At 39.6% G+C, this 141,206-nt stretch overlaps 1 protein-coding gene across 14 annotated transcripts; it reads left to right on the top strand.

Annotated features, from left to right (window-relative positions):
* The first annotated feature begins 23,642 nt into the window (after positions 1-23,642).
* ATXN7L1 (ataxin 7 like 1) lies at positions 23,643-139,156 on the top strand. 14 transcript variants are annotated; one of them, XM_082068761.1, is made up of 12 exons: positions 23,643-23,858; positions 24,375-24,443; positions 62,865-62,969; positions 103,933-104,155; positions 113,795-114,078; positions 118,923-119,005; positions 119,858-120,114; positions 122,420-122,612; positions 125,083-125,204; positions 128,193-129,138; positions 133,192-133,266; positions 136,509-139,156. In XM_082068761.1, exons 1-12 carry the CDS (start codon positions 23,744-23,746, stop codon positions 136,548-136,550), a joined length of 2,514 nt encoding a protein of 837 aa, XP_081924887.1. In that variant the 5' UTR covers positions 23,643-23,743; the 3' UTR covers positions 136,551-139,156. The 14 variants fall into 14 exon arrangements, with proteins under 14 accessions (XP_081924887.1, XP_081924893.1, XP_081924894.1 ...); XM_082068767.1 differs by having other exon boundaries at positions 136,056-139,156; XM_082068768.1 differs by lacking the exon at positions 62,865-62,969.
* Positions 139,157-141,206: the final 2,050 nt, after the last annotated feature.

The raw sequence follows: 141,206 nt of genomic DNA, 5'->3' as shown, positions 1-141,206 counted from the left end.
ATAAACCAGTCTTTTCTCCACACATCTTGTGATGAAGAGACTATAGAGGGATGTGGAAAACATGCATGGCAAAGGCGTCTGGAATGCACATGCGCTTGGAAGGCCAGCCTTTCCCCAGCTTCACCCGAAGTGCAATATTTCAGGTGCTATGTGAATAGCCGCAGAGTAGCTAATTCCTGTTTTCTCTAAAATATGCCTCTAGGGCTTCCACATAGTCACTGATAAGCCTCATGGTTCAAGCATGTTGTGAGAAGAGACAGTAGAGGTGACCAAGGAGACAGAGGAGAGCCAAGCGTAACAGACAGCAAGGGAGGAGGGTGCAGAGGGCAGCTCACGCAGGTGGAGCAAGTCTGAGCAGAAAGGGCTCTGGCTCCTTCTTGCTTCAGTCACTGCCAGTATCTCCTAGTGCCTCCCTTAGATCCCTCTTTTTTATAGTCCTCTGCTGAACAGATTTCTGTGGTTCTCTGATTCATCCTGCCAGGTTGTGAGGAATAAGGTGTAAAAGCAGCCAGAGTTAAAAGAGAGCGCTGAAGAGGCTGAAAATCAAGTAGAAAGTATATGCATATCATCAAATACAGAGCTGTTTGGGAACAGATGCGTTAGGAAAAGGTGAGCAAGGCAGAAGTTCCCTGGCGAGGCTGGCAACAGCAGCTCTACCACTGCAGGAAGGTCAGGAATGAGATTCCTGGGAACACAAAGCAGCTAGATGAAAAGAGGTCAAGGCAGTGCAAGCAGGATGCAATCAGGGAGTTTGCAGGCAAAATAGAAGGAAGAAAAATTAATTGGAGCAAATGAAAAGGTCAAGGAATAAACTAGTGTTTTTAATCGCTCCTTGTTTTTCAAGATGATTTGAAACCTCTAAAACAGAGCAGTACAGAAAAAATGCACTTCTGATAAATGTCTTCTGAATTATCAGGTAGGGTGGAGAATGTGAGGAAGATGCTACATCTTCCAAGAAATGAAAGAATCTCAGTTGCAGGGGAAAGACCAAGAGATTGGAGTGTGAGAGACTGCACTGGTCTTAGATTGGGATGCACAGAGAAAGAACATGGGAAGTGAGGGATATCGGGTGGGACAGAGCAGAACTTGATGGGCAAGCTTTCAACTGCCTGTCCTCAGGAACATGAGGGATTTTAACAGAGGCCAGCTTCAGAGAAATAGCCTACTTGCATAACAAAATGTGCACGTTCAGGACATTAATCTTTTTTCTTTACATTTAATTCTCAATTGACTTCCAGTCTGTCAAGAGGAAAGAAATGCTCTCTCACTTTTTGAATGCTTCAGAGGTTCAAGACATAATTTTCCTATTAACGGCTATTTCAGCCAGAGTAGTGACTCTCTTGTGCTTAGCCAGCTCACAGGAAAGGAGACATTTTCCTCTTACTGTGGTAATTATTCACCAAAAATTGAGCAACCTAAGGAGAATTTTCACACAACTGATCCAACCCCAGTCCAAGAATATTTATTATTGTTATTTCATGTATTAAATTACCTGGACTGTCAGGTTTTATTTTCATCTCTTTTATCTTTAAACAGTACAGCTGCTCCATCTGCTGCCTTGGTAACCTTTCCTAAAATATTAAAAGAGTACCTTAGCATCCTACACCAAAAACTTATGCACCATTTCATTTGATTTCTCAGCTAAAAGCTTCCTCTGTACCATTTGTGAGTGACAAGATCAAACTAAAAGTCATGAGTACTATCCAGGCTACCTTAACCTCACCTAATGCAGTCCCAGCTTAGCAAGGTTAGTAACACATGCAATTATGCAAAAAAATCCCAACAGATATCTGGGCCATCTATTTTCTAGCATTGACTTGTAGACACATAAACCCATTGGTCACTTCCTTGATAATTAACTTGAGGTGTCTGTTAATAAGAAATGGTTCCATCACACCAAAAGCTTTTTTTGGGATCTGGATTTAACTAAATGACAGCCTAAAATCTGGGTGGGTACACACAGAAGTCTGAAAATGTTTCTGTTGTCAGTGCTGAAAACAAATTCCCCAGTGCTCCAGCAGTTACACACTCAAGAGATTAAAGCATTTGTCAGAGATGAAGGAATCCCAGGAGTCTGTCTTTTGCCACAAAGAATCTGAGCACTTATTTCAGGAGGATACGGGTATGTAAGGCATTAAGATAGTGGAGATTGTTCTGATCCTTCCCATTCCCTCTGCTTCATCTTGACAAATGTGGACTGAGGCAGACAGATGATTACAAGGACATAAGTTCAAGAAAGCTCCAGATGTACTTGAATCCTCCCTACAAAGAGGTCAAGTGACTTCTCGAAGGCCACACAGAAAGTACAGAAAAGCCAAAGTGCTTGATCCCACTCCCAAGCTCGATCATGACAACTGTAAGACACCATAAGTGTAAAAAGCACATTGTTGCCAAATGTTTTTCTCTTTAAGAAGTTCTTCTGTTGCTTAAAAATATTACATTTTCTTCACTGCTAACACGACATGGAAGTCAGTGAAAAACAAGCTTCAATATTCATTCACCTGAGCAGAAGGAGATGTTATCAGCAACTAATTTGTGTTTTGTCATTCAAAATCAAAAAAACATGGTGGTGTAGAACATTCAATACCTGTGAGAAATGATGTCGCTTGTCCACGCCAGTCACATATGACTCATGAGTTTTAATCGCGTGATCTGTCTTCCAAAAAAAAGTCCTGGTGCAAGTAAAGCTTTAGTGAAAATTGTGTCACGGCAAATGAAGTCTTCTTTCTGAGTTTACTGGATCAGGGCCTGAACCCATGTGGCAACACTTTGTACCTCATGATACAATATTTGCTACATATTACAAGTTTGCCTGTTATTGTAATTGCTTGGCCACCTGGGCTGATTGTTAAATATATAAACAAGGTTGTGAAGTATCAAATGATGCAAATGCAACAAGAAAGAATGCTCTGGGCAAATATGGATACAGAAACTCTGAGGTTTCTATGTACACAGCGTGATGCACTTCACTTAAGTATTTTAATACATCACTAAGAATTACTTAAACAGGCCTTTGCATCATGAAACATACTATATATTGCTTATTTTATCAACAAAAGGATTTTATTCTATGTTGCAAAAGCAACCTTACATTTTAGCACAAATGAAGTATTTTCTGTTGGTTTTGGCGGGGGAGAAAAGGGTACAGAATTAACAGAAAAGAGCAGGGCTGGCACAGGGGGAGGGCTCAGGTGATGGAGTTTCACTTGGAGGTGCACAGTTTTTTTACACCTAAGTTCCTCCATCCTTCGAACAGGGGGAGTGAGAATAATTCACTACTTCCTATCAGTGTGAAATATTGTTTGTTTATGGTTTCAAGACCTTTGAGACCTTCAGCTGGGCCATGTAGCTCTCCAGGGGAGCAGAGTGGGGGCATGTGATGAGAGAAGGGCACGTAGCCCTGGATGCACTCCGGTTTAGCTTGGGCTGCCAAGGCTGTGGTGAGGACTGACCTGTGCCAGGTCCTTGAGGTACCACAGTGTATCGTAGCCACCTTTGTTCACCCCTCTCAAGGGCTGCATTTCCCCAGAGGCACTGGTCAGAAGTAGCTCTGTATTTTCCTTCTTTAATTTTAAAATCAGATATAGTACAAAACAATAGCAACTCTCTACCTCAGCTGCTTGCCTTCTACTTGATTCTACTTTTCCCTGGTCCTCATCCTTTTCTGTCTCATAACTCCAGAGTTCCAATGAGTTTTGCTTCAAGCCCCAAAGGGCACTGAATCGACTATTTTCTCCTTGGCAGATTGTAGCCCAAGGATAGCCCTTTGCTAGAAGAGGATGTTCTCCTCCAGGATTTCACATGGGAAAGCCAATGAGGGAAAAAATAAATACTGCTTATGCCTCCTGGCATAGGCTTCCCCTGGGGAAAATGCCTTCTGCCCTCTTCTGTAACTGTACTTGGCATCTAGAAGACGTGTAAGGGAGTAAAGAGGGACTTTTCACTCTCTTCCCCATTTGTTTCATAGTACAAGCTGCAGTCTGGCTGTTGGACTGAAGTGTCTGAAAGAGGACAATACTCTTTTATGCAGGACCTGAAATAACTGTAAGGTGACTGCTCAGGACTCTGTGCTTCTGATGTTCCTGTGACCTTCTCTCCCCATCAAATGACTCCCCATAAGCTGACTGATGGTAACTGCAGCTGCACAGAGTCTTAGTCCTAATAGTACCATGGATCAGACAGCATGCAGCAGCCTAATACCGCCTGTAGGTCTGGTGTATCATTTCTGTTTCTGCTCCATTTTCTTGTTTAGCAATACTCAACACGGTAGTACCACAATTTACTCAGCTATGTGAGGACACAAGGACAGAGACTTGTGAGGCACAGGATTGAAGCTGGAGCTGTAAGAAAGTGAAGGGAAATGGTGGAGAAATCAGATCTCTGCTGGGAAAGTTGAGGAGAGGAAGGAAGGAAGGAAGGAAGGAAGGAAGGAAGGAAGGAAGGAAGGAAGGAAGGAAGGAAGGAAGGAAGGAAGGAAGGAAGGAAGGAAGGAAGGAAGGAAGGAAGGAAGGAAGGAAGGAAGGAAGGAAGGAAGGAAGGAAGGAAGGAAGGAGGGAAGGAAGGAGGGAAGGAAGGAGGGAAGGAGGGAAGGAGGGAAGGAAGGAGGGAAGGAAGGAGGGAAGGAAGGAGGGAAGGAGGGAAGGAGGGAAGGAGGGAAGGAGGGAAGGAGGGAAGGAGGGAAGGAAGGAAGGAAGGAAGGAAGGAAGGAAGGAAGGAAGGAAGGAAGGAAGGAAGGAAGGAAGGAAGGAAGGAAGGAAGGAAGGAAGGAAGGAAGGAAGGAAGGAAGGAAGGAAGGAAGGAAGGAAGGAAGGAAGGAAGGAAGGAAGGAAGGAAGGAAGGAAGGAAGGAAGGAAGGAAGGAAGGAACAGATTGAGTATGTGAGGCTGGGGTCCTGATCTGAGGACATGGAGATGTGCAATAAGAAGATGGGGGAGGCAGTGGATGTGGTTTTGGGATCTTTCCTCTAAGAAGCACATGGCAGAACAGCTGTGGCAACACAGACATAGGTTTATAAGGCAGAAGAAAGGTTGTGTGGTGGAGCGAATGGGAAGTGGCAGGCATCAGTTTGAAGAGGAGGCTTGGGTGGTCCTATCACAGTAAGGGAAAAAAAAAATATAACTTTTCCACAATAAGTTGAGTTTCTACTTCAATATATGGCCTGGGACATATGTTGTCTAAAGCCATTCTTGGAACCTTTCTACATTTGGGTAGCACTACTATTTCATCTAGCCTATCGGAAAATAATTGTAATAATCCTGTTCTCACAAAGATCAATGACGAGCCTGATTTTGAAAGGAGAAATTTCAATAGGCCTGGGCCTGAATAAAGTGGCCCAATGGCAAACAAAATCTTAGTCATGCAAAGGAGACAGATGCAATACTCATCACCGGCTCTGTTCCTTGCTGCCTGTAAGCTCAGTGACTAGAGAAAGCCTTTAGAAATATCACACAGGGAAAGGGCCAAATGCATCTAGATACAGACACAGAATCACCTTTTTACAACTGCTGAGTTCAGGTTATGCTTATCTGAGAGCAAACATTAGTGGAAAAAGTAAGTCACTTACAAGCATTGTATCTGAGTAATGGCTTGACTGAGTCTGCCACAACATTAATATGCAAAAGGCAGGAGGAAAGCAACGCAGTACTCCAGATGTAGATACTTCTTGCCTGTGGATTTGAGCATCAACATAACAGAACAACCTGAGACCACAAGAGCTTTCTTAATAAAATAGAAGCTGCCACACAGTAAGCGTGCTGTCCAATAAATGTTTTGACAGAGAACTGCAAAACTGTAAAGGTAGGTGGGTGAATACATAGAGACAAGAAAAAAAAATACAAAACTAAAACCAACCTCTGCAGTCCCGATTGACCTCAGTCACATAAAATCTGGCTGTTATGAGCTTCATAAGTGATAACAAGGAAACAGGGTCAGAATATGTCCCTTTGCCTTGTATCACTCCCCTGACCATTGCTGGAGCTGAGGGAATATTGCCATCTAGTGCCACACAGAAATCCAGCTGTCTACACAGAAAAGAGCCATTTAATTCATGTAGGCAATGGTTACAAAGCATACTGAAAACCAGGGACACTATGTGCCAGGGACATCATTTTGGTCAGTGTCTGTGCCAAGCTTGTTATTGAAAATGGTACATTTTCTCCTTTAAAAAAAATGACTGTGTGTTGTGGGAACTGAGTCATAATGCTTTGGAGGACAGACCTGTTCACAGTCATTCAGAGGTTGTGAAAGAAAAGCAAACGTACTCTCATAATGCTTTAGCAAGTAGCAGTCAGAATGATGGGATGTTGTTGAGGATATTTATCTTACCTGCCTTGAAATAACTAAAACATAGACCTGCATATGTTGATGTCATATAGTCACCCTAGCCTTCTACTGGACACAACCAGTGTGCCCACCCTTAGCTGTCACTTTTAGGATGGGAAGCACTGTACTTCTGACAGGTCTGTTTCTCCACAGTGGCAATAAAGGGGGTTTGGGATGGCGAGCTCTGGTGTTCAGATCCCTCCAACCCCTAGTGCCTACCTCTGTACCATTTTTTAACTAGGTGGGCAATAATTTTGATGAGCTGTTGGTGGAAAAATAAATAGCACTTTCAGACTCCTAAAACCTATGATCCCAGTTGCGTGGTTCTCATTCAGGCAAGGGGACACGTACTCACACATGAGTTCCCACTGACCACAGCAGAAACAAACGCTGGCCCACTTCGGGTGGCATTCGCTGACAGGCAGGCACACCGGGCCATAACATTTTATCTTCACCTCTGTGTGTGGCAGCATCATGAACTTCCTTCCATTTCCATGCCAGAAAGAGCCCTTCAAGGTGACAGAGCAGTTCAGTTCCCCTCAGCCAAGACCCTGCTGAGCCAGAGATGATGGTTTTTTTAATCAGTGCATATGTCTGAGATACTTTTAATGAGGCCATCAGCTCACTTCTCTATGTTACCAAATATGTGCCAGATTATAACAATTTTCAGTCACTGCCCATCTGGAGCAGATTCAAACCAGTGGCTGATTTTCAAAAGCAATTTGAAAATCAAAATCAATTATGCAATCAAATCTTTGAGCTGCAAATAATGTCCAGATTTTCAAGCCAGCAACGTAATGTTTATATATGTTGACTTTAAATTACTTAAATGTCCCACTGGTACCTCTGAGTTAATTGCCATGTTATTGCTCATGGTTGTGACTTTCCCACTATTTCTATCCACTAACCATGTAAAGAAAAGAATTAAATCACAGAGGGAATCAGAGTCAATAATGTAAAATAATATTATTTTTCAGCCTGAGAAGGGTTAGAATATTTGAGATACCCACTACTCCATTTTCTTTTAAAAATATTAATCCAAATTAAGCAAGAGGCTACTACATTAATTTACTTGTATTTTTTAAATCCATTATTTCACAGCATCAAATATAGATCCTTACAGACACTCACTTTTTTTTTTTCCTTTTCTATGCAGATTTTCAATATGATGCAAAAAATGTGTATCTCAAGTTCCCCCAAATGAGGAATTATTTAGGTACTAAAACCTCTCGCAATAATAATAGTGTATAAAGTTACTGATGTCAAACTCTGAGAGGATGTTTAGGGGTATTTTCTTTGCTTTAGAGCGACGTTCACTTAGGAAAGTCCTCACATGTGATATTAGAAAAGATGTAGAGTATGTGAGCTGTCCCAAGTGTCCACAAATAATGTTGAATTAAAATTCCATCTAAAAAGGAACCTGAAAAGTAAGGATTGTAGATTTATAAACACATTTTAAAGCACCTATACATGTGGCTTCCTAAACCCTTCAGTCTTATCAAATGTGACTTTCTAAAACCCTCACTCTCATCATCTCAGTTCCCCCTAATTGATTAGCTAAAAAATCACAGAATCATAGAATGATTTGTGTTGGAAGTAACCTCCAAAGGTCATCTAGTCCAACCCCCTGCAATGAACAGGGACATCTGCACCCAGATCAGGTTGCTCAGAGCCTCGTCCAACCCGACCTTCCATGTTTCCAGGGATGGGGCATCTACCACGTCTCTGGGCAACCTGGGCCTGTGTTTCAACACCCTCATTGTAAAAAATTTCTCCCTCATGTCCAGCCTGAATCTCCCCTTCTTTAGTTTAAAACCATTAACCCTTGTCCTATTGTAACAGGCCCTGCTAAAAAGTCTGTCCCCATCTTTCTTATAGTCCACAATGAGGTCTCCCCAGAGCCTTCCCTTCACCAGGCTGAACAACCCCAACTCTTTCAGTTAACAGCTTCCAAGAATTTATACCAAGAAGCTGGCAGTAAATTCTGGAACTCCTCTCTACCTCTTGGCCCGTGGGGGCACAGGCTGACCTTTCAGATGCAACATACAGCCAGCTGATTTCCTCGGGCTTTTGCCTGAGATGAAGGGTAGCTCAGGCAGTTTGGATGTTCTAGGCAGGCAGGAAAGGATTACTAATATTAGCTCAATATCTTAATTGTGGTTCTTAAGAGGCTGTGTACTTGCCTAGAGCTGCGTCCAGCACAAAGCTCTCGCGGACTTCACTGGGATAGGGATCAGCCTTTGAGGTTTGAAGGAGCTGGGGAAGTGACAGGAAGGATGGATATCTTCCCTGCTGGTACAAACTAAAGTGGCTCTACTGACATTTGCACCAGACAAGACCACGCCCAGACACGCACGATTTTACAAAGCTATGGCATAAAATAAATTCACAAATTGTTTTCCCATGCTAAGGGGCAGCAGTGAGATGACATGCCAAATCTCTTTAAGAATCAAGAGGAGAACATCCCAAAACCTTCACACACCCAGCAGTCCAGTTGAGTGAACAGTCTTAATGTAAAGAAAGGTAATGCCCATACATGTTTAAAAACAGCACCTCTGTATGTTTTGTTTCAATTGACACTAATGGCAGACAGTGGGTTCTAGCTATTTTGCTTCACTGATATTTGCAAACATCTGAGAATGTTTCCTTGCATAAACCATTTTCCTGGGTACAGACATTTTTTCTTGACAAAACCAGCCTGAGCTGTACAGTCTGCTCTCAGTTGCTTCACATCAGCCCAGGCTGTGCCTGCACAACTGCTGGTGTTGCTGTGCAGAGAATTGGATCCACAAATTGATTCTGGATAATACTTGAGCTGAGTGGATGAGATGGCAAGAAATGAAAGGCCAGGATAGGTGATCTGGGCAAGAAAGTGCCTGGGGAACTACAGGCTGAAACACTCACCTTATTTGTCTCCAGAGGATGGGAAATAGCAGTGGTCCAGGCTGTGTGATACACCATAAATGGGTTTTACAGACCCTGAAAACTCAAATGTTGTTGCTGTTTTGTGAATACAGAAATTCAGCCTTGCTTCTGCTTAAAAAAAAAAAAAAAAGAAAAAAGAAAAAGTGCTAAACATTATACTATTAGCTTTTTTTGTTCAAATGAATTAAATACTCTGTGAAGTATCAAAGGGGCAGTCACCATGTCCTAGCTAAATGGTTTATTTGTGGCAAATTACTTTCTATTCTTAAGCAAAAAGAATTTAATCAAGTGTCAGAAGCAAACTACATCTTGACAGATTAGCAGGGTTGCTGCTGTTAAAATAAATTTATTGCCAGATTTGTTTACAAAACTTCTCTTTCAGGGATGGGTGAACTTCCTGGAATTTGCCAATCTTTTGAATAAATATTGTGGAGAATTTTTAAAATGAGAATTAATTAAACTTTTCCTCTGAGTACAATCCAGGCACGTTGCTCAGTGTAAAAAATTGCCTGCAAGCAAAGTGAAGTATTTTCTGAAGTGGTGGAGAGACAAGGAAATCTGAGCACTCCCTTTCCTTTTCCAAATAAAATTTGGGATATAAGAACTATGTCTAATACAGGAATTGTAATTTGTACATTAGATTTGATACATCCCTCTTACATTTTCTTCACAGTTCTGAACTGAGCTTAATAAGGTTTACTCCATCTTTCAAATCCCTCGGAGGTTTATTTTTCCAGGAGTCTTTTTATTTTGGCTGCTTCTGTACAAGATGTAGCAGACGAGTTCATTTCTGGATGTGGGGCTTTTTGATACCGACTCCTGTATATGACTTGTGTTGCTTTAACAAATGTCTTTAAGTGTTAGTTTGGATGGGTGATATCACCATCTCGGGAAGAGATTAAGCTTAATGTCATCATCCACTCATTCTGCTGGGATACCTAAAAAGAACAGATGATAAAATGCTCATTCTAGCCAGGGAGAAAACAAGGGTAACGTTTGCATCCTACCTTTTCCCTCACTGCAAGTTGAGTTTTTTTGTGGGACTTGGGAGGTTTTGTTATTTTTTTAAGTGATCATGAGGAAAATACTTTTCAGTTATAAAACAGTCACTAAAGATCCCATTTATTAGAATGATTTTGCTCTGGCTCCATTGTAGGGGAAATCCAAAGACGGTAACTCTTTTCTAATAAAGAGACAAACAAACCTCTCATTTAAACTACTTTTTTGTTGTTGTTTCTTGGTTTGTGTTTGTGGGTTGTTTGTTGTGGGTTTTTTTGGTCAAATGCCACTAACCTGAGAAAGTAGTCCTTGACAAAAGCCTTCCACTGCTACCATTTGGAAGCTATTGTTTCTGGCAAAGCCAGTGGCAGATGTCTGTCTGGCAATGGACCGTCTGGCAATGGCAGCAACAACTTGAGGGACACCAACACCACTGTCCAGGTGAATTAAACACATGGGCTGTCAGCAGATCCTGCAGATTAGTTGCGAGTTCACGGACTTCACAGAAGAAACAGGATTTTAAAAGCACGTAGCATTCCAGCAGACAGTCTTCCTTTGATTCTTTAGGTGTCAAATCAGAAGGACTGATTCTTCACAGTTACCCTTCCCTAAAATATTTCCAGCTTTTGAAATTATCATGACAGGTATTAAAGGTTTGACCAGTCAGAGCTACCACACGCTGCCGCTGTCCTAATTAAATTAAACTCCACTGGGTCCATCCTTGCAAAGCCTGGCTGGGTGCATTTGAGCAGTGTTTCCCACGGTCATATGGATGAAGCTGCAAGTTGGCAGGATGGATAAGCATCTCCGTTTTAAAGACAGCCTCAAGCTTTTGCTTAAAGAGGCTAACACTGCCACCAACAACTAGGAAATCCTGGCAGATAGTCCACACGAAGATCTCTCTCTATATTTGCACAATGTCAAGCACACTATCAGCACTGAATAAATAATAATCATAGAAACCTGGAGTCAGCCAGGAAATAGCTATGAATGAGACATTCATATTTTTAAAATCGAAACTGCGAGATTATCTTGTTATGTTCTTTTCCTTTTTCCCAGTTGTTTTCTTTTCCTAAATAAGAAGAAATTCTAATGCTGCTGGTGAAGGTATAAAAAAAAAGTTTACTTGGTTCTGTATTACAAAATTACACATCTGAAGTGTCCAGCCTGCTAAATACACTAAATCCCTTCAAGGGCCATAATGAAGAACAATCCTGATTTTAAATCCAAAGAATCCATTCTAATTGGAAACAAACAAACAAAACAACAACAACAATAACAAAGGAAATGCAATAGTAATGTATTATATGGGAGAAAGAGGGAGACCAGATCAAAAATACTTTCACCCAACAATCCTGCTCTTGACAATGTCTGGACAAAGTGAACTTCTGTCTATATATGGTTGAAACTCCATGTTAAAAAGGGATTTATATGAGTCATAAATCTTTATAACAATGAGAAAAAATCAGGGGGAATTCAATCTCCAGCTCTATAGAAATAATAATAAAGGGCAACTCTGTTTGGTAAAACAAGTTGGATTTGGTAATTCTTACTTAATTTAGACTCTTGACAAAAATTCAGAGTGGCTCTTACTTCACAAAAGAATCAACTAGGTCTCTTTCTCTGTCGAGGTGTAGGGCTCCTATAGTATACTAAGGGTATTTCAAGATTGTATGTTCATGGTTACACATGAGAAGAAACATATTCTTAAAGTATTTTAAAATCTGCTTTTATAATTGCTGTGAGGAATACACATACAAACATATTTTTCCTGTATTGGTCACCTTTAACAGAAATAACAAAAAAGATCCGAGGAATGCCACAGTATAATCGAATTAGAATTAAGTTAGTCCAGAAGCATTTGTCAAAAGATATAATGGCAAGGATTATAAAGGAGAAGAATAAACTGAAAACACAGAATGCCAAAAATCACCATCTGCTGAGATGATGGAGTATCATGCTCAAAGCTGTTAAGGTGTTACTAGAGCTGTTGTGTGTTACAACATTAAACAGTTAATTGCAGTTCATGGGTTTGACTTAAAGGAGTGCGGACTGCTTTTTACCATAGCAACCACAAAAAAGAAATCTCTTAAAGCATGTCTGTAATATGCGCCAACAAAAAAAAAGCAAAGAAAATAAATATATTTGGAATTCAGCATTTAAACTACAATTATTTGGAGAAATTCCTCTTTCTGAATTTACATTCAGTGTCCTGGAGAGAATAATGCACTCATTCCAAAATTACCAAAAGTCTTTCCTGAGGAACAAGAAGATGTATTTGATTCTTTATCTTATCTCACTAAGAGCTGCTAAGACGACTCCTGCTGCTTAGGTAAACAGAGTAGGGGAGTGAACGGATAGAAAAGAAAGGAAAACTTCTGTCTTCTCATTGATGTGTGGCCACTTGTGCTGCAGGCAGGGTGTGGGTATGAATGAACCAGTCAAGATCACACGTACGGGTGTTTACCCTTTGACACTCCAACCATTTCTGTTGCATGTCAGGTCAGCCCGCTTGAGCTCTTTTACCATGAGAAGGAAGTTACAGTGACATTGCTGATTGTTTAATCCCAGGTCAAGCCAAGTTTGAAAGGAAGACAGGAGAAATGTAAAGTAAAATGGTAAAATGACAGTGACATCATCATTCCTTAAATATTAACACATGACACATTGATACTGAAGGAACTTCTTCTTACCCATGTTCCCTTTCGAAATAAAATGCTGATGAGTTCAGCCATCTTTCCAGATGTGGTTCAGTTTCGATGGAATAGTTATTTTGATGTATGATTCTTTTTCTTTGCAAGGCTGGATAGCTGTAGGGGCAGCAGATCAGAGAGGCAGCTTAGCAAACTACCTGGAGCAGTGCTCTAAAAGGTGAGACAGGCAGGTGAAGAGCAAGGAGGAAGAGGGAGGTCCTGCTGGTTGCTGTGCCCAGAGGATACACTGAGCGCAGGAGACAATAGGAAGGATTGCATTTCACCAGCCCTGAACTAACTAAAGGTTTGGATAAGGAAATGTTTTTAAAACATCTATTGTAACTGCTGAAAACAATTATGTCTGTGGTATCTGCCAAGCCTCATAATAATCTGCTGTTGTTTTAAAAGTGTGTATGGGAAATTTTGCAAAATCTAGGACCAATAATCCCATGGCTGACACTGCATGCTCTTAGACTCTTACACCACAAATGTAGTGTGAGAACTGAACGGAACAGTTGGCTACATTAAGATTCAGACTGACAAAGACAGACTGCAGGGGTTTTGTCAGCTGATGTAAAAATTTCCATAGGCAAAAACATTAAACCCTGAATAAGGAATTTACCCATATATGAGCACTTTCAGGACCTAGAGATGCACTTTGAGGTTTTTTTGTACAAATCCAGAACACAGATGTTCATGGCTCCATGCACCTGTAAGTTCTCCAAACAACACCATTTCTAGTCCCTCCAATGTAGACTCATCTCTCCATTTTAAGGAATATATATCGTACTGCCATTAATTGTTGTTTTTATCAAGAGACTGCTGTTTTATCAAGAGACAACTCTGTTTACATATAGTCTCCTTACATATAGTCTCTAACTGTGTTTGTTTATAACAGCATGACATAGGTTTTGCTCCATTGGTTAAAAGCAACTTTAGAAATATTCAAAAGTACCCAGCTCTACTGTGACATCAACACATAATTCAACAAAATGCCACCGCTTAAGCTAATAGATTTGACTGAGTTGTATCAACTGTGCTAATTACAATGATGCATGATGGCACAGAAAAAAAGGCTCCATTGTTCTTGTAAACAGAAGAGTAGACACCTCCTGCCATAGAGAACTAACAGTCAAAATACACTTGGACAGATAATCTTCTGCAAGATTTTTCAGCCCACTATACATAAAGACTTCTGATTTTGGTAGCCTTCCTATATCACAGGCTACAATTGTCATAGTATTTTGAAGTCAATAAAAGTTCCAATGCTGAGAGAAAAAAAAAGTTCTTAACACAAAAGGAAAAACAGGCATTGTACTAGCAAATTATCATAGAGTCCTCTAATGTAAATATGAATGCAAGTAAAAATGAAAAAGTCAGATTTAATATATGCAGAAGAAGACTCCAATTCCACATAAGGAGGAAGTGGCGTTCGTGTTTAGTAACCGTTTTGAACCTGAATATTGTTAATTTATCTATTATTATTATTATTATTATTATTATTATTATTATTATTATTATTATTATTATTATTATTATTCAGCAAAATTAAACACAGAGACAATCCATAGATGCTCACTGTCTCTTAAAGGAGAAGCATTTTTTTGTCTGTTGGTTAAAAGATTTGGCAAACAACAGCCAGTTTGGGCTATAATCTTGCATCAAGCAAGCAGGTACCTGAAGTTGAACTACAAAATACTTAAATTATAATTTTATAATTTTTTTTAGGTTTTGTTGTTGTTGTGTTTTGGTTTTGTGTTTTTTTTTTTTACTGAAACAGTATTGTTCACTTTTCACAGTCTTGTAACTTTTGCATAAACCAGATGCCACATGCTGATTATCTAGAAAACAGGACTTGATTCAGCACACAGAGCTGCATCACTGGAGATTATTAGCTGTTAAAATGTTTGATGGCCATAGAGGTACAAACATTTTCTTAATCCAAACCTGGGAAGTTGCAACCTTAGCTCCTATGCTTTTCAAAAGTGTGCACTCCTCATAGGTAACGCTGGATATTTTTAATAATGTCTCAGCTTTTATTTTGTCTTCTTGACTAGCTATGCTTTTGCATTTAACCCCAGAGTATCGTTAGTACTATGTGCGAATTTGTATGCTTGAAGGAAATAGTGCCTTAGGAACACTTGTTACACCATAGTTTTCCAATAAACAGACCACCCAAAGGATCTATTTATATCATTAAGAGGAGGATTTAATTCAAAAGTTCATCAAATCTGTGAGACCATAACTGAGGTCCATCCATACCTGGTCTCTGCAGCCATATTACCTCTGTAAAATGTCTGGCAAAGAGTTTGATGGCAGAAGTGTAGGGTGGCCTATGAGACATTTTCAAGGATGATGGTATCAAAATGTCTGTGAAACAATTTCTCATTGTATGGAAGCCAATGCTAAAATATAAAACATGTTTTCTACTGCAGTGGCCTTTAAGTTGTCAGGCATGTCATTCACTATGCCCAAATTCCTGCTAAGGCCTTCGGGATCCATTTGGACTGAGTATGGAATTTGCAGTGCTTACAGGAGATCCTATCATTGACTCTTCCAGGTTGGGATGTGAATCTCATCAGGACAAATCTCTTCGCAAAGTTAGCACATTGATGCGAGGAGCTGCAAGAGGTTTCCCTGTACAATAGACGAGACACAACTGATTTCTTGCGCTCCACTTCCAGCCTTAGCCAGAAATACAAGACGAACAGGCTTGCTTTCTTTGGTGATTTCAACACGTCTGCTTCCTGTAAGAGCTGGAAATAGGACACACTGTAACAACTGCCAAAACATTTCAGAACCTCAAGCAAGGTGTGATTGGAGCCAGCTTCTGGAAGCAGGGAGGGCTTGGAGAGCCATGTGAGCAGCCTTGGACCTCTCTGATATTGACGGATTTAGGGCTCAAATGTAACCTCTACCAAATGCATCGCAGTTTGATCCTCGCTCAAACCTCTTGTCTGGGCGGCCCCACACTTTCAGAGACAGGTTGAAGTAGACTCGAGTGTATCCCAAATGCTGAGGGATGAGCCTGCCCAGGCTGACATCTTTATTTTGCTGTTCAAGCAGCCCTTGGGGTGCCTCTCCTCAGCCCACTCATGCCAGGCCCTGCCATGGATGAGTCTGGAACAGGTTGCCCAGAGAGGTGGTGGATGCCCCATCCCTGGAGACATCCCAGGCCAGGCTGGACGGGGCTCTGAGCAACATGATCTGGCTGAAGATGTCCCTGCTCATTGCAGGGGGGTTGGACTAGGTGACATTTGAAGGTCCCTTCCAACCTAAACCATTCTGGCTGCTGGGAGAAGGGGACAGCCTGTGTGCCAGCACCTGTGGAAAATGGCGGGAGGTGAGGCAGGTCCCTGCACTGAGTGAAAGGGGCCTCAAGTCAGGGCAAGGCTGGGAAGGACTGCTGGAGAGCTGTCTGCCAGAAGGACGGGAGAAGAAAGGATGCTTCCCCCAAGCAGGGGAGGAAGCATTTAGAGAGAAGAGGGCAACTCCAACCAGCTTTCTGAGGAGAGAGGCAGCTCACGGGTGGGAGTTGGCGAGGTGACTTAGGGCTGAGAGGGACCTGTCCTCCATTGAGAGAGGCAGGGGAGAGGAGAGGCTCCTAACTGCAAAGCAGGGGATAGAAAGCAAGACAAGACATATTAAGAGACATGGTAGTGTTTGGTGAGGCAGCTGGGCCCAAGTGAGAGGGCAGAGAGTGAGGGACTGGGAGCAAAAAACAGGCTCCAAGGTGGTGCTTCCGCAGTGACCTGATGGGAGATGAAAACCCACCCTGCAGTTTTAGGGTGAAAGTGACAGAAAAGTGGTGCAAAATTCAGAAAAGGGCAGTCTTTGGGAGAAAGAGGGTTGCAAACAGGAGAAATATGGCATCTACATTGAGAAGGAACAGAAGAAAAATGATTCTGATGCAGTGAGAGAGACACAGTAAGTTGGTGTTGCCTGTTGCCAACACACGCAAATGTGGTTGGTGAACGGGAAGTTATAATATACATTATTCAGCAGGGAAAACTTAATTTTTAATGAAAGCGTTTCTATGCTTACCTCATGAGAAATGTGTGAAGATCTTTGGGGACACATGTTTTGTGGGTTTCGTTATTCACTCGGGCACTGGGAGAGAGAAAACCCTAGGAATGTAGAATGCTGTTTGAATGTGGACTTAATACTGAGGAGAAAAAACTTTCTCCATTCCCAAGTGTTTTTATATCTCAAAATCTAAAGAACTTTGCTATGCCTTTCAAAAACGCAGGGAACTCCTACAAGTTTCTTATTTTCTTTCCCAACTGGATGGTTAAGAGCCTTCCTCTAGACTCTGGATATGGCCTTCCAAAATATTATTATTGCTGTTATTCACCAAAAACCTGTTTCAAATAAAACAAAACAGATAAATATTTAATAAGTAAAATACAAGTGATTCGCTGCGCCAGTGCTAGATACGCTTAGTAATTTCAAGAAGCGGTATGAAACACAGACAGTGTTTTAAAACAATACCTCTGTGATCTTTCCTGAGTAGCTGTCAATACAGGGAAGTTGAATTTTAGCCTATGAAGAACTCTTTGATCTGTCAGTCATGTCTCACATCTTCTCAAACAGCCACACCGTTAAGAATCTACCCCTCAGTCTTCTGCAGTGAATGTACTCCCACCTGATGAAGTGTTAGACCAGGGACCCTGGGTAGTGTGCTTTAAAACGCGAGTTTGAGATAAATATTTCATACAGGTTGTACCATAGTGCTGAGACTGGATGTTCACGTGTTTGGTGGAAGCTGGGACATGGAGAACGCTCTTGAGGGAGAGAAAGTATTGGGAAGGAAGATGGGTGTGAACGGAACTCTCAGGGACTGCTGGCTGAAAACTGGAACTGTTTCAGAAAAAGATGAAACTGCTTTGCTTCTTACAAGCAATTGGTAAGTTGAAGTTGCATGTCTGCACTGTACAAAGCAGTCTTATGATAAATGATAGTTACCATTACTAGCTTTGGTATCAGAAACAGTCCAGATATGGTAATACATTAGACAAATAATCCTCTTGAAAAGCAGCATACATTAGCTGCAGTACAGTGCTATGTTAATGGATTTAGAGTCTAACCAATACTTGAGCAAAATTGTTTAGAACAAGCTTTTAGACACTGGAACCAGAGGATGTGTGATTTATTTTTTTCCAGTGCTTGCATAATTCTCTTGGGTATGAAATGTGTAGTAACTGTTAATTTCCACCTCTAGTTCATGGCCTGTTTTTTTAGTAGCATTTTATCTTTAAACCTTCCAGAGTTCACTGTTGTAAGTTTTGTTGTTGTGCATTTTCTATTCATAGATTTGTGCAGCATACGTCTCCTTAGATTTCCTGTTTCATCTGATTACTGCTGCTATAGTGTTTCAGTCATTGTTGGGGGTAAAGTAACTTGCAACACTTGTTTGAGAAATATGTTTTTGTTGGGATACAAGAGTATCTTGCTTAGAATTTCTGCTTCAATTCTCCATTTTTCTGTTTCTTTTTTAAATGCTGGCTTCTTTGGCTAAGATGGAACCAAAAGCTTAATTTAGATTTTTTTTTCTTGTGTTATTTCGGAGGACGTTAAAATAGAATTCTCTGCCATAAGTGTCTATTTAATACACTTTCCTAGCTCAAGTCTTCTGTGATGGCACTCACATGGTGTTTGAGACATCTCCTGAAATTACGAAGAGAACAGAAATAGCACAGGGACTGAACTGGCCAGAGTGGCTTTAGGGAGGCTGGCTCATAGTGGCTTTTAATTTGGCTTGCTAAGTGCTGAGTTGTTTTAATGGCTATCCTGTATCCATCTTTTTGCAGAAACCCACGTATTGGACTTCTAAAGTATCTGTTCTATTCAATTAATTTAGCTACTCTAATTATCACATAGCAGACTAGGATGCTACACTGTATTCAAAAAACCCCAAAGTTTCCGAAACAGTTTCACCAGAGAAAGGCAGGACTATCTATCTGGTGGGTCTTGCGCCTTTTGAATACAAACTTCTCTGGTGTCATTTCCCCTGATCTGCAGCTGTAATATTAAACAGAAACTTCATTTATCCACTGTAGAAAGGAAGACCACAGATAGAAAATTACAGGTTAAAATTAGCAGGTGTAAAAATCATGTGCACATGAGTGAACATATAAATTAGTTTTACACTTCTCAAAATCCTGGAAGAGGACTGAAGTTTCTGTATATCTGAGACTGAGAGCCAGCTAGTTTGCTGGTGCTTTTCTTATGCAAACTGCATCACCGACTATCTTTAAGAAAGTCTTATGATTCATTTACTGTTCCATCCCCACCAAAGTAGATACCTGGATTCATAAAACTGTCTGCTATGTAATAATTTCTGCTATATAACATAAAAACCACTATTGTGGTAAATCCATTGCAAAATAGGATCCTGAGAAGCACTAACGAATCTCTTTACAAACTGCTTAAATCATAATGACTTTGTCACACAAAACATCATATGATTATAATCTCATTATGATACTGAAGCCTTGTACAGCTGGTTTTTGTAATACTTTTGTACCCAGTTTAAAGCCATCTGGTGCAGCTATTGCCAGGTATACATGATTTAAAGCAGAGGGTCACAAATTTTTGTTGTTGTTATGACTACACATGCAGCTTCAGCAAACTCCTGAGATTTTATCAGTGTATAACAGTGGAGTTGAAATGGAATCATGTCATTGTTTATTTGTACATGGTGATTACATATGGTGTTCCTGATAGCCACATGTGATTTAGTTTGTTATCTCTTAACATTTAGATCCCGAAAATTATATAAATGTTGGATTGATCTCTACATAAGCCAAATATTGATACACAGCTGTGGATCTCTTCTAAATGTGGTAACTTTTCCTGTGCTTTTATAAAGCTGAAGTCTTTAACTATAATTCTAGTAAGTAGATAAAGGAACATATGATTTTTATCTTCTGGTTACTTAGTAGAAAGCTTACATTTGGAGATCTTCTTATCAGAAGACCAGTGATACATGGATTAAAAAGATTAGAGTTAAGGTTTCATCCATATTTTGCTGCTTATTAATTAAATACCTTAATTTGCTTATAGTTTTACTTTTTAAAGTCTATGTTATGATTGGATCACTGTAGTATGTAGAAGATGTAACCAAGATCAAGGCTACATTACATTAAATTCTGAAAAAACACACAGTAAAAGGAAGCCCCTACTTAGCATTTGAAATAAAAAAGATCTACAGGGACTGGGGAGGGAAAGAGGTACTTTTCCTGACTGACTCAATTATTTTTCTATGGCAGAGTGACTTGTTCAAGGTCATGGAAGAATTAAATTTCTGTATTGGTGAGCTGGTGGACAAGAAACAGAGGATGTTTAAACTACACGTTCATGTGCAGTTTCTTAAATAATTTCCTATGAAAATAAGTATTCTGTGATCATTTGCGCTTTTCCCTCCCTTTTTTCCTCCCCACCCAAAAGATTTGGATCCATTGATTAATACAAAACAAATTTGAAGGAGGAGTAAAAGTCTAAAATATAATCATCTTTCTACAAATTTTGTGAAAGCAGATGTCAGGAAGAAGGAAGAAGAAACGACCGGAATGTCCCTGCTACGGTAAAGCTGCAGCCTGAGTTCACATTCACAAGAGAGAACTACGTATATTCCCAAGCATGGGCAAAGGTGTTAGATCAGCTCTCTTCCTATTTCGCTATAGGGCTCTAGAGCATAACACACAGTTGTCCATGCTACATACACTAGTCTGATTTGGCTTCAGTCTGGAGTGAAGTAAGTGGTGTTCTTGGGGCTACTTTTCTGCAGCTTCAGGATTGGTACTCTATAAGCCAACAGAGACTTATCAATCTATGGTTTGCTCATGGATGGGGTTCGTTCGTTGGTGCAGATCACAGAGGTAGCACAGACATAATCAAAGCAGAACTTGCATTTTTCAAACAGAAGATGCTGATTGTTGGAAAGCTGTGCATGTCTGTTCTGATGATTGCAGAACCATTTGTTTAATGGTAATCTTCAATACATACAGTAGGAAGGAGGAAGAATTCCTTTGGGAGGGCTTTGGAAAACTTTCTCTCAAACTGTAAGTCACTGGGTTGTTTCTTTTTAGGAAGGAATTAGTACATCTTGCCTCTTTGATTTTATGCTAATTTTCCCTCATATGGTCTGTTGCTGTTGGAGCCTAGACTGTAGTTCTGCAGTGTGTCATGGTAAGCAGCATGTAGATTAGTGCCATGTGTTAAAACTGGAAAGTTTCTTCACTCTTTTTGCCCGGTTTGTGGCAGCTTGTATTAAATAGTTTTCCCCTCTCCTTTTTTCTCAGTTGTGTGGTTAGGAATTGCTTTATTGCTTGTGTATCCTGTGGACATGTTTAATTTTAGTTGGACGTTTGGCCATACATACTTTCCTGAAATCTTACGTTGGTTTTCATTGACGGGGATTTCCTGGGTGCTCACATGACTTTCTTCTCTATCTTCTCTCCAGACCCGTCTTGGGTAATCACAGAAGTTTTATGGTATAAGCTGTGCAGTGTAACTTCTTTAATTATGACACTATTTGGCCACTGTCAAGACTTTCACTCAACTTTCTTGCAGTGAATTTGAGCACGGCTGCCAAGCATGGTTGACTATTAACTTCACATCATTTATCATTCCTCCTAAGGAATTCCATCTTGCTATTTCTGACTAAAGAGTTTTATGTGTAGGGAGCGGGGTTTTCAAGCTCAACATAAGCACTTTATGCTTATTTATTTTTTCTTCCTCACTGATGATTATGCCTCCTTATAATTAAAAACATCAGTCGTATCCATCTCCACCTAAATTTTGCTCAGCTAAGTCAAGCTCTTCTCATATGATAGACTCTTAATTTCTCTGATCATTCTAATAACCCTTTCCACACTTTTTTTGCAGGAAGATTAAATTAAACTGGTGGCTGGAACAGTATTTAATATTCCAGAAGAGGTCTTGGCCAGGGCATTGTATTATACCACGACTATTCTTCCAGCTTCTGGAAATTCCATGTGTAATATACCTAAGGTCACACATCTTATGGCTGCTTCATGTTGGTTGCTAATAAGCTTGTGATTGACTGGTTCTCTTTTGAGGCGTACTGTGGTGAGCTTTCTGCTTCGATTGTTTTAATTGTGTTCCTGAAGCTAATGTTACATGACTGGAGCCACTCTGGCCAGGCCATACGGTATGAAAGCTTTTAGGCTTGCCTCTGGCTTTTAATGATGGGACTTGTATATTCCAGCTACTTTTCGGAAGAAGTGGAATGTGGATGCTGCCTGTATTTAACACTGCATCTGTTGACAGTATATATAAGGCAAAGGATTTGTTCTTTACCCCAAACATTTACCCATTTTGGTGCTGCAAAGAGCCTAGTCTTAATGAAACTGTAAGAAATTTACGTAAATCCATTGTAAACGGTAGTACCATGTACCTTTCTGCAGGCAGCAGTGCTCACATCAGCAACTGTTGTCCTGCCCCTCTGACCACTGCTGCAACCCTTGAGTGGGCGCTAATTGCTGTTCTTTTTTCTTGAGTCTAGATTAATTCCATATTCTGCTTCAATGTTGTCTCACAACAGTTTGAACCAGCAAAAAGTGGTGACAAAATGTCTTAAATGTGTGGCAGGGAGGAGAGGCAGGATGGAGACGGGACCACATAAAGCTCACACCACCACTGTTGAGTGGTATCTGTTGAACCATAAATTTCCATCATCAGTGCTCTTGCTGGGGCTGTACAGCTGCAGGAATGATGCTGCCTGGGGAGCCAGTAAGGCTGCTTACATGAAGCCAAGTCCTTCACCAGTGGCATTTATGTTTGGTTTCATAGGTGAGAGCTGGAGCAATACGTTTATACTGTAACTCCTTACTCAAATTAGGTATGAGTACAAAAATTTTCACAGTAGTGCTATTTTCTATCCTTACCTCACAAGAGAAATAAATGAAAAATGTCACAGTCCTAGAATTAAATGAAAAGGATGTATGGTTATGTACAGTACGATGAACACCTCGGTATTATCTGCAAGGAGCGGGACCTGTGAGTTCAGAGAGCTGCTGCACTGCAGCTTAAAACACCAAAACAAGAAAAATATCTACTTGTAAACAGACGAAGCCTGTACTCAAGCAGAGATTAGGTAGTATTTGGACAACAAAATGGCTGTGGTTGTGGTTATAGGTGATCCACAGCAGCGCAGCTGGAAGAAGTCGGGGGGAGGGGGAGCCCCGACACCGCAGCCCGGGGCCGCCTTCGGGCCGCGCTGGGGTGCGGGGGCCGCGCAACAGTTACCGAAAGCGCGTCCCAGGGACTTACTGCGGGGCGCTGCGAGGCGCGGGGCGCGCAACCCCGAGGCGCGCAACGCCAGCGGCTGCCTTCCCGGCGAGGCTCTTCGGCCGCCGGCCCCGCTCCGCTCCGCGGCGGCTGCGCCGGGCCGGACCGGACGGGGTCGGGCTGGGCCGAGCTGAGCCGAGGCGGGCCGGACCGGGCCGGGCCGAGCCGAGCCGGGCGGCGGCGCTGCGCGGGGCGCGGAGGGGCAGCGCGGGGCCGCCGCGGGCCCGGCGACCCCCTCGGGGCGGGCGGCAGGCCCGGCTGCCGGCGGCGTCGCGGGGCGCGGCGCGCAGGCGCGGGGGGCGCGGGCATGCGCGCTGGGCGGCGGGGAGCCCGATCTGATAGGGAGCAGGGGCTGACACTACCCCCGTGTGGGCGGCGGAACGTCCCGAGGATGACGTGCGGCGTTCTCGAATCCCGTGTCTCGCTCGCTCGCTCGCCGCCGCCGAAGGAAACGGGAAAAGCAACAAGGAGGCAGGAGCAGGCGCGGCGCCATGGCGGCCCTGGAGCGGCCCGTGCCCAGTCCCGAGGCGTTCCTGGGCCAGCCCTGGGCCGCCTGGGTGCGGGAGGCCGCCCCCCCGCACGCGCACGGCGCCGCCCCCCCGCACAGTAAGGGCAGGGACCGGCCGGCGGCTCGGCACGCCGCTCCCCTCCCCCGGAGCGCACGCACGGCGGCGGGGCCAGGGGCCGGGGGCCCGGCCGGGCCGCCCCCCCCGCCCCGCTCCTCCCGGGGCCGCGCCGCGCGGCGGGAGGTGCCGCCCCCCCGGGCGCTCAGCTGACGCGCCGAGCCCCCGGTGCCATGTGTGCGGGAGGCGCTGGCGCACGCCGCGCCGTGCTGCTGCCCCGCGGCGCGGGCTCCGCCGCTGGGCCGGCGAGCGGTGGGGGAAGGGGGCGAGGGGGAGGATGCGCGGCGCGGAGGGGCCGGAGGATGCTGCGGCGGGGGCTGGAGGGGGCTGCCGCGGGGGCCCGGCGGTTCCGCTCCCTGGCAGATGCCCCGACCATTGTGCTTTCGCTGTTGCAAATAGAAACACTGCTCACCTCCTCACCTCTCCTCCTCCCCCCGCCAAACAATAAATGCACACCTCTGGGCCCACGGCGCTTCCTGACTCTGCTTCTCTTCTGCAGGTGTAGATCTAGAAGAGACTGGAAAGGAGGGTGGAAAAAGCAGGGAGGTTATGAGGCTTAATAAAGAAGGTAAGTGGATAGTGCTGGCACACCTCTCTACCTGTCTGTCTCTTGGTGGCTGTGGATGACTGTGGTTTGGCCTTGACAGGTTAGTCTCATAGCATGTGGATCTCTCTGCTCTGTAGAATGTTTCAGGGTTGGATACACGCAGATGACTGTCACTGTGTCAACTTCTTTTGAAGTACGAGTATAACAGGTGTATGCGTGTGACTGACAGACATGGTGAAAGATAAGGCAATTTTAAGTCAAAAGACAACTACACGTCAGTGGCCATATTGGATTTTTTTCAAGGACCCCGTCCCTTGGTGCAACATTTCACTTGCTTCTGCGTGAAGATAAGCACAGAAACCTGCGCATCGGCTTCGCATGTTATATTGTCATTGGTGACTGTGGTGAAAAACATTTTCACTCATGGACAGAAATGGTCTGTTATGATCTTTGCGTTCATTCACTTCAGGTCAAGTCACATTTTATTCTTTCATTCTCACTACTGAGCGTGACTTACAGTCACCTGAGCAGCCAACGTCTAATATTATCGTACGTTAGGCTAAGCCGTGCATGTTATGCAAAACTAAATATAATATGCCATTTTGGCCACAAGGTTTTCTGGTACCATAAGTATGAACAGGCAAGTTCCAGGCTAATGGTTTTTGCTGGTATGCCATGCCCGACACAGTTCTGTCAGTTGTGAGAGGAGAAACTTTAGTGGTGAGCGTAGGCAAACCAAATTGACATATTTTGTTTGTGACATGCGTCGTTAACATCCTGCTGGGATAACACCTAAAGCAGCTAGTGAAATGGTTTGGGACATATTTTCAAGTAGCTTCCTGTTTGTTTCTCTTCTGTCAAGAAACTGATATACATATACAACCTTTCTGTCATGAGAAGTATTTCTTATGAAGTCAGTTCGTACTGAACAATCCCATGATAGTGAAACTTTGGTGTGACTTACTGATGTGACAGAAATTTTGCTATTACCTGTAATGTCATAATATATATTCTGAAATTATGTTAAGTTTCTCATTATATTATAGTTGTCGTTACACGTGCATTTAATTTTGAGCATCTTGGCAGCTTAAAGGAATCTTATGTTTTCTAAACAAGGTCTTGAAAAAGAATGAATTAAGCAGTAACGTAGATTTGTGTGATAAACTATAAAACTGCATGGAGTACACATTAAATAAAATTACTTAAAATAACATAAAACCTCTCTTTTGAAAGACCTTTATAGAGATGCCAAGCTTGATTGTGTTCCTGTCTGGATTCGTACGTGCCTGAACCTCTCTATTTTGCCAGCCCAAAAATAAGTTAGAGGCAGAACTGGGATTTTCATATAGTATATTTATAGGTAAAAGGTTCAAGGCTCAAACAGTTTGTACATCTAACAGTAATATTGAGTGTACATTTGATTCAAAAGTAAACAAACAAAAATCTTGCTACAGGAACTTGGCCTTCATAAGGAGCTTAATTTGTTGAGATTAAATGTTTTGCACCTAGAAGTCCTTGAACACAAATTCTTATTATAAGCTTACTTGAGACGTAAAGATTGAAGCGCATCCCTACTCCTTAGTCATACCTAATGTGCACATTGTTTCCTAGAATGATTCAGTTTAGATTATCAGCTCTAGTCTCTCATTGTTTATTTCTGGGGGTGATTAGAGACTCTTGTCAAAGAAGCTCTATTTAAACTCACTGTCCAGAAAAATTATTTCCAAAGTGTAATGTCATTGCTGACACTATGACAGTGACAGGTGTGAAGCACTTAGTAGCCCTTATACTACTTAGATTGTAACACACTTCAAAAGCAGAAAACCGGCTTGTATTTAGAAAATAAAAAGCTTTAGGAATTTTATTACTTCCAAGTAGTAGCTTGCTTTGGATCACTTAGAAATAACTTTCACGAAGTTTGAATACATTAGTATGTGTTGAAATGTTTCTACTTTACTCACTTAAGCAGTCTGTTAATACAGGTGTTTTCACCACACCCATCCGATAATGGGTGTCTGAACACCCACGGTAAGTCTTCCTTGACTCTTACTATCATTATTAATAAAAGTGGAGAAAAATTTGAAGGGTCAGATGGGTGTGCAGAAAACATTGTTCACGTACTTGCAGAAATGCTTGTGTGTTTATTCTGATGTTGCACACATCTGTTGTGTGACATGTTGGCTTTTTTGTTTGCTTTGTTCATAGGCAGGGGTTGTGGTCGTGTTGGGTCTTAATACCAAACCCAACTCATTTTTCTTTGCAATCTTATCTATTTGAGTAGGCCTTCTTATGGCATTTGTGGTGCCAGGAGATTTTAAGTGGTGTCTTAGAAAACTCAGACTTTATGGGTATAAGGTAACTGGGGGTGATGGATGGACAGGATCTGGTTTCATAAAGATAGTGTAAAATCTGATCTTGCTGCATTTATGTCTTCTAATATTTGTCTGCATTTTGTCAGCTTTAGTCGACACAACTAGATTTATGTCGCCATTCCCTTTTAAGCAGTTAAGGAAGGAGCCTTTTTAGACTAGTGAAACTGTATAGAGAACATGGTGGGAGAAAGGGTGGGAAGGCGGTGGTCTCCTGCAGACCATGCCAAGGTGATTCACTTTGGTTTTGTAGAAAAAAATATCAGATGTCAAAAAATGCTTCTGGCTAGCTTCATCACTGCATCTGTGCCTCCTTTATGGTTGTATACTGTATGTGTTTAGAGTGATGGGCTGCTCTTCTTCCACCTCTTGACCCAGATGGGGACCTGGGAGGCATCCTTCCCTGGTGATAGTGAGGAGGAACACTTCCAAATCTCCACCTGCCTAAGTGGTCAATACTTGTTAGCACATCCCTGGGAAAACAGGTCGCGTTCTGGCTATGCTGTTAATTTCTGTAATGTGAGAGATGCACCAAGGCCACGTGCCCCCTGTGCCCCTTCTTTAGGGCAGAATAAAGACATAGAAATATTGCTCACTGCTTTCCTTTATTCGAGAGTGCATCTCTAGGTGGCACAGAGGGAGAGAAATTTCCTGAACGTTTGTTCAGTTTTGTAGATGGAATTGCTTTTTGCATGCTAATACTTACTTTATGTTTTTCTTTAGCAAATGCAGTATGTCCATGGTGGACTTTAACTGGCATTTAGGTTTGGGGAGAAGGGATTACGATGTTGCAAGTGTTCACAGAAAATGAAAAATTTTATGCATAAATGTTTGTGCCAGAAAACTTATCTGCTTATCTAATCAGGAAGCAGAAACTGTATTGTGTAACTTATCTGACAAATCGCTACCAACCAACCAGCTTGGCTAAAAGAGGGGTTATCAGAATTGGAGCAGCTTTTAGAATTTATATTGAATTGTTATAAGTTGAATGGCATATTTGAAGTGTTGAAGATTGTCTTGTAGATAGCACGCGTGGTAAAAGGAGTCTATATCTATTTGACAATTTGTGTCCTGTAAAAAGTCACAGTAACTGTACGCCTGAGATACATACAGTAATCTTTTATTATCAGTCATAACCTGTGACTGATTTTAGAGTAATTTTGGAGGCATATGTTTTACTTTATACAACGTTTAAGAAAATAGTAGAAGAATGAGGATTTTGTTGTCTTACATGCAGAATTCTTAATAATCAGTTTAGCAAATGTGCAAGCATTAAGTGCTAGGAATATTTCTAGGTAGGCACAGGCTGTAAAGGAGCAAAAGATATCCCGTACATCTTCGTGAACTACAGCAGGGTTAAATATGACCTGTGGGATTTAGATCTAAATCTGGGTACTTGGTGTCATAGTCAACTCCAGTTTCTCAGTTCAGTGGGTTTGTATTATTGAGGTTTTAGTCTCATGGTGTGTGTGTTTTGTCTTAGATAATCTTTTCACAAACTATACTGACTCATTATTGTTTAACGTTAAGGGTGTTGCATAAAAACTTTGTTTTTTCTGATGTTGTGTTAAAATTTGAGATTTTCTATCCTTATTGTGCAGCCCCAAATTTGATCATTTTACTTAATGATTAGGCATGCAAATTGGAGTCTTAAATCTATTGGATAGTTGTTTACAATGTATTTTTCCTGTTTTGACTTTCCACATAAATATGTGATGGAAAGCTTTTTGGTAAATTGGCAACACCAGAACAAAATTAAAGGGATACTGATTAGTTCTACTTTCAGTATTTCTTTATTCCTAAGAAAAATATCTTGATGATTTTGTCATTCTTCGTGGAAAAATAAGACATTGAGGAGGTTGGGAGATGGTAGGAACACTTCTGTAGGAAAAAAGAGCGTGTAATGTACAACATTCTGCTTTATGAAAAGCAGGAGGAAGAGAACTAAAATTATTTATGAGTAGATTGTGAAAGAAGAGAAGATGACAAAAACAGCTGGTTAATGTAAGCATAGGGATTGGAGTTGATCTTTTTTCTTTAACTATTATTTATTTTTTGCTTACTAGTGGTTTGCCGATGCTGCTGTTTGTCTCTTTTAAAAACACACCAAACAAAATCTTCAGAATGAAACATTCTTGTTTTTCTTAGCTGCCTTCATCTTTCACCTTTTTGTGGTGGTTGGGAATGTTGGAATGGGCTGAGAGGGAAAGAAAATTATAACAACATTTTAAACACATACCCCAAAAGAAAGAGGTGAGGTTATTGAATCTAGACCACCTTAGTTGGCGATTTGGGGTTGGCTTTGGTTTTGTGGTGGGCAAAAGAGAAGGGTGAATGTTGTATAATTTTGTTTCTGTTCCCTGTAAACTAATAAGGTCTTCCAGAGATTCTGGTTCTTAAACAGACATAATAGTCAGGTGGTGCTTGATGAGTGAAAGCACAGAATTGGCAGGGTACAAAACTCTGGCTGTTGTCAAGAGAAGACTTCTTACCTTTTTTATCTTTATGCTGGGAATAAGAATAGTGAGCAAAGGTCTCCATCCATGAGGGTTTTCTATAGGATGAGAAATGACAGTGGGATTGAATTCTGGTGTGCATTCTGATGTTCAAATGCCTGGTTTGGTATATATCTGATTCCTGGCGTTTTTTTAATTGTTTTTGGTTTTTTTTCCATGGACAGCTTCTGCAGGAGGGTGGTGTGTCTCCTGGTTGTGGCTGTCACCTCATTTAGTGTGTCTCAAGGAATAGTGACAGAGGAAGAATGAAACATTATGTATGATAGTGCCCAGAAATTTAGTCAGAATTGTAGTTTATCCTCATAGTTACACAGTTATTTTCTGAAATCTGTCCTTTAGTTCCTCAACCCACACACTGGATAAAAAGAGTGGAGTAATGGTAATGCTCTCTGATCAGTCATTCTGTGTTTTGAATCAGGATTTTGATGTTTTTGACTATGTATCTGAAACTCTTGTTCTATAAATGACTTCTTTAAAAATTCTGGTTTTGTTAGCTGGCACATATCTTGATGGTAATCAGGTGATATTTCTCCCAGTGTTTGTGCAACAGGTATTCTGAAGATGTTAGTTTGCCTGTAGTTTAAGGTAGCTCTTTTGAATACTGATGGGGAAACCATGTGTGGTTTACTGTCAACTGACAGTACTGTCACTAAAGATCTGTCTCTGACATTCCTTCTACTTGTTGTAATTTATTACAGGATTTGAGAAAGAGAAAAATGATGTGTTTACTAGAGTGTAGCCCAAGCCCTGTTGTCACCACAGAAAATGAAATGACTTCTTGTATCTAATTTTGACTGAGATATAAAAAACATGCATCTTTTCTTGTTGAGCTGCCTCTGTGTGTGGTTAATAGTTTATAGACGAAATATAGGTTTCCATGTATAAAAATAGACTACACAAGAGTTGAACCATTTCCACTGTGAAATGGAGTAATTTCCTTGAAATGGGCCTTTTGTTCCTAGTTAATTAAAAATTAGGACATTATCAGATTCTGTTTTACCTTTGAGGCAAATAATGTTAGCCATTTATCCAAGGCTGAGGTGTATGAGATGGAAGCAGTGGAAAATCCTATAGAAAACATGACTCAAATCACATTTTGTTAAAGTTGTGGATCACAGGAGTCCTGCAGGCAGAAAGCATAAGTTTCTGGTAGTCCCAGTGAAAGTTTAGAGTTATAACACTGCATATATTATTATGAAATATCGCCTTCAGTAAAAATAGTATAGAGTATTTCTTAAGGAGTTAACTCCAACATAGGGCTATATGAGTGCCTTGACAGCTTGTTATTAAGAGGAATTTTGGACTAACCAGCAAGAAAGATTTTCAGTTTATATGGGCATGGATTAAGTTACTGGATCTCTCTATCTGCTACATTCAACTTGGTGCTGAAGTTTTTCAGCTTGTGCTTGAAAAATCTGATTCAGGACTTAATAGTGCAAGATGCCAGGTGAAGCTGGTGTCTTCAGGTAGTTTATATGCCAAAAACCTGTGGTGAATGCTGTCGTGATGCAGTAAAGGGCGTCTGACAGAGGTCTCTCAGCAAGCCTATAGCAAGAAGCCTTTGATTATTTTCCTGGATGAGAAAGACATGCTGTGTGGGTAAAAATGATCCTTTCTTTTTTGTTGTAGTGCAGTGCAGCTGTCTAAGGTAACTCAGATTGGAGATGGAATCCAGCACTGTTACTTAGGACCGATGTGGGGCAGAGGAAAACCAACAACTGCGTGCATCGTTTCTCTCTTTTTTGTGTGTGTCCCTTTCTGTGGTTGAATGTTGATTAATTTAAAGTATTGGTTTTGTCGTAACTTGTTTTATAGCTTATTAAAAGTTATGCTTGAAAGCCACTGATGTTGCTGATGAAGTGGGCTTTCTGATTGCTCTTGTATTCAATAGAAACAGAGATGCGTTCCTGACTTCTGGAATGTTGTGTTCATTATTCAAAAACTTCCTTTCATGATTCTCTTAAGTTATATTAATATAATACAGCCCTTAAGCGCAACACATCTTCCTATTTGTGTGTGTTCTTGACAGCAATTAATATTTGGTCTTTCCACTTTTTGGTTTCTGTGTGCATGTATTTATAAAATGTGTGGTGTTTGGCAAAAAGTGTTTTCCCAGACCAGGAAGAGCATCAGCCAGAAGTAGCAAAGAATTCAAAGACGAAAGTTCTAAGTTCTGCACAACCACTGGTACCAATGTACGTCTAGTACAGTTTCACTTAATCCCCAGGCGCCTCCTGGATCCTCTGCAAAACGGAAGCAGTTGTATTGTGACAGAGCCACGCACAGTACCCAGGGGGCTGGTGCTTGCTTCCCTTTCCGTTCCCTTGGAGCAGGTGTTCAGCAGAAGGGACTGTAGGGTGACGGATGGACTAACATCAAGATGTAAGAATGACTGGCAAAGGGCAAGAGTTCATGGGGTTTGATTCTGTGTGGTGGTCTTTCCTGTGCTCTTTTCTTTGTTTTGTTTAGTTTATATTATTTTTTTCTGATATACAGAGTTTGATGTTTTCTGTCCAGTCATTCTTTCTCTTCCTACTGCAGGGGGCTAGACGTAGGGAGCAGGCAGAGACTGGGGAGTTGAAGTTATATTTGGATTGAACACTGCTGTATGTCATATAAATATTGGTTGTTGACAAGTTTGTTGGATCAAAAGTCTTTTCTCTACCAAGACAAAACAGGATGGACTGGCTGTCTCTAGTGGCAGAATAAGGTGACTTCAGCTTGTCATTGTTCTGAGCTAAAATGGTCATAATGGAAGCAGAGATTTACAGACTAGTAAATCATTGTGTGTGTTCATCTTTGTATCTCTGATAGGTATTCTATCCTCAGGTGGCCTTTAGGCTGGCCACTGGTGATTGTCCAGATTAGGTAGATTATCAGGTGGTAGTTAGTGTATCCAGTTATTTTTTTAAGCTGCTCTTAGTTCGGTCTCATTGAGACAGGATGCTACTGATGATTTAAATCTGAAAAGTTTGTTGGACTCATGTCACTACAACAATCACTGAGAGAACCAAAACCTTGTTTGTTGGTGCTGATTATGGAGACAGTCAGAGGACAGTGATCTGGATGAATATAAGTAATTCATCTCTTACTGCAATGGTTAGAGAGGCAGTATTATTATTTGCATGAACCTAATGCCTAGCAGCCCCATCAGAGAGTGGATGCTACTGTGCAAGGTACCGGAGCAGGGAGGAAGGGTGTGTACGTGTGCGTGTTGTGAAGTCATTGTGCCGCAGAGAACTGATTTTTTAATACATGACAAGACAGAAGTTTTAATGTTGACAAACAGAAGCGCTTAGTTGCTCAACACAATAGGTGGTGGACTTTAGCCTAAGCTGAAGTGGCTTTCTGAGAACTGTGGTAAGGAAAGCTTTAAGGTGGCGTTGGGAGGGCAGGGAAGTAGTTTTGCAAGAGCTTATTTGGAAGGTATTCGTACTCAACTGTGGAAGTTGGCCTGAATGAAAATACGAACTGGTTGTTGAAAGCTTAGTAAACGCATACTGACACCATGAGCCAATGAGAAATGTGAGCAAATGGTGTGACAGCAAGTAGGATGTGGACAGTATAGTTTAGGTAAGACAGAGGAGCCTATAAGGCAAAGATGAGTCGTTTCCAGTGTTTAAAGTTGGAATGGAGGATTGTGCATAGAAGGATGCAGAGAGAATAAGGATATATCAGTATGACAATATAGAAGAAATAACTTTTGCAACAGTGTGAAAAAGCAGGGTAATGTTTGTCAAGACGAAAAAGAAGAAAATTTTAATAACTAATGTGAGGTGAAGGCCCAGACAAACCATTAGCTCTGATGTTTAGAGAAGACATTGTCCTAAGGATGCAAGACAGGAAGAATCATATAGATATAAAACTAGCCTGAATGAACAGATCAAGAGAGAAGTCCATGTCAAAGATAACATAGTATTTCATATCCGAATGATAGACAAGATGATAATGCTGTCCACAGCAATCAAGGAAGGAGGTGGAGAAAAGAAGGTGGGAGAGGTGAGATCTAAGTTCTGTTCTAGCTGTATTGAGCTGAAGCTGACAGCTGCTCAGTGACAAGAAGTGTCAGAAAGATACACTGAAGTTTTTTGTTTAGACATAAATCTACTCGCTTTGAGACCTGTTTCCTTAAAAGCTGCATTTATGGATGAAATTCCCAGACATAAGGGAAGGGGCAAAAGATGCAGCTCAGTGGAGTCCTACTAGAAGACAAAGGAGGAAATAAGGAGCCTCCCAGTGATCTGTGGGATTGGTGTGGAGAAGAAGGGAAGCAGGAGAAGGTAGAGTCATGGAAGTCAGAAAAGGAGAACTAATGCTTCAAAAGGAGAAATGCATTTAATTTTTTATGAAAAACACAAAAGGGTTGTGGATGATGGAAATTATAAACTTATTTTGATGTTGCAAGTAGTAAAATGTTTTTAGACATGTTATTCAGTGGAGTGCAAAGGACAGCTGAAGGGAGTTCAGGCTGAAGTTAGGGACAAATTAAAAGTGTACTTTGTTATTGAACAGTTCATAATGAGCTTAGAGGTGAAAGAAAGTTAGAAAGAAAAGTAGTGTAGTTAGAGAAGCAAGGGGTCAGAGGTAGATTTCCAAACATAGGAGAGACTGGCTGCCCTGCTGTTCCATCAGAGCAAGAGGAGAAAGGTGATGTGAAGTATGGGATGATGTGAGTGAGGCAAGCGGAAAGAGTGGGACAGATGTATTTCCTATCTGTGGTACAAGGAAGAAAGGAGAGCTGTAAGGAGGAGAAAGGGAGTGGGAAGGAAGAATATGAAATGATCATTATGTTTTCTGGCTTTCTCTTGGAATAAATATTTGCATTCTATTGTGGAGAAAGAAATGGATACAAGAGAAAAGGTTTGAGGAGTGAGTCAAAAGTAGGAGGAAAAAAGGCTGAAATTGCAGGTGTGGGTTCAGCTCAACCAGAGGAATGGCACAGCTTAGTAAGCGGCAGGAGAGAGAAAATATGCAATAACCTCATTTCCAGACTGGTTTTCTTTTCCACTGCAAATTGTAAGATAGGCAAGAATAAAGTGAAAGAAATGGATATTTAAGATGAGCATGAGTTGAGGATTAGGAGAGTTGGACGTAGTCATGGGAAGGAGAAGCAAGAACCACCAAGGGTGGAAACAAAAAGGGCAAAAAATATTGTGTCAGTGTGAAAAAAGGTGAGTCCTGGATATCAGAAATAGTGGGATGGGAATAATAAGCTGTGCTGAGCGAGTAAATTGATGCCATTCAGTGTATGTCAGGTCAGTGTTTGGGTCACGTTCTTGGATGAAAGGTTCTTTTGGAAATGATTGGAGATGAGACTTCTGGCAGTTCATCATCTCTGACAATTCTGTACTTAAATCCATAATGTGCCTCTGAGAAAATTCAAAGCCTTTAAGAAGAGCAGCATTTTGGAGAAATTCAGAGAATATTGCCTTTTCTCCAAGGAGAGAGAAGAGTGTGTAGACCATGGCTGTGGCAGCAGAATGCTTCTGTCCTTTGGTGACTGGTCATATCTATCACATTGCATGATTGACATGAAAGTACGTTTGCTGGCTGGTTTTTAGCTCAGTTGTTATGTTCTTTGCAGTGCATCATAAGTAGATAATATGTCTATGTGATCTATCACCTACTGGTGCTGACTTGTGCTTCCTGAGCAGAGGCAAGGCCATGGGATGACATTGTCATGGACTGGGCCCCATCTAATGTTGGACTGTGCAGGGCGGATCTTCAGAGCTTGGGTGCGGAACTGCAGTAAACATCATTGTACGGCTTTTGCTTTTCTGGCGGGACTAAGAAAGCTAGTCTGTCTACATGCTACAGGCATGCATGCTTTATGATACAGCACCTTTTTTTTTCTGAGAAAGCAGGACTTTATGATTTTTGAGGTGTTATGCTGAATGCTGTCATTCATGGTGCAGGCTCCTCAGTGTTTAAAAAATTAATCTCGGGTTTTCACATCTCTTTAGTAGATCTAAACATCTGTATAAGGAAAGAAATAGGAAGAGGAGAATGCTGCGGGAAAGAGTTGTTCGCTCACGCACACAGGATTGAGCTGATCCTGTGACTTGGAAGGTTTTATCCATTACCTTGCTTGCCTTTCCCAAGCAACTTTCTCCCTGTCCCTGTGTGTTACCGATGTTCAGTTATCCCAGAAGCTTATATACATTGTCTTGCAGAGTTACTGAGAAAAGAAAGAAATGGATAAAAGTAATCAGATTTTCTTTTCAGGGTCTCTCAGGGTTTTTTTGTGCACTGTCGTAAAGTTTTGTTGTTCTAATCTGTACTTGTGCTTTTGTTTTGTTTTTGGCTTTTTAGAAGACTTGGAAAACCTTGGGCAAATATACTAAGAAACTGAATGCATGGCAATGGAAAAATATAAGGAGACATGAGACAAAAAATGTTTCAGCTATTGAAATTATGGTGAGCTGTGTGTGTAGCACTTTTAATAGAGTCTTTGTACATTCTGTGCTTGGTGTAAGTTTTATTCAGCTGCTCTCATAACTCACAACACACTGGGTGTGAACATTACCAAGCCTTGTAGATATTTAGATTTTTAAAGAGGTATTGCAGCTTTACATATTTTTGGGTTTCTTGTTCATCAGAAAAAAATTATTCTTGACTGCATTGCTGAAGGAGATGATGCTGCAAGTTTTATTTTGTGGCATTTATTATTGTTTCCAGCTTTTCAAGATATCTGTCACTATCCTGACTGTTTTCCAAGCTCTTTGGCAAATCAAAGCTATTGTAAACCTTTATCGCTTTCCTGGAAGGTAAGAGTTTATCCTGAATGTGAGGTTTTGTGTGGTTTTTTTGTTTGTTTTTATTCCTTGCTAGTAAGTATCTATTTGGAAAAGTTCTAAAGAGATGTGTAACAAGTTCAGATGATGAAACATGTATAAAAGTGGTAGCTTTAAAAAACAGTAAGAAATGGTCTATATCTCAGAGAGCTTACAATGTACTTCGGACAAAGCTGCAAGCCGTGTATGTTTTGAAGACAAAAGTCGGTCTATGACCATTGAAGAATTTCATGCAGGCAGCTGTTTGAAGGAGGCAGAGAATAATTAGCTGATGTGGAGGAGGCATCAAAGCTGATAGTATAGTGCACAGAAAAGTAGTGTACAGAGGAGATTTCTAGTGAAAGGAGTTTATTTGTAAAAATAAACTCTTCCTGTTTTGTTAATATTGTCTTACTGTCTTGGAGCTAATTGTAATTGCCAAACTGCAAAAATAACATAAATATTGAAAGATAAATCTCAATCTTCCTTAACTCTGTTCCCTAAACATGCCCTCTATTCTCCAAATACTTCGACATTATCTTTTGTATTATGTTCTCTTGAATGGTGCTCTGGTTTTGATACCAGGCAAAAAGTGAAGAGAAACTAACACATTGCGTACGCAACATTTGTGGTTCTTTCATACTCCTCCTTCCTCTTCTTCTGTATTAGTTCTTCTATGCCCTTTTGTTTGTATATTACAGGATCAGAAGATAAATGACATGTAAAATTCTAAGCAGTTTTGACTCTTGTTATGGAGTTTCAACCTCAGAGTGAGTCTGTTGTGTCCAATCTCAACTGAAGTTTGAATTTATTTCAGGAGAGCCCCTGGAATGTGGGCTTTTCATGGCAGGTTTCTGATGTACCATGTGCAAGCATAGAGCGCTATGAAAACGATACAAAGGAAAAGTGCTTTTAGAAGCTTGTTTATTCTAGTACTATGAGGTTGTGAGAGACTTTCCCTGTGTTCAAAATCATGTATTAAAGCCACTCTGAGTAATGATCAGGACAGTGTGTGTATATCCAGAGGAAGCGTAATAAATGCGATTCATGCCTCTAGCCCACCTATCTGTGTGAGGAGAAGCAGAGGGAGCGAGTGAATGAGAAGAAATCATGCGACTAAACATATCGACTACTGATAATGTTTGTAGATCACCTTTCGTTGGAAAAAGGCCAAAAGTGTTCCACCAGCTGTGTACAGAAATTAATCCATTTGTCCCTGCCCCCTTTCAGTGACATCTTTGAACTCAAATACGACTGCTGCTGAAAGCCTAATCCTACCTGCGCTGGAATTAAATGAAAGAACACTGAAAGCCTTCTGTGTACTGATAGGGTATAATCCAGTCCTCACTGGAATATGTTTTTGCATAATGATTTAGAAAGGAAAGGAACAGTACCTTATTTCTAGCTTACAAAGAGAACACAGGTGCATAAAATGTATTTTAAAAAAAAAAGAAGGTAAAATGACCAAAACACGTTACCTTTCCCTGTGAGAGGTCATGGCGGGCTTTACTGGCTAGCACTGTGTTTACTGGTTTTGAAAAGATGATGCTCCTAATGGCACCACATTTTGATCATTAAAATTAAGCAGTGATCGTAGACTGCCATCTTTCAAAATATGTTGTTAGGGTTAATCTTTCTACCAAAGAACAGTTACCCAAACCTAGCCTATGAGAATAAGTTAGTTCATTTGATACCAAAATACTACAGTACTATATTTTAGCAAGTTACTACAAATATTAGTATGGTGCTTGTCTATAATTTTTAAATTACTTAAAAGTAGAATTTGATGGTACTGCTCTAAAAGCTAGTTTGCTTGCTCCTTTCCTGTGCAAACATCATGAGCATCATCTTCTTTTCTGCACCTGCTCTGCCAGTGAGGACCATGTGTACTTTACCAGATATGAAAGGATACAATTTTATAACCTATATTTGATTTTTTGTGCCAGTGTGCTTTTTGTTTGTTTGTGGAAATGGTCATCCTAGATACTTCATGTTTTTACTTGTGTTCTTTTTTCATCCAAGATAGGAAGGGAAACTAGCTGGTGATACAGTAATAATTGAAGATTATAACTGGCAATTAATTTTCACTACGTGGGTAGATTTATAACATTAGCAAATCCTCCATGACTAGCCTGCAGCTCTGCCCTTTGTCTGGTAGAACACTGCTTCTAGCCCGAAGCAATCTTTTGTTGTGCCCACTGGATTTTGCTGAAAATAAAATCTACTGTGGCCACCCAGCCTCTCAAGAGGTGAATATACAAGCAAGCATCACAACGCCATAGTGCAAGATAGGCTGGGAGTGGTGAGTTTATTGAATGAAATAAAGTACCTCTTTAAACCACTAAATTGGATAAGTATTACATGATTGCAATGTAATCTTTTTCTCTGCAGTTTTTCTCTTGTAAAATACAGGCACTGAATTCGTACATTCCATCATTCATAGAGCTTATGCAATTGAGGTATACTTTTATGTATAACACATGGAAGCAAAGTTGGTAATGGTCCATTCTGAATTTGTTATGTTAGGAAGAACCTCTGTCTAGAATATAAGTAGGGAAGGAAGAACTACCTTAGAGGGTTGATTATTATTCCCTGTGCAAAACAGTATTGAAGAAGTCTGAAAGTGCATGACTGGGAGAGCAGGAGCGAGATCAGTACTGCTTTTGATACAGCTTTAGTGAAATACTGAATCCCAGTTCTGATGTGCACATCAAGTGTTGAAAAAACTGGAAGGCGTTCAGAAAAATTTACATTAATTTGAGGTCTGGTTAATCAGCTTTAGAATGGAAGATTTAAGAAGCTCAATCTATTTAGTTTATCAACAGACGGTAGAGGCTACTTGATAAGTCTATAAGTACTTAGACAGGGCAAAGGTATCTGACAGTTAGATGGTTCTTTGTCAGCTAGATTAAGGAGATTCTCATGGCTGAAAGCTGAAGCTAGATCAGTTCAGACTAGAAATAAGGCACCGTTTTATAATGATACAATTAAATAGGAACAGCTTAACAAGGGATGTAGTAGACTCCCTGTTTTACAAAATCCTAGCGTAAGACCCAGGTGCTTTCCCAGGAAGGATCCTTTAGCCAACCAGAAAGTTTGGAATAATGTAATGAAAGCTAGAATAATGTAATGAAATTCTGTGGTCTGTTTTAACATAGAAGTTCAGTACAGATCATAAGGAAGATTCTTGTTCTTAATTCCTCTCCTCCCTAAAATTTCATACATTTTAAATGTGGCTGTTGTTAAAGGAGAAGTTCATGTGAAAGATGAGGTGATCAAAGCAAAAAGGACTTTCTAGTGGGATGGGTGAGAAGGGACCATCCTTTAACAACAGGTAAAAGACGAAGTAATAATTTCTATTCTCCCTTTCATATTTTCCCAGTAATCAAAAACACACATATCCCTCTAGTCATCAACTCTAAGCATAACTTAACAATTTACCAACCGAAGTGTTAGCCTTCTCGGAAGCATTGCAGACAGCTTGTGCCTTGTCGCTGTAAGTTCCTGTAACTGATGGCTGAGCCTGAACACCTTCTTTGGCTTTACTTGGTTTGCGAAGCAAAGCAACCTTTGTTAATATGTTTTTCCTGATGCTGCCGTCTTGTCTGTGGATTTATGAGGACATAGCAGGTCAGTCTTTATGGTAAGGTAAGAGGCTCTGCAATTCCTAGTGAATTGTGTGAGAACTCTTTTTGTCCTGGTTTTGCAACAGAAACAGCAGGAATCTTTTGAAGGACATTAGCACTTGCATCATTTTGTTTGCCTCTTCGTTGTAAAATCATCACCAGGCTGAATGTCAGCTTTATTCTTGGTTATGCTCACAGCAAGGCCAATCAATGCTGATTCAAGGTACTGTTCAACTTAGATGAGAGATGTTGTGTATGTGGGGTTAAAGGAAGCACCGTAACCTACTTTCAGTTAAGATGCACTTCAGAGGTTTCCCCAGTGTCAGTGGTCCTGTAACTTCTATGAGCACTGTATGCAGTGTAAGTGGAAGGCAAATGTGCTGCATCTCAAGTTTATAAATTCTCCTCCTGCATCCCCTTATCAGTATTGCTGCCTCTAAAAACTTGTAAAAGAAAGCAACATGAGTTGAAGTTCTAAAAATGATAATATGCAGTATTAGATTTCTTTTTATGAAATGTTAAGTTTTTGGGCCTGTACACCCAACAAAAACTAAAGAATTTCAGGACTGCAGAGTAGGTGGTTTTAGTTGTTTTTGTTTGTGTCTGTTTGGGGTTGGTTGGCTGGTTTCCTGTCCCCTTACCCGCCTCCCCCCAGTTTTTTGTGTGTTTTGTTTTGTTTTGTTTTGTTTTTTTTTTTTTTTTTGGGGGGGGGGAGGTGTATTTTTGTTTGTTTGTTTGTTTGTTTCTCTGCAGTTGGAAAGGCCAAAACAGACTGTGAATTGGAAGATGAGGTTTGCTCCAAATGAGTGTCACCATGTGTTCTGTTCTAGAGCCGTGTGAATTCTCTGTGCATGAGCTCAGGCTGTTTATGGACAGGAATGTACAGGGTCACATGTGTCCTGTGCTACTTTGTACTATAATGGTGCTATGAAGGGGTTCTAAAGGTCCAAGGTGTCTGAATCTTCCTCAGCTCCTTGGTGTTGCCTATGACAAGGTGGCACAGCTTGACAGGTGTCTGATCCATCAGTTCTTAGCTGAGTAGCTACAAAATATCTCAAAGTTCACACTCTGAGTGGCCTTTAGGATGTTAGCTGTGTAGTTAGCTGGACTGAATGGTTGGACTGAGTGTCCCTGTCATGGTCCCCTAACTATGTAGATCCCTCTGTCCACAATTTCACAAATTTTGGATTAGTCCCGGATCTGCTGTTAGGCCGGTATTCTCTGCAGAATACTAACAACCATGCTAAGTTCAAGCAGATGGTTGGTCTACTTAACCATCCCAGTGTCGTTTAATCTGTACCTGCATTCAGGTAAATTGTATTTGAGACTGTGGCAAATACAACAAAAGATGATATTTTCTTTGACATAAGGCACTAAAAAGGGTAATTTCTAACCTGAATGCAGGAATTCTGGAAGGAGACTGGTGCCCTGCAGTGTGGAGAGATTCATCAAAATTGCAGTCAGGTAAAGTTACTCCACCTACATGGTGTAACCAGCCACGGCAGTGGTTTGATGTGCTGTGTATTAGGCAGATCTATCTCACTATTGCTGTCAGACAAAGATCTTTAAAATGTATGGACACTCTATTGTACTGTAAGAAGCTCAAGGCTTCGCCTTCCTATGGGGTAGTGTTCCTCATGGCTGTTATTAAGCTGGAAGTGAACAGCACCAAAGTTCTTATTTGTCATTTGCCTTCTACAGGAACAAGGTACATGTTGAAAAGAGGCATGCTTTAGGTTGTCATGCCACAGTCTCAAAGTCTAAATGGATCAGGATCGTCATCTTCCGAAAGTTGTGCATGCTTCAGGAGAAACAAGTTGCAGAGCTTCAGAGCCTCATATAGCACATGACAGCACCAAACTATTCTGGATATTTCCTTGGCGTTTTGTGTCACTGTCCTAACTATCAAAAGGCAGGGCATCTTGAACCATGTGTTTCCATCTGATGTCTATTGATTACGAAGGAGCCCTTCCTCTCTTCCCACTTCTCTTGCCAAAATGTCAAGGTGTGCTTCTACGGGAGACAAATGACAGCAGTCGCACAGGGAGAATTCCTTTCTTGAATGGCAGCGACATAAAGAAGCCCATTAGCTCTTGTTAAACCATACGTACTTGATAATGGCACATAGGTCAGATTCCAGCTCCTGGGGAGGAGTACTGCCCTCTCAGTACATCTGATTGAACTGAAACTCTGCTTTCTTACTGCTGAGAGCAAGCCACGCTGACCTATCGGGAGGAAAACAATGTTACTTTTAGTATAGTGACTCTTCAGGGTGCTATAGGCAGGATAGGTTCTGTAGTGTGGACTTGGGAATGTGGGAGACGTAAACGCTTCATGCTGATACGGGAGCTTAAGGAGCTCCTGATAGTTGCATCAGGCTAAATTTTAAATTGTATGCTGGCTAAACTATCAGCAAAGTGTAGTACAAATATACATTTGCAGTCTGAGAAAGGTCTAAAGCACGCAAAAAGGTTAGCAAGAACAAGATGAAGGATGGCACTGCAGGACTGCCATATTTGTATGCTGAAAATCTACAGCAGGATTACAGCACATATCCTAAAATATATATATACGTATATTAATATATTTAGAAAATTTTCTGTAATCATGTTTGCTTTTGGGTTTTGAGATTTTTCTTAAGTATCTGGTGATTCCAAATGACTCTTTCAAGGCATCAGTTAAGTTTCCTCAGCTGATGTGACGACTTTTATACAGCGTGCTAGGGTTCTTTTGCCTAAATGAAAGCTGGTTTTAATTTGTGATATGTTGTAGAATGTTTTATGTGACTACTCATGTTTTAGTAATTTGAAAAATTCGAGAAATGAGTACTGTTATTTATCAGTCTCTCTTTTGAATTTATTTTGTTTCGGGTGTCTCTTTTGTAGCAACTGGCTTTAGCTATAAAAAGTGTGCATTATATACTCTTAAGTGGAACTAGTGTTTGGGAGTTGGTCAGTATGTGTCTGTAGTATACAGCCAGTATTTTTAGATGATCTTTGTCCATTGTCAGTATTTTAGGTGGCTGTTTCTCTTGCCTGGGATGCCTTTGTGAAAATTGTCTCGGTGATATTGTAGCAAAAGCAACATTTACAAAAGAGTGAAAGCCTAAACCTTGGGTTGGTATTATATAAGCACAAAACTTCTCAGTGGATACTACTTTGAGACTAGTGCTCAGATAGTGTTCACTGCCAATATCTAATATATTGTCTTTTGCAGGTGTTGGGAACAGTTTGCCCTTGTCTGTATTAGCATCCAGACTGTTTTCTGCCCTGATGAGGTGACCTGTAGTTGACATCTCCTGTCGGTTAGAGATTGCTGATGGGCCTTGGTGTGTAGAGCTCTTCCCCTGTGGCCTGGGGACAGTGAGTCTGGCTGGGCACGTGCCACAATAATTTGGGTTACTGCTTTGTTTCTGCCTGCTTATCACCTACCTCAGGAGTGTAACAGTAAATGAAGGGAAGGGGGGTTCAGAAGAAAGTCAGACCTCTGATGTCCTACTGTAGTGAAATACCTAAAGTCTGCAGATTTATTTCGAAAAAGGCAAAAAAAAGGTGAAGATGATAACTTCCGCGTTTAAAAATTGTAGCCTTGTGTTAAGAATATTGTTGGGTTTGTTTTGGTTTGACTAACATTTCCAGAACCAGTGAACAGTTTTAAGGCTTTATTAACACACTTGTCTAAAGAACTTGGCAGGCTGCTAATAAATTAAGCCCCTCAAGCTTCCTGTGAAGTGTCACAGATGGAGAAACAGAAACATGGGGAGGCCAAGTGACTTGCTCCAAACTCATAAGACAAATCTCCAGTGTGTTACTGGAGTGCTTTGATTAGATGCACCTTCATTTGGAGATTGTATGAGGCTGAGGTGAGGGGGAAAAAAAAATGCTGCATATAATTGTAGCACACAGCATATTTTTCAACAATAACACTTGTATTTACACAGTGTCACTAGTTGTATCTGTACAGATGCTACATCCCCTTTTGTCTCTCCTTGAGCAACCTTGGATATTTTTATGAGGAGCAGAGTAATGAAGGACCAGGTACATAAAGGGGAACTTGAAGACTGAGACCAGCCACAGACTTACACTGCTGCTGGCAAGTTAAGTTTTAATTCTTTTGTTTGAGGAGAAAAACTGCTTTTCTGTCTCTCTCCAGAGTATGTCAGTCTTATTGGCTGTCTTATGGAAGAGATTTTGAACAGCTGATCAGCTTTTTGTTGTTGTTTCTTTTGTTGTGTTTAAAATTTTGCTGTACTTACAGTCAAACAAAGTCAGATATTTAGCAAAATCCAGGTCTCTGTCCAGACAGCACTGGCAAACCTTGCCTTGGAGGGTATTGTTTATACAGGAATATCTGTGGACTGCACTTTACTAACCTGTGCATTGAAGACTTAGATAGCTCTGTATTGTGGGTTTTTTTTTTTCCCTCAGAATTTGCTCTTAGATCCAAGCAGCTGGCAGAGAATCTATTTGATGCTACTGTATATGTTCCATAGCTTGAAGGAGGCTTTCCTTCACTTTAGCGTGTGTCAGTTCATTATTTTCTTTTTATGAGAGCAGACTGACTCAGAGTGCTCCTATGGACTTGGTTCATTCAGAGAGACATTTATCAGCGAGGAACTTGCTGTTGTATATGATATCTTCTTTTACATGTTTTTGGGTTGCGTCTGGCATTTTCTGCCATAGGTTTGCTTTTAATTACAGGGGTTCGGGCAGGAGAAAGGGCACAGAGGGCTAGAGTTGAGAGGAAAATAGCCTGGAGAAGATGGGCAGGGCAGAGGAGCAGGGGGGGATTTTGCACCATGGCAGAGTTTCGGGAGTCTTATCTGCTGAACTTTTGGGGGATGTGTTTTGGCTGGTAGCATGCCCTTTTCCCTAATTTTTTTTAATGTGTAAGTGCTTCAGATGTGCCTAATGGGAACACTATGGGAGCCTGCAAATTGCCAGAATCTGTTTGAAGGAATTGAGAAGTGTGGTAAATGATTAAGTTTTTGTTTGCTCAGAATGTCCCGAGTTTTGATGGCGTCTGGGCTACTGATGGCTTACAGTTCCCTTGGAATGTGTATTCAGCATTCTGCACGGCAAAATAGAGGGCAAAGTTTTCATTAACAGCGAGATAGCTCCCATTATGAATGGTCTCGCTCACCTTACATGTCCAAAAACCTTTCTTAAAAGTTCAGAATGTTGGATATTGTGAAAATGAAAACATTTATTTTTCATTTATGTTTGGAAGTTGTAAAATCTACAAGTCTTCTGAGCGTAATTGAAAGTGACACAGTCAAATCAGTGCGTGTCACTTATAAAGAGATCCTTACATCTTTCTATGCAGATGTCATGATGATAATACAGTAATCCAGTCATTAAAACATAAGTTTAGGCCTTGTTGCTTTTGTTCTCTAACTTTATTAAAGCGAAATACAATTCCAGCATGTGAAATAGCAGTTGACGATAGAACTGGATAAAGTAGTCCTGTATTATTTACATAAATTTTAAAATATTTTTTTGCAAAGAAGAAATATTCACATGGGAGGAATGCTTTAATTTTTTTTTTTTGTATGGTACATCTTTTTGGTGGAATCTTAGCAGGCATTATTTTATTCTCAATTTCATCAGTGGTTTTGCAACAAGTTTGACATTTTGTAATGTTCTGTTTCCACAGAGGAATAAAAGTCCTTGTAAGGTTATTGAAACATGCAGTTGTAAAGCGCTTGTAAATTATCTTGGAATGTAAACAGTGATTGTGAGCTAGCTATGAGTATGTTATTTTAGTAAGAATTGGGGCATGTTTTGACAATTAACTGAGCATGAATTATTACTAGTCATTTTTATTGTATTATAATTTCATGATTGCTCCCTTTTTCTTTCTCTTTTTCCTTTCCCCCCCTTATTTTTTTCTTTATTTATTCCTTTATTCGACTATGGAAGTTGTCATCTGTTAATTTCTGTCAGCTACCCTGTTGATACTGAACCAAAATAAATTAATTGAGAATGGCCAAATGTCCAGCTTCTGAACTGCTAAGTGGCAGATCCTTGCAATGTTCTCATGGCTGTAAAATGTAACTCTTAGATGATACTAAATCTCACCACTTGATGTATGTGCAGTTATAGACTTAAGATTTTTTAATCCAGGGTTGGATCTGAGTTGTGCCCATGTTTTGAAACTGTTACTGTAAATTGAAATTGTTAGTGCATTGTTGTTGGATTTAATAGTCAATGACTTTGGTAGTGTTAGCTATAAAATTCAGTGGGTTCATGAAGTTGAAACTGCTTCCACTTAAGTGACAAAGAAAAAGAATTGTAATTAGCAAGTTCTGATTTGTGTTTATGAAGAGATTAGGATAATACAGTAAGGAAGAAAAGAAATCTCTTTTTTGTTATTCACGAACGTAAGACTATGTTGAGAAAACGTGGTAATATTACAAGATTTTTAGTAGTCAAAATGATGTTGCAAGTATTCTTCAAGTATTGCAAATATAGGTAATGTGTGATAAAGTTATAAAGTAATGTTTCAGACATTGAAGAAACTCATGAAATCAGTAAAGAAATTTCTAGGTAAGGTATGCAGGCCTTAACTCTGTTGTGTAGTCATGCAGTTAACTATGCATCCTAGTAGCTTACTCAAAGTATGCACTTCCACATAATTAGTGATTATTTTTACAGGTTGTGGTGGCCTTTTACATCGCAGAAGCATGTTGTTCTAATCAAAATAAAAAGAGTTCAATTTCATAAACTCCAAAGATTCTTGACTCTTTAATGCTCACAGTTAAGAGACAAGTTTAAAACTGTGGCCATTTGACTGTTTAGGTATCAAATGATGTGCTGCACTTGAACTTGGAGACTTGAAAGAACAAATGCACTTTGAAGTATGAAATTGGTTTAGAAATCACCTGCCTAAGACAGAAGCTTTGAAGCCGCTTTACATTTTAACATTGTAGAAGAAAATGTATTCTGGGTTTAAGAGTTTTCCTTAGGCTGAGACTTTCTATCATGAATGCTTGGAAAAAATAGCTGGACTGTTAAGCATTTCTGCTCTGATAACTACAGAATATCCTTTTTGTTGAAGAGTTGTTGGAAAGACTATTTGGGATAATCTCAAAAACAGGACGGTAATTAATTGTATAGTAATTGGATAGATCATTTACAGAAGCTTCATTAAGAGGAAGTTTATGTTAGCAAGTGGTGTCGTGTGCCATTCAGATACAGAGTTCAACAAGTCACATGTCTGTCCAACAGGAGATTCAGAAGGAAAGTGCACATCACTAACTTGGAGGTTTTGTGACTGATACTCCAAACATGCACTTTACAGATGTATGTGGTCATTCCTTGCACTGTGCTGAGTGGGGTGTTAGTGCATACTGCATTTTTTCTATACTCAGAGGTTTAGGTTCCTTAACTAGGAACTTCACAGCCTCTTTTGGTTAGAATAGCAATTCCGTCTGATGCTATATTCATTTACCCTTCATTAAATCCACACACCACACAATACGTCACCCAAATGCTGCCAAGATCCCCAAGGCAGGTACCTTCCTTCCCCAGGTGTGGAACCGCAGCAGCGCACACAGTGCAGTCCGCATTGAGATTTGGTGCATCCCTCAAAATACGTATGTACCGCTTTCACACTGAAGCAGCTTCAGCTCACACAAGCAACTCCAGAGTTTGCTTCTGATCCTCAATGTAGTTCCACCTGGAGAACAAGCAGACATTTCTCAGTGGACAGGTGTTCGCTCACATGGCTGCTGTCCCATTATTTAGACTATTTTCTGGTTTGGGGTTTTTTCAGAAGCTGAATTTTGTTGAACTCAGTCTTTTGGAAAAGTAGTAATACCAGTGGGTTTTTTCCAGATGAAATGTTGTGATAGGGATTAGCTGTCACTTATTCTATTGTAATTATCACATTAACTGGCAGATGAGGTGTTAAGATATATTAAGATACACGTAATAATGGATATACTTATTTTCTTATATGATGCTTTTCATCAATAAATTTGAAAGTATTTAATTAGGAGTTACAATGTACATAATTTCTCCTGATATACAGGGAAAAGCACTAAGAATTCAATGAATTTGGCTGAAAGTTTTCCCAGTAGGCAATGAAGGAATGCGGGGTTTGACAACTCCTTTGTCTGCTGTCCTGTCTGTTGGGTTGTGCGGTAATTAGTAACAGCCCTCCAAGGACCCAAACTGTTACAGTAAATGGGGTGAGGTTTGCTCCTTGGAATAGTGTGGAGGATATTTTTGTTTAATGGGGTTGGTGAAAAGGTCTCTTAAGTGCTCTCCGTCCATGAATCCTGATGACTTTTTATTGCTTTATGATACTGGAATGTACCTCAAATGCATGAGATGGGGCAGTGCAGTTTTGCTCCTCTATCTCCTTTTTCTTCTGCCTGTTGAAGGCGCTGTCACTGCTGAAGCCAGGTGTGTGCTGGAGAATTGAGAGCATCTCTGAAAAGCCATGTCTTGGACTCTGGTTAGGAAACCTTGTTCCAATCACCCTATAATTAAGTTCATCAAGGAGTACTAGGAGGCACAGCAGACTTGAAGAAAAGCTGAGAAAATGTGCTTTCTAAACAGATTAGGAATCAGTCTTCACCAGAACTGTTATGTTGACTTTTTAAAATTTTTTTTATTTTCTATTTTTTAACTCTTACAGAGCTAGCACAACATTGAATTAGTGGATGAAATGCATTAATAAATGCTTTGCTACACCTAAATCCTTAGAAATAGATGAACATTTGTTTTGCTACATGCAAATCGTCAGAGTACTACAATGCTGGAAGGGAGATTCTTTCTAAGCAAAGTTGACAGGCATCAAGCTGCGGCATAAGAAGTGTTAAGTGGTCCTCTCATGTCAGTGGGCTGTTAGGTGGATGAGATTAATCTGGGAAGCTGGCTGCTGCTGAAAACATCACAAACAAAACAGCTCCAAAGGCAACTGAAGCTTTTCTAAGTTTCTGAGAATGCGAAAATGAAATTGTTGCAGCTTTTTGTTTGTTAAATGGTGAGAATTACATAGGTGTAGGTTAGAATATGACTTGTGCAGTATTCAGTGTCGCAGAAATTGAAGTAGAACAATAACGTGATTGAACTAATAAACTACTTCTTTCTTTCATTAAAAAGAAAGAGCTCAATTAATAGCTTTTATTATATTAGCGTGTGTGCCTTTGAGTGACAATGTGAAACCGATGGTTTGTATTGTGAGTAGGTACTGTGCAGCATAACAAGTACAGAAGATATTTTCTTTTTTTTTTTGACATATACAAATAACATGTGTCTTCCATTGCTTATTCATTACTTTCTTCTGCTGCTTCAGTACTATTACATGGGCAGGTTTCTTTAAACTTGCTCAGTAATTTTTTGAAAGTCTTCAGAACTGTAATATCCTGATATTTCAGAGGGGAAATACGGTTATCTTTGCTCATTCTTTAGTTGGTAAAAGCTCCTCAAGTTTCTTAAGGGATTTTTTGCCTGATGTAGCAACAACAAAGTCATTTTTCTCTCACCTAATTGCAGCAAATCTCTTGAGCATGTCTCAGTAGCAGAGTTTGCCCCTTTATAGGGTGATCGCTTTAACTGCAGAGCTTTATTGTGAGGATTTAAATTGTGGTTGATCCTGTACCTGTGACCAACTATAACTTTGTCAGTAGCACCCCAGAAGAAGGCGGGATTGGGGAGGAAGGGAACACCTCTGAATGTAGTGTGTACGTATTATTTAGGATGTTCATATTGAATATTTGATAAACACTTAGTGGCATATGGACTTGTACTGACCCGAGCCTGTTGTGACCGTGTTCATCTCTAAGTGTTGTGTCTCTCGGAGGTAAGAACGCTCTCTGAGGTGGGCAGCAGGTTCTTGGCATGGACTCAGTCTAGCAAAACTGTGCTTATGTCTCCTGGAACAGGGAAGAGACTACTGTACCAGTACAAAGTGCTGCATTGCCAGACTAGTTTGTCTATATTTAATGTGTTTAACCAGTAGGAGCATATTCCTATCCTGGAAAATGTTTGTGGTGTGTAAGTATACTATATAAATCTCAGTGTAAGAGCTGCTGATGTATGTGTGCTTTTTCAGACAGTAAAAATATTTGACTGGTTGTACTTGCAAAGATAATTATTCCCTTGAGAGCAGAATTCTTAAAACAAGAGCTGTTTTCTGGAGTTGTGTGTTAGCAAAACTGAAGATTGCTCTTCAACCTGCAGGAAATGTTGTCGCCTGTTTCAACTATTTTGTTTAAGTGGCCTTGGGGTAGAGTTTTTGGATGTTCAGGCTTTGGTTAAAATGTTTCTCATTCATATTTCCATGTCCTGTTATCCATTAATGAACTTCTTTTCATATATGTTTCTTTGGCATAAATTCGTCTAACCGTAAAAAAGAAGAAAAAGAAAACGCAGTTTAGCACTGTAAGCAGCACCTCAATCTGCACACCAACAAGAAAGAGAACAAAATCCATTTCATTTGAAATTGTGTGAAGGAAAAAGATGATCTTATTGAAAGTATCTGAAAGTAACTTAAAGGGGAGACGAGTTGCATGAGAGGCAATATTCCTGAAGAAAGGCACTGTTAAAGGTGTAGGACTCAGTACAGAAGAAGTCCAGAGAATTGGCGTAAGAATTATTTGTGTCCTTTTAGACAATACATTAGACAACACATTTTCATTTAATATCCAGCTGTTGATTAAGACAGAGCAGACATCATCTATCTTGGGTTGAGAAGAGGATTTTTAAATTAAAGTATGTTCTTGCCCTTGACTTTTGTTGAAGGGAGAAGTGAAGTAACAAACCAGAAATATCTTTGGTGATGGGCTTGAGGATTGGAAAAAGCCGGGCAATTACTGGAGAAAAAAAGAATAGAAATTCACATATGTGGCTGCATAGAAAGTGCCCTCTTTAGTTTGTTGAGTCAGCTTTTGAATGCTGCAGGTTGTTTTGCTTGTAAAGCGCATATGTGTTGTAGATGTCATGACTAATTAGTTTCAGAGGGTGCTTCTGATTGCTTTGAGATGCAAAGTATTTAGATATTTAGTTGTTTGACTTTCTTTAGCTATGCTTTTGAAGAGCTGACAGACCCAAAAACTGAAATTGGCTACAGAGCAGGTAACAGCAAATTCCCTCATAGTATCTTATGATGCCATTTGCTAAAGATTAGCCCCATTTTTATTAAAGTGTACCAGTGATATCCTGGATCTAGCTGTGATTATGTCTGTTGGCAAGCTTATTCTTAAAAAAATCAGGTGTACTCTACTAGTGTACTGTACTAATGGACAGTACAAATCATTAGTTATTTGCTTTAAAGTAGCAACCTAGTAGTGAAAGATGATACACACCGAACTTGCACTTTTACTAGACATAGCTTTTTGTTAGGTCTGCTGAAAAAACGAGAGTTTTCCTTATTTGTCATAGAGAAATAGTAATTGATTGTAAAACTGTGCAGAACATGTTGGGAGAGGAGGAATTGGATTTGAGTTTTCTCTGAGTTTTCTGATGGCCGAGTTGTGGAGCATGAAGAAATAACTGACTTTCCTCAGCAATAATGGATACTCTGATAGCAGTAAAGGCAGCAAGAACAACACTTGGTGAAATGAGAGCAGGATATGGGTCCACTCCTCCTGCACATGGACAAGCAATAAGATACTTGGTATTGTGTAAAAAGACATAGGTGAGATTAGGGATTTTATTTTTCTCAACGTCTTTTGCTCATTTACTCATCATTTTCCCTGCTAGAAAAATTAGAAGACTATACCCATTACTCATTGTCTGAGAAATATCTCCCTGATCTTTATTATGAAACTTCATTAAACTTTTATTATAATAACAATAATAATCTTGTTATTAAAGAGTTGGGCTAGAATGCTGGGAAAAATTCATTTTTATAGGATTTTTTTTTAACTCTTAACTTACGCTCTTCCTCCAAAAAGCAGGATTCTGTAAAGAATGCATAACAAGTTTTATTTGATGTCAACAAAGAAGAATATTTGCTGCAGTCGTATGTGACACTTGGATATGAAAATGGTCCTTTAAGTATTATTAACACTACTTTAGTAAGTCTTCACGATAGCATCCCAGTTGTCACATACCGCTTCTGAAACATACTGAAAGTTGTCTGATTCATTGCTTGTTCTATAGTCATAGTGATGTCCCGGCCAAAATGAAGGACCCCATTGTGGCTGCGGTGTATGGACAAATAGCAAGAGAATACTGAAAGGCTGCAATCTAAACAGGCAGGGCAGACAAAGGGCATATTATCCTGATTTTAGAGATGGGATACTGAGGCACAGAAAAATCTAATCAGGGTCATGCAAGAATGTTGTTCGGGAGCCAGGAATTGAGCCAGCTCTCCTTCAGCCCAGTCGTACTGCCTTAAACCAGAATCGCTCTTCTGCAGAAGATAATGCAGCTTCGCAGGCTGGCGTGTGAGTGCCAGTTGTGTCTTGCTGAGTGTTTATGAAGAGCACACCAGTTGGAGGATTAAAGTCTGTTTCCTGGCAGTCTGCACAGAAGAAATAAGAGTGAAAGGTTTTTTCAGTCGTGGGATTTTTCTCCTGAGGACTGTTTGACTGCATATTTTTGTTAGCATGCATTGACAAGAAAATAGAAGAAGAAAACGTGCAATCCTTGCAGTATTTTGTTACTAGTACTCCAAATGATGGATTTATTAAAAGAAAGTATTGCAAATTAATAATTGTATTTAAAAGATTTCTGGTTTTTTGTTCCACATTCAGTAGTCCCTAGTATGGCTGTATTCAACATTTCCATAATGAAAATGTCAATAAAGATCAGAGAAGTTATTTTCCTTTCAAACTTCATATTTCAGATCACTTAATATTTGGTAACTTAATACACGGTAATTGAAGCTTTGATCCTAGCAAATGGGGGAAAAGTAAAGAAAAACCACTTTAGTACTCATCCTGACCCACTGTAAAGATTATCTGTACTACAGATGTAATGTTTTTAGTGTCGTTTGCAGATGGGTTATTAATTTATTTAGATTTTGGTTATTTATTTTGACTTGCACAATGGAAAGCTTCAAGTCTTTGCACTAAGTCAAGGTAGAAACCCTACTGGTTTCAAATCAAGTAATAACTTACTTACATCATTAATAAATACTTATTGATTATAGTGAGCCCTTTATATGTGAGATACAACTGTAAAGGTGTTATAAATAAAATGGTCTTCATTACAGATAAAAGGGAAGAAATCTCCTTCTCCATTAGCATTCTTAGCCAAACTCTTGGTGACAAAACTATCAAAAAGTTAGATCTATGGTAGCAGTATTTGAATGGCCCATCTTTCTTGCAAAAGTTTCCATAATTGCCACCAATACCGTGTTTTCACCTTTGGCTCTAGACAGACTAATATATTTGGATTTTCAGGACTCTAATGACTTGCAGAAGTCCCATATGCTTTTTGAAACCCATTAATGTCTTGGGCTCCAACAAGGCTTCTTCACTGCACTTACAAAGGACAGCAGTACCAAGCTGTTGCCCTGTGGCAATTGTCAGCTGTTGTAATGCCAAAGGTGAAAGCTGAGAAGGGGTCCCAGGTACCTGCTACATGGCCTGAGTACTTCTGTTGCTTAGAAACGTAAGAAGTACTGAGGGAAAAAATTAAAAAGACCCCATATCTTTCAACCAGTATTTGAAATCTCCAGATCTTTACTGCATCTGCAGGACCATGTTGTTTCCTTGCCACTTTAGTGTATTTGGCTAGGCATCAGAAAGCTTAACCATCTTATGGCAGAAAATCAAAAGCTGAAAAACTGTTTGTTTGTGAGTTATTGGAGTTCACTCACAGACCTGACGTCTCTTCCTGTGTCAGGATGTGCTCTCCCAGCAAAGCAGTGGCGGAGTCCACCTGCTCTAGAAGTGTCTGAGAAAGTATGTGTGTGGTGCAACCCTCTAGCTGTTGCTAAAGGTCAAACAGCTAATTCAGGAGAGCCATACATCAATCTGAGCTGAAATTTAGTCTCATCACCCATGAAGGATGCTACTTGGGCTGACAAGTCTCATTTGCAGTGAGACTTCTCTTGATATACGTTCAAGGAAGAAAGGATTGTTCTCTTGCTGTATAGTGGTTCATGGAGACTCTAGTCAAGGAGCATGACGTTCACTTTGAATTACGAGGGAAATGAAGATTATTTCATTCTGTTCTTCCTCTTATGCCGACCTGTGGGAAGCTGAGAAATCAGAAGGCTAATGCAGAGACTCATAATCCTCCTGCACGTTTTTTATCCTTTGTACACACACCTGTGTGCAGCCACGCTCACTCTCTGAGGTTTTTGATAGTGATAAATGTGAGCATCTAAGAGAAATCCACTGTTTCTGCAGGGTAAGAAAGTCTCCTGATCAGGACTTCTTTGCCGTGCTCTCCATACTCGGGAGTCTGGGGATGGTTATGCTTTATGTTCTACAAGTGAGATGTCCTGAGTGCTTCTCCACACAGAATGCCTAGTCTGGATCCTTATAAAATATCTTTTAATGTTTCCTTGCCCTCAGTAATTTAATTTTTGCTGTCATTTAATGATACTGTTGCTGTCCTAAAGATTTCCAGGCCTAAGCAAGATTAAATTTGTAGCTGGAGGTGATATCTTTAATTAGTCTAACTGTAGCTGGTAGGGAAAATAGGAACATTTTGGGGCACAAATGTCCTTAAAGCCCAAAAGCCAGATCTAACTGTTTACCTGTTGGTCTAATTGAAGATAGTGTCTACATTTACGTGACTCTCTAGTTTTCTTTGAACGTGAAAGCCTATTTCTTCCTTGTATTTTGCTCACCTTGATTTTTGGGCAAGTTATTTAACTGATGAGTGGAAAGTTTGGCCTTTATTAAAATTTTTCTGTCTTAGGACCTTAATATGCTTAACTAGTATCTATTTTAGTGCATAACAGGATTTTCTTCCGGGTGTTGACTTTATGCATTTTTGTAATAGTAGACTTTGTAAGCAGCTCTCTAGTTCCTGGAATATGTTGTTATATTTAAAATGGGAGGCAACTTAAAATCCAGGTTCATGGGGAGGATGTATCTAATTATTTAGTAGAAATGTAAGAACAGTTATAATTTTGTAGGCAGTAGTTGAATGTTACAAGAGTTGCTACAATTGCCTTCTGTTCTTGTGTTACGATTACATGTATCTAGTTAAAACTAAATATTGTGTAATCGAATGGTGTCCATTTCAATTACAAGCATGGGTTTTATTGTCACCTGCTGAACTGTCTTTTGCTCTTGCCTCTCAGCCTTGTTCCACTCTTCAAATTATTCCATGCGGACTTGCAAGAGAAGGGCCAGTGCAAAGCATGGCCAAGAAATGAATGGCCTGTCTTTCCTCTAGCTGATCCGTTCCAGGACCATCCCCTGTCACCCCATCCCCGGGCTGCAGTGGTCAAATGCAAATGTTCACTGAACTTTATTAATATATGTTAGTAGCTTTAGTGTTTGTATTTGCTCTGCAGTTTGAACTCTGATGATAAAAAATTAAAAAGAAAGTGTTAACTGAAATTCTTATAACCATCCAAACAGACCTTCATGGTATACAACCCTCTCTTAATGTGCTCTGTTTTTTCAGTAGTATTACCTACACCCTTCGCATCAGAAATTAGGAGGCTCTTTAACTGAAGGACAGGCAGGAAAGCCAGTGTGCTCAGGAATTGAAAAGGTAAACATTGACCTGTTTGGTTACATTGCACAAAATAAGTGAGAAGTAAAGTGGTGAAGTGGGAATGTGGTTTTAAAGATTCATTCCATAATCTGAAGTATTAGAACACAAAGAATGATGTAAAAGGAGATTATACGCTTCTGAATGTTTTTATATGGTACAAATTAATATTTTTTTTTTAATTTCTATCTTTAACTAAGGGACAAGTAGTTTTATTTTTATAAAGCTTTTGGAGCCAAGTATTTTGAACATTGCACAGATACCTCTGTGAGAGATTTCAGCACGAGCTGGAGATGCACAGCTGCTCCACGGTAATTTAAGTGGTCTTGGTCCTGTTGGTCCTCCTGCTCTCCAGTTCTGGGCTCTGCTGCATTTCCTTCCCCTCCCTACACTAGCAGTAGTGTTCACCAGGTTCTGCAGTGAGGCAGCTCAAGGAATTGAACTGTCAGAAAACCTTTCCCTGTTTAGTTTGTCCTTCCTCTTGTTACTTTGCTCCTGATTCAGAGTTGTTCTGAATGTGACTCCTTGTGTAATCAGTTAATTGGTGGTACAAGCACAAGGGAGGGACAGGAATATGAAGCTTGAGGTCAAAAGGGCCATACTAGGGCCTGACTTTGGTTGGTTTAAGTTCTTGTGGAACTGCAGCCTGACTTACTATTGAGACAGAAAATTGCAAAACAACATTTATTTTGAGTGTCCTACAGTGTTACAGAAAGAAGATTGTTACAGAAGAAGTTAAATGCCTTTGCAGGCACAAAAGAGTAACTGAGCACTTCACTTTCGGTGTTGGAGGCTGTACTTTATCTGAGCTGTGTACGGAGAATGAAATAAAGACTCCACAATCAGATGAGCTGCATTCTGCCTGCTCCAGGAGGTAAGAGGCTGTGTGCCTCCATATAAGCAAGTTTGAAGAAGTAGGTTTTTCAAGAAGGAAAAACCTAAGTTAGGTACTGACTTATCCCTTTGATATCTTAAGATGTGAAAAGCTGGGATTTCTTGGTGTCACGGGTATGCAGCCTACTTTCTAGACCTATGAGTTTGGGTGTTTTTCTTGTGATGTGCTAATCTGGTAGCCCAGGCAATTCTGGTCCTGTGTTGCCAAATTATTTTAGACTGGGATGGCAAATAGCCTGCATAAATTTCAGAAAAGTCTTCAGAATCATGGTAGAAAAGCTCTGTCACATTTTCCAATGTTTATTTCTTTTTTCTTCTTTTTTTTGGTTATATAGTGTATTATGCAAAATAGCAATGTCAATGATGTGTATTTTACTTTAGAATCCCTTCCAAATAGATAGTTGTTATGAAAGGTATGCAGATACTGTTAATCCACAGTATTTGTTTAGATCAGTAATTCCCAACTACAAACTGTTCTTTCTTGTTACAGGCCTTTGGGAAGGGCAGGCACCACATCCATCATCAATACAGTTTCAAAATGCCTAGATAAGGCAGTGTAGTACAAAGTGTTTCCAAGTCATTGAGGCTACTATTTTCTGTGTAAACTATAATTAATGAAAAATTCCCAACATTCTTTAGGATTGCCAGCATCCTCATGACTGCTGTAACCTGGAAGGCAGCATACCATTCAAAGTTACTGGTCTGGTTTAAAGGTGTCATCACCATGATTCTTTCCCACACTGACTCTTGTAAAATCTATTTGCTCCTTTTTCCCTGCATCATTTTTTTTAATTGGTCACTGTTGTGTTTTATTTATTGTTGCGGTTGTTGAAAAGTCCAGTATGTCTGTTTTCTTCTCATTAATCACTTGGTTTTTTTAGCATGCAGAATCTTTGGTTCCTTGTATTAACACCTGAAGGACATCAGTCAGGACTTAGGGCAACGGTGTTTGGCCCTGTGTTAGCTTTGTCCTGAATATTTTAATTTTGCTTCTTCCTCAGTTTCATGGTTACTTCAGCCATGAGCTGATTCTTCCATCAGAAAAGAAATTAGCTTGTGCCTTACTTTATGGTACTGACCCTGAACCATGATTTGGGCAGGGACTCGGAGTAAGTGACATCCAGCCATCTCTTTCAGCTTAAATCATTCTGTGATTGTGACTGAGACTCTGGCATTTTTCCAAGTAAAATGCAGTTTATACTGACTAACTCATTACTGAAGCAACTTACTGGTTTTTGCATGAAAAGGAAAACTAATGAAAACCATACTTGAGGAGAATGAAGCTGATGTTAAATGACAAGAGTGTGACATTTGTTTCTAAGATAAGACTATCCTGTCTATGCAAGCATGTTTAACTGCTGTCTGAGTAATACCCCAAAGATGTCTTTATATTGTTTCAGTTTCAAGTTTCACTTCACCATTCAAATGACTTAGTTTTTTAAGTAATCTCAAATGTAAAAGTGTTACGATGCATTGAAAGGTTTTGTGCATTCCTCTGTTTTTTAATGGTGGATGGATTCGTCTCCTTTGTGGAGCAAGAAGGAAATATTGAGCACATTTCTAGACACAGAGTTTAAAAATCTGTGTTTCCAGGAGTGGGAGAAGGCACATGGATTTGTTTTTTTCCGTTGCCATTTTTTCCATTGCATCTTTTTTTTAGCTTTTCTTTGTTTTAAAGTAGTGTGTCTTGAATAGTCTTTTTTCTGCCCTCCTTCTTCCCCTCCTCTCTTTACACATAACCATCACTAATATTTTTCAAATCAGACTTTCTGTGTATATTTAGTGGAGCAACTGATACATAAGAGAATGTTAGTGTGTATGATTTATAGCAAAAGATCGTAATTAAAAATTTAATTTCCCACACTATATTGTGAGGTCTGAGTGTTCAACAACCTTAATTCTGCAGTGGAAGAATGTTTTCGATTATTTCTCGCTTTTGTTTTATTATACACTTGGATGTAAATGATTATGAATTATGTAATAAGAGAGAAGAAACTTCATATAAATCATCTGGCTTTGATTGTTACTAAAAATAATTCATTTGTATGTGTTATTGGAGAAGATAAAACGTTGTATCTGACACCTGCATTTTTGAGTTTGTGCCACAATTTGCAGAAGCAACATTTTCTTTTTTTTCTATGGTATTTGTGGTTTTAATGCACATTTTACCAAGCTGATGTCTTACAAAACTATGTCATATGGCTACAGCTTTTTATTTGCTAATGTTAGTAATATAAAAACTATAAGCAGAAGTTACATTTATTTTCTAAGCACCATAGCAAAATATACATGAAGTAATATTTGGTTTAAGATCTCAATCTAGGAAAGGCATATTTCCTACAGTCAGCATCCACTGTCTCTGATTTCCACCCATCTTAAATATTTTTCATGTGATATGGGACCCTCTCGCATCGTGTTAGTTGAATAGCTCATTTTCAAGCAGGACACTTGTGGGCATGCAGTATCCACAGACATGGCTGGCCAAAAGATTTGCTTTTGAGGGGGTGACAAGTCAGTGCCGCAAGCAGTGGGGAGCATGTAGATCGCACTTCCACAAAGCGTGTGGATACTGGAAAGTAAGTGATCTGTTCTTTCTTGTTCTTAAGAGTCTACTTTGAATCTACCGAAAGCATCTTCCAGTAAAATGAGGTAACCATGATGGGGCCACAGGCTGCGTCTGCTTGCCAGAGGGGCTGGGCAGCTCTTTCTGCCTCAGACTCGCAGCTGTGTGTGTTTGGGGAACATGAGCAACAAGCAGGTCGTGGGCTCTGGTAGAAGTCACTGTGCTGCTCTGGGGTGAATAACACACACCTTGGTCACTTTGTTTCCCTTCTACTGGGAGCCAAGATTTGTTAGAAAATAAAAACTCTTTGCAGTTGCCCTCCTGTCACTCCCTGGTTTTTGTACTTTGATAATTGTTTCAGTACTGTTTGATAGGCACTCACCTTATTCAGCAGTTATCTGCTGTCTTCTTCAGTGGTCCTTTTCCATGAATAAGTCTTTCCTGAGCTAGCTTCGTAGAGAGATGTTTTCTTCTCCAAAATTAAACTTTCCTGAAAAGCTTGTCACCATTGCTTACGACTAAGCAGACAGGGTTGTGTGATCATCACCTTTAGAAGATAAATTTTTATTTGCAGAGGCTGCTGTCTTTTTTGCTGCACATACAAGGTCTAGATTGTCAAATCGCTATAATCTGATCTGAAAATGATACCAGCATCCAGAATAACCCTTCAGTCTCAGTCACTTTGGGTAGGACATGGTAGCATTGAGCTATTCTTACTAAAAACAACAAAACGTGTAAAAAGATAGATACATAGTTTTTTATATTTTCTGCTTTCTTTTCAAACTTCCCTTACTTTCTCTGATCTGGATTGCATTTATAATATTATTACACCTAGTAAAGTGTGTCCCCAATTGGAATTTCTAGTGAGACAATATTAATGTTTTGTACAGCTTTAATTAAAAAGTAATTTAAGTATACTTAATGGGTGCTTACAAATCATGAGTTTAATAATGAAAACTGATTTGTGCCAATCTTGTTAACATTGATGAACTAATAGAGTTAGTCGAACCTGTTTGTACTTGATGATCAATTTTCTTCTCTTACAAACTCCTGCATAGTGATGTCTTTAAGGAATCCAGTCTGAAAGACAGTATTTAATTAAAGCTTTTTAGCTATTCTGATTCAATAATAACAATTTATTTCTGTGGTGTGATTCCTCTTTCTGATTTCCAACCCCTGGTTTTGTTTCCTTGAGATTCTTGGGTTAATTTAAGTGGACTTTTGACAGGTAGGTAGTAACTTCAGTTCATATCAGAATACTCACATGTACAATAGACTCTTGCACCTCCACTGGGCTATTTCTAGGCAACTGCAAAATGAGAAAGCTTTCAAAGCGCTGCTTCGGGTTGTCACTTACTCTGCCTCTGTGCATCGTTTTGATGCTGTGTTTCTCACAGCAGCGTTTTGGTGCATTCTCCTACATGTCTGTGCAGTTTTTTTCACCTCAACTTCTGCCGCCTCAGTATCGTAAGAACTTAACTGGTGCTGTTTGCCAGTGTTGTGCAGTGAGCTCACGGGTACCAGACCTTTTCCTCCACTGCTTTGTCTTCTTGACAGTGCCTGGTGAAAACGTAGATGATTTTGTGATCCTGTGAACTAACCTGATTTCTTATTCCATCTGTGTCCTTGGGATAGATCTCTCCAGTATTAATACCTTATGTGTTTTTGTAAGTTACTCCTTGCAGCCAGACTTCATTAAAAACTCAGATTTGGACCCAGCCAGCCTTCATATGCCTCTGAGCTGGGTGTATTTTAAAGGCTGGTATACAGACCTGTGAAGGTTAAATGGACTTAAGGAATTTAAAATGGAAAAAAGTTGAAACTTTTGTGTTTCTAAAGGGCAAAGGCTGTATGTTTTCTTAACAAGATTGTCACCAGACCATTCAAACAACAGGGAAAAAATGTTATAAGTTGTTGAGATGTTTTAGCCATTTTTGAAATATTTCATAAATGTCACTAAATGCATGTTTTTGAGATAAGACTTTGTGTCAAATTATACCTGCGAGAAATCCTCCTTTCTGTGGAGTTTACAATGCTGTTAGTGGAAATTTGTAGGTTCTGTTCAAAAATATCCTTGGTTAAGAATTGCCAATGTAAAGTTATTTTTTTAAGATCACTGACTTATCACATTGAAGCAAAATAAACAGGCCAGACATGGTGCCTGCTTAGGGTTTTGTTTGTTTGTTTTACTAGTAGGGAGGATTTGATTTAATCTAACTGTGTGGTTTTGGCTTCATCGGTACTAACACTAACTACACCAAGAGATTCCCAAAGGAGTTTATACCTCACCACTGCCCTTCTTTTAAATTTAAGTTGAATGTGTTGATTGCATTAATCTGGCTGTGATGCATTTGAAGGCTTGGTTAGTCCAAGACAAGCACTGCGAAGAGGACGTGGTTTGTTAACCTTTCAACTGGATTTCATAGCCTGGTACGAGCAGTAACGCAGAGAGAGGCTTGTGGTTTTCAGGGAATAAAGGAATGATTCACATCGTATCAGACTATGAAATACCTGCAGGTCGGTGGTGCTGGTTTGTGCCCGGGGATGTTTGGATCCACTTGCGATACTGCCTGAATTACTGTGAGAGGGTTGTCCCATTCCTCTATTGGGTTTTTGGGGATTGAAGACACTTTGCACTTCATCATGCCAAGTGCTGACATCCTAAGCAGTGATGTTACTTCTGTGCTGGTACAGACCTGGGCAGAATTACTTATAAAAATAATTTAAGGGCCAAAATGTTTGACACAAGGGACCTGCTTGAGTCACCTTTTGAAAGAAATCACTGTTTTTAAAGAAAAACATGACTTATTGGAGAAGTAGGATACAGTCGCTGATGTTTTGTCAGTTGTGGCTGCTGTTGTTGTGCATGTTTGTCTTCTCTGAGGGTCTTCTCATTTTTCCTCCTGCTTAAGAGCCACCAGGTTGATATTTCAGTCTGAGTCAGAAGCCGCAGTTGCAAGCTCTGTAATAGACTTTTGGATGCTGCTGAATAACGCTGGAATGCCATTTTACAACGTCTTTATTTAAAGATGTTACTGCCCTGTTCTGAGAGGTAATGTGATCTGTGCGGCCAGTACTCAGCGCAGGGTTACTAATGCAGCAACACCTTCGTTAACAACACCAGGGACAGTGCCATGATCATACCAAAGTGCAGAAAAACAATGAGTTTCTGCCCTCCAAGCTGAGCTGCGGTGGATGAGGATGTGTGTTTGTTCTTCAGTTATAGCAATGCAGGGTGAAACAAGTTACCTCACTTGTAATGTTAGAGCTCTGAGGCCTTCAGTAGTAATTTAAGCTCATTTTACTCTGTGTTTGTAATGGTTTAAGAATGCATGTATTGTATTATGTGTTTCAGCTGAGAGGAACAAGTGCTTGTCATCATCTGACTGTACCTGTCTTTTGATTTCATGAAATTCCTCATGTCGTCGCTGAGAAATACCTCATTAACCATCTTTGTCTCTCCCAAATATTTTGCTGGGGAAACAAACAGCAGGGCATTTGAACTAGGAGGGTCATATGCACAGAATCAGAAATCTCATGTCATAACATCTGGTTCAAAACAGGGATGACATTCCTGACTGTATTTTAAGCTGTAGGATCCTTGACCGTGGTTACTAGAAATAGCTTTTAGGCTGGAGACTTTCTCTAGCAATCTGTAGTCAAGCTTGGAATGTTGTAACATGGAGCATAACATGTGTTTTCTCAAAGGATCTTTAGGCAGAAATTTTAAAAGACATATTCTTTTACTGTTTCAAGAGTTGACCAGCACAGAAATGCTTGTTGCACTTCTTGGCAGTGAGTATTAAGACAAAGGTGTTGCTGCCTGTGTTCTGACTCAGACTGAGGGATGACGCTGCAGTATTAGTACAGGACCTTGAAAGCCAGAAAAGGGGAAAAAAAATCTCTTAATATAGTAAGAAGCTCTTATGGAGCAGTGTATAAATTTGCTTTGTGTAAATTAATGTAACTGTAATGGCCCTGCAGTATTTTCATTTTTTTTCTTAATATATATTTAAAGCATAATTTCTAATTCTTGTATATATTTTTAACTTTCCCACAGATATGCACTTATTTGGCCATTATCCAGCTCATGATGATTTCTATCTTGTAGTGTGCAATATCTGCAATCAGGTAGTCAAGCCACAGGTTTTCCAGTCACACTGCGGTAAGTGAATGTTTTCTTTCCTGAATTACAGTGCCAAACTGGCGTATGATTCTCTTAAGACTCACTGCATACGATCATGACAGAGGCATTGCAGATATGCTTTTCTGGTTATCTTGTGTTCTTTCCACAGAAAATACCAGGGATGCCTTCAAATAGGTGTATTTCCTGTAGAGGAAGTTAAATTAGTTGTTCTAGAAGCTGGGCTTTTCAAGTTACACTTGTTATACTAAATTAACCTGTTACAACAAATAAATCCTATTAGTTAGGTACTAGCTAAGCTAAAACTATTATGGCATAACATTGGATTGTCTTTTATCGAAGCTGCAAAGTGAGGTCTGTGATACTGATCTACATTAACTAGAAGTTGTATGTTATAGATTGTTTTCTGATGGGATTTATGCATAGGTGTGTATAGGGTGTATTTTTATATTTATCATAGGGTTCAATTTTTTACGTCATTGGCATGTTGAGTTGTATTTGTTAAGATTATTTTGAAAAACATTCATTTGAGAAACTGCAGAAATGTGCAGATATTTATTTCTCAGTTAGTATGACAACAGCAAGATGACAATTTTTATGTTGGTTTTTTTGCTATTAATTAACAAACTGCTTTCAAATATTCTCTGAAAAACTTCATCCCAAGGTCTGGTTTATTTATTAATTATCCAGTGGTTTATTTGTTATTTGTCTAGCGGTTTGTTTCTGTGGTGGTTTGTTTTCCTTCTATATTTTTTTTCAAGGATTGCAAAATGTGACTGGAATGGCTGGCTTTGCATGAGGTTTAATCAAATTTAGTTTAATCAAATTAATTTGAAGGTGATAGCGTAATAATGAAAGGTAGCTAGTATTGAGGATGTAATCAAGTAAATACATTAAGAAAGAAAAAAGACCCATCAAGGTTTTTCTTGCCTACATACAACAAATAAATTTCACAAATCCTGTGCCCCTTTCAGTTGTCTTGACAGCAAAGCAACTCACTGAGGAGAAAATGTAAGTGGAATGAACAGAAAATATGAAAGTTAATTTACTTTTATAGACATATTACCAAAATATTACCCTGAGTTTGTGCGAATGGACTGCTAACAACCAACTAGAAGGAACTGCATTGAGAGGCAGTTGTGCAACTCGCCATGACCTTTGGCCCACATTGAAATAACTGTGAAAAAATGTTAGTAGTGGAATGTAGCATCTATACCCAATGGATAAGAAAAGATCTCAAATAATAGTATAGTGGGAGAGGGTCTTGCTAATATAATGGTGCGGGGCAGGTGTTAATTTCAGTGTTTTAACAAGCTGTCCTGCTGGTTTTTTAAAATCTTTTCTCTTGCCCTTAGTTATGTGTGGTTTCTTCCAGCCCAGCTCGTCAGGTATCTCATGGTTCTTTCAGTGACAGAAAAGCTTCTCTGCTTGTGGTCACAGTGGTATTATGATGGGCATTACAAGCATTGAACCGGTGCATTAATAAAGATCTGCTATAGAACAAAAGAACCTATGGACAACCTTGCTGTAGCTTTCCATAGTTGTGTGGTCTCCTGGACATGACCTTCTGGTTTGGGGAGCAGTATGAAACCTGCTTCTGTTTTCATGTGGGAGGCATACAGAATGATGTTTCTTCTAGATCAGAGTAATGTAATCCGTGCTTGAAGGAAGTTTTTGAGCTCTTTGGAAGTAATGAATTACTATCAGTGTTAGGGTATTGCCTGTGAACTGCAGAGATCCTGTGAGTCACTGTTCTTTTTCCCTTTTCTCTATTATTTGTACAATTCCTTTTACTTCATTTTCGTTATAGCAATCCTGTTACACTGAACAATTGAGCATTAAATTCTGAGTTGCTTGATTTAAGAGCCTAAGGTCAAGAAGACTTAAAAAAAAAAAAAATACTGTATTAGAATAAATTGAGAATACTGAAAATAATTGACCAAAGATGCTACCTCTTGAAGATTGTACTTAATCTAGTCAGAGTTGTTTCAGAAAAGTTGTACTGAAATATTACTGAAGGGCCTATGGAAGAGCTTTAAATGTGTGGGTAGAATACTTTATTTTAAAGAAGAAAGAGAAAAGTTGGTGTCCTAAAACAGTATAAAAAGTTTTAGAAGAGAGAAGGCTTCTTGGAGGTCTGGGGAATTATTGGAAAATAACTAATTTATTTTTGAAAAATTAATAAGTTAAAAGTACTATGTGTTGTATAAGTGACATGCATCTACTAATGTATAGTTGTTTTGATAAGAAATTAGATCTAAAGAAGAGCTACACATAGATCTTATTAAATTGATCTGTAGTTGCATTGTCTGGTGAGATAATGATAAAAATCTTGCATTATAAAATGGATCAACCATGAGCTGCTTGTGGTTGATTGGACTAGATAATCTTTCGAGGTCCCTTCCAGTCCCTAAGATTCTGTGATTCTGTGTGATTCTGTGAATTATCTCTCACTGGATATGTTCTGATATCAATAGTCCATTGAGAAAGGTCTGGAGAAGGCTTCACTTGAGACATTAGTTCTGGCTGCACTGGGCTCTTCCGTAAATCAAGAATATTTAATTTTCAGGTTCTTTTAGAGTTTTATCATCTGTTGGACACAATCAATTTAGTGGATCAGATCTTGTTTAATTAGTTAGGCCATGCAACAGTACACCTGTAAATTTGGTGAAGCTGTCAGTAGACTTTGAGATATTTTAGACTGTCATATTTATCATAAAATATGTTATTTTACGTCTCAAATTGCAGCTTTCAGGTTGTAACAAAGACAAAGGAATGAGAAAGCATTAGAAACCACTACTGGTTTTTTGGCTCTTGAAGGCTGCGTCATGGGGAGTTTTTATTGCTACTAACAAGGACTTGTAGAGATCTATTCCAGACTCTTCCACAAAGTGTAGTTTGTTACTACTATCCCTGGTAAGATCCAGTCCCTATTCTCTCAGTCACGACTTAGGTCTGTGCCAGAAATGTACTTTATGTTTGTAGGTTCCCTGCATTAAAACTGGAAGGTCTTGGCTTTGGAACAGCACTGCAATGCTGAGTGTAGTGAACAGTTTTATAAAACTTCTCTCGAGCCCTTGCTGGCATTTGCCTTTCTCCAGAGCATAAGAAGACCCACTGTGTCATTTGTCTCTAATTTCAGACATGTGGCAGCCATCCTTGATGGCACTGGGACGTTGTGAAGATTATAGAGGCAGATGTTGATATTCAACTTTTAAGGGTTTGACTCCTAGAATATCAAGCAGAAGAAGAGAAGAATCTGGTTGTGGTTCAGGCTTTTTTTTAATGGGAGGCGATGCGTCATGCAACCTTAGACCAGTAGAAATCAGGAAGGTAAAAGAAGAGATCTGGCTAATTAGAGGATGAATTTGCTGGACTTGAGGGTCTGTGTAATAAACACAGCATAAAGCTCAGCGTTGCAAAGCAGTAGATCTGTTCTAGCCTCCAAGTCAGAGAAATACTGAATTATGTTTAAGAGCAGTTTCACATCCTTGAATCTGTGGGATAAACATTTATATTCATTTGTAAGGATTAAATCATTCGTGTAGATATGGCGTAAACCCAACTGAAAGACAGACTTGCTATTATAGGCTGCTGGAATAAACTATATAAATCAAATAATTTCTTGAGGTCATTCAGTATTATTGTGCACTTAGAAAACAGTGTAGCAAAATGTCATCAACAATATGGTTGAAATAGTGTTTGCTTCTGAACCCAGTACTTTTGAGTAACTTGTTGCAGTGGTACAATATCTCAGATTTTTTTTTTCTTTAACGTGTGAGCATGTAGTTGTATTTATTTCTCTATAAAGTAGTTTGAAATTAGAAGTCAGTCTAATCATACAGCTTATAGCATTTCTAATGTGCCTGGCATGTGGGGAATTTTACTTTTGAGACTTTTCAATGCCAGCCTCAATGATTAGATAGAGCACTTCTTGGGACACCAAAAATGTAGCGGTTTAGTATTCCTGAAGTACCATAGTGTTCTTGCTGTTTCTGTTTTCTAGAAGGTATTTAGGGTGGCAGCTTATGCTGAGCTCTGTACATGTGACTTCTGTTAACCCCAATTCTGTGACCGTCTGTTACTTGTGAAGATGGGACCCGTACCATTTCCCAGGAGAAGTTTCTATTTTCCTTTGGCCCCCAAGAGGATAAAGCTTCATAGTCTTATAGTGCATTGTCCTTTACTAGACTAAAGAGCATCAGATACAGTTCTAGTTATTTTTTTCAGATATGCCATGCAATAATAAACTCGTTAACTTTGGTCTTTCCTTGTCAAAAGGAAAGTCTCTGGCATAGTGAAGAAGCAGTGTACATACAGAGAGCTTGTGAAAACATCTTAACTTTTTCTGTTAATATAAGGAAATGAATGAATGATGGGAAAGTGTTAAAAGTAACATTGGGGGAAAGGGGTGAATTAGCCAAGCTAAATAATGCAGCTTGGTTAAACAGTAACTGCAAAATAACCATCAATGAAAGTTTCCAAACATACTCTGGAACAGTTTCCAAAACTGTGGAGGGTATCTTAATGAAATGAATAGTTAAAATCCCCATTTGATGAAGTTGTAGCTTACAGAGGAGAAGAGTTTTGCTGCTTCATCAAGGAGAAATGACCATGAAGATCTCTTATTTTGCCAGTTCCTGTATTGGAGGCTTGTTGCTATCTATCATGCCTGTCTCTATGGTTATTCTAACAGGCTTCTAATTAAGAAATAGAAAGTCTTATTCCTTAAAAAAAAAGAAAAAACAAACAAACAAAACCAAACAAACTTACCCTTGGTTTTCATTACTTTTAAGTTATAAATTCTTGGATTCTTGAGTTGACATCCTTGTGTTCTCATGAAAGCCGAAAAAGGTTATTTCCTTTTTATCCTTCTGTTTGGCTGTATAAGCATCATTGAAAAGACAAATAAGCTAGAGAGTAATGAAGCACTGAAGAATATAAATAAATTGTTTTCCCTCCCGTATCGTAATTATTTTCCTAAGAAAAGCTATATATTTTGAATTACTCAGACTAGCTATTTTAGGTTGTGCTTAGTTGTGTATTACAAATTAATGAACCATGATTAAAGACAAGAAGGCTGAGCTTACAGTATGAATAAGAATTATTTGCTTTCTTAACATGAGCTGCAACATTACTAGCTGGCATCTTTTTCACATAATTATTTTGATACGGGTATCACTTTCACATTTGATGGATTATTCTCAGTTTTGGTATTATTTTCAATTATTCAGTGCCTTGTTTTTATTTAATACAGCTGTTTGGGGTTTTGCAATTGTTAATATTTTATCCATTCCATTTGATCTTTTACTGAGGGGAGTGCACTTGTGTCCTTCAAGGACAATGGCATTTTGAGTGATTCTCCTTCTGGTACTGCAATGTTTTTTTCCACGGTCTTGTCAAAACTTGTTATATGATATCACTATTGATTGAATAACTTTCTGGTTTCACTGCATAAACAATTAAAATAATGAAAATGAGTCTTTTTCCTCCTGCTTTTTGTTAAATGTGGAAACATGAGCAACTAGACTGACAAGAATCCCAGTTTTCCTTTTCTTTTGGTGATGGTGGGGGAGAAGGAATTGAATGTTTTGTGTGTACTTTTATTCATACATTCTCACTTGTGCAGTCGCCTAGGATACACTGATTTTGTCTATAACTTTCATTTCCATTATTTTAAATTGGAAATCCGTAGTAGCTGAAAGCATACAAAAAATTCCCTTTAGTCAGAAACCTTGTTCTCGAGACCAAAGTACAAGCAGTGGCACAGGCCTCTGTCTCCTGCCCATGATGGAAATCTGAGCTGTAGTTCCCGCAGTGGTACCTGCAGGTTCCGTGGATCTCTCAAGTCCGTGCTGTTGCAACTCAGTGCATCACTGCATGGACAATCCAGGTACAGTGGATATTACCCTTGAGGATGCAAAACTAAAACAGCATTCCTTTGAATTAACCCGTTTCCCTTCGTTTTCTTGGAGTGCTGTATTTTTAGAATGTCAGAGCAATTCTTGAGGCTCTGAATAGGTACAGAAGTGCAAAATCTGTCTTTGTTTACTCTTTGAAGAGACCAGTTCTATATCCTAACTGCTGATAGACTCCAGCCAGATTCAGAAGAGCACTTAGATGCATAAAAGATAATTTAATGACATTTTAATACTGGATTCAAATGAAGCGATAAATAAAAGTACTTCTTAGCTGCTCATATGCATGTGAGCATTGATACCTCAGTATTGGCTGCTGTGCTCATCCAGAACTGCAAACAGGTTGCTTTTTTTTTTTCTGTATGTGCCCTGGAGAGAGTTCAATGAAAAATACGTTGACAAGGCCATATTCATTCAAGAAAAACAAAAAAAATCCTATCTTCTCTGTAAGTACTTGTCCTGGAAGCAAGAGATTTGCATTTGGTAGCCTTGCCACTTGGAGCTATTGTCTCCTCTTCCACCTCCTAGGAGAGGAACATGTCCTAACCACCAGCCACGCTGTGACCCAGGCTAAAACAAGAGTGGTTTTTGCACTGGAGATGCATCAGACAAACTAAACCTGAATGTAGAGAGCAACACCCAAATCCAAGGGATGGACTGGGATAGGGGCTGAAAAATGTGCAGCTGATACTCAGAGCAGCAGCAGATGTAACGTGTCTTCACCTTGCAGGTTGCTGAGATCTGCTCCAGGGTGGAAGGAGTTTGTTGTGTTTTCTTAGTCTAGTGTGTGAATTAAAAGTGGAGCTGTGTTCAGACCCGCTGACCTGCTTGCTTAAAAACAAGTAGCACAATATTTGATGGGTTGGCTTTTTAAAAATTTTCTACTATCATCCCACTGCTTGAACTGCTTTCTTCTTTGTTGTTACTAATTTGTCATCAGTGACAGAGCCTAAAATAGAGAAGTTCAGATGTAGAAACAGATATGATATATGGAGAGTTGCAAGGTCAATGAGCAGCGTAAGTAGGAAGCCGACAACTTCCCGTAGATAACTTCTGCACTTCAAAAATTCGCCCTAGGTTGATGTGCCCATAATTGAAAATGTCTTCATTCAACAGATTCTTTGAATGAGAAAGCAGGAACATTTTGGCAGTGTTGAATCTCAAAGGAATGTGTGTTGGGGAGCAGTGAGTATTCAACAGAAGATGGTCAGCAGTGAGCAGAATGCTACGCATGTATGAGATTGCTAATAAGGATAGAAACCTTCCCCCTCACCCTCCTCTGCCCCCCTTACCTATTTCTGGACGTGTGTATGCAATTGAAAATCAGGAAGTAAAACATTGATTCATTGTCTTTTCCCTAATTTTTTCTATTATGATAAGTTGTGCCTTTATGGTGCATTGACTGTTGTGCAGTTTTACAGTGCTGATCTTAAATCAATCGACATAGGAAATAGGTTGAAAGAAGAATAATGGCACTGGGCTTTTCAGTGCACTGGAAGTGTATTGTTCTAGTTTACACATAATTCCTGTCATTTTAAATTAGCTTATCTCTTTTGCATAGTGCATTCATTTGTAGTATTTGATTAGTGAAAGCTTTTATGTTTTTTTACTTCGTATAAATTGTGGTAAACGATGCAGTACATAGTTGAACTGGGTGTTGTTGTCATGGCATTGATGGGAGATACATATGACTTGTAATTTCTTTCAGTCAAGATTTTAATAGAGATGTAGTTTTAAATAGTAACCAATAAGGATTTCTTTTAAGGAGAGTCCATTAATAGAACTCAGCTGTTGAAGGTTGACTGTAGCATTAGGCTTAAGTTTAATCTCCTACATACTATAGTTTACAGGGCTGTGTTTAGCGCATCATTCTTCCAGCTGCTTCTCTTGTGGAATGATGGGGGTAGAGGGGAAAAGTGTAGTGAAAATTTTCCATCGTAACCTGTAAAAATCTGACAAAATTAAAAACAAGAGTATTTGGCTTGAAGTTTTCCATAGAGTGTTGCTTGGGCTGAATAAGTTGAATGTCTTCCATCTTAGAGAAGGAATGTTTTAAAAATTAATTTTTGAGAACTATTTTACGGTCCTATCGCTAGATAAAGTCCAGAACAGAAGAGCTTTTTGAATTCACTGTTGGAAGTGTTTTGGTGAATAAAAGATAAGCAAGAACAAAGTCTTTTTTATATCAAATTTTGATGCACTGTAAAGGAAGTAAATTCAAAGTGGAATCTGCATTTGCCAAAGGCCCAAATAAGAAGTAATTGCTACCTGAAGGGAAGTTATGGCCAGGTCTCTCCTCCCAGGCAGTTAACAATAGGACAAGGGGGCATGGGCTTAAACTCTGCCAGGGGAAATTTAGGCTGGATATTAGAAAGAAATTCTTTACAGAGGGAGTGGTCAGGCATTGGAATGGCTGCCCAGGGAGGTGCTGGACTCACCGTCCCTGGAGGTTTTTAAACTGAGATTGGACATGGCACTTAGTGCTATGATCTAGTAAATGGACTGGAGTTGGACCAAGGGTTGGACTTTATGATCTCTGAGGTCTTTTCCAACCCAGTCGATTCGGTGATTCTGTGTGATTCACTGTTTTCAGAAATACAGCAGTGTTAAGATCAAGTCTCTCCTCTCTATTATCTCTTTTTTTTTTTTTTTATCCTGCGTGTGATCAGACAAGGAAGATGTAGTGGGGTTTCTAAGGGTGGGGTTTTTGATCGGACAGTGTTTTACTCTCCATGTGTTACAGAAGCTAATTAACATTTGCATAAGTCACTATCAAATATTACAAGTTTCTACTGAATTGTTTACTATAAGCTGGCTCATAAAGTTGATTTTTTTCTTTTCCGTTGACTATCAAGTTATGTCAAAGGGAACAGCAGCAATTTTGAGGTAGTGTCTCCTCCGACAGCCAAGCACGTCCTGTGCCATGGGCTGCGGTTGCTGCGTGTGCGCGGGGCGGCAGCTGAGGCTGGGGGTGCAGCTCGGCCTGTGTGCTCAGCCTCCTCCAGAGCTGCAGAACAGGCCTGCGGGGCCTGGCTGACCCCAGGAGGTCGCTCTGGCCCTCCCCGCTGCCAGGGTTAGGCTGCCTGCTGGTGTACAAGGGCGAGTGGAAAGGAAACTGGAAGGGCAGTTTGTTACTTTCCACAAGTACTGCTTCTGATCCTCTGAGATACTGCTTTCCATCAGTGTTTCCGTTGCCTTTTCTGACAGCTACAGGCCACTTGGGGTGCCGTGGGGTAGACAAAAGTCCCCTGAAATGCAGGAGGGTGATAGAATAGTCATATGTCCTTTTTCAGAGAGGTGCAGCGGAGAACAATTGAAATAAATACCGAGCTGTAGTTGAAGAGCTCTGTTTTTTTCAAGTTGGAAGCAATTACATTAAATGCCTTTCATGAATAAATAGTTTTTTAATTTTATGTTTAAAAAACCCTCATATTTTAGTAGAGGGGAATCTCAAGTGTGGTAAACTAGCTAGTACAAAGCTTCCAAATCTACTTTAGATACTTTTTCCACAATTTTCAGTAATAATATTAATCCCAGATTTTTTTTATACTTTCTTAATTTTTTAAATATTTCTTCTTGTTTATTTTAATATGATTTTTGTCACAGCTCCACATTTAAAATCTAGCGAGTTCAGATTGTTTCATTGTAATAGTAGTACGCAACCTCTTGGTACCTGACTAGTGCCAAATCTATTCAAAACATTTTATTTGCATGCATAAAATGTTGTATTTAAAATTCTCATCATTTCAAATACAGCTGAAGCTCTGTATGTTTCCCATTTCACAATCCTGTAGTGATTCATATAATTACCTTAATAGCTTATTGCTTTTCTATTTAACTGGTGATATTAATGTAATAATTGTCATATTAAAATAGAAAAATATTGAATTAGACCTTGTTCTAAAATCTGTTTTATTGTTACAGATAGGTTAGTTGCACTGTAGTCTTCTGTTTTCAAAACAAAATTTTTTGCATTCATCTAGGTAGATTAATGCAATTATATTCTACGAGATATAATGAAAGAACTGTTTAAAATATGTTAGGCAAATGATGATGGGCAACTTGTTCACCTTTACTACATGTATATTTTGATTCAATTTCAAATATCTGATTTAGCTTCTTGCACCAAAACCTACCTAATGTTAAGATGCCTGAACAAGATTTAGGAAATTTGCCTCATTAGTTATTTATGTTTGTGAGACTAGTGATGCTGTTAATCAAGAACATTTTAGTTGACTACTTTTCTGGGAAATAACAGATTCTCCCACACTTCTTGATTCTGCAAAATACTCTTTCACCATGCCTAGTATCTGGTCTGCAACTAGTGAAGTATAACTAATACCATACTTACATAAAATATCAAGCACTGCATATAAGAAATGTGTTTAAGGCAGTGTTACTGTATCATTATTTGATATGCCTGCTTTCAGTTTATCCCTGCTGTCGTATAAAGTATTTTTTCCATGAGCATATCATCAATGTTGTGCTTTACTAATTGTGTAACTAGAGCATTTTTAATTATTTTGAATCTAGTTTTAGATCTGAGATTGATGGTTGATGGTTTCATTTTTTAAATTCAGTTTGTTAGGAGGAGGATTGACAGGAAGAAGTTTGCTTTTTCCTCAAAATATTGGAACTGGAATACATTTATCTGAGCTGAAACGTGTACCAGTAATTGGCCAACAATACTCAAAAGAACTGTGTGGATGATAGGTGTTTTGTGGATTGCTTTAGTGTGTGCTTGATGGGGATCGGATTGCACGAACTGTGGAGCTGGTGCACCCTTGTGTGTACTTTACACTCTCTCAGGCTTGCAGTAGAATAGTGGGTGTCCATATGAACCTCAAGACAACCTTTTTCTCATTCTGTGACTCAAGGTACATGAAACCTGTATGATATAAGTAAAACAATGTGTTTGAATTTGGCTAGGACAACACAGCATTATTTTGCTGTTTAAATACATTTTTTGTCACTCTGTAACGCCAGCATTTAGTGGGAATGCTGAAATGAGCAGTAAAGCTTTTCAACATTCTTTTCATGGGCAGGAAAGGCACAGGCAGGACCAGACAGTTAAGGCTTTGGAGGAGGGCACAATTTAGTAAGATGAGTATAGAAATGGTGCATCAAAAAAATGAACCTTTAAAGATCTGGTGCTTGTCATTGTGGTGCTAAACAATTTTGTGGATGCACTGTTATTTTGAATTAAATGGAAACTTCAGAGCTATGAGGTCCTGTGGAAAGGATTCTCAAAACTTAGCTATACACTGTGTGAAGAAATACCTCCTTTTTTTGGTTTGTTTTTAAACCCGCAACAAACAGTCATTTCCTGTCCACCTTCATAATTGATGTGCATCATAACCCGCCTCTGTTGTCACTCGTCCAGTTTGACAAGTCCAAATCTGTCTAATTGTCACCCTTGTAGAGATTCTCCATGCCTTTGCTATGTGGGGTTTTGTGGGGTTTTGTTTGTTGGTTTGGTTTCGGGGTTTTTTTGTTTGTGGGGGTTATTTTGTGTTTTGTTTGTTTGTGTGGGTTTGGGGTGGTTTTTGGTTGTTTTTTGGTTGTTTGTTTTTGATTGTTTGTTTGTTTGTTTTAATCTTGTCCAAGTCTTCTAAACCATTTTTGAAAGGACGGAAGCAATGGTATGATAGACTTTATTCCTTGCCTAACATTTGGTTTGACTTTTTGACCACTACAGATGATTGAGATAATTTCATAGAACTGTTACAAGGCCAGTGTCTCATTACTGTGTGATAATAATTCAGAGACCATCATTTTGTAGATAAAGTTAAGATTGGTTTCTTCTTCCATGTCTGTCACTTCACGTTTTTCTACATGGAATTTCATTTACTATTATACCACTCAGTAACGTTAGGTCTTTCTGCAGTCTGCTCATTCTAATCCTTAGTACTCTGAGTAATTATATACCAAAGGTCTTGTTCTCTCACTAACCACTTTCTTTTTTGGATTGTTTCTGATTATGTTGTATAGTTGAGGCCCCAGTGCAGCCCCTTGCTGCATGCCAGTGCTGAAATTCTTTCTGTGAGGACCACTTTTACCCTCTTTCCCTTGCCCTGTAAGTAGTTTCTTAGCCATCAGGTGGGGGGCTGGAACGCTCCTTCCCGTCTCACAGCAGCTCCAGTGTTTGTTGGGTCAGTGATAACCACTATGTGTCCTGAATATAAAATAATCTGAAGGACAGGGAGGATGCTCAGACAGCAGTTACCAGCAGCGGGTTGGTTGGCAAAGCCTGGGCGTTCCTTTATGACTTACTTGTCCATCTCAGGTCAAAGCAGTGCTGCAGTGAGCAACACGCTTAGCAGGGTTTGGGAGCTTTTTAAGGGAACTGGAAATAGAGGCAGGTCAGGATATTTTCATATCCAGTCCATGTGATGTTCACAGCTTTCACTCCAATTTATTTTTATAAACTAGAGAAACAAAATCAGGAATACTGGACTACCATGTCTCACAAATACGAGTAGTTTTGAGATCACTACAATACCTATTTAGTCACTCCCCAATTTTGGACATCTTGGAAACAGTCAGTCAGAAAGCTTTCATCTTGCAGTTACCATGGGTCAAGTGAAGATGCTGCGTGTCCACGCTCAGAGGCCGTTCCTCGTTGACGCTCTGTGCCACTTTTATCCATGTGATCTGCTGCCTTCCCATCACAGTTCTCTCTGAGGACTCGCAGCAAACGGTTGTAGAGAGTCATAAGGGGAAAAAGCTGAATTGTTGCTTCTGCCCTAATTTGAGGATGCCCGGTCAACGTGAGCCTGTCGATGGCCTGTTCGCTCTTGGTGTGATGTAAAGTCAAAATATAAAGGCAGATTTTGGAAATGCAGGCACGAAAAGGTGAAGTACCTTCCTCCCTTGCATTTCTGAGATCGGTGTCAGTGAAACCTGGCAAAGTTGGCTTCAGTCTCTGCTTTGCTTTCATCCGCAGAGAGGATTCAAGTTACTCTGTGGTCCCTGTGCTAGGACAGTTTTATTTCCAGTTGCTTGTCATGTGATGCAGTTATATGTGAAGAAATTATTAATTTCTTGCCAGCATTTGCACCAGAAACTCTGTTTAAGCAGACAACTTGGTTTGGGGTTTATTTTTTTAACTCACAATTCTAGCTAGATAGTATCATTGAGATGAAACAAAGTTCAAATAAATGATACATAGACCTTCAATATCAGTTTTGAAAGAGAGCTATAGAAACAAATGTATTCCACTGAACACTTAAAAATGGAGCTAGCTTGTTGCAGGACTTTTTTAAACTGTTATTAATTGATGTTTTGTTCCACAGTTCTATTTCATAAAACTAAAAGATTTTCAGTATTTAAACTATCTTACTTTAATGTCATTTTAGTAGAATTGCATTGTGTCTTGGTTTGGGGTTTTTTTTAAAGTTTGATGTTTAAAAAAGTCAATCTAACCCTACATTATTTTATTTTTTCAAAACATACAACACAAAAAGAAAATACAATGTAATTATTTTCTTCAATGTTTAAGTAAAGTTAGAATATCTATCGGAAAGTTCTGTTTAATGGCAAGAGAATATACATACACCAGCTGACTCTCCGTGGTCAGAGTTGCATAATATTAACTGTTAAGCAAGTAAAACAGGTGATGCTTTTGCGTATTTATGATCTAACAAAACTGTCATCTCTGCTGCTGCATCGTGTCACACCTTTATTTGCAGCCTGCTCTTCCTCAGCTTTGGAAAATACAAATGTTCTCCACTGAGATCTACACAAACAGGAGCTTGAGGGGTCTGCTATTACTTTCATTTTATGAGAAAATCATATCAAAAAATAATTACAGCCTTCTTAGTTTCAGTTAACATAATCATCTGAAACTTGTGTGTGTGTCTGTGTGAGAAGCAGCCAACTGGAGATCTGACTTGGGGGGTTCATGGCTGTGAAGGAAATGAATGCAGAAAGCCTGGTCTGACTCAGCTTTGTAAAGTGGACCTTTGGAGTTACATTGGATGCCAAGGTAGCATTTTATTTATGGTGGTCTTGTATTTTTCATGCAAGTTTTAGAGCTGTCATTTTGTGTTCTTGTGTGGCTGTATAGCATATGCTTAAAAAACTCATGTTAATGTTAATTTGTAAGGTATAAGTTACAACTATTTAATCACAAGTTTTCTGGGCAGTCCGGATAGAAAAGATCTGAAAGTGCTCATTCAAATGCATCTTCTGTCTCCTCTAAAACTGGATATAATATCAGTATGGTGTCTTTTTTGATACGCACGTGTCTGTGAAGCTGATAGAATTGATGTTTGTTTTGCTGCCAATAGAAAACGTATTAAGTAAGCGCAGCGGGTTGTGACACAGGAAGAGGTCAGACTCTTGCTTCATTCAAAGAGGAAGCTGCTCCTCCTCAGCGTTTGTGTTGCAAATCGTGCTGGGCTTTTAAAGGCTCGATTTCACCCTGCCTGGCCCTCTGTTTTTTCTTTTTCCCCCCTCTAAACTACAATTATTTTTCTTAGTGCAGTTCACATAAGAAGTTTACACTGGATAAGACAGCATCAGTATTGACCTATGTGGGTTTTAGTGGTTAAGCTTTGCTGTTCTTGTTTTTCTGATGTGCTTCACTTTTAAGCTCCGCTTCAGCTGAATCAGATGGATCAGTCCCAATTGTCTTTTAAAATGTTTGCGGGAGGTCGGTTTCTTCTTAAGTAATTCAACCCTTCTAGCTGAAGGAGGACCACGGGGATAGCAGACGCATGTTATGTTATGCAGGTATAGCTGGCTCCTTTGAGATCCTCTTGGTTAGCAAGATGTGTACTGGTCTTGTTTTGGGATAAATAGTTTTGGGGCTCTGAGTCTGCAAGGTTTCTGCCAAGAACTTCCATGGAAGTTCTCTACGGTTTGGTCCATTCGAGCGGCCGCGGTGCTGAGCCTGTGCCATTCCTTGCGTGCTCAGAAGATAAACTGGTGAGCGTCACGTTGGCCGATGCTACTTTTGCACTCTTAGAGACTGCAGTGTCTATACTAAGTGTCTGATTGCCGTCACCTAAAGATACTGCTGGAAATCTTGAAACGTCGTTTATTTTTGTTGTTTAAAAAATTAAGTATACCTGTCTGCAAAAACTAAACTCTGTTTTTTTACTAAGAATGAGAAGTTTAATTAGAGTATCTAGAAATATGCATAAGAGATATTGTTGGGTGAAGCTGTAGTAATTAATAACTTGTTTAAAATGAGAATGACAGCTATGCCGAGTATTGTATAGGAAGCTGTGCTGTGGCTTAACATACCTTTTGTCTGTTGATTTCTCTGTAAAATGGAAGAATGTTGACATTATGAGAATTGATATAGTTACAAAAGGTGAGATTTTATCATGTGGGCTTTGCACATGTGGTGCAGACATGGAGACCGAGGCTTACCTGTCGTTAGGTGAAGACAGTATAGACAGTCACTCACTATTAGCTTTACATAAGTGAAAGCAAAGGGAATTTTCATATAATTACACTGACATTTAGCGCTTTATTTCGAATAATTAATGAAAAATACTACAAGAGGAAAGGCTGAGAAGTTATTTGTTTTGTTGCCTTATATTTTCATTACAAAGTAAGAGTATCTGCTTTACCTTCCCTGAGAGTGTCCCTTGGTATGCAGTGCCTCTCCCACGCTGTGGGACTCGGCTGTGGCCAAGCAGCACCTCTCCCCATTAGTCATCATTGCCTTCCCTAGTGCTGTGTGCACCAGAGGAATTCTCTAAAGCAGTTTCTCACAGTTCATTTTTTAAAGATTATTTCATAATACATCATTACGCTAGCACCTTCTTGTAAGCATGGACTAAATGCTGCTCCAAAAGCCCAAGCAGTTTCATGTGGAATAAAAAGATACACTACAAATAAATCACTACTTATTTCCCTTAATCTTGTTTCAAAATTGTTTGACTTTTGCCATTCAGACACAGCTTCCATTCATGTGTTTGGGAAGCTTTTGAAAGCATATGAATGGTAATTTTCCCAGTTTTTCTGGAACTTAACGTAGTTAACTTCCAGCAATGTCTGCAGCTGGCTGCCTAATAAAAATAACTTGCATTCCTAGAAACGTTAGATTGTACTGATGGCAAAAATGACTAAGTAATTTTAAAATTTAACCCATACTGTTACATTAAAATATATTTTGCCTTAGTTGATATTGATCTAAAGTAAAAGATAAACTGCAGTGATGTTTATCTTTAATAGTGTTATCATTAATATTGTGGGAGGGGCCACACAGTTGGGTATGCTTTTTAGACCTCCTGCACCTATTGAAACCTTTGAATTTGTGTTTTTAAGCTCAGAAAATTGTTCTTGTTCCAGGGACTGTGTAAATACAGTGTTCACAATCCAGGTCCTCTGTCTCAGAGCCCTTTATTCTGGGTACTGCAGAGATTCATGCTTAGGAGTCCTTCATCAGCCCTGGGCCTCTAGATGTTTGAACTGTGTATGTACTGGCAAAGCAACCTGTCATTTAACAGTGACTGTCATCAGTTGGTCTAATCCACACTCAACCACTGTTGAAAGCAATTTTTGCTACTACTTATCATTAATAGTGTTACTATTAATGTGGATTAGCCATTTACAAAAAAAAGTTCTTATGTTGTAGCAGTTTACTTCTTTAACTTTGATTGCTCCCCACTTATTGTTACATTGTCAAAAGACTTCCTGATGTCTGCTGCTTTAGTGTTCTCTCTTAATGTATGGAATATTCATATAGTGTTGCAAGAAATCCAATAACTACTTTGTGGTGCAAATGAACATTTGCATCTTCGTGCCTAACAGTGTTACACTGCCTTTCATACTGTTTTGTTGGGGTTTTTTTATGAACAACCTATGTTTTATTTATTCTATGCTGACTTACTGGTTTTAGTATTGTGAAACTTTAAAATTAAGTTCTACATTAAAACAATGTAGTGAGGTTTTTTCTAATTTTCAATTTAACTTTAAAAATTGGTTTTAATTAACTAAGAGAAAAAACAAACAGTGCAACTGTTGTATTTCCAGTTCATCTTATATTTGAAAACTTTGGGGCAAATGAAAAATGCAAAATGTTTTTCTTTTAAAGTTTAGGTTCTAGAGAATTTTCAGTGGCAGGATTAGATTTCTTTTTTTTTTTTTTTTTTTGTAATGGAATGTTTTAGTCTCACAAGGAAGGTACTAACACTATGATAGCATTGAGCCCTAAGTCTGGCAAGGTGCACTGAGAATAGAAGCATTATAACAAATTCCCTGTGCCTCTGTGTTACTTCTCTAATACTCTTAGATATGTAAAAGTCATAAAAGTAGGTCTGCAGTGTCAAGTAGGCTCAGCAGCTCTAAGTTATTCTGGTGGTTTGTTCTTAGCAATGGAGCACACTGTTTCTTGGTGATACACAGAGATAATGAATGAAGAGGTTTTTTCCTTTTGTTTCCGGTTCATTACAGACTCCTGATCATGTTTCCCAAAATATTACTGTATGAAGAGTTAGTTACTCATTCTAACCACATTTATCGTGTCGTCTCTGCAGTATGAAGGCCATAACCGAAGGCAGCGGGGTTAGCTAACACCAGCCAGTGTGGTACAACTATCAGGCAATTGATGCCAGACTGTTAACACTGCCATCATTTCCCAAAATAATGTTGTTATAAACAGCACAGCGGTCGGTGATGTTTTGTGGGAATAAACTGTTCATAGGTTGGAAGCAGCAAATACAGGTTGGAGTCTCAGCAGTGAGAGCAGCCCCAGGTCCCGAGGTGCAGAGCTATGCAGTGGGCACTGAGTGCTGAGACAGACTCAGGCCTTGGAAAATAAGCAAAACCCTTTTTCAACAGCAGCAAAACCTTCAGCAGCTTTGAAACGTCATCGACTCTCCAGGATGTTTTCTCTGTTGGTGACATCGGTGCCCTTTTTACAGCTCTTTTGCCTGTCACTGTGCCAGGTTATCATAGAACCATAGAATCATTTCAGTTGGAAGAGACCCTCAGGATCATGGAGTCCAGCCATAGCCTAACATAACTCTAGAACTAAACCATGTCCCTAAGAACCTCGCCTGAATGCCTTTTGAACACCTCCAGGGATGGTGACTCCACCTGTTCCAGTGCCTGACAACCCTTTCCGTGAAGAAATTTTTCCTAATATCCAATCTAAACCTCCCCTGGTGCAACTTGGGGCTAAGCTCACCTGTCAGGACAGCAGGTGAATTGCAGAATGGTGCAAGGGAAAAGCAGGGAGAATGCATGGCTGGAGTAGCACTTACAGAGGGAACAGCAGCAGCAATTAATTATTAAATCAGCTCTGCCTGTCTTATCTAAACTACAGTCTTAAAAGCGTATCTTTTGAAAAGGACACCCGACCTTGAAGATGAAAGATTTGCTGTTTGAATTAATCTTGAAGTGGTGTTTTACTGGGCTATGCCTGTTTGGGTATTTTTTTTGGTAATTGATATCTACAGAGTGTTGATCTAAGAATTGGTGGCAGCATGCTATTTTTTTCCCCCAAAAAGGCATGCTCATATCTATATCCCTAAAGGGTGATGTGGTAGGGAGTAAGTTTTAATGTGTGGATTAAGCCTGTTAGTATTATCAAAAGACACAGTAAGTCTAGAAGGGCAACTCTAAAATTCCACATATTCTGACTGAATAGCATTGAAATAAAAGTTGTAAACTATAGAAAATGAGAATTAAATGGGGGGGGGGGGGAAATGGTGAGGACTGCTAGACGGCATATCCAGAATATTGCCTTCTCCAGCACAAAATTCAGGAAGGGAGAGATAACAGATTAGATACAAATTTCTACAAAAACTTTGTGAATTTAACTTAGGGATTGCTTTTATTGTAAGTTATCTGAGCAAATGTATTTAATGAAATCACATGAATGTTGGTTTTTCAAAGGCTGGGGATCAGAACAAAAGCAGTGAGGAAACTCTTATGTTTAAAACTTTTAAAAATATTTTTGAATCTTAAAAGCAGAATTTTATAATATCCGTTACGTGAAAAAACAATCTGGAAGTCTCAGGTGGTACATGTAGTTGCAGAGCAAACAGTGGAAAAAAAGCTGTGATGTGTGATTCAGGAATTAAAAATGTAGTAATAAAACCTATATTCCTTCCGTGCATGTAGGTGACTTATAAACATGCTTTCTGAGTGTACTTTTGTATGTTCAGATAAATCCATTCTGGACAATTTTGCGTAAGTCAATGTTGAGGTCCGTGTCAGCAAGCAATGAAATACTAGTTTGATGGTTTCAATCGACTTCTGTACAACTTGCAGTGTGTTTCTGCAGTCCTGTAAAAACATGCATACCCACAGGACCTGAAAATTGTGTGAATTTAATTTCAATCTACATCACTGATTGTATTGTGAGACTAAGAAACTAATTGAAATAAAACCTTTATTATTGCTTGAATTAAGTCAGTAAGAGATACCAACTAGTACCTGGGATTATGGAATCTCATAGCTCAGAAATGTAATGTTGGGATGCTTGTAAAGATGTATGTGGCGCTGCACATATCAAGCAACAAATTTGTTTGCTTCCGATCGTTAAAGGACACGTTAAAGGACACGTTAAAGGACACTTTTCCATGTAACTCCTTAAGGAGGCAATATGTGTATGAGGACAAAAGTAGTAAACTTATGAAACCACTACAACATACAGCACCATTTCTTCTATAAGAAATACTATTTTTGCATATTTTACTTTTGCATTCATTAGCTCTATGTATCATTTAATATGTAAATATTCTTCAAAAATATTCAAAAGCTTTCTGAGCCCTAAAGCAGTGGAAAATGTTGTATGAGAGAAGTACTGAAGGATCTATTGTCTCTATGAGCTTGCTTGAAGAATTGCAGGTTTAAGTGTTGGAGGGGGAATGTTTGGTTGGGTTTGGATTAGTTTTAGTTGATTATCCTAGAAGCAGGTAAGCACGATGCTGCATCTGTAGTGATACTGCTGAACTCCATGGTGAGGTGCCCAAGTGTTCGATGTCATTATTTATAAGCAGTTGAGAACAAAGAGTGTTTTTTTCATATGACTGCATGATATTAACTGTAGTTACATTTTGATCACTTCTTTGTACTTCAGCTTGCTTAAACAATTTAGGTTAGAAGTTTTACAGCAAGAAAACTGTGTTCAACTTAAAATGGGAAAAAAAAAATCTTAATCTTGTTGTTACAATACTTCATTTCTAGTAAGAGAAACTTGTCTCTAAGGAACTCCTAGGGGTCACAGCCAAGAAAGAAAAGCCCCGTGCTAGACATTAAATAAGCACTTTCTGAAAAGACGTTTTTCCTAAGAGAGCAGATGGTAGGTTGTCTTTTTCTTACGCTATTGTAGTATTTGAAGCTGATATCAAAATGTTACTTGTATGCATATTGACATCTAAATTGGCAATAGCTTCTTGGCCTGGATGAAGAATAAAAAAAGGGAGAACTGTGTTTGTCATATGTCTGCATAGGGGAAGGATGGGGAGAACCTTATGCAAGAACTGACTGCAGTCAGGTGAAAGGGACAGGACTGGCTGTTCCTTACCTGAAATATGGACAAATCTCAGATAGGGCAAGCAGAAAAAAAAGGGAGTACCTCAACATATGGATACATCTCAGGCCTTCTAGCCTAATTTACGGATTTAGGAGTGGACTGTGCAGGACTAAGGCACTCCTCAGTTAAACCCACATGTATTACTTGTCTTCCTTCTCGTTTCCAAGAGGTTAAAAAAGAAGCAGAATGCTGTGGCCTTTCTGGAGGAGCTGCTGTGAAAATTCAGGACCGCTGAGGCATCAGTCTGATCTGTAGGGTAACGTTGGCATAACCGAACGTCTGTCAAGCACCACTTGATAGTTGGGACTTTGTACTTTTCCTCAACACAACAACAGTTGTTGGATTTGTTTATAAAGGTCCATGATGCTCTAAGAGTTGCAGGAGTGTTTGATAGGCCACATACACAGCTTCATAGCGTTTGTTTCTGAAAATGGATCAGATGCTTGGTCTGTTGGACTTGTTGAGTCAGGACACTTGGGATTCACAGAAATTTGGGTCCCCTCTCCTGTTTTCTGCTAAAGATGGTTTAGATGAGATACCAGTGGTTGTTTTTACCAGCCGTCTGCAGAAACAATCATCTAGAGTTTTAGATATGCTTCTGAAATAATCTCTGCGGGCAAAATCAATACAATTTTGGCTTTCTCAAGTGCTCGATCTTGCACTTCTATAACACCCCTCTTCTGTCCTTTGGTGCCGAAATATCCATGGCACTGAAATAAAAGAAACTTGATTTGGACCACAGAGTGAGATTAATATACAATTACAGAAAAACCCCAAACACTTCATACAGCTGCCATATGTGCTGGTGTTTTGTTTCTCTGTTGGGTTAATTTTTTTGCCTGAAGTCTGTTCTGTTGATTTTGCTAGTGCTGAATTGCTGAAGCTGCAGCCTTGTTTCTAGGTGGGGAAAAAAGACCCTGCATGTTGACCTACCTAGCAGTATGAGGAAACAAAATTAAATTTGGCATTATTTTAGGTCTGAACAGCTTTAGCAAGAAATGTGTACTCCCAACAGATTGGACTCTCATTTCTGCATTTTGAAGCTTTAGTCCCAGAACGCATTCCAGACCAGGCGGTCTCCATGTACTGGGTACTAAGAAATGTCCCCAGTTTCAAGTAGCTTCAATGTGCAGCCTGTCTGATTGTGCCAGTGTCCATCAGGAAAGCAATTAATATTTACATTTGGGGCCTCCTATTGAAAATTATATGGAAACAGTCTTCTCATGCACAGCACAAAAAAGTTGCTATAAAGTGCTGTTGGCACGTCACTCTTTTTTTCAGTAGAGACAAACCCAGCTCCATCTGTCCAAAAGTAACTACAGAGATTAGATGTTTTCTTTTCAAGGTAGTCTTAAAAACACCCTGACGTTCTACCTTTGTGCTGACATCAGACAAATTGATGTCTGTATCTAGGCATTGGTAAATAGGCAGTCTCCTGAATGTTTTTATGTAGTATTGCTATTACCAGAGCCACATTCATAGCCTCCAAAAAGCAGGTTACAAAGGAATCACTCTTGGCTGCTCCTTATGTATTAACCACTTAATTAAAGTGTGTGAGATGAGCAAAGAGAGTGATCCTTTAGAAAAAAAACAGCCCTTTTTTTCCCCCTGTATTACCTATAATGAATTGTACTTCTAAGTATTGGCTTGCTTTGTTCTCTACCTTTTTACAGATTGTGGCTTCTGTAGCTAAAACTTCTGTATTAAGAATCTAGACTTAGAACATAATTATTTACTGTGCAATATTTCCTCTGTATGAGTGCAGAACGTGTCTGTCATGGGCACATTGGCACCTCTGTTAGTATTACATCGTATAAAGAAAACCACCGACAAGAATGTAGTCCGTGAGGTAAATATCTGTGGTCTTCATCTCGACTGAAGAAGGCCTTTATATTTAAATAAATGTCTTGATATTTTTGCTAAATTCCCCTTTTTAGACGGAAGATGAAAGCATTAGTTATTAGTTCCTGAAACATTCTGTTCAGGTGATCTGTCGATGGATCACTTGGGATGCCTGATATTAAGATACAGAAAACTGTTGACATCCTAATTGTATCTTAAATGAAATCTAACATAAGCCATGCTGTTCAGAAGATGGATTTTTATTTTCAGATAGTGAAAGCTTCAATTTGAATTTACTTCTGCTAGGTTGTTTGTATGGTTACTATGCATCCCGCCCCCATATTCTGGTTGTTTTGTTTCTACATGGAAGTTAACCCTTCCTTAACATTACCCTGTGTTATATTTTAAATGTTCGGAACCACGCAATGACTTACTGGCCACTCACGACCTGTGATGTGACCTTTATCACACGCTCACGTAAGGCAGCAATCGCCGCTCACTTTGCAGCAGCCTTGCAGTCCCGTGGATCCCCGGGATTATGTGTTACAGCATGCTCTGACAGCTGCTCCGCTGGCACCAACCTCAGACGTATAAATAGGCATTAGCAGTGTCTAACATCTTAGCCGTGAAATGATGGAGGTATGCAACGCAACCCATCGTTTCTTTCAGCCTTCAATTTCTCAGCTTTGCTGGAGCTTTTTATGAGCATGTATTTTTGCTGGATTTTTTCCCTGTCAGTTTTAAACTTTTTACTTAACTTTTTGTCTTATTATTTATTTACATGTTGATATTACCTATTATTTCTATACCTATTTCTTGTTTCTCTTCAGCTTATTTCTCTTTCCATGTTTTATTTTGTTTCATTATTCCTTGGCTTCAGTGATTGCTTCTTCTGTGAGGCATGTATACCTGCGGTGTATGCTTTCCTACACAGAAATTCCAGAAGCATTCAGGATTATTCTGCTTAGATAGGCTCATGACCCAAACATATAATCTGTTTTATTTTTTACTTCAAGCCCCGTGTTCAAATTAAAATAAAACAAACAAACACACACCAAAAAACCCCACAAACCAAGCAGCTAGACACCTTCTAAGATCTATTGGCTAAATTTATGGGCTCCATTTTGGGTACAGTGGGTCAGGATGTCTTGAATCCAGTTGCAACTGCTGCCAGAAGGACCCACAGTGCCTGCTGAAGAGCTTGCCTACCGTGACTAATCTTTGAGAAGATTGGTTCTGTGTTTTCACACTCCCCATACACTTTCTCTCTTCTTCCAAGGCCTCAGGCAGATGATTCTGTGATTAAGAAACTTAAATAAATTGGGGCCATTCCCACTCCTGCCCCACTGGGATCCCTGGGGAGGATACACAGCTGGGGAATGCAGCACTCCAGAGAACGTCTTTCAGCTTAATTTCCTGGGTAACACTGCTCCACACACGTGTGCAAAATAGACAGAATTTAATCCTAAGACATTTGTAAGTACCATATGATGTGAGCTTGCACTTGTCAATGTGTTTCATGTTGGACACAGCTCTGAGAATAAATTAGCATTTAAACTGGGGTCCCATACTGGTCTGCTGCAAATTGATGGTTTGGGCTGGTTTTAGTGGACAAGCCAACAGCCACTCAGCTGCAAGAGGAGTTGCATGTATGAGGGAAGAGCCGAGGAGCTGCCTTTTGAATGTGATTGGAAGAAATTACTTTTAATGGCATCAGATAAGCATTAAACATACTTCTATTCCAAATCTTGCCAGTTATGCCAAAGGAAGTATTTCCAGTTAATGGGGAACCTGTCATTTCCAGCAGCTGGCTGTGGGTTTGGGAAGGGGATGCGTGAACATGTTGCAACTAAGCTCAGCTTCTTGATGTAGCTTTTTATTTCGGGTGATGGTAGCTCTGATATCTGTGTACCTGTGAGTAAAGAGTACTTGTAAGAAGAAAAATAGGTGATGAAGATAAATAGGTGATAAAGAACTTAGTGTTTATCCAGAGGCTGACTGTAACAGGATCTTAATTCTGGGTCCACTTGGACACCACTGTGTAAAAATCAAATATAATCAGAGCCTGAGAAGCTTAGCTTTTAATTCCCGGTTCCCATGCGTTATTCCGTGGAGTTCAGCAAGTGCTGGAGCCTGGGAGAGGCGGTTGGAGCGTGTGACCTCGCTGGGGCGGCTGAAGCTGCCGGGCTGCTGGCTCCTTTGCTGAAGGACTCGCTCTCCGCAAGCCTTCCTCAACTGAATCGCGAGTTTTGACAACTTTTCAGGAGAATAATTGAGTGCTAAGCGAAACAGGGTTTTCACGATAAAAAAAATCTTGTACGATCCTGAGCTTTTTGCTGCTTGGGCTTTTCCTGCTCGTCGCGTCGAGTCGGGAGGGTTAAAAACCAAAACAAAACACAAACAACAGGCTGTCTCCCCCCGGGAGCATCCGTCAGTGCGTGCGTGTGTTGTTTCCGGAGCGCTGCCGGCGGGCCCGGGAGGGGGAGCTCCCGGCCTCTCCCCGGCCCGCAGGAGCAGAGCGGCCGCGGGCTCCGGGCGCCGGTCTCCGCGGGGGGGCCCGTCAGCGCGGCGGGGATTGTGCCGCTCGGGGGTGCGTTGTGCGGCGGGGTCTGGGTGTGAGTCCGGTCGCTGAGGGCCCGGGCTTGGCTTGTTGCCACCGAGGCCAGGAGTCGCGGGAGAGCTGCGGCGGGAGCCGTGCGGGGTTACAGGGCACAGCTGTTGCTGGAGAGAAACATCCACGGGTTTGGATACCTGTGTGGTGTGGAGGGAGGCGGCGTGTATCTCAGGGTTGTCAGCAACTCCTACGGCCTCCAGTCCAGCCGAGTCGGTAAAGGGCACAAGGGGACCTTTACAATTCCCGCCCCGGGAGGTTTCTCCTGGGCTGAGCTTTGTGCAGCCCTTAAGGCCAAGCGCAGCTCTGGCCTGGGGGACTAACTGTGGCAATGCCTTCCGTGGACTGAAGACCTTCTAAGACTGGGCTAATGGTCTAGAATTATGTAAGTGAGCAAATCAGAAGTAGATATATGAAAGGCGGGAGGGAAAGGGGGAGAATAGTATTTCATTACTTTAGCATAAAGGGATCAAATAGATTTAATTAATTACCCTCAGATCAGGAAGTGCTAATACTGAAACTTCAAGCATTACCAGAACTTTGACCCTTGCTTATCAGTATTTTTTTTTCCCTGACTGTATCAGCACGCTGTTGTGCAAATACGATAACTCATGTTGTTTACAGTCTTGGAATCTAATACATTCTGGGATTTTTATTTGCACAAATCTACATAAATTACTGCAAAGATACTTAACTTGTGAGCAGACACTAAGCTCCATTTGCAGCCGCTTCGGAAAAGTTAAAGAAAAACAGAAGCAGGTAACTAGAAACTCAGCTAGATCCATACATGCAAAGAAGTGATTGTGATTTCTCCCTTATGGATAGTATGTATATGCATGTTCTATGTTTTGCTCTGCCACATATATTTCACATGTGACAGTGTGTTAAAAGATAGTATGAACTGTGTCTGATTACACTGGTAATAAGCAGTGGTTTAGAAATATGTAATAAATAGGGTGTGGTGTTTTTTGGTTTTATTAATGACATGACAGTGCTACCAAAGCAGTTTAAACACAATGTGCCACTGTAATGGGAAACTGCTGAGTCTTGAATTAGCAGCTGTCAACTTTTTAATGGACTCCTTTAAATATATTCCATCGAGCTTTTTAAAAAAAAGAACAAGGGAATTGCTCAGCATTTGCTTTTGGAAGCTTTTATATGGTTCTAGATGTGTCGGTTTAAATTAAAAGGAAGTGAGTACTTTTGTGATACTGAATTATTCTTTAAATATATCTGATCTCTCTCAGCATGGAGTTCTTGGAAAGAGAGGGATTACCTGCAAGCTTTAGAGGCTGTGTAGTATCAGGTTTAATGTCGGCATTACCGCTTTACCTCTGCTATGCTGTAGTATGAATTACAGCTGAATTGCTTGCTGTGTGCATGGATTACAGCCTACCTCCATTTGTGCTAATGAACTTAGAAGGAGAAAAACGTACAGTTCTTTATCTCCTTTGCATTAATTTTAAATGGTTATAACTGAAATCTAAGTGACGCTAGAAAACTTCAAATAGAGTTTTCATGGGAAAAAAAGAAAATCTACTTGTTTACCTGAAAACAGTGTCATCTGATGGAGTTGGCATATGTCTAAATCTGTGAAATACTATGGCTGTTAAAAGAGCTCTGTTTTCTGTAAAGCTAGAAATGTCCTGAAATATCTGACCAGTACTGCTTTATATTTAATTAAAATGCAAAACCATCATAGAATAATTTGTTTTAAACTTGCTATGTAACAGATTTTGACAAGTACTTATGAAGATGAAGACAGATGTCATACAGAAGTAGTCCTTATCACTATAGTATTTAATAATTTTACAGTTAACCAGGAAGGGGGAAGCATGTAAGATTTGTGACGTGTAAATTGGAATAAAATTATTATAAAGAGAGAGGTCCTTGACACAGCATGAATCAAGATTGCTTGTGAAAAGGGGGTTTGGCGAGCCTATTTCAATATATTGCATGTACGAGGCTGCATCTGGGGGCAGCAATACGTGCTGTACTTGCAGGACGAGAGCAGCCTCTCCAGAAAGCAGATGCTGAAAGACTCAAGGTTATTTTATACAGCGTGCCCAGTCTCTATTCCTACACTGTATTGCAGCCGTGTATCAATACCAGGTTGAAGCCAAAGGTGAGCCAGGAATGTTTTGAAAGGGAGGAGGAGCAGAAATAGAAAGTGCATCTCTGATCTGTGATGTGGCGGCAGCCGCAGCACAAGGCCTGATGCCAGCTGTCAAGCTTTCCTCTGGGGCCTTAGGGCCGTCAAATTTCACTGTCCTTTTGTGAGTGCCACCTCTGACGTTCTCTGAAAGTGTTTTTCTGTCTCTTGCTAATCAAGTTGCTGGCTAGAATTGATATCTTGGAGTGGGGGAGCAGTAATGGAGCAGAAAGTTTATGTAAGTGTGGTTCACATGCATGTGCTTGACAGGTACACAGCCAGTTTACCTGGAAGTTACAGGCTGAAATTTGCTGTGGCGGTAGCCCGCAGGTTTGGGTGTCTTTCTTCAAACTTTACAGCAACTGGCACTTTCAGCAGGGCAGGGAGGTAATGCAGTGGTTTGCATTTATGGTCTTTCCCAGATTGACGGGGTTTAGGATGGGAGGACGGGAGCGTTGACCTCATCTTGTTCCAGCAAATAAGAAGTGAAAACTTGCAAGGCTTCTGTTGATGTGAATTGTTGAATGTTTAAGAGTCTTTTGCTCCCAGTTGCTTACAGTAATTGAGTCCTTTCCCTTCTAGTGCTTGTGCTGCTCTCCTCGTTAGTATGTATTCCAAGATAAATGCCATACATGAGGCCTGCAAATACTGTACAGCAGAAGATACGTTTTCCATTTTTGTTTGCTGAATGTTACACCTTCCAAAACATGTTAGTCCCTAATGCCAAGAATAAACTTCATGTCCTAAGGTAAAACAGCAAAGGAAATAAACCTGTAACTTCTACTGCTCTCACCTTTTAGGTAGTAGGCACTTAAGGATCTGAAATGTAAGGAGAAATAATAACTAAAAGTTCCGGAGTTCTTTGATAAGTAATATCTGTCATAGTGAATTTTGGTTTTGAACTGTTGTTTTTTCTTGAATTACTTCTTTTTTTTTCAGACCTTAAGCAACCTGGAAAGTCAAGGCATTTGGGAACAGGGAGAAGGAAAAGAGTTGTAGATTTAGGACCTGCAGATTTCTGCAAGTGTTAAAACGGTGTTCTGGTGGGATAGATAACCCTCTTCCTCTACTTTGTCCTGTGCTCTGTCCCCCTGTTTCTTGCTGTCATTTGAAACCACTTGAGCAGTTCTCTAGATGTTGTGCTGTTCAGCATAAATAAACCTTTTTCTCTCAGTATTTAGATGCAGAAGGCAAATCCCAGGGGTGATAGCCCAGGCATGGTTACTTTTGGTTCACTGGTTAGCCATTGCTGGTTAAATGTGCTGCACTGTCTAGCTACCAGTTGGCAGACTCAGCAAAAAGCTTTAGAAAAGACTTGCTCTGTGATCCAATTGCCAAATACAGAGTTTAGTTCCTCCTCTGTAATCAAGCTGGAGTCAGCTGAGTATAGCTGAGAGTTTTCATGCCAATATCCTGCTTGTTGTCCTTTCCCTGCCTCTTTGGTCAAGTGACTCCCATTGCTGGAAAAAAATAAACTGAATCTCAGACTCCTCCAATTTAGAAGTATCTCCTGTTATCTCTAAACAGTAGGATTTCTTTCAACTATAGCAGCATCAGTTTGATGAGGAGGGACAACTTCCAGAAGAGTCTAAAGTCTTCTGTCTTCTGGAGTTTGCTATCTCCTGACAGATGGAGAAAGGCTTCAGACCTTCAGCATGAACACAGATAGTCTGATTCAGAGGAAGCAATTGGCAGGTAGGAAATATAATGTTGGATTTTTTCCATTTCCTTCCCTGTCTCCCTTTTTATTTCACTGTCAATTACGCTTTTGGCATTGTGGCCAGGAAAACAGCTTCAAGCTGGATTGGTATTGTCTCTTGCTGTGTTTTTCTTACAGTTAGGAAAGCACTTCTGTTTAAAGTTTTCCCTTATTTAGAATATCTGGTTTAAATGACTTAACTGTAAAACATAATCTCAAGTGATCTCACAGCTCAGTCCCTCTGCACGGAGGCCATCGCAGCTGTATTTGGGTTGATTAGTGCTTGCCATGCAGGCTGGTGCCTGGCTCCTGCCTTGTCACAAGTGCCTTGTGCCTGTCTGCACCGAGCTCCCCAGGACACAGCCCTGACGCAGCGTGGCAGGAATGCACAGAGCCAGCTTGGGCTTGACGCTGCGCCTGGGTTAATAACACTTCTTGGGACCCAGAGCGCAGGGGTAACGCTGCAAGGCAGTGGCTTCATCTGGAGTCTTTGCCATTTTCCTCAACGTTCTTGCTTTTGGAAATGCCATACAGAGACAACCGAACTGCCTCACTTTAGATGGAAAAAAAAAATGTCAGTCTTATGCTGAAGAAAAGCTGTTGCATAATTTCTGGACCCACACTGTCCCTAGAAATATAGGAACAATTGCACTGAGCTGCACCTAGGCTAATGAGCCCAGCTGGAGCTGGTTTGTTTCTGCATCTCTGGTACAGATAATCTGGCCATGGATAATTGAGTGTTGACTCTATAAATAACCCATGTTGAAATCCTTGTCTTAAAATTGTTTTCTCTTCTTCCAGTTAGCTTCCAGGCTTACCCCCCTGTAATCATTTCTTGGCTGACCAAAGGCTACTCTCAGCTCTTGACAAACAGATGTACTGTTTGTTCTTCCCACCTGAAGTGACATGTTACACCAAGCCTGGATGAAGCCAGGTTCTAACACTATAAAAAGCCAGCTAAGCCCTAGTAGGAAATAATCATCCTAATATGTTTTACCTATGCTCCAATTGACTCAGGTGGTTTAAATACAAATGACTGATACATGCCAAATATTTGATATCTTGGAAATGTTTATTGCATGCTTGTTCTCAGAGATCTCCTGTTGCCTATCTCCTAGTTAAATGTCTTCAGACAAAACTGATTCCTTTGTGTGGCCTTGCTTGCAAGTTTGACTCCTAATGATCTTTGTTTGTTTGCTTACTGTCCATGTTAAAATTCACAAGAATTGTTCTGAGTTGAGCTATGCCTTGTTTTAGTGAGAAGTGATTTTTCCCCCATTGAACTTATGTAAGTAATTTTAGAAAGTAATTAGAGCTCCTCATAGGAAAAATATCACATGTCTTCAGCTAGTGAGTGTCCACACATTTATTTTTTACTACAAGTTTTTCTAAAATATAGACTGTGTGTGCTTTTGAGAAGATGCACTAGAAGTTGGAACCACCTGTAGTGGATGACAGGTTGTTCAAGGCATTGCAAAGAGTAGGAGGGAAAGCTGAATTTCACAGCTGCGCTGGCACAGCTGTGCCACGGTGTGGAGAATGCACCTTGGTAGGTTGTTGTAAGGGAAATCATCGTGCCTTTCCCCTGTGCCATTCCTGCCGCATTCATACATGACAGAGGCAACACGAGTGGGTGAATAAACCTGGAATGCCTTGAATTCCGATCCACGTTCTAATCGCTGGGTAGCCTTGGAAAATACCTTTCTTCACACAGCGTCTGAAACACTGTGACCATGCTTCAAATTTTGGAAGCCTTGATTTGTTATTGATTACATAGTAGCTTGAAAAATCTGAGTAAAGGCCCATCTGAGAAGACTTTTATATAGGCAGAACAGACATTTAAAGTTGTAGACATACAACGCTCTACTATTCAGGACAACGATGGGAAAGCTGTTAGTATTATGAACAGGTAAATAGTTTATCCAAAACAAGTGATTTGCAATACATGAAATTCGTTGCAGTGAAGAATGGTTAAGAGGCCGTTCAGAGGTATAATGCGAAGTAGCTGTCGCTTGGACTCTCAGAGGTTGATTTGAATTTATTTCATTCATGTGCCGTTAGGTCTGAGTTTCTTTGGTTTGCAGTTAGAAGTCATAAATGATGCATGTTAAAGTAGAAACTGTCTTTTTAGATCTGAAGCTGCACGTAAATATAGAATTAAAGGGATTTTTAAGGCAGAGTAGTGGATAAGAAATGCCCTACAAACCCACTTTTATATTTGGGTATGTCTTTCAATGTTGTCAGTTCAGTTTTGTTCTGCAGAAGGTTGAGAGTTTGGTTTCTTGTTTATAAGAGCTCTTGCATGTAGTGAGGGAACATGAACAAGTGACTTCTTCATGAATTATGTTTTGCACATTCACTTTGGAGTTTGGGTATCGCATATGGGTATTTCTGCGCCATTCTAAATAATAATATCTATGGATAATAACGTGCCTGAAAGATGAGTGAGCTGATTTATCTAAAACAACTGGAATAACTGTACTGACAGCTGCACTGCTCTTGTAGCAGGGTTTGATGAAGCAAATTGAAACTTAAATATAAGCTTATTCGATTTTAAAAAAAAAGCAGTGACCGTAGGTGGGCAGATCTGTGTGGTTAGTTGGATTTTCAAAAGATGTCAGAATATTCCAAAGGGATTAATTTGATACCTGGGAATATCCATGAGGAGGGGCAAACACAGAAAACCAAGTAAAAACTTTCGTGTGTAAATTCAAACAAGCTTCCTAAAATATAATAATAATAATAATAATAATAATAATAATAATAATAATAATAATAATAATAATAATAATAATAATAATAGCAATAATGCTCATGAGAGTATATCATTTTTTTTTTCTAATAATTTTTAACTCTTTGCCAGTTGGGCTTCCAAAATACAAAGTTTCAGCAATCTTGTGAAAATCAGCAGCTGTGAAGAGACATCTTAATTCCTGTGCCCCCAGAGAACAGTATTTCATGTGCAGTAGCACACTTGTACTGGCAGCTGTCATTTGTGCACCTACAGACAAGACAGAGCTTATCCTGTGTCTTCTTTGGGGAGAGCAAAGGACAGTGGATACGGGATGAATCGGTGAGGGCGCTGGGGGCTGGAGAAGCTCAGGGTAACAGAGATGGAGCAAATTTAGAGATCAAACCCACAAATTAAAACAAAAATGTTTTTCATTACTTTTCTGCTTATAAAACAGCTTCTTAACAAATATATTGCTTGACCAGATGCTGGTTTTGGATCCCAAGTAACAGTTAGAGCTGAAAAAGCCGGAAGGTTTGACAATAGTTTTTATACAAGTCCTGCAAGGATATTATTCAGGGCTAATTTCAGTAAAGTTACCATTTTTTTACAAGTTTCTTCTAAGGAATGATAAAATGAGCTGGGGATGTGTTATCTTGAATGAAATCTGACATGATATTATGCACAAAACCAGACATAATTCTCCTGAAAACGATAGCTTGTTTTCCCGGAGTCATAGTACAGCATTGTTTTTTGCCAAACCACCTTGGTAGTCCCATATCACTCTTCTATGGCCTGTCTTGTCTTATCTGTAAGAAGAAATGCCATTATATCTGTTGGGATTAAGTAAGGCATTAAAGGACTATCAGTTTTCTGTAGTAGTTTCATTATAGACGAGGAGAAACATCTGATAAGTATGTAAAACAATAATGTACATAAATTCATTAAAGATGGAGATAGAGTGAAATATTTTACCTGATAAGTGTAAGTAAATAAAAGTATGTATAATCAGATGACCTTGAATATGTAAGATCTGCCCAAGGTCTGTGGAAATGGGTCTGTTACACAATAGGAAGCATTAGAGGATGGCAATACTGAGTTTTCCTCTATTTGCAACAGTGTATCTGGAGTAAAGTTGTTTAAGTTGCCTGTTTGGAAGAATGAATAGGTGAGTTGCTTTTAAATGTCTATATTTAGTAAACTAGAGTGTTGTTCCTCTTGTTACATTTCAGTGTTAAATGTAAAGATACTTGTATCTTACATCCAACAAATAGCCAAATAAAATGTTTCTCCTCACATACAAAATCACCCACAAAATTCTTATTTGTTGGCCCTGCTTACCTTTGCTTAAAGAGAAGTGCTGTTGCTTGATTGCCAGAAATATTTTAGCGTTCCACCTGATGTACCTGCTCTGTGTTTAGAGCTGATAATACATTTCCTTGCTCTGAGAACAAAAAATGTGGGGAATACCATTACCACTGGCCAGGGGTGATAAGATACCAGTTTGGAGGAGCCAGTGTGAGAGGATGGTGAGGGTGGTATATACCCTGTGGTATAAGCGCCGGACATGAGGTGCGAGATGGTTTTTACACTCCAGGCACATCGAGGTGTCTCAGTAGCTTCCCGTTGGATGACCAGAGCACCTCCTCCAGCACCAGGGGAAATTCCCATGCGTAAGCTCGCCTTGGATTTTTTGTGGTAGAGAGTCACTCAAAAAAGTGTGTACCTGCGATTCACTTGCTCTGTGGTTTCTCTTTTGCCTGAGGATTTTTGGCCTCGCTGAGCTGAAAAACATATATGACTTATAGTAGAGAATTGTCATTTTTTTCTGCAGTAGCAGCGTGTCTGTCAGGTGGCAAATACTGATTACACGTGTGGAATTGTGTCATTACAAGTGATAAATTCCTACTTAAATCTCCAACTCTTTTTTAATCAAGTTAATACCCTAAATCATTAATATCCTCTTTTATAGCTGAAGAAAGAGGCCCTGACACCAGAGTTAAATCTAAATCTTCCAGCTCAGTGATGTGAAGACTGACACTGTCGGCAGGGCCAGGTATTCACTCTTCCATCGTTTCCCTGTCCCTCTGATACGTCCGTCAGTGATACCTTGGATCTTTGTCTTTAGATCTCAAAATTCTTGTAAAAGGAGTAGACAAGTACCCAGCAGCTTCATTTTACATTTAGTAAATCAATTGCACTATTTGAAGCATTTTTTTGCTTTGCTAGAGTTCCGTTTGACCCTTTTTTGTGTGTGCTTTCTACCGAAGAGGAATGGAAGCATTCTGGGCAATGCTGAGTGTGTGGCTTTTTATGGAATTTGGCCATTTTTAGGGTATTTGGCCACTTAAGAGTAATTTAGTGATATTCTAGAGATTATTCCTCCTGTGTTTTATAATTCCCCTAGGAAATGCCAAGTTATCCCAGAAACAGAAGATTTTTCAGGAAAACAGTAGGTTTGTCCCACTGTGTTAAACACAAACACCTTCCTTCTCTCCTGAATCAAGGGGGGGAAAAAAAGGCAGTGTCTTCCTCTAAATATGCACTTGTGTTTTTTACTGCTTTTAGTTTTGGACTCGGGTTCATTTCTGCAGTTACTTGAGTTGTATCAACAATCCTTTAAAAAAAAACAAAAAAGGAAAAAAAAAAAACCCCTGCAGCCGTTTTCAGCGCTTGTTGTTCTTGGCACAGGATCAGTTCTGGTGTCCAACTGGTAGGACCTGAAACTTGGTGCTTAACAAGTGCCTGTAGTCAAAACAGTTGGTGTGTGCGAGCGCTGATCTGGTATTTGCTGCGGCAGGTCATCTGCCTGCTTTTTTACCGTGTGCAGAATACCTAATCACGTTGCTGTGTTTCTGTGACGGCATCTGTGGCAATGTGAATCGTTTCACGTTCCAAAAGTACATGTTTACAGTCGTCGTAGAATCAGATTAAGTTGGCAGCCTGCTCCTCTCTGTAAGTGGCTCAGTTTACATTTCTTCTTCTAGCAGGATGTTTTGCATAATTTTGCTGATCCTACTCACTTGTAGACTTTGTGAAATGAGATTTGTTTTAGCGGGTTTGTGTCAGAAAGCGAAGCTTGTGTTTATTGTAAATAAACACCAGCAGAACGGTGGTTATTTTAGCGCTTGATAATTTCCCAATTATGTCATTTGACCTGGAATGAAGCTTGCGATTGTCGAGCTGCGTTTTATGCAGCGGATCAGTCGGAGGGTTTGAGCTGGCAGTTTATTTCCTTTGTCAGTTTACAAGAAGTATCAAAATGAAACCGACTGTGCTGTTTCCTTTCCAGTGCGCAGCGCAAGAAGGGTGGAACGGTTTGCGGATATTATTTCCAAACTTTTTCAGCTGGACTCGGAATAGTGTTTTGTCAAAAAAGCTGGTAAAGTTATCTTTCGGTCTTGCAATGTTATGCTGTCGTTTGCTGGCATCAAATCGAAGTTTATTTTTGCTTAATCTCACGTACTGGGCTTTTTTTTTTTAGTTTTTTTCAGATTGTGGCTGCAAAATGAAAGTGCTTACAAGGTGTTTATGAACTCTTGTTATGAACCAGCTGCCAGTTACTGCAGGATGACACATTTCTGCAAGCAGTCTAGTTGTTCAGTTTTCTGGTTGCTGGCTGTTGCTTTTCGGGCATGTGTGGGTCTTTTTCTGGGTTAGTTTTATTAGAATGAATGCCAAGTACATTTGCAAACTTTGAACTGGGATCAGTACAAGGTGGCAGGTTTCATTTACTGAAATTGTAAGTAAGTATACATTGCTCAACTTTGCACAGTAAAGGGCTGTGCTGCAAAACACCTCAGGATATGCTGTAAATAGAAAAACTGTAATTTGTGCATAGGTGGTGTATGGAGTCGCAGTAAGTAACATCTTAATCAACAAGACCGATACGTTACTGGAACAGAATCACGTTGTGGATGAGATACTAAATTTCATTACCATGTGCTTAAATATTGTAAATGGGTAATAACAAACAGTATTCATATCGTGTTCGGAGCAGTCAGATAAATTAGTTTATGCTGTTTTAAGAAAAAGGGCTGTGAACTCGACTGTGGTGAACACAAGCTTAAAAGGAGTTCTATTATTCTGTGATGTTTACTAACAGCAAATAACTTTCTTACCTTTCTTGGTTTTAGCAATTATATTTTGTTTTTACTAAATGTAATGCCAAGCTGTAATCCATAACACGGGGTCTCTGAGTTATTTGTGGGTCAACCTAAAATGGATTTTTGCTTTAGGCCTCTTGTATGCAGGAAGTCAGATCGTGCTGAAGGAGAGTAATGTTTCAAAATGACTGGTGCTGACAAAGTTCTCGTGTCTCTCTTCTGACAACGTCAGAGGGATTTTTTGTTGTTGTTGTTTTAACTACCTACAAAAAAATGCTGAAAGACCAAAGGCACATCTTTGTCTACATTCAGGCTGCATCATGGCTTTTTTTCCTTTGCACCCTTCTGTGTCTCACCGATGGAGAAGACACTAACTGTACGCAAAACTCTTCACTTGATTTGATCAATTTTGAGTGGCGCATCTTGGGTAAGAATGGATGTATGTGGCATATACTAAAAAATATTTTCTGTTTGTAGTCCAAATTAAGATAATCTGCAGTTTCAGAATCATATAAGGATCTTTTTTGGGTACAAAACTGCTGCAATCCACCTGGAAATGTACGGTTGGCGTATTTTGCTGGCAACATGTTTACTGTTGTGTTGTCGTCTGCAAGGTTTGCTGTGGGCCGAGCGCTCGATCTTGTGTGAGAGAGTTGAGGCAAAAAGTTGAGAAAAGGCTTTCTACTCAGAACGTGGGTTTGCCTCTTTTTCCCACACGCTTTGTTTGTGGCTGTGGAGCTCATGTTGCCTCTCTATTGCTTTGCTTTTTTGCTTATGATTAGAAGGAGATGTGGTGTTTCCTGCAAAACAGCTGCCAGTATTCCCTGGTGACCCATCAGAGAGGATCCCGTGGAATTACAGATTCAAAGGCAGACCTAGAGGACTTTGGCAGCTGCAGCAGAGCTTTTGGGAAAGGTAGGGGGTTGCATTGTGTAGGATGCAGAAAAGAGGATTAGAAATGGAGTAACAGGGCATGGGAGAGAAGCTCTGGTGATTCAGAGACTGCTAAGTCTCCAACAACATAAGGACTTCACATCTACAAACAATTCAGATTTGGCTGAGAAAGTTGGACTATATCCATGTTTCCATAGGACATGGAGAATCTCCTGGAATAGTTTAAGATCGTTCGCAATGCTACTGGTGCAGAGTTTGCAATGCACATTCGGACAATATATAGCTCTGGGCTTTTAGACTCTTGCCACTAACTAGAAAAAGTAACAGATATTGATCTGGAATTGATTCTTTAGAAAGCGCAGTTAATTCAGTGCAAGAGTGTTAAACTTTCTTTCAGGATTAATGTCATTAATACATTAACTGTTTGACAGCAGAAGTCACATGTTGCTTGTCACTTGCTGCAGTGGCTGCGCTGAGACAGCTGAGAGGTTGCAGCAGGATTACTGCGGTAAAGAGGATTGGAACTTTGATTGTGCTCTCTCTGCACTTGGATTTGACAGCAACTGGTATTTAGAAACTAAACAGAATACGTGTTGTTATTTATGTGCAGTGTAAATGTCCATTTGGAAATATTTAAATGAGTTGGAAGAGTTCTCTTTCGTATTTTAAGTTTGAGCACGCATTCACAGCACTGCAGGCTCTGCAGAAACTGAAATGCATGTAGAATTTAGGTTAGTATCTTATGAGTGATAACTGGTTTTCTAGTTGTCTTGCAGGTTTTTTTCATTTTTTAGGGGCAAAATTTTAATTCTCCTTGATGTTTGTTCATGTCCAGTGACTAGGCCACTGCTGTATGTAAACAGGGACAGCCATGTCCGCAGCTGCGTGTGTGCGAGTTCACCTGCCCTGCTAGAGCTAATCTGTCTACACTTGAACTGTAGAAATTCTTACACAGATGGCTGGTTGTCTCCCGAATGTGTTACTGTGTGAATTTCTAATATTATAACAACTATTCGATGTGGAAATATCTTTTATTCATAAATCGATGTATTACATAGGCTGTATAACAGTAGATTTCTATATTGTGTGTAATTCCTTCTATATATATAAAATTTGATTAGTCAAATTGGTAGAAATATTGAAGAAAATTGTGTGACCAGGGAACTCTGATAGAGGAGCACCACTGCACTGGTTTAAGCAGTTTAAGCAGTTCTTTTTAGCAGCTGATGCCTTCTTGCTTTCTTGTATATTCCCACTGTTTCTCTTTGAAACTTATTACCACATACGTAGTAAGGAAGGAGGAAGCGAGAAGCAACCTAATAGTTCTCGAGAAGGAATATGTCAATATTTAGTTATGATTTATGTCCCCACCATCGAGATTTGTTTATGAGGTTTCATGCTTGGGCAAGTCCAGCCTCCTGCAGCCGCGCTTGCCCGGCTCAGATGGTGGTTTTCTGCCTCCTTGGCGGGATTACTCCTCCAGCTGTCCCCTGCGGCCCTACCTGCAAGGTGTCACCTACCTGCTCCCGCTGCCACTGAAGCGATGTTCACTCATAGAGTAGACGTGCAGATTTTACCCGTGCGAGCAGTGTCTGAGCACAGCAGTGGTTGTGTGGCACTGGCTGTCTATGTTCTTCCTCCCGTGTGACTTCGCACTGGTCAAAATTTCCATTTAGCTTCTAGGAAATTTCGAGAGAAACTGGGTGATGCTGATAATTCTCAAATATGTATGAGAGTCTGTCTAAACTGTGGAAGAGTTTCTGTAGCCATGTTCTGGGGGAAGAGGGGAGTTTGAGGAGGTAAAAGGAAGTGCCCAATATAGCAGTTGGTTCTGATCACAAGAACGATCAGCAATCTGACACGCTCAGATCAAATTAATAATTTTGTAATCTTTTCCTTCCCTATCTTTTAAGTAAACATTTATGTAAAATAGTGGGATGCACTTTATTGTGTTGTCATATGACAGCAGTGCCTCTTCCACCATTCTCTATGTCAAAGTGAAAAATCCAAAGTTAATGTACTGATTTGCTCTTGGAAATTAATAACTTGATCAAATTGTCTAGGGAAAAGCACCAAACGTTTAGCTTGACTGAAAACCCAGTGTAAAGAGACTGTTGAAAAATAACTTGCTATGGCATGTGATACTTAGATGACTTTCAAATATAATTTTAGATGGTCAGTATCTTGAATGTCCGTCTTTCCGGAAGATTAATTTTAATAACAGAGTAGTGTATTTCACTTCCAAATATATCCATAAGGATTATATTGAAGACACAGTTTACTAGAAGGCAGTCGATCTTGAGAAAACCTAGAGCTCTGGTGAAGATTGGAGTAATTAATCCTGAATTTATATAAATCATGTATGGAAATAATGTTTTTTCCAAAGTTTCACTTTATATACAGCTTGGTTTTGTTGGTTAAACAGCAGTTCCTTTTCATCAGTCCTCAAGTAATTAATGGGAGAGTTGCAAATTTTTATTAAGCTAATTTAAATTGATGAAGTAGTTGCCGAGGAGGTTGGTGAATCTTGAAACAATAACTATTATTTAACAAAATAAATACTGCGTGAGTGGCACTCTGCATTTCGGAGGCAGATGCACAGCTTACATGGTTGTTGCCACAAATTTGAGTTGAAATGAATGTAACTAAACTGCATCCTGCAAAGGACTTTTGAAGGCAGAGGCTGCACACTGGGGTGTGTGTGAGGATGAAGACTGGGAAATGACAGGTGGCATTTAGGTCAGGGGATCTACTTATTGTATTTTAAAAAAATTAAGAGTGCTTTTTTCTTCAGTTGCAGGAGAATCTGGAGGGAATTTCAGCATTTGTAATTAAAGCTGTGAATATGAATATATGGAAGTGCTTAATCTTTAATAGAAAATGCCTTATGTAGTCATTGGAGATCTAATAGAAACAGTTTGGTATATTCTTTAATATTTTTTTTAAGCATTTATCTTTGTTGTTGATGTATTCACCTATTGCAAATTAATCATGGCTGAATCCTTCTGCTGCTGGGAAGTTTTTTCTTGTGAGAACACCAGACAAATTGCCACGTTTTGATTCCCTGTGGGAAATTTTTTCTTACTTCTCCTTGAAACATCGAACTAGTGAGTGCAGGGTTGATGATGTAAAGACAAAACCTTCCCTCGCAGCAGCAGGTCGCTGCTGCTTCCTTAACCTGCCCGTGGCTGATGGGGCGATGCTTGGATTCTTCAAGTCAAGTGCTGCAGGCTTCAGATGAGGAAAGATAGCTGCACGTTGAAGGAGAAACTCCAGCTTGTCCAAAGTTGTCGGTCTATAATTACGTTACGCTTGCTGTGTTTGGTTACTGTGTCAGGACAGGGGTACCCGGCCGGTCCCCGCTCTCGGTGCCAGAGTCGCTGCTGCCGAGCACGGTCCTGCTGGCTGGGAAACTCCTCTTGCCAGCCCGCCCGTGTCGCGGGCTGAAGGGGCTGGGGAGAGGGTGTTCCCACAAATGGCGACAGGACTGTTAAGGATTTGTAGCACCTCTCAGCAAAAAACATCTCCTGTCTCTTGTAATATTTTGTATTTCAGTTCACAGCACCAGGCCTGTTGTTTGCAGTATGCTGTGGTTGGCTGGCTGGCCCAGCACTAGCAATTCTCCCCTGGAGAAGTATATAATTTGTAAAGAAAGGCTAAATACCTTCTTAAAATAATACTTTTATTTAACAATATCAGAGACAGGACATTTAGATATTAGTAAATACTAATAATAACCAGACCTAAATAATTTTGCTGAAGTCTGTCTGTCCTGCAGCCTGTTCTCCTGTTGCAGTGCTTGAGAGGTCTCTTGTGTGAGTGTGAACAGTGCTCACACAAGGGCCTGACCTCTAGACGCAATGTTTGTAACTGATATAAAAACTTCCTGCTTTTTTGCACTTGCCATTTGCTCTGTGTGGACAAAAACAAGCTTTTACCTTGATTGGTGCTTGGAGGTAACCTCCAAGCTATGAACCAGGCAGAGCCTGCCTCTCTGGAAGGGCTGGGAGCAGCAGACCTTTTTCTGTTTCTCAGTCTTCCAGTTATTTTCCTTACAGCTTCACATTAAACTTGAAATAAAGTAGTCATAATGTAAACTGCCCAATAACCAGGTCACATGAATTCTTCATAAATCATTATAGGAGCAATCTCATGTCTGTCACAGAGTATTTCACTGGCTCATCTGAGCTATTGTTACATACTATTTCTTCTTCAGGTGAAAGAGCTGGGAGTACCTCACACAGCTGCTGGTGGTTGCTTATTGCTTAAAAAATGGTTTGAGGTTTCTTGATGAAATTTTGTGGGAGATTATTAGCATTTATTTTACTAGATTTTACATTTTTCAGAGCTCCACACGAGTTGATTTTGTTTAATTATCATGTGGCTTGATTACATTCACAGCAGTAATGAACTGGTGTTCTTCTGAGTGATGAAATCATTGTAACTAGGAACAATTTCCTCTTTCACGACTTCTTTTTTTTCTTTAAGCCTATGAAGTGTTGTAAAGCTTATTATTTTTCCATTACAGAACGAAGACACGGTTCAATGTGTAAACCTTCCCCTTCTCCAGCTTCTCCAGCCTGCAATTCCAGGACATCCCTAGTACAGATGAAACCGAAATCCTGTATCAGCGGTCATAACCCTGTCAGCAGCAACTCAAAGCCATTCAAAACGCCCAAAGACAATCTACTTACCTCCAGTAGCAAACAGCACACAGTCTTTCCTTCAAAAGTACCACGGGATAAACCATGGTAAGTACCAAAATAATAGTTACCAAAGATGTTTGTGTTAAAAAAAATAGCAAGTATCTTTGTGTTCTAGTATGGGGGCCAGTTCTGTTTAATCTCTTCATCAATGATCTGGACAAGGGTATTGAGTGCACCCTCAGTAAGTTTGCAGATGACACCAAGTTGGGTGGGAGTGTTGATCTGCTGGAGGGTAGAAAGACCATACAGAGGGATCTGGAGCAGCTGGATCATTGGGCTGAGCCCAATTGTATGAAGTTCAACAAGGCCAAGTGCCGGGTCCTGCACTTGGGTCACAACAACCCCAGGCAGCGCTACAGGCTCAGGGAAGAGTGCCTGGAAAGTGCCTGGGGGAAAAGGACCTGGGGGTGTTGATTGACAGCAGCTGAACATGAGCCAGCAGTGTGCCCAGGTGGCCAAGAAGGCCAACAGCATCCTGGCTTGTATCAGGAATAGTGTGGCCAGCAGGAACAGAGAAGTGATTGTGCCACTGTACTCAGCACTGGTGAGGCCTCACCTGGAATCCTGGTGTCAGTTTTGGGTCCCTCATGACAAAAAAGACATTGAGGTGCTGGAGCATGTCCAAAGAGCAATGACACTGGTGAGGGGCCTGGAGCACAAGTCTGATGAGGAGCAGCTGAGGGAACTGGGGCTGTTCAGCCTGGAGAACAGGAGGCTGAGGGGAGACCTTATCTCTGTCTACAACTACCTGAAAGGAGGGTGTAGCATGGAGGGGGTTGGTCTCTTGTCCCAGGTAACAAGTGACAGGACAAGAGGAGATGGCCTCAAGTTGTGCCAGGGGAGGTTCAGATTGGATATCAGGAAAAAATTCTTCGATGAAAGGGTTGTCAGTCATTGGAACAGGCTGCCCAGGGAAGTGGTGGAGTCACCATCCCTGGAGGTGTTTAAAAGATGTGTAAATGAGGTTCTTAGGGACATGGTTTGGAGGTGGATTTTGCAGTGTCAGGTTAATGGTTGAACTTGATGATCTTAAAGGTCTTTTCCAACCTAAATTATTCTACAATTATATGTATATTTCATAATCATTAAAAAAATTCCATATTCTCATCTAAGTTTACAGTTTAAGCCTCTACATTTTCTAAGGGAGGAAATTGGAATGTTTTTAAATTTGAAAAAGGAAAAAATATATATAGGAAGAGGAAAAAGAACGGGGTTACTTCTCTGATGTTCTGCCAAATGTCTGCTTTTGTAAGATGCATATAGCAAGTGTGATATTGACCCAGTTTGCTATCTTTAGGGTCCATCTTCCATTGCAGTATCAGCCATTAAAACTGATGCTTTTAACCAGCCGGGTAATTTTTTGCAGAGTTCTTAATATTTGCTTAACTGATATTCATGAAAACTTACTGGTTATAGTCATTTATCTTCAACTGCAGCTGCTCTTGGAGCTCATTCTGTGTTTTGATAATGTTTGATACCTTATAAGAAGACAGAAGAAAATTCTTGGCTGCAAAACTCACTATTTTGGGAGAGTCTTACATCATGTACTGTGATATATATACACATATAGGCTTTGAGACTTGCAGGCCCATCCTCCCGTGACTGCAACGACAGCAGCCAAGTTGCAAAAATGTAAACGAGAGCAGAACTGGGTCACTATTTTATCCCTTAAGAAACTATTTGGTCTTAAGTTATCTATAGAAAAGATGATTTGTGATGAGATCACCAGGTTGGTGACTCGGGATCTGGGTTCAGTCCCTCGTTCTGCACAGGCTGCTCTTGCGAGTCCATCTCCTTGGCCCTAGTTCTGTGTCTGTGAACTTGAGATAGTACGACTTCCTTTTTCTTAAGTTTTATCTGCTTAGCATGTAAAGATCCTTCCCTTTTATATGTAATATTTGGCATAAGAATGTCATAATTTTAGGTAGGGTGTCTGGACATAACTGCCTTAAAGCAGTAAATAATCTAGTGCAAACCATTCACCCATGAGAAAAACTATAAACTCAAATTATGTTAAAGTAATATAAAAGCTCATGTTTTCTGCCTGAAACATGCAGTAGTTTGTGTGATTTCAAAGACAGCAGCTTCTGCCTAGCTGTAGAATTTACCATGCACTGGGACAAACGTGATCAAAATCTGATCTTCCTATAAATCTGAACCCGCCATCTCTATAAGTACAATGAGCATTCTGGACAACTTTGGTGTATAAATCTGAAAACAGAAAATACGGATGTTTACATTACTCACACCCATACACACAGATGAGATAGAGGCTATTCTAGTTAATGTGTAAGTGCCTCATTTACTATTTTTAAAAAGTATTCTTGACTGAATAGTGACCTTTTCTTCTAGAAGCTGGAGAGGAATTTTATAGGAGAGTGATTTTTTTTAAGTCTAATTAAAAGAAAAGCAGAAAGGACTTTAGAGTATTAACACTCTTAACTATAAACTTGTTTCTCGTCCTAGTGTTACAGACAGCAAGTTGCATCTCAGCATACTGACTATAAACAGTATCTTCCGTTCTGGCAACAGATGGCATTCTGTCAGTCAGTAAAAGCTGGAAGGGAACAAAATAACTGAGCATTTCCACCAATCCCTTTTCCTTTTAGTGGGAACATCCCAAGCGTTTACTGATGATTAACAAGATAGTTTTAGCTGTTTAAAGCTGTTGTGCTGCCCTGTTAATACTTTGGCAGTGAGCGTTGGTAGTTGTACCTCTGAATTACCCAGTTCTTACAGCTCCTCTGGGAGACAGTACTGTGGTTTTGTTTACCACTGGGGAAAAACGAGGCATATAGCAGTTAAAGATATTGTAGTCATCACGTAATGAATAATGAACAGTCTGAAGTAGAGATCAGTGTGTCTCTCAAAATTTAGTGTTACGTGCCTTGCATAACGTGACTTGTTAAAGAACAAAATCAGTCAGATAATCATCACAGGTTATAGAGAGCTGGAAGCTGTTATGGCAGAAAGTGTTTGTTCCTATTTATTAGTGGATTTTGTTTTTATTTAGAATTCTAGAAAATATTCAGCAGGTCTGATTTTCCTAAAGGACAAATTGTTTGTAAAATTTATTTTTAAGATAAGATTATATCTTCCATTCAGCTCTCTGCAAAAGCCATAGAATTTCACCCACTTATCTTCTAGAAAGAAATAATTGACACATATACGTTTGTCTCAAAAATGCAAATAGGATTAATCCTGTATCCAAGTGTGTCGTGGTTTATCATCCTCAGAAGCTCCAATTATTCAGTGCTGTGTTCTGTTACATTGTAGTTTCCTGCTACAAATACTTGACAGAGGTTCATCCAGTCAGTTACCAAATTAGCTTAATTCGGGAATTGTACCACTTGTAATGATCGCTTTCCAGACCTGGAATAACCTTTGTTGCGCTTCCCTGATTCTTTCACACAGCATCTCTTCTAAATTTTAGCTGGTGCGATTAGCAGTGGTATTTCAGCAATGGCTCCTGCAACAGCGTGGCCCAGGGGACCTGTCTGTTGTCGTGCCTGCCTGCGTGGAGATGCAACTCTTCCACTGTTTAATTCATTGTAGTTTTGGTTGAGTCATCATCTAAAACACTGACTGAGCAGCTCTTTCTCCTCTTCACATCCTGTGTTGTTCTGAGAGGCGCTGCAGAGGTTCGGGTTGCTCCTCAGATAATGTTTTAAAAAACGTGACCAGAACGATCAGATGAAAGAGATCTGGAATTGCTTCATTTTTGTAGCTGCTGTTTTAATACTTCCCTTCTTGTAGCTGGAATGTGAAGGATTATTGTGAATCCATCATACAGAAATATCTGCCAGCTCTGATTTTCTCCCTGTATCTCTCTAACATCATTGCTATTAATACAGCAGTGCTCAGAGAATGGAGCGGTGCTGGAGCACCACTGCTCTGTGCACGGGATAAATGCCAGCCGTCGTTTCCTGAAGGTTGCAGTTGAGATAGTAAGAGGCAAAAGGGTAGAAAATAGAGATAAAAAGGCAGAGTAAGATGGTTAGTAGTAATAACAACAAAAAATCATAATGAATAAGGATACCCCAGATACTTACCCTTTATGCCGCTTCTCTTGCCGTGCCCCAGCGCCGCTTCTGAGCGCTGCCCTGGGGGATCTGGGTGCTGTGATGCAACAGGTGTTCATTTCCACCCACCCGTGATCCTGAGCAGGGGTAAAGCAGGGCCGTCAAACTCACCCTCACCAGGGGCCACATCAGCCTCACAGTTGCCTTCAAAGGGCCAAGTGTAATTTTAGGACTGTATAAATGTAGCCCTGGGGTAAAGTGTTAAAGTAAGCTGGCCCTGTGGCACCAGCTGAAGCAATTGTCCTTGATCTTCCTCTGTGAGGATTAGCCATGGCCTGCCAGAAGTTCTGACAATGAGATGGAAATGATGTGGTTTTCATTAACATGTGGAAAACTGACAGTCTTTCTGTAAACAGAAATAGGATCACAAAGTTATACCTATGGGTAATAATTTAAAATTTATCATGTCACTTTTCAAGAGGTATTTTTTAATCATCTCTTAGTCTTTATTTCTTTGTGTGAGGAAATTTTTCATACTGAGGTTGAGAAGGTGAAGCTGGTGAAGATTTAAGGATATTCCTAATGCTGCATGGAATTGGAAACAAAATTCAGCAGAGTTAATTTGGGCCACATATTCTAACCACAAAATCACAAATACTTTGTTACATTGTAGAGGCAACCCTAGCAATGTAGAATAGAACAATGTTTTATGGTTTTAAATGTTTGTGAACTGCTTTTCTCCCAAATTTGAAAAGAGTTGAGTCAGTGGCTGAGATTTTAAAATTAATGTAGTTATGAGTAACCAAAAAAAAAAAGTAAAACCAGCCAAATTACGTAACAGCAAAGAAAAATAATTTTTAAAAGCCTGAGGAAGGGAAAACAGAGGTAATAAGGAGCTACACGTGTGAGGAGTGTTGTGACACACTACAGTTATTTTTCTTGCTTGGGAATGACAGTGACAAGCAATGGCTTGGAAATAAAAAGAATTGCTACAAGATACTTAGGAGGGAAATTCAGTCTTGTTTCAGGAGTTTGCCGCAGGTTCTGCTGCAGGAGTTGTTAGACTAGACTGGACTGTTTCAGTCAGAAGGGACCTACAATGATCTTCTAGTCCAACTGCCTGACCAAGAACGTGAGGAAGCAGAAGGAAATCACTTATCTGACAAAGAGAATGAGCTTTTGCAGCCTGTCATGATCAGGCACTTTGTGTAGCCATGTGATACTTTTGTAGCCTTTTTCTAGTTCCCTTCTAATTCATCAACATTGCCATGGGGCCACTGGTCAGCAATGCTGGACCCCATATTGCAGTATCAGTAAAACCAAGGACTTGAGAAAACTCAGTTTGCTCCTTAGTCTTATTTGCCATATCCCTTTTTTAATATAAACACAACAGTACAATATAAGCTCATATTGCTTATCCACTGTGACCACTAAATATTTTTGTAATTATTTTCCAGTATGTTTTTCCCCATATCTCACTGCAGACTGCATAGTTTGTTATTTCATGTGTAACTTTGCTTATAATAAAATATCTTTTTGAATTAATGACCTTTACCAAAACACTCTATGCTACTTTTTACAACTGCCTTCATCTCTTCATAATTTAGTTTCCCTCAATCCTGATTCCATCACCAAATGTTATCACCAATAGTCTTATACTTTTTTCTTAAGACCAGTGAAGTTTTCGATCATGTCAGACTTGGTAATGATGGCTAGAAAGTCCTCCTAGCAAGCACCCTTATTGAATCATAAATCTCTAAAAAACTAGTTTTAAATTTTATGTTGCTTAATATTTGCTTTTAAACTGGTTTTATCTGTGTTTTATAAAAAGTCGTAGCATTTTCACAGTTATCTTTGTCAGCTTAACTGGTAACCTCATCAAACAGTAAAACCAAATTTCTTTTCCAAGATCTGATTTTCAGCAAAACCACATGAACTACTTGTTTATCAGTTTATTTTTTATTAGTTTTTCCATTATTTCTTCCAAGACATTTGGGTTTTCAGTGTGGATGCAACAGCAGCACTCGGCTGGCTTCACCAAGTTGCCAAATATTCGAAGGTTCAATTAGAAATTAATACACTGAGACCAAACATCTCTCCAGCTCTTTTGGGACTGCTGGCCATATTATCCACATTTGCTTATGTAAAAAAAAATCATGATTTTTCAGCTGGCACTTTACACTTACCAAGGGAATAAAAAACCATTTTTATCTGATTGGAGAGCATTGTCCTGCTTCCTTCTTGGTACTGAAGAAATACTGAACATTTCTGTAATTTTTGCATCGCTAATAACTATTTTACTGCCCTTTAGGAACACACTGCTATTATTATTAGAATTGCTTTTAAAAAAAAGTAAACTTGCCTTTACTGAATACAGATTTTTCTTGCCCGTCTTTGGCAAATGTCTACTCGTATTTTTCTCATTTTTAGTGATTATCATGTGCTTTTCCTGGGTTTTTTTATTTGTTGCATGTTGCTTTTCTAAGTGTCCCTTTCACCAGTTGTCTTTAATGAATCTAAACAGGCTCTTAATTCAAAAATTCTTTTTAAAATATAGTAAATAAGACTAAGGGCCTGTTTTACATCTTTCCAACAAACTTTTAGAAGAAATCCTCAATTTTCACTCAACTCAGTTTGGGAAAAGAACTCTCTTTAACTGTGAAATATACATATAAGGATTTGTGATTTATTTACCTTTTTAGTCCTTAGTAGCAGACCATGGTCACCAGTCATGTGCAGCCTGCAATTTGCCTTTTGGTTATTGATTCATCTTTATGCGTTATGCTAAGATGAAGCAAGACTTCGTTACTATTGAATGCAGTACACACTTAGAGCTAAAAAAAAAATAAATTATCTATTGTAGCTTCTAAAATCTCAAATAATTCCTGTAGATTGTGTGTCTTCACATACTGGAGTTTGTTGGGGTTTTTTCTGCATCGCAATGAAACGCATAATGAAAGTTGACTGGTTGATCTGTAACAAAACTGAGTTCCCTCCCCTGGGCATTGTTGATTATCACAGTGATCCATCTGTGTGTGCCCCGCTGTTTGAGGTTCTGAGCGTTGCAAAAGGCAGAAACTTCCATTTAACCGTCTTTTGCCACAAGACCAGAAAATACCCTTGACCCCTTCACTTTGTATCGATGCTTTGAATTAAGATAGGTGTTAGAAACCGAGCAGGAAGACTTGTTTGTATGTTTTTACATAGTTTTATATAGTAAAACTACTTGATCTAGAGTAAATACATCTTATATTTTCAGGAAATGTAATTGTCATCTGTTTAAAAGGAAAAAAAATAATTCCTACCTTGAGTTGTTATAATTTCTGTCTGTCATTTAGCTTAATAAGTTCAGAGAATGTTTGAAAAGTAGACAGAGGATCGAATCTTCTTTCCTGTAGCTTCATGTTTGCACTGTCATTGAAATACTTCATGCAATTCTGGCTTTGTGAGTCAGTTAATTTTTTCTGTTTAATTACTGGCCAGCGCTCCACCTTTCGCTGCAGACGGATCTGTCTTCTGACAGGCTGACTGCTGTATTTATGGTACCATAGGATACAGAAGTTTCATATAATTTAATTCCAGCTCAAGAATATGTCTTGGTGTCTAGATGTTTTTAGTTTTATATAGATATTGTTTATATCAAAGTTTCTACATTGTTGTGTGTTAAAATACCCTTAGAACAAAGGCAAACAACTTTCCAGCGTGGGAGAGTCCCCCCAAGCCACACATGCTGCCCTTGCTGTTTATCATCCTCCGCAGCTATGGGCAAACAGAGGTTTGCAGAACCACAGGAGCGTCAAGACTGGAGTTATTTTGGGCCCCGCTTCCGACCTTTCCAAAGGGTGTCCCACGGAGAATCCATCACAAAGGCCTCTTTCTCTGATTGTAGAAACTCTGCACCTGCTAACCGTTCCTTCCGTGGGAGGAATGCCGAGAAGGTGACATTTTCCAGACACAAAAGATGGAAATGATGTGAGACTTGTGAATGGGGGAAGCCCCAAACTGTACAGTGATGCGCAGAGGGGCAAACGTTGCCTGTCCTGGGGCACTGACACCAGCGTGGCCTCTGGCAAGAAACCCTGTTACCTGCACTGGCACACGGCCCTGGACTTCAGAATAGCTGCTCATTTAACAGCGGTGCTGGGTTCAGCAGACGTCACTTGAGTGATGCACTTGTAGAAGCTCCGCGCTGCCAGGCGGAACTGCTGCGGTGACCTGCGAGAACACACTGTTCTTGGAGTACGGTTTCCTAAGGAGTAATTTCACACTCTTTATACATGTTTCATTTTATCTTCAAACATGTACATCAAGTTAAACCTTTAAGATAATAATAGATTAAAGAATCCCGAAGTTTTAAGAAGTATTTTCTATGTGAACAGCCTCCTCGACTGTTACCTTTGTGCTGGGGATTAGAATTAGGGATGTTAACTTAGTTCTGTGCAATTGATAAAGGGAGAGATAGGAATACTGTTTAGGAGACTCTCCTGCTTTTAGAGAAATTCGTTTTACCTTTTAAACATCGCCATTGCATTGGTATTTAAGGAAACTTGTGTTTCTTTCATTTGCTCAGTATGAGTGATAGTCCAAAAATTGTCGTTTTTGCATGATCCCTGTGTGAATTTGCTTCCAAGGCAGATAGTCGGCTGTTTGGCAAGATCAGCTCTTCAGGCGGTGAATGGGAAGAACTGAACAAGTGAGAGGTTTTCATTTGCAACCTCCAGTGAAACCTGGGCTTAAAGTTCTGATAATTTAGTTTAATCAATTAGTGTTTTCTCGCTGGGTTTGTCTCAGTAAGGAGGGGTATATCATTTATGTATTGTGTACTAATTGGTAGTCACAAGACACACAATTTTGGAGTTGTTGGGTAGGTAAGAAGCAGCTACTGTTGCTGGTTTATTTCCTTGTGCACACAGGAGACAAAAATGTTAAAATAATGGAATTGAAAATGACTTGTCTTAATCTTTTTTGCTGCCAAATTGAGAAGGTAATGTTTGTGTCACTTAACTAATCAGGAGTAGTTACCGCAAGCTTTATTTTGAAAAGGGACAACTAAGCTAATAATTATATTGTGAATTTTTATTTTTATGTTCACAAGATTTTACGAAAAATACATTTTAGTAATGCTCAATTCATCAAGGATTTTAATACTTTTTAAGGGCCTGCTGTTAGGATTTCTATGCTTAAAATCTCTTTTCTCCTGGTTTCCAGAACTTTTATGTCATTCAGACACTTGTGAGCAAAATAATTATTTTTGTGTTTGTTTCAATATATCAATAGTGTTAGCAAACTACTTCATTATCATGGTGAGTTTAGTACTGTGTACACATACCTGGTAGGTGCTTGTGTTAAAGGCATGAGACCACATATGTAAGGCGGTATCTTTTGCTTAGTGCCAATGACTTATTTTGTTTATTAATAGCACGGGAAGGATCTTAAAAAACCCCACAAAGGTTCATTTTCATAATTTTCTACATTGCCAGGCTTTACAAGTGCCTGGTTTTGTAAACATTTGATTGAACAAAAATAGGCAATAATGGTTCTAAGTATTTCATTCTAGTCTAATCTGAAGTTATTGTGTTAATTGCATCGAAGTTTTTGTATCTGTGGAAGGGAATCTTTGGTACAGAAAATACAACTTCAAGATGTTTCTTTGGTTTTGCAGCGTTCCTGTTCCAGTAGTCAGTCTAGAGAAAATTCCTAACCTGGTGAAGGCAGATGGTGCCAACGTTAAAATGAATTCTGCAACCACTACCACCATCACCTCTTCCTCGGCCTCTTCCTCCACCATACCTGCTCCAACTTTGGTCAAATCTGGTTTGACATCCAAGTCAGTGCCACCATCACCAGAAAAGATTCTGAACGGCAAAGGAATTCTAGCTCCATCGATAGACAAGAAACACCAAAATGGCACTAAAAGCAGTAACAAGCCTTACAAAAGACTTTCAGGTGAGTGATGTTGTAGTTCACCATTTGATGTAGTCCGTCTTTCTTCATTAATATTTCTAGAGCTCAAAAAATGTCCTAATAAAATGTTGTAGCCTGGTTTTGGTTGGTTGGTTTGTTTTTTAATCTGGAAGATGCCAGTTTACATATATGACAAAGAAAGCTTTCACATTCTTAGCATGTGTAAAGTATTTTCAAAGTACACATTTTGTTTAGCTTGAAATGATAGAGTGTTTAATGCATTTCTCATCTGGTCAACAGGCCATGTATCATTTTTTAAGGAAGTAAGTTCATTAAAACACAAAGGCAGAAGTCTTCCTCAAGCCATTTTATATGTTGGGTGTTTACAACAAAAGGTGCCTTGGTGGAGTGACTTTAGGGTAGTCATGATCAAGTCGAACAGTTGAGGTTTAATATATTTCATTATCCACCAAGTCATGGTTATTGAAATATTCTTCTTTCTTAGTTTTAAATAACAGAAAATTCTCAGAAGGTCCGGGCAGTGCTTGGCAAGCCTTCAAAGTTGTCATTCCCCTCCACCCCTCTCCCCCTTGTGACTCAGACGAGTGAAGACATTTGTGGCGTGGGGATCTGGATCCGTCTCGGGAAGCCGGGAAGGTGGGATTGAGGGAGCGGCCGTGACTGTGGAAGTGCCCTGGGTGGCCGTGGGCAGAGCTGAGGATGTCGGTCCCTGTGCAAATCTGCCACCAAAGCACAGAACGCCTCATTGTGGAAGGGCAGCCTTCCAAAGGTTGCCATCCGTTGGGAGTAAGAATTATTTTCCAGGGAGTTTCCACGCCAGCTGTTGGGCAGCGAGTAGAGAATTTGCCCCTTAAAGCTTGAAAACATATTTTTATTCTGTATGAAAGGAAATAGAAGTGTTTTGAGGTTTTTATTTTTTCTTTCTTAACAAAAGTAACTGACTCAAGTTTACGGCTTCAGAAGCTGTGCAGAGTCTATTCATCAGCTGGCAGTACTTTGTGATTTGGGCAGGAACTTCTTGTGTGTACTGAAAGGCTAATTTTGCTCATGGCAGCGTGATCCACATTAGATTGTCCGTTTGGCAGAAAGTTCACATGGTTTCTAAACGTGCACTAGTTATGAACCAAGTGTAAGTTGTACAAGAGAAATAATTTCATTTTCACTTAATGAGTGTGCCCGACTTTTTGACTGAATATCGGGTTTATTTTTTTTTGTTTCCTCAAATTTGGCAGCTGGCCTGTGGTGCTGCCACCTTGGCTTGATTCCAGACCAGCACGAGGTGTTTGCTGGGGCTGTGTGGGGTATGGAACAATGCCATTGCCTCAACGCATTCAGAACACTGATTGCTTTCTTAACTAGTTGAAGGGGGCATCTAAGAAAACAGAACCCTTGTTCATGGTAGTGTTACACAAAATGAAAAAAATATTTAGAGAAAGTAGCTGATTAGGCTTTTAAACCTTACATTTCGCTTGCTAAGATCCAATTTGTTATGCTAATAAGAAAAACTATATTTTTTTTCTTTTAAACTATTATTTCCTTTAGTGGTTTAGCCGCTTGATTTAGCTAATGAATTCTAAATTCCTACTTGGCAATTGAAACTGATGCATCTTGAGATACTTGCTTTCCTTATGTCACCTCATACCACCGCAGGGCAGGTGATACTTGCACCTTTTTTTGTACATATGCTGCTGAAATGTGTTGACAAAGGAGAATGGTTTCTGTAGGGCCTTCCTTCCTTCAGCACGCTCGCTTTTGCTGTGGAGGAGACTCCATCGCTGTTGTGTCCCAGCTGTCCCTTGCAGTGTCTCCCAGGCTGGGGAACGCTTCGCTGGGGAGATTTCCAAATAGGCTGGGATGGTGCACAGGACTGTTTGAGTTCTCTGATGGGCATTCATTTACTTTTATATGGTTAACAAATCCACAGAATTTATACTTTTTAAAAAACTCCTCTGTCATCAGATTGAGAATCCGCTCAGTCTTGCTTCTGATGCCTCGTGTATGGGTGCAGCAACACAATCATTTAGCAGTGATGCAAATAGAAGTCCTGAGAGCACTGGAGATTAATTGCCTGTAGGTTGTGTGTCACTGTGATGGATTCCTCTCCATTATTATACAGAACTATGCAAAGGCTGAGAAACAGATCTGGGAAGGTCAATGAGATGATTATTCTAGATACGCCATAAATTTCATTCATTTAACGTTAAAAGCATGAGACAGTGGTTAGGGGATTTAGGTTTCCCTGAGTCTGCTGCTGTGGAACTGTACAGCTGTTAATTTTTGAAGCTCCTTAATAGCTCTGGCCAGTTTACATTTGTTTTTTTTTTCCTTTTTAGCAACCTGCACTCTCTTTCATACCATTTCGCTGTCTGTGGTGAAGTTTGTGTATTTCCTTTGCTGAGAGTCAGTGCTTGTTTGGGTGATGAATGAACCTGCCCTCTTTTCAGGAGCACTGTCACTGCTGAGAGAGGAAACAGCTCGTGGAACCACAAAAGACAGTGTGTACCTGCCCAGCACAAGTGGATCAGTGTTCCCTAGTAGCAAGCTGCAAAAAAACTATTTTTCTCCTAAATCTTCCTTAGTTCTTGACCTTTTTGAGGTGAAGTTAAAGACTGGAGGTGTCTAGTTTACACCAGGAGTATCAGTTGTGTTGCAAACAGGAGTTTGAGATGCTTCAGTTTTGGCCATTCCTCTTCTTGCAGCGAGGTCATAGTGCGTCTTCACTGCACCCACCAAACACAAAGAAGTGCAATCTGTTCTAGAGAAGCAGGTTTCTCAAGATGTGCCTGTGCACAAAAGCCATGGGCTTCTCAAGCTACACAGCTCCTAATACTGAGGTAGCGAGAAGCTGCATTTCGTTATTGATAAGAAGGTGATAATCTTCATTTAATGCGTTGCCCAAACCAGGCCTGTGTAGCTGGCAACTGGCTGGCTGTGGTTGCTCTGGAGCAGCCGCGCACGTTTCAGCCCGGAGAAGCGGTTTCCTGTTTGTTTAATGTTTTCTCTTTCTCAGGGAAAACATGTAATTTTGTTGTTCGGTAGATGGTGTAGGCTTCCACTTTTTCTGACTGTAATTCATTCTGCTGATTTTTACCTCTATATGGTTTTCTGAAAACTGGCTTTGCTATAATCAGTCCCACGAGTCTTTTTTGGTCGGGACACTTACTGACAAGTAGCAATCTGGATGTTCCCAAAGGGAGCACTTCTGATTTTTGAAGTATTTTATGTTTTCCTGTTGGCTCAAAACAGTCCTCACTTGGTGACTTTGAGAACCCATTCCACAGCCTTATGATTGCCCTCAGGATTCTTCATTTGAAGGTGTATTTATAAGTCCATATAGTCTATTTTGTTTGGGTTTTTTAACATTTTCATTGAAAGTTTTTAGACAAGGGATTCAGGAAATTGTGATAGAAATGCCATACATGGGAAAAACAGGAGTAATTAACTCCTTTAGTTCATGAACATGTGTTTTCATCCATTACGTAGAAAAAAATGTTTATGACCTTTAGTCAGGCACAGTTCCTTTTCTGTTTCTGTTGTGCTCTGAAGGCCACAGAAACTCCTTGTGACAGATTTCCGTCCCTTCGGAGATTTCACACAAAAACCCGGTGCCAGCTGTTTTTTCCAGGCTCACTTTTTGGTATGTCTCTGCTAATAGGTTGATAGTATAACTATTTAACGTTGGGTTTATCATTGTATAAGTCCATATAGCAGAGTACATAAAGCTGGCAGTAATTGTGGCTGACAATTGCTGTCTAACAGGCTACTTGGCCTCACGTCTCTTCTTCCAGCTGTTCTTGCTGCGATGCTGCCGTAACACTGTAAGGTGGCTGTGAATGCCGTCTGCATCCTAGCTCTGATTTGTTTGTTTATAAAGAATTTTCAGATCCTCAGATTAAATGTTGTATTTGAGTAGAGGATGTTTATTATACCTGAACGTAATGCTGCTGTATAGTTAAAATAGGCTTTGGCAAGTGGTTTACGTTCCACTGTCAAACAAAAGCAAACCCGTCTGCCAGTTAAAACATAGGATGTCAAGGTGTGTAAACATAATGGTAGAATTTTTGGTGGCACAAACTAAAAAGTGTATGTCCCTAGTTTTGTTAAAGCACTCTAGTGAAAACCCTAAGATTATGTGAACATAACCTAAAGGAGGTGATGCTATCTGTGGTATATAAATACTAAAATATTCATTAATATGAAATATGCAAATACAGCATATTAAATATTAATGAACTTTTAATGTTAACCATGAGTAGAACTCATGTAAATGCCTTTTTTTCTGCAAACTTGAAACTCCATGCTTCCCTTCACTTAGTGAAATAAGAACTAACATACATGTTATTTTTGTACAGGTTTAGGGGACAGATTTAGATAAATTTTGTTTTTAAAATGCCACTGGTAATCTTGCATCTACTTTTGAGATACCACGGGTTGTTTTACAGAGTTTCCGAGTGTGTCAAAGAAATGTTGCTCAGAGAGCTTGTGATATTCAGTCTGTATGTGTCTCAGCCCAGCTCAGAAGCTGGATGTGCAAATGCCGGCGTTATAGAGGGAGCTGAACTTGGAGGTATTTGGCTTGGTCCTGTGTTTGGGCCACTCTGTCGAGCACAGCTCTGTAAACAGACTTATTGCTATGAAGTCTGTGCTTGAAATCCCGCTCTGAATAGCTTGAAACACCTAAGGACAAAAAAAGGCAGAACCGCGAGTGCTGCACATCCCGCTGTTATGGGGTGCTGGGGTTGGGAGCAGTGGTTCGGGTTGAGCCTGGTTGAATTAGCTACTATCAGGCAAAAATTATAGCTACTCTGGTTAAAATTTCTGTAATAATATATATTTTTGTTTTCTCCCCCCCCTCCATGAAACAGAAAGAGAATTTGACCCAAATAAACACTGTGGAGTTCTGGATCCTGAAACAAAGAAACCTTGCACAAGATCGCTCACCTGCAAGGTATTTTTCTTAGAAGATAAAATATCAGATGCTTTGTTATAGTTTAAATCCTACCACAGTAGTTTGAGAGGTCATACCTGCTCCTGTCTAACAGACAATGGGTATGGTATTCAGACGCTGTCTTCAGGTAATTCTTTTGAGTAATTCTGTTTCTTTGAGTCAGAGCATCTGCATTATTCCACTGATATTTCTGAAAAGATTTTTTTTCTGTCATTTTGTTATGCAAAAAGCATTGATGTTTCATGTTGAAGCGCAAATGTTATTTTAAATGCTCCTTTTTGGTTCCTGTATGCAACAATGTTGAAGTGTAGTCGATCTTTAGTAAAAAATTAACATGATTTTTGTATACTACATTACTTGGAGGCTGCCCTTGCGATAGTAATGTCTCGTGTCAAAAAGTAGCAGCAATGTAAGACATTTATAATGAACATTTGTACGTGTATGTGCTGCTTGTCAGTAGAGATAATCAGTTAAATTTGCTTTAAATTGTATTAACATTTTTCAGTCCAGTGAAATCAATTTTTCATTGTAATTTAAGAGCTACAATGATGTTATTTCTTAATATTTTAAACTTATTGAAATTATATTTTCTGCTTTGGAAAAGGTAAGTCAATAGACTCTGTTATATGAAAATTGCTGCAGAAAGTAATTTTAGCCTTGATGTTGGCATTTCTTAAGAATTGCTTCATAAATTGTCAAAGAAAATGTGGAATAACAGCTTTATTTCCATAACTGTGGCTAAAGTTGTTTGAAGTAGATTGTATCTTTGAGAGTTGTGGTGTATCGGAAGTATAGAGGACTCATAAACAATGTCATGCACACACAAATGCTTTTTAACCACCCTATTTTTAGACTCATTCACTTAATCATCGACGAGCAGTTCCAGGCCGTAAAAAACAGTTTGACATCCTTCTAGCTGAACACAAAGCTCGATCCAGGGAAAAAGAAGTTGCAAAAGACAAAGAGCATCCACCGTCTGCAAGGGAAAGCTTTCAGAGCCAGCCCACACCAGCACCAGACTCCCTGTCCGGATCTTCAGTGAACTCTGGCCAAGAATCTAAAGTAACATCTCCTGCAAAATCCAGACCACCAAATTCCGTACTTCCAAGGTAAGCGATTCTCCAGTTGCGGTGCTGCATTCTGAAGGTGCTGTGAGGAATGTCATAGTCTTCCATACAGCTTATTTTATAAACATTTGGTATTTATCTGAGCTATTGCATGATAAAACAAACTAATGTAAGAGTAGACTATGTTTGTATTAACCTAAATCTGTCCATAGTAGCCTGTGATTTGACTGGGAATGGGGTAAGGAGTTGTGTCCATCCTCTGATTGGAATCTCAGACTAACTGCATTTTTTCTGCTAAAATAGTCAGTAATAATTAGGAAAGTTTACGTTCGAGTCATTCTGACACTTTGGGGAATAAAAGTCTATTTATGTGAACCAGGGTAGGTACCAGTGGTGAAATTCTGTACATTTATGTAGAATTTTTCTCTCCAAATACTTGACCAGTTACTATAATGGAACGTCTTGTAAAAAAAGGTGTAGTTTACTGTAAATGACAATGTAAGCAGCTAGTTCTTAAAACGATTGATTTGAAACTACCCATAACGTATCTTGCCTCATCTTGAAGATTTTTCTTGTAAAGCACAAAAACAGTCTTCGGAAAAACAATGCAAACTAAAGACATCTCTTTAGAAAAACTGGCATGATATATTGGATCTACTGAATTCTACTTGCCCTCTGGTAAAGTTCCCATATGCTTTGTTTCGTTGACTGGGGTGGTTTTTAGTACTAATTTTGGCTGGAGTAGATAAAGCTAAACCAGCTGGTTTTGTTCATATTTATTTTGTTTCATATTTCTTTGCAGAAGCTTTGGTCAGGATTCAGTGCCCATTTTGGGGGGCTTTTGTACTAAGATAGTCCCTACCTCAAAGAGATATATGATTTATTTGCTATCTCAAGTCTTTTCAGATGTTTGCTATGTGTTCATCAAGCCATAATAAAATGTTATTCATACAATGGCAGAGGAGGGTCTTAGAGGGGTTGAGTGAAAGGACAATGAAAGAATACCTGTAAGTAAATAATGTGGTGAGAAGTCTGAGTAATTCTTAGAAAAGGAGTGACCCTACACAGTCCTTACATAGAGAGGAGCATAGAGGGACAGACAGACTTTGGTTTTAGTAGCTGTTGCAGTCAAAGAAACAAAACCGGAATGCAATTCAGTGACAGTCAGCTGAAGGAATTGCAAAGGTGGTGGTACATGAGGAGGGTGATTTTAGCCATCATATGTTGTGTTTGTACAATCACACTTTTATTTCTGCTGCTGTGCCTCTGTTGTGTTGTCCTGTCTGGTTCTGCAAGCAGCTGTGCCAGAGGCAAGGAAAGAAAAGGAAAGGAAAGGAAAGGAAAGGAAAGGCAAGGCTGCTGCCTCTCTGCGGGGAGCCAGGACGCCCGCAGCTCTGCTGCTGAAGAGGTTGTGTGAATTCTCTCTGCTCTGATGGGTCAGAGCTCTCAGCGCTCACTGGAGGTGGCTTGCCATGACCTGGCTGACTTTTCCTGAAGGCTGAGGAGCACCCACACAACCTATATCCCTCGCTACAGCAAGTGCAGCAGTTATTTCAGGCTGATGGGCATTGTTGAGCAGTCCCAGCTCAGTTCAGAAGAGGGCACCTGTCCACAGTCTTAGTGACTGCTGTGTCATGATAGCATAAATTCATGAGCTTGAAGAAGATCTTCAGATTTTGCTCAATGTGGACCTCTCCTCCAGCCTCCAAGGTCCACATATGACATACTTGGTTGTAGAGACTGCAGTTGAGAATCCTTTTCACCCTCATTTCTGATCAGATTTGTTTCCAAGCTACTTTTGAAAGGCAAGGCACCACTGTGCTCTGTGGTACAAAGGCATCTCCACTTTGTTTTGCTGTATTTTAGCAAAGGTAAAGAAAACCTACATGCTGTAAGAGGTCCTCCCAGTTACTTTACTTACTAGTCTAGCTGTAGGGGGTGTCAGCTCAGATTTAGAACATTAATTTCAGTAGTATTTTGGTATGAAATAAAATTTCATAACTGGACCCTTGGGATCAATCAAGTAGCAGAGTAATGGTGCTATGTAAGAAGATTATACACATCTGATTTTTATTTGCATTTTTTATATAATTTGCCTCTCTCAAGATCCTAAGCTCAACCTCGTGGCAAATTTAAAATCTCAGACAATACAAAGGTGCTTCTGCTAACATTAACTTCATGATAACCCCAATATATTTCTCACAAGACCAAATGTCAGCTATTCTTTATCTTACTGTCCTTCTTTATATGATCATTTCTAGTATAATTTATTTTGATGCTTCACTCCGGCAGGTATGTTTGCTGAGCCTTTAAACACTGATGATTTAAATGTATATTCTCCTTCTAGACCATCATCTGCAAATAGCATAAACAGCAACAGTTCTTCAAACCACAGTGGGTACGTACCAGAACTGCCACTGCCTTCCATGGGAGGAGATATAACAAGCAGATTGTCGAGTGATGAAGGAGAAGCGGATGGAGCTGAAGAATCTGAGAAATTAGACTGTCATTTTTCTGGACACCATCCCAGACCTCTTGGGGTATGTGTCTGTCTCTGGCATGCCGTGCTGTTATTCTTATGTAATTAGAGGGAAGTAAAAAGAAGTCATTTAATAAAAATGTAAGGAATGAGTACCTTACATTCTGTAAACTGTATTGTAAAGAGAACAAATACATTTGGCAGGAAATGGTATGGATGGGATAAGGTAGGAGAAGGCGACTGGTCAGTACATATGACAAACATTGCCAGTTTGCAGGACAGGATGAGCAGTAGAAAATGAGAAGTTCTAGATTTTCCTCTCAGTAGACTGCAACTTGGGTGTAATTCTGCCAAGCCGAGGCAAGTTGCATTGTTTTAAATGTGACATGAACAGGTAATCTCTTCGTTGTCATAGTTCTTATGAAATTGTACCTTGCGATTTGCTATAGTTCTGAAAATCTAAGGCAGCAAAGGGCTATTACAGTGCTTTGTTGATTTTTGTAGTCTGGTTTGAAGCAGTAATTAAATATCATTTATGTGCCTGTATGTGGAGTTAGAAGCTATTGCTTTGTTCATCTAAGAATTGCAAGTCTAGAGCACGGCATAGCCCGTCTGCTCTGCCGTGGCTTAAGTATGTGCTGGTTTTGTCTTTCTCCTATATTAGTGAGAAATTTCATTGTAAGTAGTAAGAGCTGCCTTGTGGCATTATCTCCACAGTGTGGATTTGTTTACACTGTACAAACCAAGAAGTAATGGGAGAACTCTTGAACTTCTAAGCGGTTGGTTCTCATAAAAATTGAGCCAAAGAATAAAATTAATGAAGACTTCACTTATGTGTTTTCCATGTGATATGCAGAATAAAACAAACACTGTGATAACTGTAGCATTGTCTACAGTCCCTAGAGCAAAGGAAACTTCTTACTGTCAGACATCAGGAAAAAGTATGAGCTGAACATAAAATGACTGTCCGATGAAATTCTGTATTTGGTTCTTACACAGAAAATCAGCATTATTATAATCCATATAATACTATGATATGCAGTAACCTCCTGCTTCCTTGGTACTCTTCTACAATTCTACTTCATTTTTGCTGGCTACTTCTTTATGAATTAAAAATTAAAGGCTCACTGCCTGTCTGTCCACACAATTTAAAAAAAAAGAATCACAGAGTTGCTGGGGTTGGAAGGGACCTCTGGAGATCACCTAGTCCAGCCCAAAATAATGGAAGTGCAGCTGGTTCTTGTACAGACACCATCAGTGAGGCATGGGTGGCAAAAGCCATTTTGTTGTAGGATCCTGGTTCTGGATCAAGGCAAATCCCACTGACTCATCTTTTCTTTGACATCTCAACATCTCTCAACTGAAGCAGTTACTGAGGGTGCAGCTGTTCTTAGGCCGTATCAAGGTGAAGTCAGTAAAGATGGTGCAAATCCCCTTCAGCACAGTTCTTGCTCACTTTCTACATTTTATATAGAAGTGAACTCTTTTCCTTACATAGTCCCTCTCCCAGCAAAGTGGTAATAACAGCCGGGTACAAGGCAATAGCTTCTTAAACTGCCTCTTAGTGGGAACTGATCAGTATCACTGGGAGGTGAGGCCAGTTTATCAGATTAGGTGGTAGTTTTAATTAACCTGTTTAACCTTGTCATGAAACAGACTTAAGGTAAACAGTTAGCCAGCACTTGCTCTCCATTAAGCTGAAAAGTACTTTAAAGGGATGCGTTCCTATCGCATCAGTAGCTTCTGCTCTCAGCCAGAATTTGTGTGCCTTGGTCCTTGCGTGATGGAGAGTTGTCTTGTTTTCTGAAGATGGTTTGTAACAGGTTTCTCTCCCACAAATAGGTCTTGCGGCAGTTCTCTACATAACATAAGATCAGTAAAACTGAAGAAAGGGTAGATTCCCGATCGTCCCGTTTCAGTGTAGTAGGACTTTGCAGGAAGTACTCCTGAGCTCGGCAGAATTCGCAAAGTATTTACTACTCCTCTAGGTGATTTTCAAACACTGAAGAGTGTACCTGGTGCTCTGTTATTGCATAGGTGCCATGGATAAGAATTTATTTTTTTACTGAAATACCACTGGTGTGTTTATTTATTAAACGGATATTGAAGATGCTCTCATTGCACCTTTTTTCTCTTCGGTTATATTTTTATTCCTGTTACACAATTACAAGATCTAATGTGCACAAAAGGGTGTAACTTTTTCTGAGGCATTAAGAGTATTATTAGCCAGAATTGCTTCCTTAACAGTCCCACAGCATTTATATCCTTTCCATGTAACACAGGAACCTCATAGTAAACTGACTTGTTTATAATGTATATGAAATATACTTTATACTAAGCTTAAACATTATGCACATAGTTCATGTATCATGCAAAAAGTATTTATCATGCAGATAGTGAAAAACACCTTCTTAAAGGTGTTTTTTATGCACAATACAAATTACAAAGGGGTTCCTTGATCTAAAAATTATAATTATTTTATAATGTGGAAATTATTTTTTAAAACAACACTGAAATATCTTTGCTTTCAGTTTTGTTCATATGGCAGTCGCTTAATGGGAAGAGGGTACTACGTCTTTGACAGAAGATGGGACCATTTCCGATTCGCACTAAACTCCATGGTAGAAAAACACTTGAACTCACAGATGTGGAAGTAAGTGGGATTTTTACAGTTGGTGGGTATTTTAACATTTGAAAATCTGTATTAAATCATAGCAGTAATATGAATATAAGTTTTCTCTGTTGAGGAATATGCAGAACAACAGAACAATCTCCTATTCTGATGTAAATTTCTGACAGATTTAGGACTTTCTGTTAGTCTCTCTGAATCTGGAGAGGAATAATTCAGTAGCTCCGTTAATATAACTTAAAAGCATTAAAGCACAGTGTTTTCTGGGTTTGGAGGTTTGTTTTGCTGTCATATCATTTTATAACACACAGGTTAGATTTTTCCTAGATTTTTATACCTGTATCATGCAACTGTATCACCTGTTTAGACTTTCCTCTGTAAGTGTCATGCTGTAAGATGGAACTCAACACTCATTTGCCTGTGCGTGACATGAAATGTGATGCTTTTTTAGTCCATAGTACCCTTGCTGGCTGTTGAGTCTTAAAATTCTGATTATTAGCCACTATTGAAGCACCTCTATATCACATATACAGGTTCCAAGCACCTTGGCTGCACAGATACATTAAAATAGAGTGCACTTCTAAAAGAGATGTTGATTCTTTAAACAACATACGTATTTGAAAAACTCATGGCGTCTGCAGCTAGGATTGATTTTTTGGCGGTATTCTGCTACAGAATATAAATTCTTCTTCCAGTGTAATGACCCTAAAGCGCAGTGTTTCATGTCACTGTTTATTATCAGGACTGTGTTATATTCACTGGATGCCAACCATTAGATAAACAAGGTTTGATTTTTATTTAAGTATCTTTTTGAAACTCTAAAGCTTGGCTTGTCTGACTGACCTGGTAACTTGATGATAACAGCGCTATTATGCTGGGAGACATAGTTTGGAAATGGTTGGGTTTGCCATAAAAGGGCCCATCTCACGTCTGTTTACAGACAGATAATACTCTTCTACTGTGTAAATCTGGCTGTTAACTAGCGTCTGTCACCTTCCACAAATAAAAATAATTTGGTTTTCTTAAATCTGAGAAAATGTGTCACTAGTACCACTGCTATCACGAAAAACGAAAGTATAGTAGTTATATGATACGAGAAATAAACAGGCCTCACCCTGCTCCCACTAAATTCAATTGTAAATGTTTTCCCAAATTCTAGCTGTTAATGTAATCTCTAATATTTTAATGAATTCCACCCGTACTGACTTGTCTGTATAACACAGGAAGCTCACAGTGCTTAACCCCTGTTGTATTCTCCCGTTGTCCTCAGTGCTCCTCTGGACTGATCTTTTCCTGTCTTCCCCAGGCAGGAGTTTGTGTAAAGCCATTATTTTATAACTGGTGCTAGTGCAGCTCTGTAGTTGTGGCTAAAGGTACAGGGATGCAAGGCCATGTTTTGAGAATGGTAACGACATTTACAAAGTACTTTTTATCCCTGGTTCTCGAGTACTTTACAAGGTGGGTAAGAATAATTGGCCTTTCTTCAAAAATAACCTGAGGAACAGATCTGATAAGCAGCTTTGTTCACATAGCACATCACAGGCAGTAGGGGCTTCCTCGTTTCTGGCTGCACAGACTGTATGTAATCCCTTATGTAATTGTGCCATAAACAGTGTTCTGTCTGACAGTCTCCATAGGAGGAATACCAGGAAAGGACACTTGTAATTAGGATTTGATTTATGATAAAACAGCACACCCAGTGCTGCTCTTTTATCCTTCTTCTTTGAGGGCAAGAATAAGTCTTCAAAAACTGAAAAGGTGTCAGTAGTGAGGATAATAAGGGCAGAGTTATGGTGATGTGCAGGTTCTTAAAGCAAAACAGTATTCAACTGTGAATTAAATTTTAGTCTAAATAATGAGGAAAGCTCACATGATAATTTTCCTAGAAACATTATGGCAGTCTGGTTCTTTGTTAACACTGGGCTAGATAAAATAATAGAAGATGGTGGCTGAATAGGAAGGAATTTGAATACATTCCACTCATTTCACAGGTGATATTAAATTTTATTCTCAGCATATTATTCAATGAGTTATGAAGATTATTAAGCGTTGTTTAATATTTTATCAATTTTTCAATATCAGTGAAATTAATCAATAACTAACCTAGCTAATCCCATCTAAGCGGCTCTCAAATGCGCTGTTGGGAGTAGCACTGCATTGGGAAAGGGATGAGCTTTTCTCCTTTTCATCTTTAAGCTCCGTGATGAAGTGCTTCACAACCCCCCAAACTGGCTTGTTTACTATGCTCATCAAATCTAACCTGTAAGTTTAGATTGATATTGAAACTGTTCCTCAACTTGAACTTTCAAGCAAAACATATGCAATGAATGAACCAGGGTGAGTGGAATGTTTATAGGTGCCACCGTCAGGCATTTTATTTGCATTTTTAATTGTTTGGTAAAACGGGAGAGGAAAAATGAAATTAAATTTGTCACAAGGTGGTTAAATTGTAACACTGTGCATTTAACTGCTGCATGGGGCACTTGTGCTCAAGTGGAGCTCGGTTGTGGTTTGAGTTACATAGTTCAGGGCTCATGGGCCATGACAGAATTTTATAGGGAAAATTATGCTGCGTAGTTCTTGACCTGTTCATCTTCTGTTAGGTCTCTGCTGCCTTCACAGACATAATGTGCCTCATTTCAAAATTAATTTTTAGGAAAATATACTTCATGATCCAGCTTTCCTGAATCTTTACAAATTAAAACACACATGGTTTGGGTTTGTGGTTTGTATTAAATCCCAAAGAACCTCATAGTGGAATTGCAAGTTTAAAAAGAGGGGAAAAAATCGGAAGCGAAAGTATTTTTAGGCCGTTGCAGAATGCAGAGCTGATTTTGAACTGTGAATAGTTAGATATATGTGATTGGTAGAATAGGGGTCAAAACTATAATGAACTAGGTTTGCCTTTTTTAGTGAATTGCTCCTTCCCAGAAATCCTTTCCTGTCTGCATTGTTTGGCTGGAATTTTTTATGGATCTAAAACTGTTTTTTTTTTTTCCCTTCTCTGTTTAGGAAAATTCCTCCGGCAGCGGATAGTCCCATGCCTTCTCCTGCAGCACATGTCTCCACTCCTTTTCCAGCATCAGTCTTGCAGCCTTTCAGCAACCCCAGTGCGGTGTATATTCCTTCAACACCTATCAGTTCAAGAATCACTTCTTCTCCCTACATAATGACGTCAGCCATGCTATCAAATGCAGCCTTTGTGACAACGTCAGAAACTAATTCCATTATGTCACACACTACAGCTTTTCCTCACGTGGCTGCAAGCCTAAGTATCATGGACTCCACTTTTAAGGCGCCATCAGCTGTGTCACCAGTGCCAGCAGTCATCCCTTCCCCATCCCACAAGCCATCCAAAACAAAAACCAGCAAATCCTCAAAAGTCAAAGACCTGTCATCTCGGGGTGATGAGTCTTCAAGTAACAAAAAGAAAAAGCCGCAGTCATCGTCATCATCGTCCTCGTTATCTTTGCAGACTTCTTCCTCATCTTCATTTTCAGGGTCCCACAAAAAGAACTGTGTCCTGAACCCCAGTTCAACTTTGAACTCCTATCAGGCTACATCTTCCTACAACAGTATGTCTGTGCACAATACAAATAACGGAACAAGCCCACTCAGTGCCAAATCGGAGCCCTCAGGACGGACTTCACTATCGAGTAGTTCGACAGACTCAGTGAAACACATGAGCATGGTAGTGAGCAGTATTGACTCTTCTAACCTGTCTGTATCTTCTCTTGTGCACCACTCAGGGGACCACTCCCTGGGAGCGCACAACGCAGTGTCTTCTCTACCCCTTTCGTTCGACAAATCAGAAGGAAAAAAACGAAAAAACTCTAGTTCTAGTAGCAAAGCCTGTAAAATCACTAAAATGCCTGGTATGAATAGTGTTCATAGAAAGAGCACTGCCAACCTTATTTCTGCAGTGCCAGATCCTACAAGCAGCTCCATCTCTCGGCAGGTAAGGGACCCTTCCACTTATTTTTTTGCAGGTCATGTCTGACTTACATGAAATATTTCATGTGTTCTGAAAATACTGTGTGTGCTTCAGATTGCTTTTCATCGCACAACTTAACTTTCTAGGTTAATACAGAAACTTACTTGTATTTGTTTTGTATGAATCACAGAAAGATGCTTTGAGAGGTAAACAAAAAAAACCTACTTTCTTAAAATATTTTTATGAGATTTTTTAATTCAGTTAATAAAGTAGCCATTTGTATCTCTGAAAGTAAAATTGAATGTCCAGACTGGATAAATAATTTTTAGAAAGTAACTTTTTTTCTTAATTCTCATCTCTCTGAAATAAATGGTGTCATTAAAACAGGAAGATAAGAGTCAGCATTTATGTTTGTTTCTTTTCCCAGACTTGTTGCTGATTCATTTTTAAATGTTATGCAAGTCACCTCTTTCTCTTATGTAAAACGCTTGCATCTCCTGTTCCCCTGGGGAGAGTCAGAGATGCGTGACCTCAGATGCTGTATCCTGTTTGAAACTGGAAAAATTAAGAAATTAAGATCTTAACCAGTGGACATTTGGTTATCTTTTATTGTACATGTGATAAGAATGTTGAAGTCAGCACAACAGATAAGGTTACACACTCTTACTTCATTGTCTTTAGAAATAGAGCTTTGACTTCTCTTTCGGTGAGGCTTATATAAGGATAAAAGCGTGTGTGAATTAAAATTAGGTGGAAAAGCTGCCCATATGGTCTTTAGAATGATCTACAGTTTCATTCTGCTACCATGTCCAGTGCTATACAGTGCACAGAAAACACAGCTTGGCCCTGGTGTCTGGAAGACAAAACCATGGAAAATAGATTACCTCAGAAAATCCAGAGAAGGTAGCATAGGAGAATTTTGTTTGAGAAACTCTAATTTCCTAACAATATTGAGCATTAAATGGAATTTGGAAATGGAGGGGGTAAGGTCTTGGGCAAGGCAACCCACAGGTAATAGCAGGCAGGAATGGTAGTGGAAGAAGAGAATAAGCAAATTCTAGAACTGGTATAGAAGGCAGAAGAAAGGTCTCAAAGAATGGCTTAGCAGGTATATTTTCTCTGCTACTTCCAGCAGGGGTGCAACTGAGATGATTTGTTTGGCTTTTAAAAATGGGTAGTGGCACTGTCTTTCTGTTTTAAGCTTTTTAAATGTGTCCTGCATCTTTAAGTCACTGCAGTCAGTGGAGGATGCTGTAAATTCTTACTTCTGCCACGTATCTGATTTTTAAAATGTGTACCCCAAAAAATTAAATTGCCCTGAGATATATGATCTCAAATGGGAATTAAAACTAAATACAAGTTGTTACTTCGGTATAAACATTGGTAGTAGGAAATGGCTTGTATCCTCTTTACACAGTACATGGGCTGTAGCCATAGCCAGTGCAGTTCGGGGAACAGGCGCACGCAGGAGGTTCTGAGTTCAAATTCCGACTCCCCTAGTGAGTAAAGCTGTTCCAGTTTGTGATGTGTGTCAGCATGTTGGACAGTAATTGAAGTAAATAAACCACAATCGAAGGTCTTTGCTGAATATTTCTAAACTTAAAATTCATGCTAATATTTTTTTTCCTTAAGTAAAAGGTTAAATATATGTAATGAGTGTAATGATATACAGATTTTTAATCATAATATTTTTATATACATGTACAGATGCATACACATATATAGGTATACATGCATATGTATGTCTATATGTATGTAAAAGTTGGTCATACTTCCTTCTTATGCTGGCTGGTCTTTGGAGCTACACTAGTAATCAAAAGCAGGAGGTAAAGTGAAGTTGATTGTATTTCAGATGTCTGGCTGGCAGCTAGTTTTGACAAGGATACTGAATTATATGCAATAACAAAATAGACATTTCCTACTGTTTATTTATGCTATAAAGAAATGAGACTCGTACCCACTTAAGTATATGGGTCAAATAATGTTACATACTGTACATGCAAATATTAAAACTGTGGAAAATACTCAAAATCACTTTTGAGCTTTGCTGGTTTGACTTGCTGTGTTCTAGAAATGCAATCACAGTAGAAATTCCACAAAAAGATCAGTATTACTTAAAATGTTGCTCCTGTTCCTTGATGTAATAGGGCAAATTAAATTAAGAGAATAAGAATACAGAAAAATGCTCAAGTGACCAATGAGTAGGCTCAGGTGGGGTTTTTTTCTAATTCAATTCGTGCCTGGCCTAGATAGATAGTAACTGAAAGTGTTAACCACTGGGTTTTGAAGTATACTTTTAAAAGAAAAGGACTTGCATCCTGGCTGCAGCCTAATCCTTTGAAAATGGTGTTCCCAGCATTAAAGACCCAACACAAGTGGGAATCTTTCTTATTTTCACTGGGTGCTGTAACTGTTGGGTCTGTTGGTCCCAGCTCAGAACCAGGACGGGCCGTGCTGGGGCTGTGCTGCTCCTGGCTGTGCCTTGTGCGCAGTGGGGCGGGTGGCAGTCGTGGCAGCACCGGGTGAATGGAAGCCTCAGGATGCAGAATATTCCCTCTTGGCATTCTCAGATCTCAGCAAGTCAAATTTCCTAGTGGCTCTTTTCTCATTTGAAAGGTGGACATGTATTTTATTGTGGAAGGGGTTTATGAATATTATAATGGTGGATGTATAGAAGAAAGGTTTGCAGGCATGCCATGATGTTCTGAAGGGCTAGGAAAGATTTTACAAGGTTATGTGTCTTTAGTCAAGATACTGAAGAAAAGCACGTTGCTACCTAGAGAACAGCTGTGACATGGAAAACAACAAGCTAAAGGGAACAGGACAGGCAGAGTCCTGCCCTTTTAGTCTTTGTGCACCACAGGAGCTGCCTTCAGAACTGGCTGTAAATAAAAACTTTAAACATTTTTTCTGGCTAGAATGTGAATAGAGAACACTGTTTGAGTCACTGTGTGAGAAAGAGTAGATATGGAGAGGGAAACAAAGGCTACCTTACCCTTCATACGTGAAATGGCAATGTAACAAATGGTGTTGCAGAAGGAAAGGAGAAACCTGTGATGTTGGTGAAAACCCCGCCAGCCAACGCCACAGTCCCATCTATTCAGTAAGAAACTTGCAGCTGCATTTCTCACTGTTTAGAAGACAGGCCCTTGCTGCCTCTCCATCAAGTGATTAAAGCTGATGTTCCTTGAAGTCCATTGACCTCGTGAATAACTATTCAAAATCCAGTCATCTGCCAGTTGCAGGCAGGTGTCCATGGTTGGTTTTTATCAGCCTTGTAACCCCTGAGGAACTGCTGCTGTGACTCAACAGCTGTCTTCCCTTTTGTATCGCAACAGAGATATCTGCACTATGTTTGTGGGTCGTTGTAGAAAAAACTAAGCCAGGCTGCACTTGCAGAGTGCTGTAATCTCTCCAGTATTGAAATGTGCAGATTGAATATTGTAGTATTTTAACTAAGTATTTTTAAAATGTATGTGTACTATGAGTTTGCACTCCAAAGAAATTCTTTGATGCAGTAAATTGATACAATTGCAAATTTAAACTTCTGGAGTTTGATTCTTCTGATTAATATTTGCTTTATTGGGCAATGACAAATGAAGGCTCTATGTGGAAGAAAAAAATAATAACTTAGGGCATGCTATGGTGCTTGGCCGCTTGCTTTAAACTCCCCAGGAATGGAGAGGGTCCCCGGGGCCAAGTCCATGACCTTGAGCACTCTTTGCTCCCTTGTTGCTGAGTAGCTGCACTAAGTGACTCCAGTAACTAGAAAAACGAGTATTTTGGTCTAGAGAGGTGAGGTTTTATAATCTGTATTCCTCCAATAACTGTTTCCTATGTTGTTTTCTGACCTGTAATAGTATTTATGTGCCTTTTGAGAGTTTACTTAAAGTATACAGGCTCTGAGAGATAATTATTACTTTTCTGAAGAAGCGTATCCTTTGCAATAGCAAAATATCTGTGTTCCAAATGCAAAGCAATTAGTACCACTTCACACAGGAAAGGGAAGCCCATTACCAGCATCTCCATTCAACTGACAAATATGCCTCTCAATACTGCTCAATTAATGTCTTTCAGATTGGAAAAAATAGCAGTGTAGCTTTGTCACAATCCAGTCCTTCGAGTACATCAAACCCCGTACACAACAGACAAGTAAGTTGCTTTGGGAAAAAAAAGCGTACTTAAGTAGTCTGTAAGCGGTTTTGAAATCTTTTATATTGTAACACCTTAAAATGCAAATTCATGATGAATACAATTCTGTATAGAAACTGTCTGTCAGTGAATTAATATTAGATTTCTCCTCTCACTTATTTTTTTCCAGCTGTTTTCCCCTCTGAGATTTATGAATAACAAGTTTTCCTCTTGTGTTTTACTACCTGCAGTACACCTCAGGTTGGCTTATGTGCTGCGCACTGGCTGTTGCTTTGGTGATATCAATGCAGCAGCAGCAGAAGCTGTGCAGGACCCAGCTAAGCTGATGTGTTTTTTCTGTCCAGCTTCCCCTGCTGAGATGACACAGCACAGTCCCCAGACTGGCATAGAGGGGACAGCATTTAAAAATAGGCCAGAAGTGACAGCAGCACAAGGACAACAGAAGTGGGACAGAGAAGGCAGGGCACTTGACTATTCAGAGAAACTAATCTGAAAGCATAACTAAGCTAAGCATGATCTGAGTTCTTAGACTTCCTTAGCACTTCCACCACACCTGTTTATCACACAGACTGCTAGTCAGAGAATTATAATAAATGCTGTAACTCAGCTTTTTTGTGAGGACAGGTGCTTAACCCATGATCCAGCCCTCATCTGTCAGGAGGACTGATAGACTAGTTGATTTTTCTTAATATGGCATCTACTGTGTGACTCTCCAAGTTGAGTAGTTTATCAAGAATTCATTATCAAGATTCTTGATATGCAAAGGTTTCCCACCTTAGCAAGGTGTAATCACAAGTAAACAAAAATTCCAGAGGATTTTTCTGTACAACCAGTCAGTATTTTAGAATTCTGTTACATATTCTGACTAAGTCATACAGGAGTAGTTATTCAAAATGGCTGTGCTGCTTAGTTTGTGCTGTGTAGACACAGCAAAAGAACAGTATGCTTGTAGTAATGATAACCCACAACCGTATCCCCATTAAACATGTTTTAAATCACTCACATATTGAGATGAACTGCCAAACAGGATTTTTTCCCTCTTGGTGCTGAATGCGAAGCTGTATTTGTATGGCAGAACTACTCTGAAGGGAAAAAAGTGGACAGTTTCTTCATATTCATAGTGACTGACATTTTGCTGTGTGAGACAGTCATTCAGCTGCCAGGAACAAACATGGGATAAAGCTGTTCTGAAGTGGAAAACTGGTTTTGCTTTAGCCTCCTGCGTTAGTATAAAACACACAGTACCTGAGGAGCAGAGCTTGTGGGGATCTGTTGCCTTAACGGAACTAAACATTAATTTTGTGGCAGCCTTATGTAAACAGAGGCTATTGCTGAGCTTTTCAGCTGCCTGTTTCTGTAACTTTATCAAAAATAGAAGTGTTTGTTTGTTTAAGCTCCACAAACTCTTTCTTGTTAAAAATATGTTTCAGTCACTTCGGTACTTGAGTATGGAGCTTGGAATACAAATAAAAAATCAAGATGTTCTAAGTTTTATTAAACTTTTTTTTTAAACTCTAACACAGGATTTTAGTATTTGGTACCATGAATAATGATTACCTGTCTAATGAATGCTTGCCACTGTCAAAATAAATCTGAGCTGCTTTGTTGACAGCTTTCATCTCCAGTCTAGCAACTGAATGGTCTCTAAACAAAATTTTAGTCTTAAACTGTGCTATAATATTTCTTTGTAAAGGTGTTATTAATCAGGTCACAGTAAGTGGATCTGCAAGTATTTGTTATGGCAGTTAAGATATTACCGGGGGAACCTGAGCTCTCTTGTTTTTAATGTTACTGTTACAACCATGATAACCAGGGAGCCCCAGTGAAGCAGCAAGGTCTGCAGGCAGAGACAGTCTCTGCTGTACACTGGGGTTTATAGTTGGAAAAAACAGGCCAGTTTTCATGAATACAAACCTGAAAGGCTTTCAGCAATGCAGTTTGAAGCAGAATTGCAGCTGCCAAGGTAAATGTGAGTACAGAGCAGTTACTCCGGGTTGCCTCCAGTGTGTTACCTCCTCGGGCAACCTGTCAGGGCAAGCTGCTGGTGCAGAGGGGTTGGATGGGAGCAGATTGTTGCTTCTCCAGAGGAGGCAGAGGGTTTCTCAACACGGGGTTAAGTGACTGGGTGGAAGGAGGCACTGTGGAGCTGGCGGTGGCTGTGAAGCCAGGCTGGTTGAAGCCGTGCTGGCCCACGGGCAGTCCTGCGGGGAACGCTGGCTTCCGGCCACAGGTGGCCAGCCAGAGCCCAGGGGACATGGGCAGTGCTGTGCCAGCCACCAGCCACCCATTGCTGGGTGTTTGCCATGATGGAGCTGTGAGATAAAGATGCCCAAGGGTGGTTTTGATTTCGCACAATTAGTTTCTTTTGGTGATTTGCCGCATTTGTTAAGTACACTGTGCTCTGGGGTTCTCCTGTGGGGAGTGGCGGCTGCCAGGATAACTGTGGGCCTGTCTGCTCTCTCCCCTCGCACTAAACTCAGTCGATTAAACTCCAACAAATTGTTCTCATTTCATGTTTAATTTGAATGTTGCTACATCTGTTTGAGACCTGAACAGGGGCTTGTATACATAAAAACATGCCTGTTTTTCCAACTACTGTTGCTTTAATGAAAAAAATATTACTCTTCCTTATAAAAGCTACTTGGTTTTTAACAAGCATTAATGGAACGGTAGTTTTGCAGTCAAATTATTTGTGCCTGTCAATACAGATTATGTATTAAAAGCTTGTTTTCTCCAGATTTTATCCTTGTTCTAGGTTTATAACTAATCAAGTGTTTTTGTCTTCATAGTGCTTTTAGGTGCCTGAATGTGTTAACACTTCAAGACCTCAGTATGCGGTGGTTTTTAAATACTGAGTAACTAGATCATTTTGTTAAGGGAAGGTGACAACGTGTATGCTGTGTGGGGATTCCTTGTGCATGAAAACATGCTGTGTAGAGGAAAAGATTCTTCAGAGTTGTCGTCTAATTGCTGCTCTTTACTTGTAATGATACACCAAGTTAATGAACATGAGATTCACCAAAGCTTACTAAAATCAGGCAGTCCCCAAAGGAAGTATGTTGTTTATTCAAAGCAGTTCCTTTTCTTAAAGGTCTAATGTAATCAGTAAACAAGAGGGAATTTAATTCAGGGACTTGAAATAAATTCCTGCCTTGAGTTCTGTCAGATGCAGATGTTATTAAAGTATTATATACTGAAAGACATTTTGTGATTTTTGAACCTGGCTCTGGTTTCTCTTTTAGAAGACATCAAACCGGACTGGTAGAATAAGGACTCTTCCATAACAAGGAAAAGGAACCAGCCTATAATCTCTAGCTCTCAGCAGCCCTACTCCACAGGGTTTTTCTTTTCTATGTCCTGCAGATGGATTTAATCTTTTATGAATTTGTGGTTTTAAAGATAATTAAATTTACAGAAAACTGTAATAGTGATTTGTTTAGTTTTTCACTTGTATTTGCCACTGATCTGTGCATTCTGCTTGGTTATGTTTCATGCCTTTTAAAGCTGTTAGCATTGCAATGCTCCCTTTGTTTCCTTACCAGAACACAGCGGACATTCCAAGAAAAAAATCCAGATCATGATTTGAATTTATTTAAAGGATCTCCAAATTTTTTCATTAAATTAAAATTACAGTAATTCTGTATTTAAGCTTGTCCTATGGATAAAAATTGAGTGCATTTCTTAGTAATTTGCAAACAGCTGGGGCACTGCAACTGTAGGGACTAATCCTGACTGGTGCTCTGTACCTACAGCATTTAATAATTTCAGTGGGAATTCTGAGTGTTCAGCCTCTTCCAGGATCAGGCTCTTAAGGAATCTATACTTCAATCAATGCATAGAGGATTTTTGCACCAAACTGTAATTAATGTTATCAGGGGCTCAACATGCAAAATCCCCGTCTCTTGGGGGATTTCTAGACCCTTAAGATCACAGCACTTGATAACTTCAGTGAACAGTTTGGGTTTGCAAGGACAGGACTTGAGCAGATTGGCCTGCATTAACAGAATTGCACTGACAGTGTTTCTTATAGGATTACTGAAGAATTTTTTAATAAAATATAGATTTTATAATCAGGAAGCCAATACTAGGTACTGGAACAATAGTACAGAGGAGTTAATTTTTATTTCTACAGTGTTAAAAGTGCACTTATATGCTGGTTTATTTACATCTTGGGGAAAGGCGAGAGACTGCAAATAGGGAGATTATTACTACTTTCTTTTTTAAAAAAAGAAGGCTTAAGGCAAATTTTAAGACTAAAAATGTTTAAGCAATTATAAACAAGGCTAGACCCTTTGAAAAAAGTTTAGAAATATTCTTAAAATAAATTTTTATAGTGTTAATTTTGTAATAATTTATGTTTTGCTATACTTCAGAGCTAACTGACCGGTATAGTTTCAGAAACAGTATGAAACTTAGGAAAGTTTAAGCAATGTTTATATTTTTAAAATGTTCTTTGAATTATGTTTTTATTGTACATTTCTTCAGACTGAAAAATGTGTACATATCTTTGTTATTTTTGCACAATTTTTGTCTTGTTCAGTTTTAGGAGCAGTACTATGTTGATTTTTTTAATTTATTTTGAGTTATAAAACTGCAGGAGTTGAAAAATCTCAGTAACAACGTCATCCTCTGTAATCAATGAACTGCTATTTCTAGTTGTTGAGGGAAAACAGTGGTTGTGAGATTCAGTGGTTGCTTCTGAGAAATAATGCTAATCAGTGACTGAAGGAGCAATGTTGTAGTTTTAGGAAGCTTTAGCTCTTTCCATGCGTCTTTTCATTGGAAAGCTGGAATATGGAGCCTGTCCTTTGAATGCTGCTTGATTTTTTTTCAACTGGCTTACGCCTGACAGCATTTCAGGAAAGTTAAGCACCGAGTAAAATCCCACAGTGTTCTTTCATCATCAAAGAATCATTAACTAATTATCTGTATCAAAAAAAAAATCAGCCTGAAAAGTGAAATGGAAGTAAATCTTTGGAAAAAAATGGATACAAACTGGACCAGCCTATAATGCATTATTAGTGTAGCATTCGCTCAGTAGTTCTTTTTCTTCCCCATTTGCCTGAAAATCTTGTGATTTGTTTCCAGCAATAGAGGCTCAGAAGCTTTGGTTGTTACACATACGCAATGCATAGGCCCGTCAGCCATAAAAAGCGACTTGGATAACTTGTATGCCTTCTTTTGTATTGATGTAACAATTGTACATAGTGCTGATTGACCTTTGTAGAGAATAGTTTATACAGCATATTCTATTATTGCTGATTCTCAGTGAACTATTGTTTTAAAAAAAAAAAAGAAAAAAAGAAATTTTTCTATTTACACCTTATATTTTGTTATGCTGTTGACCCATGGCACTTTAACAAAACTCTGTGGGTTTTGCATAGCTGGTCAGTCATGGGATATATTAAATAACTGTTGTTGCACAGAAATGAATTTGCACCTGCTCTATTGTGCTTTCCTACTACAGATTTTAGAACCTTTTCCAGAAGACTTTTGAAGAAAGCATGTCCAATCATTCTAAGAAAAAAAAATGCCATACTTGTACAGCCAATTTCTTTTCTACAATCCATATTTTGTAACACTAAGTATTTTCATTCTTTGTCCTGCACCTTTATGTATTAGCAGTATCAAATAGAATTCATTCCATGCTTGTGATAATTGTAAGCAGAATAAATGTCTAAAGTAGGTGTAAATAGTAAATTCTATGGCTTACAGTTTTAAAAAGGAAAACCAGAACAAACATGTATCTGATTGATACTGCCATGGTTCAACACCGGGCCTGGAGATATTCTCTAGTGAGCGATTGTATTTTTTGTTTTTTGCTTTATTATTATTATTTTTTTTTGTAACATGGCTTTGTAAATAAAATAATTTATATGTTTGTAAGAAACAGATAGAGTTTGTCATTATTTATCTTTGCAAAGCAAAAATGGTATCTATTGCATATATATATATATATATGCATATGTATTCTTTCCCTTTTTCTTCTTCTGAAGTACACATTGCAGGCAGCCAGTACTGAGAATGTGACTGGGAGTTCAAAAGGCCTTCCCAGCTCTCTGTAGAGGGCAGAAGTGCTCTGGGATGATTTGTGACATTTGTGTCTAAAATATTTCTATATTTACATGTCCAGACATGTGTGACGATCAGCTAGTGAGGTGTCTGCATGGATAAATCATTTTTAAATTCCTTTGCTTAGCCGAATGCATTTTCTCATTCCTTATCAATGTAAGAATTAACTTTGGTAAAGCTGCTAGATTTAGGAATTCTCACTTCAATGGGCAGTACAAATTTATAACCAGTCTCTTTATCACTGTTAATGCTAAAAATGCAGCTTTTATCTAGGCGTTAAGATTCTTGTTCTGTGTAAAGCCTGTTCCAATTACAGATCAAATGAGATTTAAATTGTTCGTTGGCTTGTCAGCTCTGCAGAGAGGATTGCGGTTTTTTTCTCTCACTGCAAACATCTTCTGCAATTCTGGGGAAGATGCACATTTTAATGCTCCTTTTCTGAAGTATCTGGAAACTTAGCCTTGGAGATCCTGTAGGGAAGCCGCTCACAAATATGGTGTGATCTTTTTTAAAAGTAAGAAGTTTGGGCTGCAAACTGGTTTTGTATGCAAACACTCAGAAGTGGCAGAGGAGATAAAGCTGGCTTGTGTTACAGGAAACAGTTAACTGAAGGAGGAAAATGTTACCTTCTAGGCAGACAGCTTTTTGTGTAACATCTTGCATGTTATATGCATGTGGCAAATCTAATCCTGAACTTCCTCTTCACTGCCCAATTTGTGCCTTGGTCTGAGCTGTTTATATCTTGAAAACTTTTTTTTGTTCTATCTTGGGTTTATCTTTTCTAGTATAGAAAACCAGAACATCATGAAGTAACAGTGGACACCTCAGTTTCATCTGATAAAGTGGTTCCCATGTACAGCTGAAGAGTGACATTCTGTTTGTAAGATGCTTTGTTATTTCTAGCAGCCGTTAGAAATTAAAGCAACAGCCAAGAAAATGGAATACTGCAGCTATGATTATTAGTTTCTTGCCATCATTGCCCATGGCCAGGAAAGGCCGAAGACCACTAAATTTATTTTCCAAATATGACTGAGTCATTTTCTTAGCACTTGTTGGTTCATTAGAATGATTTACAAGCTGTTCTCTGGAGTTCATTTCCCCCACCCTTGTTTTGGTTACGCAACAAGTATTTTGCTTGTAGCAGTACTCTCCTTCTTGTATTATCTAACGTGCTCTAAACAGTTTCAGAGGGAAGCAGGTCACACTAACTTTTGTATTCATTGTACTCTTAGTTTTTATGCTTCTGTTTTTACCACAGAAATATTTATTTTAGAAGAAAGTCGTTGCTGTCTGCAACCAGTATCTGTTTTACTCTTCCAAATCTGTCAGGATTCACAATTGGAAGAAATGCCGAATACTGATTCCAAAAATATTTGGAGGAGATTCATACAACAGATTCAGACTTCAGAACACAAGAATGCTTATTTCATGCAATTTTTAGCCTGTTTTGTTCCTTGAGTACCTCTTGAAAGCTACTACTCAAAATAACTACAAAGCTCTTTTAAAACATACTTTCGTAAGTATGAGAACAAGCAAGTTGATAATTCAGCAGCAGGTCCCTGGAGAATTCATCATGGATGGTGTGCATGCTCTTGTTGTCATTTTGTAATGCATCACAAGTGACATGGGCGGGATTCTTCCGTGTGTGATTTTTTTTTTGGAGTTTCTGGCTGAGCTGCAGCAATATTTAGATCTACTCTGTGATCTGCTCTTCCTACAGAAGGGAGAAGGGAAGCTTTAGGGAAGCTCCCCCTGTTTAGGGGAAGCTTGCCAGAAATAGCCATCAGGATCCATGACAACCTGATTTGAGGGTAAGGACACCAGCCGGGATTCAAGATAGTGCACAACATTCAACTGCCACTTTGCAG

Source organism: Streptopelia decaocto (genome assembly GCF_964273445.1).
Source record: "Streptopelia decaocto genome assembly, chromosome: 1".
Lineage (NCBI taxonomy): Eukaryota > Metazoa > Chordata > Aves > Columbiformes > Columbidae > Streptopelia > Streptopelia decaocto.
This window is presented reverse-complemented; position numbering and strand designations above follow the sequence as displayed.

What these genes read in the sequence shown, in the direction of transcription:
- ATXN7L1 (XM_082068761.1), top strand. Translation starts at nt 23,744, where the DNA reads ATGGCGGCCCTGGAGCGGCCCGTGCCCAGTCCCGAGGCGTTCCTGGGC. An exon ending in TTGAACTCACAGATGTGGAA is followed by an intron (nt 125,205 to 128,192) that starts GTAAGTGGGATT and finishes TTCTCTGTTTAG; the next exon opens with GAAAATTCCTCCGGCAGCGG. An exon ending in GCAGCTCCATCTCTCGGCAG is followed by an intron (nt 129,139 to 133,191) that starts GTAAGGGACCCT and finishes AATGTCTTTCAG; the next exon opens with ATTGGAAAAAATAGCAGTGT.